Source organism: Equus przewalskii, chromosome 27 (assembly GCF_037783145.1).
Source record: "Equus przewalskii isolate Varuska chromosome 27, EquPr2, whole genome shotgun sequence".
In the NCBI taxonomy this organism is placed as follows: Eukaryota; Metazoa; Chordata; class Mammalia; order Perissodactyla; family Equidae; genus Equus; species Equus przewalskii.
The window spans coordinates 37905656-38036609 of record NC_091857.1 but is presented as its reverse complement, the minus strand read 5'-3'; the positions used below and the strand labels follow the sequence as shown (position 1 = coordinate 38036609).

At 50.7% G+C, this 130954-nt stretch overlaps 2 protein-coding genes across 23 annotated transcripts; one reads left to right on the top strand and one right to left on the bottom strand.

The window, feature by feature from the left end:
* Positions 1-25516: 25516 nt before the first annotated feature.
* SLC37A1 (solute carrier family 37 member 1) lies at positions 25517-105318 on the bottom strand. Of its 21 annotated transcripts, none has more exons than XM_070597301.1 (22): positions 105184-105318; positions 100750-100844; positions 99029-99090; positions 86892-87131; positions 78371-78452; positions 69652-69784; positions 68874-68952; positions 65390-65525; positions 63544-63620; positions 62459-62625; positions 56699-56736; positions 52199-52276; positions 49981-50112; positions 47532-47622; positions 45488-45550; positions 44883-44968; positions 43429-43477; positions 42172-42245; positions 39347-39425; positions 28809-28906; positions 26131-26195; positions 25517-25623 (listed from the first exon to the last, which is right to left on the bottom strand). In XM_070597301.1, exons 4-22 carry the CDS (start codon positions 86945-86947, stop codon positions 25608-25610), a joined length of 1599 nt encoding a protein of 532 aa, XP_070453402.1. In that variant the 5' UTR covers positions 86948-87131; positions 99029-99090; positions 100750-100844; positions 105184-105318; the 3' UTR covers positions 25517-25607. The 21 variants fall into 21 exon arrangements, with proteins under 21 accessions (XP_070453402.1, XP_008533505.2, XP_070453405.1 ...); XM_008535283.2 differs by lacking the exon at positions 105184-105318 and adding an exon at positions 101732-101951; XM_070597304.1 differs by lacking the exon at positions 105184-105318 and adding an exon at positions 101732-101951 and having other exon boundaries at positions 86892-87054.
* On the top strand, positions 105045-124029 carry RSPH1 (radial spoke head component 1). 2 transcript variants are annotated; one of them, XM_008535291.2, is made up of 9 exons: positions 105045-105286; positions 107525-107638; positions 107741-107846; positions 113539-113629; positions 114135-114270; positions 117661-117732; positions 120133-120292; positions 122493-122648; positions 123822-124029. In XM_008535291.2, exons 1-9 carry the CDS (start codon positions 105233-105235, stop codon positions 123872-123874), a joined length of 942 nt encoding a protein of 313 aa, XP_008533513.1. In that variant the 5' UTR covers positions 105045-105232; the 3' UTR covers positions 123875-124029. The 2 variants fall into 2 exon arrangements, with proteins under 2 accessions (XP_008533513.1, XP_070453416.1); XM_070597315.1 differs by lacking the exons at positions 113539-113629; positions 114135-114270 and having other exon boundaries at positions 105144-106780.
* The last annotated feature ends 6925 nt before the right edge of the window (positions 124030-130954 follow it).

The following is a 130954-nucleotide window of genomic DNA, read 5'->3' as shown; positions in this document are numbered from 1 at the left end:
ACCAACACTACCCGGGCCCATCCCATCCTGACAGCATCTCAAAGCGGTCAAGCCCTCATTAGTTCCTCTTCAATATGAGTCATTATCCAGCTGCCCCTAAATTAGTCTGTGCAGATCTGCATGCGTTTCAGAAAAGCGGTGACTGACAGCTTGTCCCCAAATGGAAATGCAGATGACAGAAACTCAATCAAAATAGAATAGGCAGTATTTTTGAGACCCCACACGTTGAGGCACAGCTTGCACTGGCAATGAAGCCGACGCGGCCTTGAATCAGAGCGAGCTGAGCTACGAAACCGTGACTCAGCAGTACGAGGGCACGTCTCTCTGGGGGTGTCCCCCACTCTGATCATGTTTTACCCCCCTATGGACTGAAACTCCTCCAGGGCTGAGACTGTGTCTTACTCATCTCAGTGATCTCCACAGCATCCGGAGTGATGTCAGACACTCAACAGGAATTCAACCTTTTTTTGAGGAATGAGTGAATAGAGTCAGCGATGTCTGGAAGGTAGAAGATGAAACCATCCTCCACGAGGCTAACGGGAAGCCCATCTCACTGGAAACTGAAAGATTCCTGCTTCCCCAGGACCACCAGGGAAAGAGGCACCCACCAGCTGGTGTTTTCAACATGGCGGTGAGCCATCCTGTACTAAGTTTGTAACAGCGAGATGGTAAGTTAACACGAGGGAAGCCATCTTGGGGAAAAGAAGCAACATTGTAACTCTGACCCTGACTCCCTAGTCTCTGTGAGTACATTCGAGCCTGCTCACAGCCTAGATGATTAAGCACCTCTCGCTTTTACCAAATACCTGATCTGCTAGTTCTATGACTCTTGCTTACGCAAGTCTCCCAGCTGTGATAAGACAACTTTGTTCTCTGAGGTCCCCAGGAACATGACGATCTCCAGAAAGAAAAACTCTGCATTGGTGCCCATCACGAATGACAGAAGACAGAGATAATGTGGAGCCTTGAAGTTTGTCACACTGGAGGGTCAACATCCCTAACCCGCTCCTTCCCCGCCCGTTTCCCCGTCTAACTGCCTCAGGATCCTGTATGATTGGAAGACGGTTCTTCAGGACACTAGTCTGCCATCTTCCGACAATGCTGGCTAATCGTGTAAGTTTTCCTTTCTCAACCACCGGCTTGTTTGCCATGGATTGGCACCAGATCGCAGCGAGCAGAACGAGTCTGTTTTTGCTCGGTTATAAGTTCAGTCATTGGAAGGTGGGAACAAGGGAGCAGAGGGCACTTGAGCAAGTCTTCAAGTTCAACAGGAGTGGGTGTGTTTCAATGGCTAGATCTTGAATGTCAACGAGCGCCGGGCACTGAGCTGGGCCCAAGGATCCAGGTTGAGTGACCGTGGCTTGCCCTCATCAAGGTCACGGTCTAGTGTGGAGACAGACTCGGACACAAACAGTTCCCACTCCATTTGAGGGATTGAGATGGTGCACGAGGGGCACAGGGACCCCAAGGGGAAGCACAGACCCTGCGTGGAGAGGGGAGCGGCCACATCCGAGGGCTTTACCGACCTAGAGGAATGAGGGCAAGGATGCGTGAGGTCCTTCTGCTCTCTGGCATTCTGACCAATTAACATTCTGGCTAAACGGTGCTGACTTTAGAAGGACAGTGGGAAGAAGGCCTGGGGTGGGGGGAAGGGTGTCCATCTTCAGAGCAACTATGCAGAATCGAATATGTTAGAACTGCCAAACGGGAGTATTGGACTCCTAGTTTACGATGAAGTAGAATGAAACGCCTACCTCCTAAAAAACTGCAGTCACTAAACCGCCAGCCTTGGGTGACAAGAACCAGAGGGCTTTTCCTGGTTCACGATGGTCAAGGACAGTGCGAGCTGTTTGAGGATGGAGAGTGGGTCTTCCATGTACAATTTCATCATCTTTACTCTCTCACCCACGTCTCCCGCCATTTCCCAAGAAAGTGCTGCTGATCAGCAGGATGAGCTTAACACTCGAGCGAGCACATGCCCCTCCCTGGGACAGCTTCTGTTGCCCCTGTCGAATGTCTTTGTGTTTTAGTGGTAGACATTTTCTTATTTTCAGCTTTTGACTGCATTTCGTTGGAATACTAGGACAAATGAAGACGGTTTCGATTTTGGGACGGGCTCTCGCGAGTCCACACGGAAGACGGTAGGCCTTGGAGCAGACGTTTACGTTTCCGCTTGAGATGCGTTATTTCACCAGTTTCTCCTGCCAGAACCTGTGCCTTGTCATCTTCTTGAAGCAGGGAAACAGATCAGGTTTTTCATCAACTTTACACAGAACATACAAGTACTGGAGAGAGGAAAGATGACTTCGCTCCAAGGGCACAGCTCTGTACCACGGCGTCACTTTGCAGGGGACATCAGGTAGCGCCTGCCAACGCCAGCTGACAATCATTCCTGTGAGCCGTGGCCTCATCACTTCACCTTCACACTCCTTTGCACAACGAGGGGGGCTTTCAAGGGTCTTCGCTTTGAACAAATCACATTCACGTGGGCATTTCCAACGCAGGCCACCCCACTGTGACAACAGGTCAGGCCTCAGTGCTGTGCCTAAGAGAACAATGGATGGTGTGAGCTGCTGGCAAGGGGCACAAGGTGAGGGGTCAATCCTCAAAGGGCTAACGAGCAGATTTTTCCAATTTCAGAAGTCTGAGTGAGTAAATGGGCCCGTTGGAGATTTTTGCTTATGTACACACCTGAATTCTCCAGGAGGACCTGTCTGCATGTGAGACTCGGCTATTTTGAAGCCACTTAAAATAACTTCAAATCCTTGTTTTGCCTGGAAACACCACGACGAGAAGCGAATTAAGCAAAAGAGAGGGCTGCGGTCTGTGAGCATGGAGGGCAACTTGCTCCCGGCGCGAGGATTTGGCAGCCCCTGGGGGCCTTCGTAAGCAGACTCACGGTGGTGAAACCCACTTTAATTTGCCAAGTGAGTCCTTAAGTCTCCTTTGTAAAAGTTCTTCAAGAGGCAATGCCTTCCGGGAAAGAGGCGAGCTTTTGTACCAAGACACAATCGGGCAGTAACGAGCCGCCAGGGGGTCGTGAGAGCGAGTATCGTTGAGTAAAACAGGCAGTGATGGGTGTGCGCCAGCGGTTCAGGACACGGTCCGTTTCTCCTCTTCTTAACAGACAATGACGGCTTCGCTCTTTCTGATGAGAAAAATCATCAATCGCAGGGAGTTTCCTCTGCGACAAAAATGTTTTTAATACATCATTAAAGAGTAAACGATATTGACCATGGTCTAATGGTTGGCCTGCAACCTAGAAATAAAGTCAGAGCTAATTACACCAGCGTAACAACAAGCCTGCTTGTGGCCGTGAAGACTGTGTACACTCGGGGTACCTGCCCAGTGGTCTAGTCAGGGGTACCTGCCTGGTGCATACTCAGGGGTACCTGCCTGGTGTATACTCAGGGGTACCTGCCCGGTGGTATACTCAGGGGCACCTGCCTGGTGCACACTCAGGGGTACCTGCCAGGTGCACACTCAGGGGTACCTGCCTGGTGTATACTCAGGTGTGCCTACCTGGTGCACACTCAGGGGTACCTGCCTGGTGCACACTCGGGGTACCTGCCTGGTGCACACTCGGGGTACCTGCCTGGTGCACACTCAGGGGTACCTGCCTGGTGTATACTCAGGTGTGCCTACCTGGTGCACACTCAGGGGTACCTGCCTGGTGCACACTCAGGGGTACCTGCCTGGTGCACACTCAGGGGTACCTGCCTGGTGCACACTCAGGGTACCTGCCTGGTGCACACTCAGGGGTACCTACCTGGTGTATACTCAGGGGTGCCTACCTGGTGCACACTCAGGGGTGCCTGCCTGGTGCATACTCAGGGTATGTCTCCTGGTGCACACTCAGGGGTACCTGCCTGGTGCACACTCGGGGTACCTGCCTGGTGTATACTCAGGCGTGCCTACCTGGTGTTCCAAACAAAAGCACCAGCCTGGATTTTTGTTTTGAAACAACAGAAACCCACTCTCACTGAGTCACCCATAAGCCCAGAATTGAGGAGAAGCCGGAAAACCAGGCTCAGGAGAGGCCGGGGGTCTAGGCAGGCCCGGCAGCTGGGAACACAGTCGGATCATCCCCAGGAGGGTCCTGCCACAGCTCTGCTGCCCTGAGACATTGGCCATTCCGGCACAGCCGCCTCTGGACACACTTTTCTCCCCCTCAGCTGCAATCACGGACAGCCCCCATCCACACATTGCCCCTACAGCCGTCTGGCCAAGAGCCGCAGACCCACATCCGAGCTTCCGGGGAGCGGGGAAAACACTTCTCTTCTCCTCCTAGGCTTTTGTGGGAAATGGTGGGTCCCTGCTTTCAACTTAGAGAGATTCCCGTGACAGGAAGGGCGTTCGAATGTGGAATCGCCAAAAAACAACTGGAAACTGCCTGGTCAACTCTGTTTTTCAGAAAGACCACAGAATCATCGGATGGGGCACTACCAGATTAGTGAGGCGTTATTAAAGTAGACATTGGCATTGATTTGGTCCAAGCCTTGCTTCTTCCTCTCTGGCTTTGCGTCTATCACCGGTAACGTTGCCTAAAGAAGGAGGTAGGATAAACACGGCTATTTGTACGATACTGTCCGAAAACAGCCATGACAGGTCCTCAGTAGATGTTCATTGAATGAATCAATTATAATGTTGGGCAGTGAACAATCAATTAACTCTTTTAGACACTAAAAATGTCACCCTTAAATCTAGACCATGAGATTGGCACCGTCAAACTCCTTCCACCACCTGGTGACACTCTATTCTCGTATTAGTTTAATTCTTTCATATGGTAGCAGACGTTGTTGGCTCCTATCCTTTTTTCTGGCTGACAAACCTCAATTTTATTTGACTGCAATTTTCCCTGGCCCTAGGATTAAGCATACTCTGGTCCAAGCCAAGCGTGGCTGTCTTGTCCGTCTGTCCCAGTGAGTGTCTAGAAGTCTGCATGTGACCCAGCTCCGGCCAATGGGATGTCACTGGGTGCTGTGGAAGCCACTTGATAACTGTGGGAAGGACATGTTCTGACCCTCTGGGGGTGGCAGAGTGGAAATGCAGAGGGAGCTCGAGCTCTGTCGTTCTGGGGTCCTGACATCTTGGGGGGTGGGGTTAGCGGTTGGGTAAGTTTTTAGCGTCAGCGTTAGTTGCTTTGTTGCAAGCTTATCAGTCGTCGATTCACAAGGCCTCCCCACGTTAGGGCTCAACGTTGAGGGTTTCTCTTTCCTTACAATGAATCCGGACCACGAGAGACCCCATCAGCCACACTGAACAAACGTCTGTATGTTAGCGGAATGTCTCAGTTAGTTTGGGCTTCCATAACAAAGTACCACAGACTGGGTGGTTTAACCAGCAGACACTTATCTTTCACAGTTCTGGAGGCTGGAAGTCCAAGGTCAAGGTGCCCACAGTTTCGGTTCTTGGTGAGGTCCTCATCTTAGCTTGCCGACAGCCAGCTTCTCACTGTGTGCTCACGTGACCTCTTCCTCATGTGCGAGGAGATTGACAGCTCTCCTCTCTCTTCCTCTTCTTACAAGGGCACTAATCCCATCGCGGGGCCCCATGCTCATGACCTCATCTGACCCTAATCACTTCCCAAAGGCCCCACCTTCTACTATCATCACACTGGGGCTTAGGGTTTCAATATATAAATTTGGGGGCACGCGAACATTCAGTCTGTGACAAGGAAACAGCAGAAAAAAAGTGTTGCGCCACCTGTCCTGTTTTCCTGGGATCCTGTTGTCCGATGTCTCCTATGATTGCTGGGCAGCCTGGGGCTGGAAGAGCACCGCCCGCCATCAGCCCCGTCCAGCACAGGACGGCCACTGACCCGCGCTATCCCCCTCAGGGGTGCATTTCTAGGATGCCTAGAAAAATATATCTCCAGCAACTATGACAAAAACTTGTAAATGTTTGTAGTGTGTGCAACGTAAAGAGCTTATTCAAATCAGTAGACAAACTATGCAGAGACGGAATCAGGAATCCACGGGGGCTGTAAATACATCCACAAACACATAAAACATCTTCCGCCTCACCAGTGATGCCACACATGCAGAATGAAGGAGCTGTGGGACATCATTCTTTATCTATCACATTGGCAAGGATTAAAGAGAAGTTTGGAACTTTTACGTTCGCAGGTTGCCTAAAAGGCTTCCAGTAGGTTTTGTGGCGTCACCTTCCTGTGCTGCGCTTCTGTCCTGCAGAGGGCTGTCTCTGTGCCTCGGCTCCATCCTTCTGTTTCTGAAACTGCCACCCTTTAGAGACCTTTGCTGCTTCTCATTCACAAAACAGTTTCATTTTCTCTCTGCGCTCGTGATGAATGGGGGCCAATGTTACACCTTTTATTATATCACAGGACAACTTGGGAATAGACGGAGAGAGAATGTTCCCTGATCAAAATGATAAATATTGGTGGAGCTAGAACAATTAGTGACCAATGCAAGGGTGACCTTGGTCACGGACCAAGTGTACGTGTGCTTGCACGTGCACACGTTTCCATGTACACACGTGTACATGCACATGTGCATGCGTGTGTGAGAGAGGGGTCACATCCAGCCCTGGGTCGGGACAGTGAGGCAGCGAGGTGGGCTGGAGGGCGGGCGGGAACGGGCTGCAGGAAGTCGTGTCCTGGCTCTGCTCCCCTCTTCTTTGGAATTTTGAGCAAATCATTGAATCAGCTTCTGTGTCAGAAGTCCCTAAATCCCTTTCAGCTTGGGTCTTAGGCTCTGCGTGCGATCCACAGGGATGGGTCGGCATTAGCAGAAGTTTTTGCCGTGGAGGGGCTGGTCTGGAGGTACATATGGAGCCCGCCCCATGTGGACACAATGCACTAATGACCCCATAGGCCATGCTGGCTGCGCCAGACCCGCAGGTGAGGTCCAGGGCAAGGCCAGTCGTGACCATCTGAGGAAGCACGGAGAGTCACTGCCAGAACGTAGTCTCTGTCCACAAAACACCTTCCTGTCTCCTGGACTCCTGTGGAGTTTGCCAAGTTGTGCTTAGAAACCAAGCCATCAGGGAATAAACAGCTCATACTTGCAGGGGTCATAAATGTCAAACGTCCCCTCTTGCCTGTAAAACCCAGAGAAGTCCCTTTTGGAAAAAAATTCAAGTTTGGTTTGTCCAAAAATAGCCCCTCGGTGAATGTGGTTTTTCTATACAGAACTCTGATCAGACAAACCCCATAAACCACAAGAACAGGGTTTCATGGAGAAATGCGAACAGCGCCCGAGGCCTGTGAGCGGAGCGCCGAATGTGGGGCAGGGGCCCTGGGCTGGCCAGCTGTGACCTCGCAAGGATTCTGGCCTCCGTGGGCCTCACTGTCTTCATCTGTGAGATGGCGACAGCCACGCTGACCACACGGCGTGGCGTGGGGAGGTGGCGAGGGGCAGGCTCGGCTGACAGTCAGGAGCTGCACAGCTCTACGGTGCTTTGAGGACCCCCGAGCTTCTCCGCGTGCCCCTCTTGTGGCTACGTCAAAACTTGGAAGGTTTGCTGTTTATAGAAAAATTGAGTGTAACAGACAGAATTGTCCGTTAAAGTGAACTGTAGGCAGCCGAAAGCTGCCAGGAATGAAAACTTGACTTGGACTTGTTTTTAAATGGATAATAAGCATAATAAAAATAAAGAAGAGCAGCAGCCCCATAGCCTGTGAACGTGTTTGATTCATCTGAGACAAAAATCTAAAAACTGTGACTCCAGAGAACCCTGGTCTTACAGATGCCCAGTTTATAAACACTCACCAATACCAGAGGTTACATACCCCAGGGAGCCCCTCCCACTCCCATCCCCCATCTCCCCCATCACTGAGCGCCTTTGGTACAACAGGGACACCCTCCAACCCAGAGCCACTGGAAACGATCCAGACTCCGAACTTGGAGAGATGCCTAGATTCAGTGTCGGAGGGAGAGAAAGCGCTGGAAAAATCCCTGCTCAAGGGAACCGAAGAGATGAAGTTTAGCTTCTCTCCCCCAGATAATTCCACCAAGGTTCCCTGCAAGCTTTCTCTTCAGTGTGACCTCTGCCACCTGAAATGGTCGAGTCACCTGTGGTAACAGGTGCCTCTTCCAAAACTTCAAATACAGACGGGCAGAATATCGGTGTGAATCAGTCACAGCAGCTTCCTCCCTCCGTCCGCTCTGAACCGAGCTCGCCTGCAGAGAGGGAATTTGAGATTTTATTATTGGAGAGCAGTGAGATGAGTTGGGAGCCATGGAGCACCTGGGGTGGGGGTAGGTGGGAGAGACTCTCCCGTGGGTCCTGGGACCCCAGGAAGGCACAGGTGTCTGGAGGCTGGTGCTCAGAATACACAGAGAGGCGGGCAGATGTCAGGGCAGGGCGAGCCTATTTATGTGTTTTCCTGAGCCCTCCTCTCCTTGGCAAAGAGGAGGCACCTCACGTCTCTTCTTTTTGTGGTTCCCCCCCATCTGCACCCCTGACTCCACGGCACAGAATTCATGTGGCCTCAGTGGCTCAGCCCCACAATGGGCTTTTTGCGGGCTGGTCTGTCCTATGTTGTGGGGACATACATTCTGAACTCTAGACAACCCACTTACAAATGAACTTTGGGATGGAGACTATTCAGAGTTGTTAGTCAGTCTGCACTCAAGCTTCTGAAGTCTGTAGGATGTTTGGCTGTTTTTTTTTTCCCATTTGTATTCAGAGTATAGAACCATGTAGTCAGGCTGCCAAAGTGAGTATATTTGAAGCTCTGATCTCTTGATGTCAGAGGAACGAGAGTCACTATTGAATTCACGGCAAGAAAAACAGTGTGAACACTTCTGTTTCCAGTGACAGGGAGCTGAGCAATTTGGACCAGCCCTCCCTCTGAGGACAGCTAGATGTATTTGAACAAAATACCTGAAAAATATTCTTGAATACTGATGCACTTATAAGATAGTGAAAAGTACAAGGCCAGCATCAGAGAGAAGGTAGAAATTTGGAGAGACGAGCCCAGCATCTGGGGCAATTTTTCCACTGGGAGTGTTTGCCGATCGCGGAAGAGTCAGCTGGGGGGCTGAGCTGCACCTTCTGCCATCCCACAGGGATGGAGGACAAGATGCTCCAAGTTTGGGGGTCATTGAAGCCCTTCCTTGGGTTGGGACCCTGAAGAGTTGCATCTAAGGAAAAAGGTGAACTGGAACTAAACAAGCCCTCACAAAAACTTCTGTTTTCAGACATCTGGATGTCTCAGACTGTTGCATAAAATTAGACTAAGATGATTGCACATTGTGAATACATCCAGGTGCCTGGCAGTCACAAAACATCCTCAGAGAAAGATTTCACCATCAAATTATTTCTTCAAAATGCTTTTTTCCCCAAATGCAATGTCCAGTATGCAATCTAGAATAAACAGACACACAAAGAGAAGTGATGACAAGGACCAAATGAAACAAAGGACAATAAAATTAGATCTCAGAGGCTCTAGACATTGGAATTAACAGGGAAAATGCTAAAATAAGTGCAAATTGAAAACTATATAAAAAATAACATAACACATTTGAAAATATACAAATACAGATTTGATAACTGCAATATACAATTATTGAAATTAAAAATCCAATGTGTGGGCTTAACAGAATGTTAGATCAACTAATGAGGAAATTAGTGAATTTGGGTTAAAAGAAAATATCCAGAATGAAGCAAGGAGAGACACAAAGATTGAACATAAAAAATAGAGGGCAAAAGACATAGGGGAGACCATGAGAAGTTTCGTAAATATTTACTGGTGCTCGAAAAGGCGAGAAAAAAAATGGCAGAAGCAGTATTTGAAGAGATACTGGCTAAGAATTTTTTTTAAGTTGAAGAAAGGTATTTAAGACGAAAAATTTCTCTTGAGACATCCCGTCTCTTTTTGCTGCATCCCATGATGTCTAAAATGTAAGGATAAAAATGGTTTAAAACAAAATAAAAACATGCTATGTGAACATCCACGAAAAGAAAACTAGCGTACATATATTAGCAGACAAAATTGACTTCAGGCGTAAAATCACTAGAGACACAAATTTACTGGAGACAAAGAGGGACACTTTGATTCACCAGGAAGATACAGCAATTTTAAATTTGTATGTAGTTAATAACATGATTCCAAAATATATTTAAAAACTGATGGAATGAAAATAAGTAGAAAAATCCACAATTGCAATGATAGCAGGAGATGTTAACACACGTGTTTCATTAACTTGTAGATAATATAGACAAAAAATCAGTAATGATATAGAATATTTTACTAAAATCAATAAACTTGACATATACCTGGAACATTGCACCAACCTTACTAAGAAGTCAGTGGTGGCCTCCTCTGTAGACCAGGCTCCCTGTAGGACAGGCCGTCAGAACCTGGCTCACCGGAGGGACCCAGGGAACCAGGCTCACGGTAGGAGGTGCCGTGGGAACTCTGAGAGCAACGGAGATAAAAACAGAACTGCAGGAGCAGGTGTCAGTGTGCAACTGTCAGAAGACGGGTGGATGTAATCACTGCCGTCAGAGAACAGACTGGTCGGTGTGGCAGCCAAGGGGCCTGACCTGCAGGGCTGTAAAGATGGTTAATGGAACACAGCATCCTTAGGGAAAAAATATGCATGCTAACAAGGGTACCCTTCAAATCAGACCATAGGAGAAAGCAAGGATGGATGATCCGGAGGGTGAAGACAGGTGCCCCACTAAAGAGCCATGAGCTTTGGCCCCATTTCTGGACCTGCGCCATTTTCAGACCTGGGGCCTGTTGACTGAAGAGAAGGCTGAGTCTCCAGGAGAGAGGACCACGCAACCCCACAGCAAGTGAGCTTAGCACTAGCTCTCCCGTTCCTTCCCCAGAGAGACCTCCGGCTGTTTACTGGGGTAATTGTGTACTGGGAGAAGGGGAGGATTTCCAAACAGTGTAAGGACCGCTAACTACAGGGTTCGAGTCTGTGTTGGCATTGAAGGACCCAAAGCTTCATCATGGGCTGCTATTGAAGTGGGGGTATATGAAGGCCAGGTAATGATTGTGGTCTTAGCCAAGGACTGCCTTACAATGGGTCCACTGGGTCCCTGGCCCACCCCCCAGGGGACATGTCCTCCATGCCCAAATTATAATTAGCATAGACAAAGTTGGCCACGGGTGCAAGCTCACTATGAGTCCTTGGTCAATGGGGTAAAAACAATCGTAGTGGGGATGACAAAGGAAAGCCTCTGAAAGTGCCCCTGACCCTGGTCAGGACAGTAAATAAAAAGCAGTATCGCACCCCAGGTGGGGATGAGGGAAGCGAGTCCTACACTTAAGGATCTGAAAGATGCAGGGCGGCGGGCTCCGCCATGTCTCTGTTTCGTTGATCAGTCTGGTCCTTGCAGAAAGCAGGAGAATTCTCAAGAATGACAGTGGACTTCAGCACGCTGAACCAGGAAGAGCCTGAAGCGCAGCTGCCCTGCCTGGTGCAGCGTCTTTGCTGGAGCAGATCGACACCTGCTCAGGCACACGGTTTGGCCTCTTGAGTGGGCCAGGGCATTCTTTTCCATTCTCATGAGAGAACAGTCTGCATTCATATGGAATGCACCTCAGCATACATTTTTGCTCTGCCGCAGAGCTGTGTTAACTCACATACTCCACGCCCTAATGTAGCCCAAAGAGATCTGGGTGACCCGGGCAGCTCCAGGAACATCACGGCAGTCTACCGCATTGACGACATCATGCTAATTGGTGGTGAGCAAGAAGTGGCTAACACGTGGGAAGCCTTGGTAAGATACCTGAGCTCCAGCAGGTGGGAGATAAACCCTAAGAAGATTCAGGGAGCTACCGCACTAGTAAAATTCTTAGGAGGTCCCATAACCACGAGTGTACCGGGCAGGGCCCATCCAGAGTAAAGGACCAATGATTGCATCTTGCATCTCCACCATGAAGAGAGACAGACAATGCCGGGTATGCCTCTATGGATGCTGGAGGCAGACATGTTCCATACCCGGGAAGACTGCTCCAGCCCATATACTGTTGACATGAAAAGCTTCCAGCTGTGAAAAGCCCAGAGCAGGCAAGGGCTCAGCAGCAGGTCTAGGCTGCGTGCCAGCAGCCCTGAGCCTCGGGCCATACAACCAGCCAGACCTGTGCTGTCAGAGCTATCAGTGATAGGAAAAAAATGCTGTGTGGCATTTATGGCAAGCCCTTATGTCAGAATCACAGTGCAAGACCTGGGGATTTTGGAACAAAGCCACCCCATCTGCAGCAGAAAATTCTGCACTTTTCAAAAAACAACTGCTGATGTGCTACTGGGCCCCATAGAATCAAAACACCTGATCATGCATTTGGACCCACCCGGGGTGAGCCGGATTCTATCACACCCGCATGTTGTAAGGTCATGGGGCTCAGACATAATCCATCACGGATGGGAAGTACATCTGGGACTAGCCAGAGCAGAGGGCCAGCAAGCAGCATGTTGCCCAGCAACCCCCTGGCTCACATCCAGGGCCCGATGGAGGAACCCTCCAGGTGAACTAGTGGAGGAGGAAAAAGCCCCACCTTGGTTTATGGATGGGTCCGTCCAATCTGTGGGGCCAGCCGAAGCTGCACGGCTGCCACAGGACAGCCTCACTCAGGTCGTCCTTTAAATAGAGCGAGGAGGGAAAATTCTCCCAATGGGCAGAGCTTTGGGTCCATCTGGTCCTCCACTCTGCGTGGAAAAAGAAGTAGCCCCAAGGTTAGGAGATATTTGAACTCATAAGCAATGGCAAGTGACTTGGCCTGCTGAACAGAGGTGGGGACGTGGAGAGATGTGAAGAGCAGGGACAAGGGGGTCTGGGGCTGAGGCATGGGGTGGGCAATATGGGAGTGGACAGGAGGTGTGGAGATCCTTCTGTAGTGGGTTAACACTCCCAGAGAGCATCCACCACGGACGAGGCGCTCAGCAACCCAGTAGGGAGGATGAGGCTTTGCTGTTTCGGCCAACGTCGGCCAACCCCAGGGGCCACTTTTGTTTCAGATTTCTGCATGGGGGAACCAGGGGTGTCTGGTCTGCACTGCAGTTCCACTTCTCCTTTGCCGTGTCCTTCTCTGTCCCCTCCTTCTCACAGCTGCTGGTCCCAAGGGCACTTTCTAATAAACGCCCTGCACGCTAAGTTCTGTCTCACAGCCTGCACCCCGGGAACCCATCTGAGTCACCTACCACACCCCCAGAGTGGAGAGAAGCTGAAGGAGCTGAGCGGCACCAGTGCCCATGCGTCCAGCCATGGGGCAGGGTTCACTCGCCTCCAGAGGAAGGATACGCCCTCCCTCGCCACCCCAGAGCTCCCCCTCAGCCCTGCACCAAGCTCTAAGGCTCTCTGGGTGGTATGGGGGAGTCTGCATTGACTGGGGGTGATGCCCAGGGTCCCCATTGGGTCCAGATGGGCCGCTTCTTGATTGTGAAATGAAAAGACAAGTTGTCCTCCCCCTTTCAATATAAAATGGAAGGACAGGCATGGGATGACAGCCTTCAGTGCCTTATGTGGGGAAAGGCAGAACAGCACACACCAAACAAGGGTGAGGATTGATTGACGAAAATGGTGTGACCAGAGGCTTGCAAAAACAAAAGGCTGTATTTCCCTCGGGAGTGACGGCTCAATATCGCTAATTCCGTGTCCATGCAGAGTCTATAGAATATAACTACTGCAAATAATGAGAATTGACTATTTCCTTCCAGGTTTGCAGTTTCTTTGGTGGGACCACCCTCTTAAGAATGCAGTCGGCTTCTTTCCTGCAATTATGGAGAGAGAATGGCTAGTCTCTCGAAGCCATGAAGCTTAGATGGGAGAGCCACCGCCTTCTTCTCTTTGCTTGTGCCCACCTGGAATGATTCACTGGGCATCACCTTGATCCACTCAGAGGTTTTAGAAATGGATGCAAGCCCACGCCTTGATGTCGTTCTTGAAAATGGCTGCGTTTACTCAGTGTTCCTTCCTCCGGGTGTTTCTCAGTCTTCTCGCTTTGCTGTTGGTGTTGGAGAAGCTGCTGCTTCTTTCGAACCTTGCAAGTTCCTGGATTTGTTCTCTCTCTCTCCTCTTTCATCCCTGCTCGCCAACCAGAGAATAACTTTCTGAGCTCATCTTTTTCCCATAATATCTTTCCAACAGAATCCCACAGCAACCAACACTCGCTACTAAAATCCAGCTCCCAACCGCATCCCCACTCACCACCCCGAGCTGCGATTTCCTTACGTGGAAGGTCTGCCGCCCACGGATACGCAGGTGACAGGTTCGCTGGGCGAGTCGCCACTGCCTGAGAATTACCGTCTTCCTGCCTCTGGTAGTAGTTCCCTCACTGCCGCCCACCAGCCCTTCCGTCCTCTAGGTCACGTGGCTGGGACCGTTGGGGACCGTCAGGGACCGTCGGGGGGCTCTGCCTCACAGCTCAGGTAGGCTTATCGAGCAGCCAGAAGTGACACGCGTCACCCCCACTCACAATATGTTGGCCGAGGAAGGCAGAGGGCTGGCAGTGCCATCGCTGTGTGTGCTTAGAAGAGGTGAGAACTGGAAATATTTGGCAGAATACGCTATGACCGCTACAGAGGACCAGAGAGATGGGAGGACTTTTCAGGGACTCACGAGGAGCAGACACGTTATAAGCCTAAGTGACGTACAGCCGGGGCTGGCGGAACGGCCCTCTGCAGAGGGGGCTTGCCAAGGAGGTCAGGAGAGAGCGCATGCTTGGTTCACAGTCCGTCCCCTGCTGGGGCTCGCGCCGGCTGCCCCAGGATGGTGTCTGTGAGAGGGCTGACGCTCAGCTCTCCCGGCTCGAGTAACACACCTGGTCGCACCCCCGAAGGCCCTCCATGGTCCCTCTGCTGCCCCTGAGGGTCCTCATTCCGGGAGCAGGAGCTGGAGCCCTGTTCTAGCTGAGTTTGGGGGCCCTTGAAGCGCTGACCCCTCGCTGCTCCCCGTGCTGCCTTTCAAACGATTCTGGAGGCTGTGGAGGAGAGCTGGACCCGTCCCGGAGGCTGTCATTACACGACCCATTTGTGGCTGAATTGAAAGCCCTGCGGCTGTTCCGCGTCCTGATCAAGTCCCTCCCCCGGGCTCCTCTGAGTCACTTGGATGGTTTTCTTGCATTTCATACAATTCGGAGGCATCGATTTATCATTTCCCCTACTTGGTATTCTAGAGACATTCATATTGCATCTCATACTGCAGTTTCTAAAAATAAAGTTGGTGGTAACTGGTAGCTTGAGTTTCTTATTCATTTCTCTTCCCTTTCCACACCAGGTGGTTGGATTCACAAAATACTGCGGCTGAGGAGACGAGTGGAGGACAGTACCCTGGGCTGGTCTTGTCACCCATGCCCACCTCCTCGTTTGGTCCAGGTGGCACAGGGGCGACGACCTGCTGAGTGCGGTTCGCTCCTTCCCACCCACGAGGGACGTGCTGTGTGATGTCCCTCGCCTCTCTGGGCTTCCATGACTTCATCAGAATGGCGGAGAGCAGGGTCTGAGTTTGCTCCTACAGAACGAGAGCCTGAGAGAATGCCTGGTGAAGACAGTGAGGTCATTTGGGGCGTGGTGAGAGGACTCTAGAGTTTGCTTAAGATGCATAGCATTATAAGAGGAAAATGAAGATGAAGTGGCAGGGCGGAGATGAAACAGGAAACGCTAAGCCTTGAGGCTGGGTGACGGCGGGCACGTGGAGCTAATTATGTCATCCTGTCTATTTTTGGATATGCATGAAAATTCCCTTAATGAGAAGTGTAGAAAAACTAAAACAAAACCACAGGAAGCCTGGTTTGCTCCGGCCTCTTGGGTCAGAGCAGAGTGAGTTGGGCCTCCTGGCCTGGCTGGGGAAGGAAGGATGGACGGACGGATGGTGAGCTGTAGACCCGGCCTGGATGCTCGCCCTGGCTCAGCCACAAACGGCCGAAGGAGCTTCAGCAGGGTAACCTCTCTGGGCCTGAGTTCCTTCACTTTTTACTAAAAGGAGGATGACAAGGCCCATGAGGAATGTTGAGGGGAGTGCATGGGGACCGAATGTGGAAGAGGTTCCCCGTGGGGGAGCTGACAAATGTCGGTGGGTTTTCCTCCCCCGGCCCAGCCCTCCCCCTTCCCCGGCTGCGCCCAGCCCCCGAACTCCTTGCCTCTGCCTGCAGGCCCCTCCGCCCCCTTGTCCAGGCTCCTCACACCTGCCCTTCGGTTTCTCCAATCACATTAAATGAGACAAACGAAGCAACAGACCCTCTGACAGCCCCACCCTCGAGGGAGGCACCAGGAGGGGTTTGCTGGGGAGCGGGTGCCGGGTGGGGCTGCTGTGCCCAGGCCCGGGGAGGGGACCCAGGAGCAAGCGCCCAGGGTCCCAGATCTTCCCTGCCAAGGAGCGCCCCTGGACTCGGAGGCTGTCCTTCCTGCAGCTCCTTCAGCGAATTGGCCCTGGGAGGCCCTCTGGTGGCAGCAAAAGAATCTGGGTTAAATTAGAACAAAACAAAAGAAAACAAAACCTGGGGGCTCAGCCTTTCAGACTCCCAGGCCGGAGCAGCTCACAGGTCTCTGAGGTCACCAACCCCTCGGGCTGTGGGGGAGTCCTGGGTCTTCCGTCAGTGGCCAAGACCGTGGTGCAGTCCCTGGCTGGACATTGTGGCACCAACCAGCGTCCACCCCCAGCCTGTGGCCATGGCCGTGGTCGTGGAGCGTGGACAGCCGGCTCGTTGTGGAGGGCAGAGGCGGCACAGGGGCTGGGAGGGGGGAGCACCGTCAGGGCGTCTCCAGGTCGCCCGGAGTGGAGGTCAGCTGGAGGCTGTATCTACATAGGGCGGAGCAAAGAGCAGAGAGCAGCGCTCTGCACACCTGGCTCTGGTCTCCACTCGGCCTCTCTCTTTGGGCCTCAGTTTCCTCAGCCGTCGAGTGGCCCCTGCAGTCGCCGTCAGCTCTGAATTGTGATTCTCTTGCTAAAACTGAACCTGTTACTTTTCGCCCAGAAATGGCTTTCCTTCTGGCCACTCTGTTTCTGACTCTTCTCAGCGTCTCCTGTTCAACAATTTCCCCAACTTCCCCTCCCCTCTGCCCCCCTCAGCCCCTGCTCCTGCCCTCAATCCTGCACCCTTGTCATTGCTGATGTCTACACCATCTCCAGAGGCTCTGTGCCGAGGGCCTGCCGACCACCACCTTCTGCCTGCCCAGATCCGGTCCTCAGTCCACGGAGCCCACCCATTTCACCCTCCGTCACGCACCTCTTCACCCCCCTGGACCCAGCCTGGCCCCCAGGGCCTCACTTTCCCCTGCACTTCCTGGTCCTCCTTCCCTCCGCCCTGCTTGTCTGGAAAACCCTAATGCGGGCTGAAGCAGTGTCCCCAGGGACCCGTGCTCGCTGACCCTCCTGCCGGCTTCCCCGGGTCTGCACGGGCTTCCCCTAGATGGCGTGCTCCACCGTGTCACTGAGTTCTCTGCTCAACCCCCCTCCCCAAAGACGACCATCCCACGTGGAACAGTCTCCCTGTCCTGACCCCTCATCCGGGCTCAGTTTCTCCCTGGAACTTGCCCTCCATGAAATGGCTCTATCCATCTGTTTGCTTGTTGTGGCCTGTTGTCCCCACTAGGAGGCGACTCCACAGGGACAGGTCCTCACCCTGTGTCATGGTCTCCCCACACTCACTCTCAGCGCTTGGCAACATGTCATGAATGAATGAATGAATGAATGAATGATACCAGTCATGTACATAGACACACACACACACGAAGAGATTACATGTATAACGAGATTTATTCCAAGGAATTGGTTACACAATCGCAGAGGCCGGCAAGTCTGAAATTGGCAGTGCTGACTTTCAGGCTGGATGCTTCGGGCCAGGAGCTGACGCCGCAGCCCACAGGCAGCATCTCTTCCTCCTCGGGGCAGCCTCAGGTTTGCTTTTAAGGCCTCTGGACTGACCGGGTCAGGCCCCTCAGGTTATTGAAGAGAATCCCCTTTCCTTAAAGCCGGCTGCCCGAAGATGGTCACCATGTCTCCCAGCGCCTCCCGCAACAGCGGGGTTGGTTTTGATGGAGTAACTGGGCACCACGGCGCAGCCAAGCTGACGCAGAAAACGAGCCGGCACGACGTGAACAAAGTCTGGAAGGGGCTCTGCGGATCAGAAAGAAAATGACAAGCAGCCCAACAGGAAAAGGGGCAAGCCATAAGGAGGATGGCCCAGAACAGGGGGCCATGTGGCCGACAGACGGGGAAAGATGAGCGCCCCCACTCACTGCGTTAAACGAAAACGTTACGGTCAGAATGATGTTTACCTTTAAGGTCGGGAGGGCCCAGGGGCATTTCTGGTGCTGTTAATCCTCCAGTTCCTGCCCTGGGAGCCAGTTATGGGGCGTGAATGTACGGTGTTGAATCGTGCACGAAGGCCACAGGGGCTCCGGGGCCGGGTCTGGTCATCAGGACCGGGGTGGAGAGAAGGCAGCAGTGGGTCAAAAGCAGTGGGTCCCAGACAAAGTGGGTGAGCTTGCTCCTGAGCTGAAATCACGAGCCTTCACCAGAATTGGTTGTCACACAAAGTAAAGTTTATTTGTCACCAATGAAGGAGACTACGTAGAATTCTTTCCAGAGCTGTGGGTCCCCGAGCAAAGGGCAGCAGGTCCTTTTACTTCAGGTGGGAGTGACTATTGAAAAGGGAGGCTTTGTCACCACACCAGCGGTGGGTCTTAGCTGGTGCAGGCAGTCTGAAGACGTGCTCTCACGTACGTCGCACGTTATGCTGACAAGGGTAGGCTCCTCCTGGGGCGCAGATCTCAATATTAAAATGAAGACAAGGGCGCCTCAAGGTCACCTCCCGCATCTGAGCAGGTGCTGCTCTTGCGCTGGGGGCTCCGTGTGGTTGGGCTGGTGGATGCTGGTATCTCTTCCTAACACAGAGCTGAAAGGCAGCCTTGAGGGAGTGTAAGCACGTTTAAAACTCCCTTTGAGCTGCTTAGGGCACACGCGAGTGACAGGAGCACTCAGCCTTTGAGGCTGGACTGATACCAGCTCAACAAAAGGTTGACATAATGGAAGCCATATTGTAGAAAAGAAACCATATTGTAATTTTGAATGACCTCTGATTAACTAGACCAGACATGCTCTGTAGATTTTAGGGCCCCTCCCAGCTGCTATAAGTTGATAACTTTGCTTCTGAGTTCCTTAGGAATGTGATGACCCCCGGGCAGAGAGTCTGTGCTGACAGACATCATCAATGACAACTGAAAGATCAGGGTATGGGGCATTGCTCCATTCTCTGAATCATGTCCAGTAAACAAAGGACAATCAGGAACTGGGAGCAGACGCCTCCCCCACCGGAGACCCGCCCCGTGTATAACCGGCCTGTAGTCTTTGTTCTGACAGGTGGTTCTTTTGGACCTGAGTCGGCCGTCTTCCCTCTTGCTGCAAGCTGTAATAAAGGCCTTTCTCTCCTACCTCCCTGACTCCTGACGAAGGGCATGTCTTGCGGCGGGCAGACGACCCCCTTGAGTGGTACCAGGTCCACGCACACGTTTACACACACAGGATGTGTCCGGCCGTCCTGCGAGCCACTTGGTGCTGCGAGGACCTCACCGGTAGATCAAAGCCAGTGGGAAGAGGAGAGGCGGAGAGGCGAGGACAGGCCTACTGAGGCCTCTGGACTGGAAAGGAGGGGAAGTGAACGCGTCAACAGGTGCAGAATGGAGAGGCTGCACGTGCGTGTTTCCCGGCCTGGCTCCTGTGCGTTGTCTCCCATGTGGCTTGCTATTGCCCCACACGGTCAGCAGACTGGGCTCAGCGTGGCTCCCCGCACGGTGCGGGTCCGTGGGGCCCTTCAGACGGTGGGGAGCCTTCCTAGCCTGTGTCCGGGCCGCTCACTCCCGTCGGCCGGCTCCTGAAAAGACCCAAAGATCTGCCGGATGTGTTTACTGTGCGGGAGGCTGAAGACCTCAGGCTTACGGTAGCCTGTGTAGACTCCTCGGCCATGATGTCTGGCCCCGCAACGTCCCAGGAGCTCTACGTGCAGGCAAGGTAAATGCCAAGGTTTTAGCTCTCACCAGAAGGAACTGCAAACAGCTTCTGGAATGTGCTGACAAACCAAGTGAGAAAGATTCAGAAATGGAGTGTCCTCCCTAGGAGTCCAGGGTGACTCTGTCCGTCTGTGAAGTGGGGGGGACACTCCGTGGGGAGCCCTGTCCTTCCCACCTGTGCCCGAGGCAGCCCTAACACCAATAGCAGGTGGATGCTGGCGTGAGGATGTGGGGACGAGGAGGAAGAAAGCCATAGCGAAAACTGGTGGACACGGGAAAGAGAAACCAAGCTGACGTCACAGGTAGCTCCTGGGAAAATGACCGCTCAGTGAGGTCGGCAGACCCAAGACCACTGTCTCCTGGGAGCCTTCTGGAGGAGTCAGGAAATAAAAGAACATGGCGGCCATACTTCCACTGAAGACACGCTATTCACGTGAATGGGTTCCTTCATAATATTTGTTTAACAAATGAATTAATTAGCATGTAAATATAAGAAGTGCTATTTTTCAGACATTTAGCTCTAGAACTTTAGTGCTAAAAGGTGCCCGGGAGTCAATCTGTTTGAAAACCCTCATTTTAAACAGGCAGGGCTTGGGGGTGGGCGTGGGGGTGGGAGTGGGTGTCGTTATTTAATGGGCATGGCAGCCGGTGGCCTCCCAGATCCACACAGCTCCTTCTGATGGACTCGAGGACGTTCTGGGGTGTATGGGGCACATCTGAAGACCCTGAAGCTCTTTGGGCCATGGGCACAGTGATTCCGTAAGAGCACATTCGAATTCTCTGCGCCTCCACTCACAGCCTATCTACCCAACACGCACATAAGGCACGAATTCTAACAAATAGCGGAATATCCCATTTGGGCCTCATGTTAGAACTCCGAAAAGGGGCAGGGCTGTCTTGCTTACTAACAAGTCAAAGAAGAAGGTGACAGAAACTCAGGTTGCGATTCTGAGTCAGTTTTCATTAGTAGCCCCAAACAGTCATGACGTCCCAGTCAGCGATCCTGTCCTGGCTGACAGATCCCCTTGTGCCTAGGCCAAGGCATGACCATTTCAAAGGTGTCCTAGAGGAGGTTGGGGACCAAGTCCCAAGATCAGGGACTTCTCCATCGGCCCATGCTCCATTCCCTTCTTCCCCTGGAATTTCTGCCCAGGGCGTGTCGCCCAGCCCAGCCCCGATGCAGGGGATGACCGTGCCCCACTGCCTGCCCTCACCCTCTGCCCACCTTCTCAGTGGCGGGACGTGGCCCCGTTCTGCCCACGGTGGCCTGTCTGCAAGTGGCTCAGTGGGGACGGGACCCTGACAAAAATTCACGCAGCACGGAGCAGGCACGCGAGTTTTGAAGGTGATGCTCTTGGGCTGTTGTGGAGTCGTTTCAGTGGGAAGTGACTCAGCAGTTTGAGAGCTGGGCTTCATGCCTGTCACGCGTGCCAGCTCCTTTGTTTTGTTTGGGGCGTGACGGAGTCCAGCTCCCTGGTCTGGAATGCGCTGCATGGCTCTCAGAACCTCTGCCCGTGAGCACTTGGTAGGGTGGCTCTGCATCAGCTGGCACCCCTCTGCAGTGACGGGGAAGGGACAGGTCTGGGGATGGGGACAGGGCCAGCAGCCCTTGACCCACAGAAGCATATGAGAATGTATGAGCCTTCAGGCGACAACGACACCAAGCTGACTGGTTAAGGATACTTAAAAGGAAGCAATGGGCTCCAGTCAGAAGCCACGCTGGCCCCGCTGGAGAAGGCTTTGAAAGACGAGCTCGGAAACCTGCTTTCCTTCTTTAGCAGGCGGGACATTTTGGTACACACTGGAAAAGGGAGCCCATGTGGTGGCACTTAACCTGAACTGGCTGCGTAGTATCGAGGGGCAGCACCAGGGGAAGCAGACCAAGTGAACCCCGCCTTCCCGACTGGGGCCCGGTGCCAAATGAAGACACGGGCCCCTTACTCAAAAAGCAGAACAGAGTGCTGTTCAAGGTACTAAAATACAAAACGTTTTCCTTTCTCGCACTGTAGGAGGCCATAGGAGGCAGGATCACGGGGGACCCAAGGCTCCAGTCCCCCAGCACCTGCTCCTCTGTCCCACCCAACTTCACCTGCAAACCACAAAGGCAGAGATGACACCATTCAGAATTCCAGCACAGCAACCACAGGGCATCAGACCCCAAGCACGGGGCCCTTCTGAGCGCAGGGCCCCGTGTGACTGCAGTGGTCATGTGCCCATGAAGCCAGTCCCGCTGTCACAGCAAAATGACACTCCCTCCGACATAGAACAGGAACTGAAGGCCAGATTGAGAGATGGGCTGGTCCTAACAAGCCCCCAGTTGGAGGAATAGAAGGCTGCCTGCCTTTCCTGGCTTGGCAGGCCCGGGGGTGCCCTGGCAGTCAGGCTTCGAGGCTCGTTGGGGACACTCCATGCAACACATGGTGGGAGCCCCTGTGTACCGAAGGCCAGCCTCCAAGCCCTCTCCCTTGCAGCAACCCTCCGGCCCCACCATCACCTGGCAGGGGTGGGGGGGTCCCCAGGCCACAAGCCCTCTCCCACGCGCCTCTCTCTCCCACTCAGAGTGTGGTCCAAGGGTGTCTGTGAACCGGCGCAGTAAGATAAGCAGAGACTGGAGTGAGCACGTACAGACCTCCAAAACAATGCGGCAGAGTGGTTTTATGTATGTTGACCCTATTGATAAAAAGCCAGCACTTGTGTTTCTTTTCAGTTCATTGTTTCTAGTAATTTATTTTTATTGGATTTTACAAGCTGGCGATTGGAGGCGTGGTTCTGCTTTCTGGCTTCAGGGTGCTCTTTATCACGGAGAGCTTCCAGGAACGGCTTGTCCTCCCTTCGTGACTGGGGCGCTGTAGTCCCCCATGGCTCTTTCACTGCCCCTGTCACGAGCGTGCACTTCAGTCGTCCTGGGAATTTTTGGCAGATCTGAATAGGAAACCCTTAGGGACATACAGATTCACGAAAGGCAGAGCCACATTTCCATACCAATGCGGGCACGTGTGCATCGTAACCGGCTATTTGCAGAAGGAAATCGTCTCAGCTGCTGCTCGGGATGAAACGAGGGCGTATTTTTATATTGAAATCACGTACTTTTTTCCCTAAAAGTCATGATGAAATCTTCCATTCATGGATCCAGAATGTGTTTCAGCTGAACTGATTTAAAAAAATAGCCGTGTGTGGGGCCGGCCCGGTGGCACAGCAGTTAAGTTCACACGTTCTGCTTCGGCAACCCCTGGTCCGCTGGTTCGGATCCTGGGTGCGGACATGGCACCGCTCGTCAAGCCATGCTGTGGCAGCGTCCCACATACAAAGTGGAGGAAGATGGGCACGGGGGTCTTTGGGGAGAAGAATAAAAAAAAAAAGATTGGCAATAGTTGTTAGCTCAGGTGCCAATTAAAAAAAAAAACAGCTGTGTGTACTCCTCACTTTCGAAAGCGGCCGACTGTGTTTCAAAGGGCGTCATTCGGGCTCCCTCCGCGGGCCCGGGACTGCATTGCTCATCCTCTGGGGGCTGGGGGACTGTCTTTACTTTTTAATCCCTGAATTGGGGAAAACCAGCCAGAACCTAAAAGCTGCCTGTTGCTGAACCACTGTAGATGGTGGCACTTCGGGGAAGGTGTGACCCTGAGGTGGGCTGCTCACCTGGCCGTGTCACTGGGCAGGAGAGCACGGCTCTGCGGAGGCGGGCGGCGAAGATCTTAAGAAAGTTCTCTGTGTATTCCCGAATGGCACGTTTATGTCAGTCTCACGCCTCCCTTTGTTTATTCAATTTAATGTCGAAACGGACCAGCTAGAAGGCCAGAGGCTGCGTGGTGAGCAAATGAGCTGCAGCCTGCAGGGGCGTGGACAAGCCCAGGCTGCCGTTATCCCAGGGGGCCAGGTGAGTCAGGGTGCGCAGAGCCAGGGGCGGGGAGGGGACAGGGAAAGGGGCCACCCCTAGCACACGGCTAGAGGTGCAGGAGGGCACACAGACGGGAGAGGAGCGGAGGGAGAGAAAGACGCGAGCTGAGAGCCTAAGAAACGGTACGTAACCCACTTAGCATTTACGGAAATTCTATTTTCAGTAGTAGGGAATGTTTAAACTGTGTAAGTAACTTCGGTTATTGAAAAATGCCAGCCTGGTTGTGGGGACGACTGCCTTTCAGGAGACCCTCATCTCCTCTGCCCTCTCTGGAGAGCGTGCAGAGCCAGTGCCCTTGTGACAAGGGTGAACTGCGGCGTGGCCTGACCTCCGCCCTTGGGCTGACAACAGGAAGCCTCGGCATGCTCTTTCCGTGCACAGGCAAGTGCCGACACTCGGCACTGTCCGGGGGCAAAGGTCCGTCATGCAGACGGAGAAGATGCCTGTTTCTGAGAGGAAGCAGGATAGCCTGCACCCCACTGTGCAACTTGACCAGCAGCCCTGCGCCTCTTGGTGGGCTGCTTCATGCTCCAGGACAAACCTCCTGATAGCCCTTGAGTTGCAGGATTTGCAAACTATCCAGCTGCGCTTGCTGGGGCCCGGGCTCGGTCTTCTGTGCGCACCAGGGGCCCCTCCCCAGCGGGGTGGCCCCTGCTCTGCGGACGAGGTCTCAGCCTCCAGCTGCACAACTGCTGTGTCCAACCCCGAGAAAACCGAGAACACGAGCTCTATTTGGAAGTTTTCTATTTAACACGATGGAAACATAAGCAGAAATGATCAACATTCTGTTGACTTTTTTTTTAAAAACATTTTATTTCAAAGGGCACATAAGTATTTTGCTGGGTAACAATCGAGAAAACAAGTGGTCAGAGGACAATTGGAGCTGGTCTGAATAAATAATAAACTGCCGTTTGTGTTTCTGAAACTTCTACAGCATAGAACACGTTTCAAATAAATAAGCTCGCCCCGGCACTGTGTGGCTAGAGACAGGTCCGGTGTCTGGAGTCTGCAGTGAAACGAGGTGCTGGACTGGAGACCTGTCCCCTCCCAGGCTTGGCCTCGTCTTTCCAGCGACCCCCAGGGGACCAGCAGCGTTGTGGCCCTTGGGGCCCCGATGGCGGGACTCCTGCGGATGTCCTGGGCTGGCACTCCGACCTGGCAGGCTCAGACAGCCTGAGCGCTGGTCCCTCCTGGACCGTCCGTTCTCGGGTTGGTCCAGAGGAGGAGGTGCTGGGCAGGTCTTTTGGGGGACGTGACGGTCTAGGTTCCGCCGTGGGTGGGATCCAGCTGCCGGGTCTCCTGTCCTCACAGAGGCCGGGCGCTTTGCTGGCTGCCTTCCAGGCACGCAGCATCCTGACTGTTGTCTACACGGCACCTCCAGGTGGCACCTGGTTCCCGCCGGCGCAGTGCTCCCCGCCTCACAGTCCATCTGAAACACCCGAGAGACCGAGGCGCCCGGTGCTGTCACACCAGGCCCGCGCTGTCACACGTGCCAGTGGCGCAGCTGCCAAGCCCCAAGAGTGCCCGCTCGCCCAGCCGTCTGTCCCGGGCTCAGCCTCGGCAGACAGCCCTGCTCACGGCCTCCTCGCTGCTGTCCTGAGCTCGCGGCTCGTCTGAAACAGCACCAGGGCTTCTCACGGCGACGTTTGTGTCTTTTCCAAGTGCATGTGCAAAAGGCAAGGTACATGAATCTTTTCAACACAGGGTCCTTTATTTGAACTTTTCCTTGAAGAACAGTATGTGGAGGACGGGCCCAGCCTCCCTCCACGGGACTCGAGAGCTCACTGTTCCTTAAACCTGAAAGAAGAGCGTTAAAGAGCAGCTGGTTACACAGCCAGCAACGGCCACAGGACAGACGTGGAATCCACGCCAAGTGCACAAACCCCCCGAGCGCCAGCCTCGCCCCGCTTCTGCTGGGGTCCTCCCAAAGCGAACTGGGTGACGAGTCTTACCGTCTTACTGCATCCCCACAGCCTCGCGGGGACACAGAGAGAGAAGAGGAAGAAGGGGGCGGGGGTGGGTGGGAAGGAGGCCAGGCGGAGCTCAGAGAGAACAAAGGAGGCCATCTGCCTTCCACTTTTCACTGAGATTTTGAGGAGAGATTGGCATCATCATATCCACCCTGAGGCATTTGTCAGGACAGGACAATGATTGTGGATGAGCCGTGCAATGACAGAGACAACCGGGGAGTTTCCTTTTCTTCCTTCTTTTAGGAAAGCCAGGTGTGGAAGGCAGATCAGCCAGAGTGACACTCCAGAGCTGCGCTTTCCTCACACGGGGAGAAGGGCCCGATCGAGGACTTACGGAACTTGGTTCCCCATTGCAGACCGCGGGCAGCTCAGCTCCTTGTGTATGAGGCGGATCAGGAACTGCACCCAAAACAAGGAGGAGACCCCCGTTATTGCCTGAGTAGATGAAGGGCGGCCTGCTGGCACCGCAAAGATGCCAGAGTCAGCCCCATGCCCATGGGAGCCCACTGCGCATCCAGGGGTCTACCCCAGGGAGACACCATTTCTTCAGGACACAGGGACAGCCGGCCTAAAGCAGAGCAGCAGGGAGCCTCCAGCCACCAGCCTGAAGGCCCAGCCTGATGGCTGCTGCTTATCAGTCCTGTGGATCACCACCGAGGCTGTGCTCCTGGAAATACGGCTTCAGCACAGATTCAGGCAGAACGACCTCCGGGTTCAAGTAAGATTTAAAATGAAATGACTCCAGTCATAATTTGTCAAAATTGGAAAAAGAAGATAAAGACAAGGGGACGCGCAGGGATGGTGACAGCGGGCGAGGCCTCTGAAAGCCAGCTGAGCGTTCACCAGCCGTCGCGCTGGGGGCTGAAGGAGCTGCCACTGGGACAGCCAGCTTTGTGGGGAAGCTTCTTGGCGAGCACCTGGCCCGTGGGACCCAGAGTGCTGCTCGGCGGCAGCCCCCGCAGTCCCGGTAAGGCAGGGCTGGCTCTGCCTGTGTCTGGGGCAGGCTCTTTTCCTTCAGATTCCTTTCCATGCCAACGGGCTCAGAGTCAGCTTACAAATCCAGACCAGTGACTCAGCGTCGCCCCAAACTTAACTGGTTTTCTTTGTGTCTGAGGCTGTGGATCAGCCTTCCCCGAGCGTGACAGCAGCCCCGGAAGAGCCCGACAGTGCACAGAGCCTGGGGCCTGGAAACGCGTTCTCAGGGAGTCCTGCTTCTAGCGGCCCCCACTTCTCAGAGGGCAGCGGGCGCTCTCAGGCCCAGGGGGACCACTGGGCCAAGAGGCTCAAGGCAGTGGGGGTACTGGAGGGGAGTTTTGAGGGGCTACTTAAAAACCCATGCAGCGACACAGGACAGCCTCAGTTGGAACTCTGGAGGGCAGAAACATTCATTCTGGATGTGCCGGGTGTGAGCTGGGAACCCTGCAGCTGGGCTGAGCTTTGTCCCTCTCAAATGGTTTCGGATTTGCTTCTGCCTAAGAACCAGATATATCACCTTTCAGGACCAATTTTACTCAATTTTTGTATATATTATGGAATATTTATATAACACAAGCTCAAAAATGAAAGCTCACTAGAGGCAGGTCCACAGCTAAAAATTCTCAGGAAAGATTGCCCCCAGCCTGGGGAACAGGCAAAGATGACATGGACGCTCGTTGTCTTCTGCAGCCATGTGCAAATGCACACCCCCCCACTGCGAGCACAGCCCTCTGCGGGGCCTGCTGCATGAGGAAGTCCCCGGTTCCCTCGCCCCATCTGTGCCAGCCCAGCACCTCGGCTCCCGTTCCTGGTGGCCACAACCACCCAGCCCTCGAGGCCTGAGACGGACAGCTGCCCGGGCTGCTCCAGCAGCAGCTGGCGGACTCGTCTGTGTTGCTCCACATTCTTGGGTCCCTCCTTTCTGAGGAGTTTAGCTAAGCATTTAAGAGGAAGTTTAATATATGTTACCCGGTATTTCTGAAATAGAAGAGTTGTCAGTCTTTGAATAGCCGTAATGATGGGAGTTTCATTACTGCTTAGTGCAAATGATCCGGGAACTTAACTAAAACCCTCAGGCCTCTCAAACAAATGATCTGAGGAACAGCCTTTTAAAACCTAACAGGTCCTTCAATTGGGAGTTGGTATTTGATTCTGTACGAAATGGGAGGAGCTGTGTTTTAGGGCTCCCTAGGATTAAAATATAAAACTTTCATTTAATTGATGGAGTTGATATTTCCAAAATCCTCAACTCATTTTTATTGGGATCCGGTTTTTTCTGGTGGAGCGAGAGGAGACGCGGGCCCCAGGTCTGGGGACTCTGCGTACAGGAGGACTCGCTCGTAAAGTACTGCCACGGCCACCCTCGCGGGTGTGCGCCCCACGACTGCAGCTTCACGACTGCTCTCCTCCATCCTAAAGAAAACCTCACACCTTCTCGGCACAGAGGGGCCTGGACACAGGGGCCCGGGGAACAGCGGGCAGAGACCAGAAGCACTCAGCGCCTGCCTCCGCGGCCTCGGCTCCTTTCCGCTCCTCCGTCCCTGTGGGTGCAGGGAGTCAGCCTGCTTCTTGACAGCAGGAGGAAAGCGACAATGGTAACGGCCGCCATTTAGGAGGCCAGCCATTGCGCATCATCTCTAACTCCCGCACTCGCCCTGTCGCTGGTGCCATGATCATGCCTGAGTATAACTATGGCAGCTTCGGGACAGAGAGGCCAAGGGGCCTGCCCCAGTGGCACACACAGCCGACAGGCGACGGGCCCGGGATTGACAGCCAGGGAGCCAGGCTCTTGGCCTCTAGACCATGCTGCCTGAAACTACAGAGCAACAGACCAACCTGCCTCTGCTTCCGGCATTTGTTTAAACCAGAAGGAGAAGGGGCCTTGGACCACGAACCTTTGGGGAGGCTGGGCTGTGTCACAGGCCCTGGCTTCCCTGAGCACGGCAGGGTCCACAGGAGAAAGTGTCACCAGTGTTTGGCTGGCATCCACAGAGAGGCTCATGAAAGGCTGCTTGCATCAAAAGGGAGCCGACTCACCAGTAAGGCACAGGCGTCCGCAAACATCAACATGTAGAACACGTTGTTCCATCCTGACGGGGAGAGGAGCCCGGCCAGCAGGGGGCCCAGGGCTGCTCCTGAAACGAGGCAAAGGGCGTGCGTGGATCTGTGAGGGACTCTGGTGCGCGACTGTCCCCAGCCCCACAAACACACAGGACGGTGCCCGACAGCCCCCTCATGGCTAAAGAAAACCACACTAAAACAACAAAACCGCATTCTTAGCTGTCACACGGGGGAGGGGTAAAAGCTTAATAACACTCAGCACTGGGGAGGGCAGGACCAACACCAGCTTCTTTGGAAGCAAATCTAAACATAGGTATTGACATGAAAACGTTCATTCTTTTGATCCAAAAAATCCCACATACACATTTATTATAAAGAAATCTGAATCTAATGTGCAACCTTAGATATTCTTCTGCTAAAAATATTATTTGGTAAAATATGAATAGGGTTTTTAGACACTAATAGCGTACCAATGTTAATTTCCTGATTCTGATAATTGTGCTGTGGTTATATCAGGGAATTTCTTGTTTTTAGGGAACACATACTGAATACATAGTTATCGGTAAAGGGGCAGGATGTCTGCAATTTACTCTTAATTGGTTCTGGAAGAAATACGCATGTGTATATTTATAACTGTGTATGTGTACATATACGTGTGTTATAAATCTGTGAGAGGAACGATAAAGTAGATGTAGTAAAGGTGAATTCTTTGTACTATTTTTGCAACCTTTCTGTAAGTCTGAATTTGTCAAAATAATTTTTGAAAAAACCTATAAAGACAAAAGGAAGCAAACAGTGCTGAACGCGCCGCAAGGGCCTGTCCGTCCGTCTAGGAGCACTGCTGCAGGAGCCCGGCTCTTCCTTTCCCAGAAGGGGGCTGGACCGGGTTCCCACGTCCCCGCAGGACGGTTTGCCGTTTGGGCGTGGGAAGAAGCATGGAGCCTCCAGCCCAGGTTACGACTGAGATCTGACCTCTGAGAGGTGGGCTTACCTGGGTCTTCCCTACCTCATACATCCCGAGAGTGTTTCAAGTGCTTACAAAGAGCACTTACTACTTTTGTGATCTGAGAGCCACTGCATCGGTTTTTTGTCACAGGAGAACTTCCAGGTAAATATGGCAGACTGCTCATGGGTGCGTATCTCTCCACCTCCCAACACCACAAAATGGACCACAACTGAGTTTAAAAATTATAAACCCCGAGAGACGGGCAGATGAGAGAAGGCAGCGTTCCTGGAGGATGGCATTTAAAGAGCCTGACAACCGACAGAGCTCCGGTTCCCCTAGCTGGGGGGAGACTCCAGCGCCTCGGCGCTCAGGCCTGCCCGTCTGGGCGCAGGAGGGCGGGAGGGAGGCAGCAGAAGAAAACAAGGCCGCTGGCGGAGAACTGGGACAGCGCCAGGAGATGTGTCCCTCTGCCTCCTCTGGCCCTGGTTCCTCATCCTTGATGTCACTACTGCGGCAACTTGCCCTCTGCAGAGCTTGAAGCAGAGGCTCTGGGCTCAGGGATACCAAGCCCAGTGCAGGGCAGGAATGAGGCATCAGCCGAGCACAGGGGAATGCCGGGAAGGCCACCAGTGTCCACCCAGCAGCACCCGCCCTCCCACACAATGACGAGAATGCTGGCAGCTAGGTCCACCCCGGGTACTGAGGGGTCTCTCCTCCTTGAGGTTCCAGTGGGATCCCACTACCTGAAGACCAGCAGTTGGCATGCCCACCCACACAGAAAGGGCTTCTAATGAGTACTTAGTGGCTCATTCTTAAATATGAATCTACAAGGGGATGGCCAAGAGGCACCTGGGTGTGAGGAAAGCCTCACTGTGAAAGCAACACACTAGCGGAGGGAAACCGACAGGAAATAAATCGAGGAGAAGGAAATTCCCTGGACATTATAACACTCTCAGAGAACTAACAGCAAATTAGAGTGGAACCATATGAAACTCCGACTTTCATATCTGAGAACAAATTCAACATCGGCAATTTCACATGATTCAATCTAACACACACTGCATCCAAGAAAAAAAAACTGGATGCACTAAAAGGGTGGAGAAACACCAATGAAGATGAATATTATGAGCGCCAAAATAAAAAGTTCAACAGGAAAGTTGGAAAGCAAAGTCAAGGACATATCTCAGAAAGTAGAAGAAAAGAACAAAAAGGCAGGCAGGAAGGGAAAGAAGAAAGAAAAGAAAATGGAAGGTTAATCCAGAAAGTTCAACATCTGACTAAGAAGTTTTCCAGGCAGAAAAAACAGATAGAGTAGGGAGAACTCATCAAAGGAAAAACAGAGCCCAGTTTCCCAGAGATGAAGGGTGTATGTTTCCAGACTGAGCAGCTGCCAGGGCTCAGGGCCCAGGGGATGAAGAAGTGAGCCCCCAGGAAAAGAAGTGGTCAGAAAGGAAGGCCTAGCCAAGGACGTCACAGATTTCTCCACGGTGACAGGGAAGCTGGAAGCCATTGGAACTCTGAAGAAGAAGGACTTTGGACCCAGAGTTGCATATCCAGACAGACTGTCCATCAAGCAAGAGGGCAGAATCCAGACACCACAGACCGCCCAGTTCTCCAATCTGCCTCCTGTGAACTGCTACTCAGGAAGCTTCTAGAAGACATTTTCCACCAAAGAGGAGTAAACACGGGATCTAGACAACAGGGCCCAATGTGGGCAAGAGATGAGGAATCCGTAGGATGCTGGGGAAAGCAGCTCTGGGATAAGAGCTGAGCAGCAGGTGGAGAGCAAAGCAGGGGAGGAAGGTGGCGGAGGACGCCCACACAGGCTGAGGCGTGGGAGGCTGCGGAGGGGCAACAACTGCCACAGAAACTCAAACAAAAGGAAAACATGAAGCATTCGTTAGTTTGGGGAAGAATGAAAATGTCCATATTAAAGATGTATAATTAAAGTTGAATTCTTGGCTCAAGAGCGAATGATATTAACACAGCCAGAGTACTGGATGGGGAGGAGGGAAAAGGAGTATGGGGGTGAAAGAGCCAGGTCCCCATCTTCCTTACTGGAAGGACAGCAGATACTGTCAAAAACTGATAATTCAAGAAACAGGTGGGAAAGACCAGAAGGAACAGGTGACAGTGACGGCTTCCAGAAAGAGGGGCTGAAGGGCATGGGGCAGGGGCCTGTCATTTTGCGTTATAATAAGCTTGTGAGACTATCTGGCTTCTAAAGTTACAGTATGTTTTACTTTGATAAAATAAAGATTAACCTGAAAAAATTCATGGCTCTATTTAATGGCTCTGCATAAAATATATCAGAACAACAAGGCTCGCAGCCTCCTGGGACGCCCTTCTAAGTGCTGTGGACGCACCAACTATGTCACACCTGTGCCACTAGAACCACACGGCTCTGTGAACTGCGAGAAGGCACTGGCGTATTTACAATTAGCCATGCTTGTCTCCATTGAAACCAACGTTTACACGTAGTAAACATTTGAACCACCTTGTCTCTGCCTTCTGTCCCACCGAGGCCTTTGTCTACAAGGGGTAAACGCCCTCGTGAGGGGTTTTTGCTGAACGGTGCGCCTCTCCACTCGAGCCTGGCTTTGCCTCTGTCTGGTTGGGAGCACTTATGGAGAGACACAATGATGGAGATGCAGTGGTGGACAAGCATGCGTGCCGTTTCCACGGCAACTGTCTCCTCAGGTCCTCGGGCTCTGGAGCTGGCAGGGCCCGGGAATCCAAGTGCCCACCAGCCCTCCGAGGGTAGGCGCTGTGGAAACCAAGGGGGGTTTGACGGCTCCACCATGGTCAGTACGTCGAGCAGGTTAGTGAGGAGGGCAGAGATGGTCCGAGTCGCCTCCTGCCATCCCTCCATGGGGTCAAAGGCACCCAGTGCTGTGCTTTGGTTCCTCCTATGGGGCTCAGAGCATGCCCTTCTTTACAGATGCAGATGACCCCTAGCCATGGATTTCTGCTTCCCCCTTGTTTATTTTTTAAATTATTTTTTATTTTTATTGAGGTTATAATAGTTTACAACATTGTGAAATCACTGTTGTAGATTATTATTTGTCAGTCATCTTATAGGTGCACCCCTTCACCCTTTGTGTCCACCCCCAACCCCCTTCCCCTGGTAATCACTAATCTGTTCTCTTCGTCCATGTGTTTGTTTATCTTCCACATATGAGTGGAATCATACGGTGTTTGTCTTTCTCTATCTGGCTTATTTTGCTTAACATAATACCCTTATGGTCAATCCATGCTGTTGTGAATGGGACCACTTTATCCTTTTTTCTGGCTGAGTAGTATTCCATTGTATATATATACACCACATCTTCTTTATCCAGTCATCAGTCGATGGGCACTTGGGCTGCTTCCATGTCTTGGCTGTTGTGAATAATGCTGCAGTGAACATAGGGGTGCATGGGTCTCTTTGAATTGCTGATTTCAAGTTCTTTAGATAGATACCCAGTAGTGGGATGGCTGGGCCATAAGGTATTTCTATTTTTAATTTTTTGAGAAATCGCCATACTGTTTTCCCATAGTGGCTGCACCAGTTTGCATTCCCGCCAGCAGTGTATGAGGGTTCCCTTTTCTCCACATCCTCTCCAACATTTGTTATTTTTTGTCTTGGTTATTTTAGCCATTCTAATGGGTAAGGTGATATCTTAGTGTAGCTTTGATTTGCATGTCCCTGATGAACAGTGATGACGAGCATCTTTTCATGTGCCTATTGGCCATCCGTATATCTTCTTTGGAGAAATGTCTGTTCATGTCCCCTGCCCATTTTTTAATCCGGTTGTTTGATTTTTTGTTGTTGAGTTGTGAGTTCTTTATATGTTATGGAGATTAACCCTTTGTCAAATATATGATTTGCAAAGATTTGTTCCCAGTTGGTGGGTTGTTTTTTTGTTTCAATTCTGTTTTCCCTTGCCTTGAAGAAGCTCTTTAGTCTGATGAAGGCCCACTTGTTTATTCTTTCTATTGTTCCCCTTGTCTGAGAAGACATGGTGTCCAAAAAGATCCTTTTAATACTGATGTCAAGGAGTGTACTGCCTATATTTTCTTCTAGAAGTCTTATGGTTTCAGGTCTTACCTTTAAATCTTTGATCCATTTTGAGTTTATTTTCATGAATGGTGTAAAAGAATGGTCTATTTTCATTCTTTTACACGTGGTTGTCCAGTTTTCCCAAAACCATTTGTTGAAGAGACATTCCTTTCTCCATTGTATGTTCTCAACTCCTTTGTCAAAAATTAGCTGTCCATAGATGTGTGGTTTTATTTCTGGGCTTTCAATTCTGTTCCATTGGTCTGTGTGTCTGTTTTTGTACCAGTGCTATGCTATTTTGATCACCACGGCTTTGTAGTACATTTTGTAGTCAGGGGTTGTGATGCCTCCAGCTTTGCTCTTTTTTCTCAGGATTGCCTTAGCACTTCGGGGTCTTTTGTTGCCCCATATGAATTTTAGGATTCTTTGTTCAATTTCTGTAAAGAATGTCATTGGGATTCTGATTCGGATTGCACTGAATCTGTAGATTGCTTTAGGTAGAATGGAGATTTAAACTATGTTTATTCTTCCAATCCATGTGCATGGAATGTCTTTCCATCTCTTTATGCTGTCATCAATTTCTTTCAGGAAAGTCTTGTAGTTTTCATTGTATAGGTCTTTCACTTTCTTGGTTAAATTTATTCCAAGATATTTTATTCTTCTTGTGATTGTGAAGGGGATTGTGTTCTTGAGTTCTCTTTCTATTAGTTCATTATTAGAGTATAGAAATGCTACTGATTTATGTAAGTTGATTTTGTACCCTGCAACTTTGCTGTAATTGTTGATTACTTCTAATAGCTTTCTGATGGATTTTTTAAGAGTTTTCTATACAAAAGATCATGTCATCTGCAAACAGCAAGAGTTTCACTTCTTCGTTGCCCAACTGGATTCCTTTATTTCTTTTTTTTGCCTAATAGCTCTGGCCAAGACCTCTAGTACTATGTTGAATAAGAGTGGTGATAGTGGGCACGCCTGTCTTGTTCCTGTTCTGAGAGGGATGGGTTTCAGTTTTTATCCGCTGAGTATGATGTTGGCTGTGGGTTTGTCATATATGGCCTTTATTATGTTGAGGTACTTTCCTTCTATACCCATTTTATTGCGAGTTTTTATCAAAAATGGATGTTGGATCTTGTCAAATGCTTTCCTGTGTCTATTGAGATGATCATGTGGTTTTTGTTCCTCATTTTGTTAATGTGGTGTATCACATTGATTGACTTGTGGATGTTGACCAAGCCCTGTGTCCCTGGTACAAAGCCCACTTGATCATGGTGTGTGATCCTTTTAATGTATTGCTGTATTCGGTTTGCCAATATTTCGTTGAGGATTTTTGCATCTATGTTCACCAGTGGTATTAGCCTGTAGTTTTCCTTCTTTGTATTGTCCTTATCTGGTGTTGGGATCAGGGTGACGTTGGCCTCATAGAATGTGTTAGGAAGTACTCCATCTTCCTCAATTTTCTGGAATAGCTTGAGAAGGATAGGTATTAAATCTTCTTTGAATGTTTGGTAGAATTCTCCAGAGAAGCAGTCTGGTCCTGGACTTTTATTTTTGGGGAGGTTTTTGATTACTATTTCAATCTCTTTACTTGTGATTGGTTAATCTATTAAGATTCTCTTTCTTCCTGATTCAGTTTTGGGAGGTTGTAAGAGTCTAAGAATTTATCCATTTCTTCTAGGTTGTCCAATTTGTTGGCATATAGTTTTTCATAACCTTCTCTTATAATCTTTTATATTTCTGTGGTGCCCATTGTAATTTCTCCACTTTCATTTCTGATTCTATTTATTTGAGTCTTCTCTCTTTTTTTCTTAGTGAGCCTTGCTAAGGGTTTGTCAATTTTGTTTATTTTCTGAAAGAACCAGCTCTTTGTTTCATTGATCCTTTCTACTGTCTTTTTTGTTTCAATTTTATTTATTTCTGCTCTAATTTTTATAATTCCACTCCTTCTACTGACTTTGGACTTTGTTCTTCTTTTTCTAATTCTGTTAGGTGTAGTTTGAGATTGCTTGTCTGAGATTTTTCTTGTTTGTTGAGGTGAGCCTGTATTGCAATGCATTTCCCTCTTAGGACCTCTTTGCTGCATTCCAAATGAGTTGCTACGGTGTGTTTTCATTTTCATTTGTCTCCAGATAACATTTGGTTTCTCCTTTGATTTCTTCAACGATCCATTGGTCATTCAGTAGCATGTTGTCTAATCTCCACATCTTTTCCCCTTTCCCAGCTTTTTTCTTGTAATTGATTTCTAGCTTCATAGCATTATGGTTGGAAAAGATGCCTGATATTATTTCAATCCTTGTAAATTTATTGAGGCTTGCTTTGTTTCCCAACATATGGTCTATCTTTGAGAACATTCCATGCACACTTGAGAAGAATGTGTAACCTGCTGTTTTTGGATGGAGTGTTCTATATATATCTATAAAGTCCATCTGTCTAGCTTTTCATTTAATTCTACAATTTACTTGTTGACTTTCTGTCTGCATGATCTGTCCGTTGGTGTTAGTGGTGTGTGGAGGTCCCCTACTGTTAGTGCATTGTTGCTGATATCTTCTTTTAGTTTTGTTAATAGTTGCTTTATGTACTTTGGTGCTCCTGTGTTGCATGCATATATATTTATAAGTGTTATGTCTCCTTGGTGGACGGTCTCTTTTACCAATATACACTGCCCCTCTTTGTCTCTCTTTACTTGCTTTGTCTTGAAGTCTGCTTTGTCTGATATGAGTATGGTGACACCTGCTTTCTTAAGTTCGCTATTAGCTTGGAGTATCGTCTTCCATCCCTTCACTCTGAGTCTGTGTTTGTCTTTGGGGCTGAGGTGTGTTTCCTGGAGGCAGCATATTGTTGGGTCTTGTTTTTTAATCCATCCTGCCACTCTGTGTCTTTTGATTGCAGAATTCAATCCACTTACATTTAGAGTGATTATAGAAATGTAGGGGCTTAATGCTGCCATTTTATCGCTTGGTTTCTGGTTCTCCTGCCTTTCCTTTGTTTCTCGTCCCATGTATTTTGGACTACCAATTCAAGTAGGTAGTTTTCTATGCTGGTTTTCCTTAGTTTTCTCCTTATTTGCAATTTGTGTCTCTGCTCTGTTTGTTTAGAGGTTATCCCCCTTGTTTTGAAAAGAATATCAAGAAAAAGGTGTTTTTTTCACATAATTCATAATTTTCCTCTTTTTAAACTCCCATCTTCTGCTTTAAAATAGCAACCAGGGCCACCAGCAGAGCTCCAAATTTGCTTTAAGAAAAGGGTTTGACAGTGGAGTTGGACTGACTCAGACAAAGGCCTCTGCGGGACAGAAGGCAGAGAGAAGGGTGTTTGGTTACACAGTGCATGAGAACCGAACTCAGCCCAGGAGTCTCCTGACTTCTGACTGAGTGTGTCTTCCAGGCTGTGGAAGGTTCTCGTGTGCTACGTGAGCTGGGAGAGCAGCGACCTGCCCCACACGGGGAGAGCTGTGTTGCCTGCAGATGCCCGTCCCGGCACAGCACTGTCTTCCTTCCCTGACACGTGTGCAGGCCCCGAGAGAGCCCTGGCAGGGAAAGTCTCACTTTAAACATCAGAAGGGTGACACGAACACTGTGCAGCAAACTCACAGTGACTCCTGGGACCAGCGAAATGAAGGAACCAATGCCGAGGACAGAAACAGGGCTGGTGAGACTGGGGAACAGCAGAAGCTTGAGCTCGCCTTCTGAAGCACAGCGGCCTTGTCTGGTGTTGCCCAGAACAAGCAGGGCCTGCCTGTGAAGCAGGCAGCAGAGCCCCCGCGAGTGGCAGCAAGAGCATGGACCTGGGGTTCCTGTGACCCAGAGGTGCACTCACTCACTCACTGGGCGCCTCCTGCGCTCCCAGCCCGGCCCGTGTGCAGTCCAGGTGTCTGGGGCAGCTGCACTCGTTCACTGGGCACCTCCTGCGCTCCCAGCCCGGCCCCTGTGCAGTCCAGGTGTCTGGGGCAGCTGCGCTCACTCACTGGGCACCTCCTGCGCTCCCAGCCCAGCCCCTGTGCAGTCCAGGTGTCTGGGGAAGCTGCGCTCACTCACTGGGCACCTCCTGAGCTCCCGGCACTGTCTAGGAGCTGAGAATCCAGTAGAGAACAAACTGGGCTCCTGTCCTCGGGAAGCTCCCACGTGGCAGGGAGAGAAGATGACACAAAGCACACGGTGGAGGTGCTGTGGAGGAGAGCAGCCCAGGGCAGAGTAGCCCTGAGGTGGGGTTAGGGGGAGGGGTCCACGCCTCCCAGACAGGGTGGGTCGAGCAGGGCTCGCTAAGAGAGTGACATCTGAGCAAAGACTCCGAGGGCACAAGGGCACATGGCATCAGGTTCCCTGTGAGGGGAGCCTCTCAGGCACAGGGCACACCCGTGCAAATGTCCCACACGGGGACCAGGCCGGGTGCTTCTGAGGAACAGCGGGGGGGCCGTCAGGCTGTGACAGTGAATGGCTGTGACGGTGAGGAGGGCAGAGTGGTGGGAAGGACTTTGGATTCTGCACTAAGACAGCAGTCGGTGTCCGCAAACGGACGTGGATCTCTCTCTGCGGCTGGCCCAGAGGCCACGGGAAGAGCCAAGAGGAAAGCCCAGCTTCCCACAGTGGCGCAGAAGCCAGCCCCACGTGCCGGGCTCCGCGCAACTTGTTCTCACTGAGCCGCCTTTGTCCGGCAAGCATTTGGTTTCTCTGCTATGAGAGTGTCCCAGACCCCTGGGTGCCTGTCTCTACCTGTCTGCCCTCTCTCACTGTCCCCCTGGGTAGGGAGCCTGGGGCAGCAGGTGACCAGGCTGCAACTCAGCATCCTCCTGATGAGCCATGGGAGCCACATGAGCCATCCCCCGAGCTTTGGTCTCCCGTATCCAGAGAGGGACAACCGATGACGGCAGAAGCTGGTGCAGGACAGGGGCCTGTACGGCGGCTTCAGGATCTCTGGCAGGGACATCCTTGCACGAAGGCTTGAAAGGCCAAGGACGGCGCCATCAGCCTTCTGACTCACTGATAAGAACAGGCTTGGCGGTTTACCTGTTCCCACCTGCCCGTTTCTGAGGGGAGGAGAGGCTTATTTGCCACCTATCTTTAATTCAGAATATACTACTGAATTCTCTCCAAGAACCTGAATGAAGCTAGTAACACTCAAAATCCTGTGTGCTTTGGGACCCGTTAGTTTCCCTCTCATTTATATTTAAATAAGATTCTGTCCTCCTGAGATGACAGTGATAAACAGTGAACGGTGGGCCATAGGCTGTAGTTGGCCAGTCGTGGCTTACATGAAAACCTGGGCACACATTCTTTCACACTGAGGCAAGCTTGTTCCAACCAGCCATATGCCCACATCTCTGGAATCATCCGATCACACAGGACAGATGGTGCTCACATGCCCATTTCCCCAGGTTTGCATACACTTTTCAGCTGCTCATAGTGTGAAAAGGCCAGCCCATCCTAATATTACCAAAGCAACTGGAATCCTTGGCATCTATTAATTAGGATGTGACAACGTGGTTTCCCCATGACCACAATTAACCTCTCAGAACTACACATACCCACGTACCTACAGAGCCGGTGCCGTCGATGATGGCCGTCACAGTGGCGAGGGCGTGGGAGTTTCCTTTCAGGCTTTTGTGGGTGCCCTGGAAGAGAGGGGGAACGAACATGAGACAGGCCCCGGCCGCATTACAGAGAGGAACAAACCTACACCTCCCACAGGACGGTTTACTCAAATAACCGTGCAGAGCAATTCGAAACAGGGGATGCCTTCCAGTAGGAAATTTAAGCTCTACTCCATTCCACACTCACCACGGAAAGATATGCAAAGTTTCAAGGGTATTTAATCAAAAAGTCAAAAACCATCAGAAATACTTGTCCAAGCATACTTTAAAGGACTCTTATAATTCTCTTCAAATAAACAAATATTTATTCAGCACAGTCGTCCTCTTCACCGAGGCACCACACCAGCCAACGTGGAGGGTAAGAAGACAATGAAAACTCGTGTCCGTCCCTCTGCCGTGCCAGCATCAACGCCCACGTTCACGTTTCTGCGAGGGGCCCTCTGTGACACATTAGACAGCTCTGCAGTGTCTAACAGTCAACCCGATTAATGGCAAATGCTGGGGAGGATGGGAAGAGGGCAGGACCCAAGAAACCAACGGAGGCAGTGCAAATCTTAAAGGTGCTCTGGTTTCCAAAAAGCCACACATGTGAGGCTGGGGAAAAAATGCGCCAACTGAGGACAACCAAAGGAAAAAAACAAATCAGGAAAAATAGCGTCTGGAAACCGAAACCATAAAAATAAACCAAAGCTTGTAAAAATAAACGTGTGCACATTTGTGTATACACAGCTATATAATGTAAAATAAGGCACACATGCAAACTAATAATCACCCCTAATCCATGTTTTCTGGGGTCTAAAGAAGAAGAGAAAGTCCCTCCTCTACCCTCTAAGCCCATGGGGGCAGACCACTGCTGCTGGTCTGGTGTGGACTTTTCCAGAATTTTCTCTGCCCCGACAGGAGCATGGACACGCTTCATAAAGGGGGTCTGAGCACTCTCTTGACATAAAGGTGGGCTGTGCTATAAGTCAGCCACCTGGCGGAAAAAAGTCAAGAAAAGCCCAGCTCGCCAGCCTCTCTGCCCCATCCGGACGAGGCCCCCAGTGCTCTGCAGGGGAGAGAGTCGAGATGCTGAGGACAGCGGACGAGGGCCGCTGGATGCTCCAACAGGGCCGGGTGTCAGGCATCACGCTGCCCGCAGCCCTGAGAGAAGGGGTACAGGGCAGGCACGGGCACAGCGGAGCTGGCCTGCTGTTTGTAAACAGGAGAGCAAGCTGAGGGCTGGGAGTCAGGGTCTGATTCTGGAAGGACTTCAGAGAGATGCAGAAGAGGGGGAGACCACTGGAGCCGCAGGAAAGTTCCAGGGGACCCGGGAGTCGGGGGAGTGCTGGACCGGATGGCCGAGAGGCCCGCCATGCTGCCAGGAGTCTAGAAACCACTTTTGGTGAAGTGCTTTGGTTTTAAATAAGCTTTGCAAGTTAGAATAGTCTTAGATTCATGGAAAACTTGCAAAGATGGCTTACAGAGCTGCAGTTGGCCCGCACCCACTTTCCCTGCGGTACGCTCTTCTGACGTAATTAATGACCCAGCATTGATGCATCAACATTAACTAAAGTCTATGCTGTATCCAGATTTCCTGGGTTTTTATCCAGTGTTAATTCAGTCTTTCTGCTCCAAGACCCCCTCCAGAAAGCCACACGACCCTTAGTAGTCGTGCCTCCTGAGGCTTCTCCCGGCTTTAACAGTTCCTTAGACTTCCTGGTTTCTGCTGACCTTGACAGTTTTGAGGAGTCGAATGTCCCCCACTTGGGATTTGTCAGGTGTTTTCCTCATGATTAGACGGGTGTGTGGGCTGTTGTCCACAGAGGTGAGGTGCCCTTCTCACCACATCAGGCCCAGGCTGTCCACGTGGCCTGTCACCATGGCTGAGGACGTGACCCCTGGCGGAGCGTTGTGTAAGGTCTCTCCACTCGACAAGGCTCCGTCCTCCCTACGCTGTCCACTGCGGGAGGCGCCACGCACAGCCCACCCCTTGGGACAGGGCAGGCGTGCTGCCTCTCTGTGGACGGGGTAGCCGCACAAACCCTGCTGTGTGGAGACCTGTCTCCTCTCCCCTGTAATTAGGGAAGCCGCCTTTTCAAAGGGCCCTCCGTACCCAGCGCAGTCTTCCTCCAGACGCCCGCACCTGACCATGTGTGAAGTGTCTGTCTCTCACGTCAGGCAGACGAGATGGCCCCGACCACGAGTTGAGCATCACTTTGCCCACAGCCCCTCCTCCAGGAAGGGCTGGTCCGTAGTTCCTGTGGATCCAAGGCCCCGGGTGGTTCCTGCCATGTGGCATGGGCGCCTACCATCCTGTGCATTAACTACGTCTTTAACATGCCAGCTCCTTCTCTGGACTATGTCCTCCCAGGGCCAGTTCCCCATCTGGCTTGTCTCTGCAGTCCCCAAGGCACCCAGAGAGGGCGGGACGAAGGGGAGGAGCCAAGCTCACGCTGCGGAGGCACCGTGGGCAGGCTGTCCCTGGGGTGCACAGTCACCCATCTCTGGGGCTGAGCATGGGCAGCTCGGAGGAGTGAGCCAGGCTGCTGGCCTCTGATGAGCCCCTTCCTCTCCTCTCGGCCCCTCGTTGACAGAGCAGGGGCTGCCATCTCTCCTGCTCACTTCAGAGGACTCTCACCACACACACCAGCCACCACCAAAAAAGGTGCTTATGTAAATGCACAGTTCTACCAATAGAGACCATCGTTTGTCACGAACGGAATTGGTGACCACTGCGGCCAGCATTCGGCCCCCCGGCTCTGTGCTGAGACGTGCGGCTACTCACCAGGTCGGCAGAGACGGCGGTCGTGATCAGTGCGTATGGCCCGCTGACCAGGGCCCCGCTGAGCAGCAGCATGGCTGTGGAAACCAGAAACCAGAAGGGAGTTAGTGCACAGACGGCACCCCCGGAGAGCCCCCACGGTCTCAGAGACCCTCTAGGTGGGGGCACCTGGTCTCATGCATGGGTCCTGGCCTGAGTGGATGCAGGCGGGTGCTGGACAGCAGCCCCACATCCTGGGGGTGGCAACTGCCAGGGCAAGTGTCAGGAGTGTCCTCCTCTAAACTGGCCCCAGGATGTGCTTTGTGAGTCCACTCACACTTTCTCAAAGACTCAGGCTGTGCTCAGAGGACCTGGGCCTCTGGTTCCTCGACCCTCAACGGGCAGCAGCTGCCGACAGAGCGAGAGGCAGCAAAAAGCCCGGCGCACCGAGAACAGCCGTGACTGGGTGAGCGAGCGCTCCCTGTTGTGGTGTCGCGTCTCTGCACCCACAGGTGCAGACGGCAGCCCTCATGGGAAACCTGGAGACCCAGCGCAGCTGAGTTCCCGCAGGCAGGACAACTGTGCCTGATTTGGAAACACAGTCACTTTCCTAAACCGTCCTCTAGGCTCGTTCCCAAACTCTCCTCGGGTTCACATTCCTCTGTGCAGAAGCGCCTGGACCGAGGGGTCGCAGGAAACTCCACAGTCCTCGCACAGCAGCAACCTGCCTTCTGGGTAGCTTCTAATGGCTCACACCAGCCCCGACTCCTTCTAATCCACACTTCTGGCTTGTCAGGTCAGTACAAGCATTTACTAAGTATCAAAGCCATGATTTGACAGCATTGCTTGCAGGAGGTTAAAAATAGTCCTGCGGGGTTACGCGGCTGCTCCCAGAATGGTGGCTGACAGGAGCCAGCTGGGAGGTGGCTGGAGCCTGCCCCGTCCCTGTCCCTGTCCCGTCCCTGCCCCGTCCCTGCCCCGGCCCGCACCTGCCAGCGCTGCAGGTCTCAGGCTGCTCCAGGCCCTCCCGTTGCCTGCCAGCTGACATCTGGCTTCTGTGAGTGGCTCCTGGCTCATCACGGCCCGGGACCAGGTGGTCTGCCCGCTCCCACGCTCACTCTCAAATCTGCCCCACCCACGGAGGGACGCCGGGGCTGTTTTAGCCACATCATATGCTCAGTTATATCAGCTGAATGCTTCTTTCTTGATTTTTTATTTCATTTCACCACACTGTGCAGACAAAAATTGTGTGTGAAAGAAAAGAAGGCCCCATGGACTCACCGATGGTGGCTTCTAGACCCATTTTGCTGATGGTGGAGAATATGTACAGCTGTGAACAGGGTAGAAACAGGGTAACAACAGTGGTTTACTACAAGCAGCTGACAGACTGCCCGGTAATCTCTATGTCTGACAAGCCAGGCAGCCCCCCAGAGTGGAAACTCGGAAACATGAAGGCAGGTCATGCTGCCTGGGCTCAGCTGGCTGAGGACAGGCGTCTGGGGAGGGCTTGGCAAGTTGCTGCCCAGACGCGCGGGTTCAGATCCAGCACTCGGTGGGCTGGATCACTTGGGGCGCCCCCGACTTGCAGCGCCTGCGGCAGGTGGCCACAGTTGGGGCAGCCCTCCCTGGGCCCCGGGCCTCAGTCTAACGATTTCCTCCCCAGGCTGCCGCCCCGAACAGCTGCACCTGATGCAGCGGGAGCCCTCGCAGCAGGGGGCCACCACAGCCATCTCTCCAGCAAAGGTCCTTTGAGTGTCTGTGTTGGGCAGTGTCCAAGGCCCCAAGAAGACCGAAAACTAGGCCTTGTTCTAGGGACAGTCGTAGCCTAGTGGAGTGGCAGATGGGCAGATACCCCCAACGCAAGCTGAGGAGTAATAATATTACTTATATTATCGCTATAAAAACAGCAACACTAGGGGCTGGCCCCATAGGTGAGTGGTTAAGTTTGTGCACTCCGCTTTGGTGGCCCAGGATTTTGCTGCTTCGGATCCTGGGTGCGGACATGGCACCGCTCACCAGGCCATGCTGAGGTGGCGTCCCACGTGCCACAACTAGAAGGACCCACAACTAAAATACACAACTATGTACTGGGGGGCTTTGGGGAGAAGAATAAAAAAAGATTGGCAACAGGTGCTAGCTTAGATGCCAATCTTTAAAAACAAAAAACCCCAGCAATGCTATAATAATGTCTCATTTAATCCTCACATTCCTCCTGTGGGGTGGTGCTATTGTCATCCTGGTTTTTCAGATGAGGAAACTGAGGCACAGAGAGGCAAAGTAGCTGCCTGAGGTCAGGTGCTACTAAATGTGTACAAAACAGCATGAACCTGGTTATGCTGGGTAGGGTCAAGGCTGCCTGCGGAGCTAGGGAGGGAGCTGGGGATTCTAACCGACAAGTAGGAGCCTGGGGGTGGGAGGGGGAGGGCGTCCCAAAGGGAGCAGAGGCACGTGGGAGCCAAGGATGATGATAAGCAGCGGTGCATGCAGAGGGTGGCTTACAAGTGTGTGGCAGGATGGGGAGGCTGAGTGGAGGTGGCCTGGAGGCAGCTGGGGATATGCAGGCCCGAAGGGAACATGAGCAGGGTGCTGAGGCGATGGCTGGTACCCAGAAACCGCGAGCCACGAAGGGAGCTGAGCCCGGGCCTGATGGGAGAGTGTCTGCTGGTGGGGAGGACAGAGGCGGCTGCTTCCAGAAGCACTGGGGCACAGACGGGGCAGGGGTGGGGCGGGCTCACCGTTGGGGCTGCGAGCAGCAGCATCAGGCCGCAGGTGGAGGCCCTCTTCTCCAGTCGATCCGAGATCACACCTGCCAGGATCCCACCTGCAAGGCAGAGCGGTGGATCCTGAAGGGGCTCGGGTCCCCAGGGCAAGATCCCATGGAGAGGAAGCGGGACATATGCGACAGCAGCAGGGGGAGCCTCTCCTCTCTCAAGTCCCTCCCCACCTCCCCACTAGCGGGACGCCCAGCTGCACCGGTGCCTGACCTCCCCACGGGCTTATGCGGCTGCGGTCAGACCTGAGTGACTGGGGCGTCTCCCGGTGAAACTAGGGGGGTAATCTTGGCGTCTGGTTCTAGGCTGGCCCCAAAGCTCCTTTCTTGTCAGGGTACTAATCCACCAGTCTGCTGCCTATGGGAGGCACACTCCTATTTCTGAGGGAGTGCTAGCTCCAGCTCAGTCAGGGCTCAGGATGTAGAAAGAGGATGTTCCCTAGGGTGGCGGCCGTGCACCCACTCAGGTGACATGGCGCCGTGGGGAGCACATTCCACTCAGCAGTTCATCAACTCCAGGGGACCCCAGGCCACAGGCTCCCGGAGCAGAGCAAGTGGCCACGAACTCACCGAAGATCCCACCCACGTCAAACAAGGTGGACAGCTCGCCGGCTTTTTGGGCATCAAGGTGATCTATTAACATGACAACAGAGCGTCAGTGAGGACGTCACAGATGTGTAAAATCTACACTAACATCTTCTTTTTTTAAAGATTGGCACCTGAGCTAACATCTGTTGCCAATCTTCTTTTATTATTTTTTTTTCTTTCTCCCCAAAGCCCCCCGGCACATAGTTGTATATTCTAGTTGTGAGTGCCTCTGGTTGTGGCATGTGGGACGCCACCTCAGTGTGGCTTGGTGAGTGGTGCTAGGTCCGCGCCCAGGATCAGAACCAGCGAAACCCTGGGCCTCTGAAGCAGAGCGCTCAAACTTAACCACTTGGCCACGGGGCCGGCCCCATGCCTAACATTCTTTTGTTTCATAAGTATGATTTAAACCAAGTAGCAATTATTAGCTAACTCAGATTAAAAGAAAAAAAAGCAGTCCACTGCGAGGGTAGACACATAGCAAGGATGAAAACCAGACACTCTTAACCAGAAAATGAGGACTCACCTGGCTCAGTCTACTAATTATCCCACCTGGGGCTTAGTGTCCCCTCGGGGTGGCTGAAAGTTAGATGCTGCACAGAGGCTGCCGCAGAGGCTCTGGCACTAGAAGAGTGCCCCGTCACACAGCCATCTGACCGCAGGTTTTGTGTCTGGGAGGGTCTGCAAGCTTCTCACACTGCAGATGAGGAGCCGAAGCTGCATGACGCCCAGCTCAGGAGCCTCCGTGGGACTGCACGAGCCCTGGGCTCTAAGGAGGATTGAGGAGGGCCAGTGCAGGGGAAAGGAGACTTGGAGGCATCGGGGACGCTGATCAAGCCCAGCCTGTCCTAGTGTCCTGAACCGCACGCACAGGGGACTTTGTTTTTTTCCAACAATCCCTCAGACTGGAAATGCCAGCAATTCAGGACCCGAGTCCTAAAAATGTCACCCCTTTTGCAATCACAGGGGAACAAAGGAAGAAGGTACAGTGCCTGTCTACCCAGGGCTCCTCTGTCTAGACTGCGTGTGGCTTGCCTGCCCTAACAGACTGGAGTGCTGGACAGGGAAGGAGGCTCGGAAGCCCTGGGGAGCTCCTTACCGTCTTCCCATCCCCCACAGGTGCTGTCCCTGCTAACGTGGACCGGTCCCCTCGCTGCTTCCTCAACTTCCACCCCTGTGAGATTCAGCCCTCCTCACCTGGTTCATGTCCAGCTCTGCTTGGCCTTATGACACGGCTGGGGATATGAGGTCTGCACTCCGCAAACCCCCGCGCTCCAAGTTTCTCCTCTTCGTCACATTCACCAGAGTCCACATCTCCTGGGGACCCTGGTTTCTTTTCTCTCTCCTCGAAACCCCTGACTCCGGGGCCCAGAAGCTGTGGGGCCCTCCTTGGCCATCCCGTGTCCTTTTGGCCATGGTGGCAACGCCTACACTCAAGGATCTCTTCTCTAAGAACTGTTGGTCCCTTGTCTCATCCTTCCTGCTGTGGCCACACACAGTACGGGAGCGCACATTACAATTGAGCCGGGACGTTCTGTCATAATCTACAGCTTCAGCGCCTGCTGGACTTCGGAAATCTAAGACAAACTGTCAGCTCTCCTTAAAATTAGAGCTCATACCCAAGAAGCACTTTCCAGGTCAGATTATTAAGCATGCAGTATCTCAGATCCCCAGGGCCTCCAGTGCTGCTTGCTGGCTGATACGACCTGAAGTTCCATGTAGCCTAAATTTAAATGCAGGCTGCCCCCAGATAGGAGAGCCCGACCGAACTGGTAGCCACAGCTGGGACCTAACACGTCCACCCTTTAAACTTTGTTGAGCTTATTATTACGGTAATAACACTTTCATATCCGAATCCTTTTTCTGTACATTTCTACTGATTATGTTTGATTCGAAGCGTGCCTCTCAGAGCACCATGCCTCAGCACGCCTTTCCCTTCCGCGGCTACAGAAACCAGCAGAGGAAAGCAAGTTCGGATCGGAGCACTGCCCAGAACGCAACGTTTGTGCTTCTAGCAGCAGACACTCACCCACATTGGTGATGTACAGCGGCAGCCAAAAGAGGAAAGTGTAGCTGACCAACTTCGCAAAGAGCAGACACAGCGAGAACTCGATCACACCCTGAAAGAGACAGCGAGCCGGTGTCTGCCCCACACGTGTACTCAGCAGGTTTGTTTAATCCATAACAGCATTACAAATTACCTCGTTCCCACAAAAACAGCCCGCATCTCTGGTCTGGTTTTAGCACCTCTAGCTGCATGCAGGGAGGGAGCACGTGGTAGTGCTGTTTGTACACTGCAACCTAAGGGTGTGAGATCACTGGAAAACTGAATACAGACCCCCACAGCGCATGACTACCTCTGAAGGTCGAAACCCAATGTCTTTACACCAGATCAGTCAACGAAAACACATACTGATCAGATTCTCTCAGCACATCGCTCTGAACACTCAGCTATTACGTTCTCAAGGAGCGTGGGCATGGTGCAGAGCCACACAGCGGCTGAGCATTCAATGCTGATTTCTTTTTCCCTTTAAATGGAAATCCCTGCAAATTATACAGCGACCCAGAAACACATGGAACAAACGACTCTGACCACCCTGTGAGACACACAGACGACCGCACCCCACCTGGGGCTAAACAGCCCGTGGGTGCTGCAGACAACACCGGGAAGAGAAAGGCACACCTTCATGAGGAAATCGTGGTGTGGATTGATGGCTGCTGCGAGGTTTGTTTGCGTTTTATTTCATGTCTGCTTGGGAAACTGGAGTGAGAACTTGAATGACACCAGGTACCGCATCCCTGCCCCCTCCCATGCTGCAGCTGCACAGGAGCGTCCAGCAAACTCAGCGAGGAACACAGGCTCAACCCACGGGAAGGATTTTGGAATTAAAGAGCTCGTGTTTCACAGCAGACACCCCAGCATGAGGCTGTGTGACATCTGCACGCCTGTCCTGGGCCTGCCACTGTACTCAGTGCTGTCCTTAAGGGTCTCGTCGAGTCCTCAGGACGTGTGGCATTACGCCAGGCACTGAGCTCATATTACAGATGAGGAAATGGAAGCTCAGAGTGGTTGGGACACCCTGCTCACTTGTCTCGGCAGGGCCATGGTCAGGCCAAATAACTTTTTATTTAAAACCAGCATCTCCTACGGGCCAGCCCACAGAGACCTTTTTCAGTGACTCCAGGAGGCTTCTCCACTGGCCGGAGACCGGCTTTGGGTTCTCTGCGGGCCCAGGTTTACCCTGGCGCTGGCAGGACGTCGTCCTAAAGCAGAAGTTCTCCTAAGTTCTTTCATTTCTGTGATGTTATTTTAAGGTTCTAGGTCGTACCATTTACGTTTCTAGCCCCACACAATTGTGGGGGCCTCTGAGTCTGTGCTCCCTCTGCCCTTTCTCACCGAGGGCGAGCATCAGTGAAGCCAGTCTTGTCTGGTGTGGGAGCCACACTTGTTCCTATGGATACTGGTAGGCGAGGGCAGTGGCCCAACGTTTCTACGTGTGGTCCTCGAGGCCTGGCCACCCCAGCCCACGGGGCCACGTGTGCTCTCTCCTCTCCACCTGCTTCTGCTCCTGTGCTCTGCCTCTGCTGCCCTCCAAGGCTCATGGGTTAGGACAACACAGCTTCTAAACATCCTTTTACAGAGCTCCCAAGATTCTCTGCTGAGGGAGCCCTGAATCTAATAAAAGAAAATCTAAAGCTACAGGAAGTCTCATCATTGCACACCTCCCCAACCCCTGTTGGGAATAACCTGCCCCCTGAGTCTCCTTCCTGCCCTGATCACACACAATCCCCCACCCCAGCAGGTACCATGCCTACTGTCCAGAGTCTGGGCCAGCCGCCCCCCCCCATGGACCAGCACACCTGGTTTTTAAACAAAGAACAAGCCCAGAGTCCACGGACCATCAGCCCTGTGTGTGCAGGAGTGGCTTCTTTCTTCTCTTTGGTCTCTGCACAGCCCCATTCCTTCCCTGCCAGCACTCACGGGTCAGTCAGACCAGGTCTGTGTTCCTAAAAGTGCTTTAAAGGGTAAAGGAAACCGAGCTGGCTCCTCCAAGCCTCAGAGCAGAAGGCGGTGCTTCCCGGGCTCACACTCAGGGTCTCTGGGCGGCAGGCAGGCAGGCCCGGCAGGGGGCGCACCTCAAGGGCCCTGGCCAGCGGGGTGCAGGCCTAGGGCTGCCAGATTTTCTGGTTTTTCAGGTGAAGATGGGAAGCCCTATTTGTTTATGAAATTTCTGAACTTCTAAATGGAGACAATGAACTTCAAACATTTTTAAACACAGTACGAGGTAAACACAACGCGGCAGCCCCGTCATCCCGAGCCTCCAGGCTGAGATTTGCGGTCATGCTGTGAATTTCCAACCCCTGGACTACAGAGTCATGGATTCCTTTTTGCGAGCTTGACTATTGACAAGCCCGTTTCTTTTCACAGCAAGCACAGGTGCCCCGTTTTGAGACTCTCCCCAGGCACGAGTACTCACGGGGATTTTCAGGGCCCCTGTGAAGCTGATGGCCGCCACACCGCTCCCGGCGTCAGCCGGGAGAACGATGGTGTGGTTCTGGTGGGCAGAATGCTTCCCATCTGACAGCAGCAAGCACTGCATCTCTGGGTCCTGGAGACGAGTCCCAGTGACAGGAAAAAGAGAAGAAGAGGTGTTACCCAGTAGTCCATCTGCTGCAGCGAGGCCACAGTTCCTAACGACCGAGCTGCTCCACGGAAAGTCCTGGGGACATCTTGGACAACAATCTCACCTTAGTCATTGCTTTAAATCATTAGCATTCACGTGTTTTAAGGAAATACTAACTAAAACTCTGCAAAATCCTGTGACTCCTCCCATGAGGACAGATGAGGGTCCAGCACGTGGCTAAGTGATGCCAGAGCCGCTTTCTCTCCATTCATATTTCCGCCTCGCCCACCTCCTTTCTTTGTGCATTTCCTCATTAAGTCATTAAGAATCACGCCTGGCACACAGGAGAATTAAGCAGTACTATCTGAAAAGCGGTAGCGATCAGGGGACTGGGTACCGCTCAGCTCTGAGCCCAGTGGCTCTGAGCTGGGTAAGTCTGGGAAAGGGGACACCGGCGTGTCCTGCAAAACTTGTGGGACATCCTGCCTGCTGACCCAAGAGCCACTTCCAGTGTATGAGCTGCTCCTGCTACAAAAGAGCAAGGCACCAAAGCCTCGTTAGTGCTCAGAGGGCTTTGCAGGGGCTGGCTGAAAGGGGACACTGATCGACAAGGGCCAACACCTGCCTGGTCATGTCCACATCAAGGTCAGCCTGTGGTATGGCCAGGCCTGAAATAAGACCTGCCAGGGCTTCTAACTATAACCGTCTCTCTGGTGACATGCTGGTAAATAGACCTTCATAGAAGGAATAGAAAAGGGAAGAGAAGTTATACTCAGGAGACAGGGCTAGCTTTACTAGGCAGTAACTACACCAGAACACAGGGCTGGGGTTCTGCCTCAAATGGAAAACTAGGTCTTCGATAACAACTGGAGAGGAATTCCAGCCACGCGGACATCAATTAAGACCTGATGCTACAGACCAAATATTTGTGGCCCTCCAAAATTTATATGTTGAACCCCAATCTCTATTGTGATGCTACCTGGAGGTGGGGCCTCTGGTCACGAGGGTGGAGCCCTCATGATGGGATTAGTGCCCTTATAAGAAGAGACCCCAGAGAGCCTGCTTTTCTCTCTGCTCTCTGCCAAGTGGGGATCCAATTTTAAAGCATTTCAGTTGAATTTCCCTAAAATCCAAGGACTGAGATGTATGAGACATCATTTTCCCCTCTTCCATTATTTCAACCACCACAAATAAATTTCCTTAGGCAATGAAGAAAAAAAAGCAAGAAGACTGTTTAGTGCATTTATCCTTTAAGCTGATTTAAAAAGAAAATAAGTTGTAATTTCAATGATTAAAACCAAATCTATAATGCCCCTGTGGGTCAGTGCAGTGAGCCACGCAGAAGCCACACGAGAAACTTCTTGGAAGTTTCCTGAAAGGGAAGGGGTGGGGGAAGGCCCAGGTGTGGTGGGAGACCGCTGGGCTACACTGCGGCCTCCCCACTTCCGAGGAGGACAGGCAGGTAACTGAGTACCTCCGTGCTTCAGTTTCCTCCTCTACACAATGTGGAGTGGACGGACAGAGGGCTGGAAGATGACTTTTTATGTTATCTCTTGGTCCCATCTCATACTCCCAGCCCACCCTGCGCTCCTTCTACCTGAAACCCCTTTGGCCCAGGTACATGCAGACTCGTCCCCCCACTCCCTCACAGCTGGATACGATGCCACCTGCCTAGGGAAGGCTCCCGAGACCAGGCCTGGGGCAGCTCACCCTCTCTCGGCAGGCTCTGTCTTCCTGGCATTTACAGCAGGTGTTCTGTCTGTACCCTGACCCCATCCCCTGGAACGTGAGTTCCACAGGAGCAGGGGAGACATTGTGAATGATGCTCGTGGTGTGGCCGAACCTGGGGCAGTGCCTGCAACACTGAATGCTGGCAAAGAGTTGGTGAATGAGTCCCTTTCAAATTTGATTGAAAAGCTTAAAATAAGTTTAGCTTGCTAGCCAAAGAAGTCTAACAAGGGCAAACTCAAATTTTACTGTAGAACCACGAGGCCCAATTTTGTTGAGACCCTGGATGTCACCGAGGCAGCAGCTGTGACTTTCGACTCCGCGGCATCCGTGCCTGACTCACCAGAGGCTTGTTCTTCTCCATTAAGACGTGCTTCTGCAGCCTGAGTCTGTGCATGCCATTCTCATAGCCCTTCGAATGCTGGAGAAATATTTTAATTAGAGCCATTACTCAATCAACAGCCAGAAATTACACCTAATTCACCGTAGCAAGGGTACTGACTATTCTCACCAAAGGGAAATGAAACAAAGCGCTCATCAGCTTAATGTCAAGGCTCAGACCCTCAGACAACACAAGGTGAAAATACAACCCTTTTCGGGAGAATCATCCAAGACTGAGGTACAAAGAAACATGAGAACGCCAATTGAGGCAACTTAACTTTCCTTAAGGGCTTTGACATTTTTAACTGACTTTGAAAGGAAAGAGCCTTTAGAAATAACACAGGCCAATGTTTTTCGCCAAGTGAGGGACAGAGGCCCTTCCTGCGGGCAGATCGATTCAGGAGGAGGAACACGTCCTTCAGCGGGAGAGCGCGGCTTGTGTGACAGCACGCAGCTCGCGCGCTGGGGCTCCGGGGAGTGTGTGTAGCGGTCATGTGTTCACTTCTCTTGGGCGTGCACCCAGGAGTGGCATTGCTGGGTCATACGGTAACTCCATGCTCGACCTTCTGAGGAACTGTGTTTCCCACAGTGGCTGCACCATCTCACATCCCCAGCGGCGTAGGAGGGGTCCGATTTGCGATTGTCTGTCTTTTTGGCAGAGTCATCTTAGTGGGTATGAAGCGGTATCTCACTGTGGTTTTGATTCCATTTCCCTGATGGCTAATGATACTCAACGGCTTTTCCTGGGCTTATTGGGCATTTGTATGTCTTCTTTGGAGAAATGTCTCTTCAGAACCTTTGCCCATTTTAAAACTGGGTTGTGTTTTTATTACTCAGTTCTAAGTGTTCTTTATACCGGTGTCCCTCAGCATCCACAGGGGATTGGTTCCAGGACCCCCACGGACACCCAAATCCGTGGATGTTCAAGTTCCTCATATAAAATGACGTAGTATTTGCATATAACCTACGCATATCCTCCCACATCACCGAATACAATGTTAATGCGGTGTTAATAGTGTTATACTGTATTGTTTAGGGAATAATGAAAGGGAAAGAAGTCTGTGCATGTTCAGTACAGATGCAGCCATCACAGGCCTTTGATCTGCAGTTGGCTGAATCTGTGGATGTGGAACGTGACTATGGAGGGCCGACTGTATATTCTAGTTACAAGTCTCTTATCAGATGTATGATTTGCAAATATTCTCTCCCATTCTGTGGTCTTTTCACTTTCTTGATGGTGTCCTTTGAAGCATAAATGTTTTCAGTTCAGATGAAGTCCAATTCATCTATTTTTTCTTCCATCCCTTGTGCTTTAGGCATCATATCTGAGAAGGCTCTGCCTAATCTAGGGTCTTGAAGATTTGCTCCTATATATTCTTCTAAGAGTTTTACAGTTTTAGCTCTTACACTTAGGTCTTCGATTCATTTTAATTTTGTGTATGGTATGAGGAAGGGTTCCAAATTCATTCTTTGCATGTAAGTATCCAGTTGTCCCAGCACCACATGTTGAAAAGATTATCATTTCCCCAGTGAACGGTCTTGGCACCCTTGTTGGAAATCAACTGAGCATTAAGGGTGAGGGTTTGTTTCTGGCCTGCCAGTTCTAGCCCACTGCCCTGTGCGTCTGCCCTTGGTACCACACAGTCTCAACTACTGTAGTTTTACATTAAGTTCTGAAACTGGGAAGTGTGAGTCCTCCAACTTTATTTTTTTTCATGGTTGTTTTGGCAATTCTGGATCCCTTGAATTTCCATATTAATTAAAGAATCAGCCTGTCAATTTGTGCCGAGAAGCCAGCTGGGGTTTTAATACCAATTACGCCGACTCTGCAGACAATTTAGGGGGAATATTGCTATCGTAATGATACTAAGTCTTCCCATCAGTGAACATGAGATGTCTTTCCATTTATTTAGGTCTTCTTTAATTTCTTTTGACAATGTTTTATAGTTTTCAATATATGTCTTGCACTTCTTTGGTTAAATTTGTTCCTAAATATTTTATTATTTTGATGCTATTGTAAATGAATTAGTCTTAATTTCATTTTCAGATTGTTCATGGCTAATGTATAGAGAGACTATTGATTTCTGTATACTGACCTTGTATCCTGCAACCTTGCTAACTTGTTACTTAGCTCTAGCAGTTTTTGGTGGGTTCCTTGAGATTTTCTATATGCAAGCTCATGTCATCTGCAAATGGAGGTGCTTTTACTTCTTGTCCAGTCTGCCTGCCTTTCATTTCATTGACTTCTTGCCCAATCTGCATGCCGGAACGCTCTGGCTGGGGCCTCCCACGCAACGCTGAATAGAAATGGCAACAGCATGCATCCTTGTCTTCTTCCCGATCTTGAGGGAAAGCATCCAGTCTTTCACCACTGAGTGTGAGGTCAGTGGTGGGTGTGAACAGACGCCCTTGATCTGACGGAGGAAGTCCCCTTTACTCCCAGTTTGTTGAATGTTTTATCACGAAGGGCTGCTAGATTTTGTCAACCGCTTTTTCTGCTTCTATTGAGATGATCACATGCTTCTGGTCCCGTATTCTATTTATATGGAGCATTGCATTAATTGATTTTCAGATATTAAACCAACCGCATATCACTGGGATAAATCTCATTTGACCATGGTGTATGATCCTTTTTATATGTTGCGGGATTAGGTTTACTAGCATCTTGTTGAGCTTTGCATCTACATTCATACGAGATATTGATCTATAGTTTTCTTTGCTTGCGATGTCTTTGCCTTGTTATCAGGATAATACCTCACAGAAGGGGTGGGAAGTGTTTTCTTTTATTTCTTGAAAGAGTTTGTGAATAATTAGTATTACTTCTTTAAATGTCTGGTAGAATTCACCAATGAAGCCATCTGATCCTGGGCTTTTCTTTGTAATAAATTTTTTAAACTAATAATTCAGTTTCTTTCCTAGTTAGAGGTCTATTCAGATTTTTTATCTCTTGGGTCAGTTTTGCTCGTTTATGTCTTTCTAGAAATTTTCCCATTTATTCTAAGTTATCTAATTTGTTAGCACACAGCTATTCATAGTCGCCCTTTATAACTCTTATTCCTGTAGAGTTGGTACTACTGTCCCTTCTCTCATTCCGGATTTTGGTAATTTGAATCTTCTGTCTTTTTTCTTGGTCAGTCTAAAGGCCTGTCAATCTAGTTGATTTTTTCAAAGAACCAACTTTTGGTTTAATTGCTTTCTCTATTGTTTTTCTATTCTTTACCATTGTTTTTAGGTGTCATAATGGTATAGTAGTTATATATATATATTTTTTTTTAATAAAAGGGTCCTTATCTTTTAGAAACATATACTGAAGTAGTCAGAGACAAAATAATATGGCGGTATTTGCTTACAAAATTCATCCTGAGGAGGTGGGGGAAGAAGCATCGGAAGTATTGCTGAAACAGACGGGCAGAGTGATGGGTGCATGGGGTCCATTATACTATTCTTTTTACATGTTTTTAAATTTCCGTAACAAAAACTTTAAAATATCGGAAAAAATAAGAACTTGGCCCAGAGGACAGCACCTTCAAATGGGAACATCCTGGAACGTGGCTCTATGTAGCGCAAGTCACACTGAAGCGTCTCGCACATGCATTCTGCTCCGCCCAGAAGCTCCGTTTACAACAAAGCAAAGGTAGCAAGGGACAGTGGCAGGTGGGGAACTGGCCAAACTTGCCCTCAGCACCCCAGGGCTCTGGGGCCTCTTGAGAAGGCCCCGTGACAAGGGTTTTGCAGCATCCTACAGAAGGTAGATACAGTTCCTGTGGGAAAAAGAAGTTTGGGGGCTGTCTGCAGAAGCTGATGAAGTGTCTCCAGAAATCCGGCTGATCTCTCCAGCCGTGACCAACCCCTGAGAGGAGGAAAGAGGAAGAGGAGCCATCCCCCTGAGCTACCCGGCCCCACAGCATCCTGGGGCAGCCGGGCACCCCAGGAGCTCAGCGGGCTCAGGGAGGATTTGAACGACACAGCCGCCCATCCTGAATCATACACATGGTGCAGAAACAACCGCTTATGCTCAGGCGCACTCTCCCGGACTCCTGAAAGCAGTACATGAGGAAGAGTCGCCCCCTCCTTAAAGTCCCTGTACACTCGGTGCCTAGTTCCCATCCCCAGAAGATGTTCCAGGGTGGAAGGTGAGGGCCCAAACTCTCCCCAGTTCCCGAGGTAGCTGGTGAAAGTCAGGGTGTCCCCACTCCACGTGAGGCTCGGCCAGTCCCTGACCTCTGGGTCCCCTCTGCTGGGAAGCCCTTAATCCAACCGCATTGAGCTTCCCATCCGAGTTTCTGTTGTGACTGTCATCATCAGCCCTTCCCTGAAACTGCCAGTATTTGGAGGGTGACTCATGTTCACACTTTGTTACCCACTGACACTGCACAGACGAGCCCAGGCTGGTGACAGTCATGAGACATCTGGCAGATGGCACACTGTCCTAGAGGACAAGAAGCAGAGAGCGAGTCCTTACCGCTGTCAAGGTGGAAGAGCAGGCGATGTCCCTCGGATCTGAAACACCAAACATGTGACAACGTGAACCCTGGGCCGGAGTTTTCACTAACACAAGAAATTAACCCAAACAAGACACCATCTGATACTGTTACTGAATTAGCAACAATTCAAGAAAAAAGACAACGTCCGAGGAGCATGGGGTGGGGTGAAGGCACAGCCCAACCATGCGGCCGAGGACCCACGCCCCCGCCCTCCTCAGGGCCCTGTGACTGTTAAGGCCTGTACTGAGGCGGGTGCAGCGAAGCCACCCCAACACTGCAATGCGGGAACACGAACACGGCTGTGCTCCGTGGAAAGCATTCCACACGCGACGAATAACAATGAGCAGAGCCCATGTACACCACGGTGACTGGCCACGACAGATACGTTTAAAGGATAAGCATCAGAAGGAAATACAAAAACACGAAAGTTTATCAGAGTAGTGGGGTCACGAATAACACCAGGGCTGAGTTTTAAAATGTATGGAATTAATTAGAAATAAAAACTAGTGGGAACAAAGCATCTATCTTGATATAAAGCAAAATGCCTTTTATCTAAACCCAAGGAGGGAAGGAGGACACGAGAAAAGCAACAAAAGCAGAAGCTTTTTTCACTTTCCTACTTGAAAACTACACCAGTGACCTGTGACTGGGAGATGTGGGACCACAGCCAGACTTACAGGCACGGGGAGCGGGGGGAGGCAAATGCCACTTCTTCAGAAGCCAGAGGCCGCCTTTTAAATGGCTTCATTTCTCTCTCCCCACCACCCAGAATCCTGGCCTTTTTATAACTTTGGGTTAAACAGTTTAACTGCCTGGAAACAAACTGAGCTAAGGGCTTTAAACTGCCCACAGCCGAGGTCCCTCCCTGGTGACGCAGAGGGTGACGCCTGTGGAGGGCCACACCGAGTTGAGCACACTTCTGCCGGCCTGGAGGCCCTCCGTGCCTGCCCTCTGCGGTGGGCAGGGGGAGCGCTGGGGGTCTGGACGGCCCACCTGAGATGTGTGGTCTCCACTCACTTGCGTGATTTTCTGCAGCCACACTGGGATGCCCCAAGTCAGTCAGGAGGCCTCCTCTCCTCCTGGGATCTGGCCAGCCCCCCACGCTATGGCTTCTTCTCGGCTTTCACCTTGCAGGACATTAGCACACAAGACCTTGGTGGGGACATGCTGAGAGTGGCTTCATGAGAAGACCTGGAGGGACCCACAAGCAGGTGCCCTGACCTTTGGGCCTCGCCCTAGGCAGAAAGGAGGAGCAGGAGAGAGCTGGGCCCTCAGCCGGTCACGAGAAGGGGCTCACCGGAAGCCTTCACTGCCACCCCCAGGGTCAGTGACTAGGGATGAGCAGGGCGCAGAAATAAACCACCACGATGCACATGGAATTTGTCTTTCCTATCTGCAAAGGGGCTTCTTCTCTGGGCACAGTATTTGCTCACCATTACTTACAGCTGGCTGTCAGCATTCACGCACACGTGCCCGCCCCGTCACGAGGGCAAAGAACACGTTATCGACTCTTCTTGGCAGGATGGGTCCAATGGCCTTATTTTTGTTCTGCTAAGGACAGAGAGCAGCCCCCTTTGGATCGACAAGCCTTGTGTCTAGGGTGGACTGGGGCTGACAGGTGGCCTCTGGCCCATGGAGCTTGCTCCTGTCAGGTCAGAGAGGCCTCCTTTACAAGGGCCCGCGCCGGCCCTGAGTGAGAAGGAGGAGAAAGGGGTTCAGAGCCTGCATACCAGGTTCCCCTTGCCCACAGAGACACTCATGGACACAGGGCCCTGGTGCCTGGGGTCCCCTCACTGGAGGGCTACAGAAATGCCTCCTCCAATGACGCCAGCCGGGGGAGCTGCTGCAAAACGGACGTCTCAGAGGCACAGCACAGCAGCGAGTGCAGGGCAGTCCTTCTCAAAGCTGTGGGCACAGAGGGGCCCCTCCAGACCTTGGCCCCAGAGAGACGGGGGTGAATGGAGCCGGGCTCCCCAGACAGTGGAGCGGGTCTGAGTAGACAGGCCCACCTGGGGATCAGGGGCTGTACTGTGGTGATGGGGTCCCCCTGCCAAGAGGTACAGAGCAGATGGGGGACGTCTGGCCTGCGTGCCAGAGTGAGGGGGCCCTGGTGACCTGCTCTTGATTCCTTGGTGGGTGGGGGTGCTCATCAGGGCCTCTAAGTTCCCAGGGGGGGTGGAGAAGGACCTGGATGCAGGCTCCCACAGGTGCTTGGACGGCACAGGGGAAGGAGGGCCGGGAGGGAACGCGGGAGTGGTGGAGGACTGGAGCATCGGCAGCGAAGACGCGAGTGTGGGCTGCGGGCAGGGACAGAGCGGGTCCCATTAGCCTTGATAATCACCCATTTAATCAGGAGGAAACAGGGAGGGAAAGCCTCAGATGACAGAATGATGTGGCTGAGAAGACACGATACATGGTATTTCTCAGATGCTTTTGAAAGAAAAGAGTTCCCCCAGTCCCCACGAATAATCTTTATCTCCCAGAGTTCCAGGGACCCAGGTTTGAGAAACACTGACTTAAGAACCCAAACTCCTATTGTACAAAAATATCTTTCAAATGCATATTATCTCTATAAGAGAAGACAACATTTATAATTAACAAGTTTTGTTTTTTAAGATTATCATCTGAATGAAACAAAAATTTTTAATTGAACCCACAAGAACACATCCCAAGGACCTAAGGGGTCCATGGCCAAAGTCTGAGAAAGCCTGAATAGGTGAGCTGGCATTTAGCACACCTCAAGGTCACCACTCTCCGTGTGACCTTGGGCAGGTGAGTGAGCACCCCGAGACTCAGGCCTTCCTTGGAAATCCGTGAAACAGCATGTGTCCCGAGCCTGGCATGGCGCCTGGGACACAGGAGGCATTCAGTATTTGGCAGCCACCCCCCACCCCTGATGAAATGTCCTGATAATGACACGGGAAGAAGGAGAGCCACAGAGTGTGAGCTCCGTAATTGCTAGGAGAGTCTGAAAGAAGCCTTAGTCCCAATGTAAACACCGTCGCTCACTGATGGGGCTCAGGTATGAGGAATGCCCTGTTAGGTGATTTCTTGTGCTGCGAACGTCACAGAGCTTGCTTACACAAACCTGGATTATGGTGCAGCCTGCTACATGCCTGGGCTCTGGGGTGCTAACCTCACGGGACCACCATAGTATACGTGGTTCCTCGTCGATAAATGTCATCATGCGGCACGTGACTGTAACAAAGTCAACCTCAGATTTTAATACGAGAGGGTAGATGCAACCTCAGAGGCATAGCCGACACCCAGTGGGAGAACACAGCGAAGGACAGGCTCAAAAGGAAGACATTCAGTGGGAAAGTGGAGAAACACCAGGCCCAGAAGGTTTCTGCGGGCTGTGAGCCAGGCCCTGGGGACCAGCCTGAGCGGGAGCTGGGAGGGGAGAGAGGGAGCAGCCAGGGGGCATTTGACGAGGACGGCCAACCTGAGCGGAGCAGAGGGAGAACCGGCGTCAGGTGACTGGGCGAGATACACTGGGATGCCCCAGGGCTCTGCTGGGAGACCAGAGTGCACTGAGGATCCACGAAGAATGCTGGTGTGGGGTGGGCAGGGCAGGAGGAGCAGTGAGAAGAAGTTTTTGGTGGTACTGGTAAGAATAGGACAGGGAGCTACCTTGAGGGTCTTGTATAACCAACCATACACTTACCAGTAATGGCTACAGGCTAAGACCATAGGTAAGAAACCCCCCACCAACCAGAGGAATGTGATGAGTGGAGACAGAACAGGATGGCCTTTGTGGCCGGGCCTTCAGTCCCACAGCACCCGCTGCCCGCTTGCGGTGCCTTGAGACTCCCTGTCAGCGCCAGCTTGCCACTCTTCCCTCCCAGAGCCAAGGGGCAGCTGAGAGCAGGGGGCAGACACAGGCCGGAATGCACTCATCTGTCCTCCACTTCAGGGTCAGTCAGATCTCCCAGGAAAACCTTACAGGCGGGGTCCCCCGGCCTCAGAGCCTGGCGGGCTTCGAGGAAGCTGCAGTTCTGTCTCAGAGTGGACCCGGGAGGGGAGCAACAGCACTCCAAGGTCACCACACCTCAGGAGGGGGAAGCCGCAGGTCAGCCCACGGAATAGGAGGGAGGCACTGACAATAGGTGATGGGCAGTGATGGGAAGGCAGGTCCAGCCTGCCCCTGTGCAGACCCTCTCAGCTCGGCCCCCACTCCACGAAGCCACTGAACGCTGGATCGGTGGGAAGGAGGCTCTCATCTTATTAGGGAAGACCAAGCCACAGCTTCCTCATTCTGGGAAATCCTGCCCTGGAGGAGACAAGGCCCCGCAGGATGACAGCTGAGCAGGGGTGGTGCTAGGACCCCTGCCAGGCCAGCAGAGGGGCTCACGCCTCCTGCCGCAAAGAAAATAAGAGCCACTGTGGACTCCAGACCTCCCAGGGCCCCGGCACTAGTGAGGAGGAAGAGCCTGTTCCCCAGGTGACTGACGTGGAAGGAACACCTGGAGGGCAGGTGCTGGGGAGCCAGCCTGGAGGAAAACAGGTGATGCGAAGGGCCTTTCCCAGAACTCTGGTGACACTCAAGCTACAGTTGGATGCCACAGGTTGGCATGTTGGTGAGGGAGTCAAAATACCACTCTTAACAACTCACTCACACTGGCCATTTTGAGACGCTGCTAAAAGCTGAGAAAATGGTGAAACTGGGAGGTGAGCCTCAGCCCGTTCTGCTCCCCCGGTGGGCCTGCCTCAAGTCCTTGTCTGAACGCTGGCAGACAAGGCTGGCCTGGAGCCTCAGAGCTGCTTGGCTAGGGGGTGGTTATCTTAGAATTTAAAAGGCTAGCTTTAGCAACAAGAAGAAGAAGTGAGAAACTCAACAGAACATGCCTCACCTTCCTGGACGATGAAGCCGGCAGCTTGGAACGCCCAGGGGAAGCTACAGTCACTGCCCAGCACGGGTGGAGTCATTTGACCTGGAGCACCCCCACCTGGGGCTCAACAGTGGGGAGCTGCCTAGTACCACACGATCCTATTTTGCTTTCAGTCTAATTAAAGAAGTAAATGCCAACTGTCCCTCATCAGAATAGCTCGTGGGATTAGAACACCCCGACATTCAACAGCGAAAGCAGCACAGCCTCTGCACCATTGGTGTCATAGTTAAGAAGCCTTGTCCCGCAGGATCTCTATTTTAAAAATCAATTTCAAACTCAATTAAATAAAAAGTTTGATATTGAGTCTGGAATGGAACAAAGAATCTGATTTTCTGGGGGAACACTTCTCACCTAATTAGGATCTACGGTCTAAAGTCACACTATGCTTTATGACATGACCAGAAAGCAAACCATGGCTAACCAGAAAGCAAACAAGCAGGCGGGGCCTCCCGGGTGTGGCCACAGGACTGGGCGAGCAGGGGTGGCCACGCGGGCAGGCGCTCCAGCCCTGGAGGTGAGCAACGTGCAGGCCTGAGGAAGCTGAGAGACCCCCAAGCACGGGGAAAACCACACACACCTGCCGGGAGGGAAGGCTGCGGCGCAGGGGGACAGGGTAGAAAGCAGCTCAACAAAGGTTGCCCCAGACATCAGGAAACAGCCGAAAACCCAGCAAGACCAGGAGAGGGATGGCTAATTGGGGAAGTCTCTACCTGAGACAGGCAGTCCACTGGCAAGGGGAGGGCCAGCATGACCACATGCCTGCATAGGACTAAGCAACAGCCGCTCTCCTAAGAATGCGCCCCAAAGCCCCCGGGGTGGGTCAGCTCCAAGGCCGCCGGTACTTACGTTCGATGAGAAAGAGAAAGCACACTATCCCCATGGCTGCCACGATGGCCCCAGGCACGACGAAGGACAGGCCCCAGCACGTGGACACCCAGTAGCCAGCAATCAAGGACCCCAAAATGTTGCCCACGGAGGTGTGGGAATTCCAGACCCCCATGATCAAACCTCGCCTGTAACACAACAAAACACAAGACGGCAAATGATGTCGAGAAGCTCAAACAGGTCACTTGCATAGGACATGCTGCCTGCAACGCGAGAGCTCGTGTAGAAATAAACAAACAGGCAGTGCAGACACTCCTGCCAGCCACAGGACTAGAGGTGTTCACAGGAGAGTCCTGCTTGTACTTAGCCTCAGGCTGTGTAAGTACACATCTCTCTCAGTGCTCATTTATTCTACGATTAAACAGAGGAAAGAGGCTTTTCCTGAAATTCTTGGAAGGCCCCAAACTTAAACTTGTGCCTCGGCAATCTCAGCACAGTCGTGGGCTGAAATACCCATAACAGAAGCTCCTGCTGACCAGCCCGGATGGAGGGAGCAGGGCATCGGCGGAAGGCCCCAGGCGGCAGCTTCCCCATCTTGGTTAGTGTCTGCCACACTTCTCAGCCCTGGGCCTGGCCGCACTGTGCTGCGTGTCACACAGACGTTACAGCCAGATCACCAGAGGCGGGGGCAGCTCTGCTATTGGCAGTGGGTGACCCCGTTAGGACTTGTCACACTTCCATGCACCTTAGAGTCTTGTGAAAGTGTAGCCTTTGCTTCCAAAGACCTGGGGGGCCTTGAACTCTGCATTGCTCCCAGGTGCCCAGGAGGCCAGGCAAAGCCAACGCTGCTGGTCAGCTGTGCAGACTGACACAGCCTCAACCCGGCCCACCACAGCGAAGGCATCTCCTGGCACACGGCCCCACCTGAATTTCAGAGCCTCAAGTCCCAGAGGTTTCAACAGTCTTGTTTCATAGAGTAGACTAGTTAAAGTGTTTTCTTTTTTCCTGCAATAAATCTAAAGAAAAACTAAAAATAAAGTGGTCCGACTTTCGGCAGAATCTTTTAAAAAGTAAAAGCTGCTGGAAACACAGCTGCCTGTTCTCACCTTCCTTTTCCAAACCAGTTGCTGAGGCAAGTGACGACGCTGGGCCAGCCGGTGGTCTGCACCAGTCCGTTGACGATCTGAGACAGAGGGCGAGAGAGAAGACTCGCTGCAGGGGGAGCACGGTTCAGGGCCGCCTGGCGCCAGGCTCGCGGGAGCGGCCTCTTCTCTGTTCTTCAGAAGTTTGGGAGCCCCGCTGGGACTCTCGGAAGGGGAAGAGGGCAGAACCCTATTCAATGTGAGCCTCAACAGCCGAAGGTGTGTTTTAAACAATTTACATACATATATTTATCACAAAAGTAATACACGTCTATTGAATAAATTTTAGAATAAGCAGAGAAAAGAAGGAAAAGAAAATCTCTTGCTAGGAGATTAACTACTGTTAACAGCTTGGGGCCAAGCTTTCTAATCTCTCTCTCTCTCTCTTTTTTTTTTTGCTGAGGAAGATTCCCCCTGAGCTACCATCTGTGCCAGTCTTCCTCTATCTCGTGTGTGGGTCACCGCCTCAGCATGGCCACCAACAAGTCGTGTCGTTCCACATCCAGGCACTGAAGCTGGGCTGCCAAAGCAGAGTGTGCCAAACTTAACCGCTAGGTCATGGGGCCAGCCCCTGCAGTCTCCCTCTATTCTAAAACGTTTTAGGAAAAAATTTTCTTCTTTTTACAGAACAGTGACTGTACCATAAATATAGCTTATGATTGGCCTGTTTTCACTTCTTGTATCATGGAGAAAGTACTGTTGTTAACGATCCTCTGCAATGAGCATGCCCTCGACCTAGCGCCTGGAGAAAGTATCTGTCCGCTTTTCAAGAGCGCCCTGAGCCGACGTGTTAAAAAGGGATTTAGGAAGGGGAAGTGGGTCTGCTTTAGTCTCGGGAGTACCAGGGGCAACTTTATGAGACGACATGAAACAAGGTCCAGCCTAGCGCCTCCTACGACCCCCGCTGGGGCTGAGCAGCTCTCCAGGGGAGTGTCTGGGAGCCGCTGGTCTAGCCCTGGGCCAGCCAGGCTTGGCCTTCTCTCCAGGAACACGCAGGGACTCTGGGAAATTGATTTTTCCTTCCTTCTAATAGTCTATGTTACTACAAAGTGAATCACTTTTGTAATTAAAACAGCCAAACTTTTTCAAGTCCTATGGCAAAATTTTTAAAAGCGAATCACACACAAGTTGCTTTAATGATTTTATAACACCCCCCTCGGCTATTTGGAGAGCCTCAGAAGCTGAGCACCATTATTTTAAGTCATTTTCCTTTTCCAGTCAACATCTGTACACAAGGCTGTTGAGGGGCAGAGCCAAGAGTTCAGGACAGTGGGCCCAGCTGGAGGGCAAACCCGCCCAGCCTCTCGGCCTTCACTCCCTTCGAGCACCAGCACGCCCTCTCCTCTCCTCCCTGCCGACTGGCCCCATCCCCACCCTGCAGCTGACGACTCCAAAGTCCTCCCTTCCTCCTGCCCTCACTACACCCCAACCCTCCTGCTCCAGAGTGGTCAAATCTGTCACAGGACAGAACATCTCAAGCTCATCAAAATAAGTGGGCGGGGGCGGGGGGGGGGTGGGGACAAAAAATGAGGGCTTTGAGCTTCAGCCCCCCTGCTGGATAGGGACAGGATTTTTTAAGAGGCAGCTCTGGAATCTAAGGACACTTCACGGTTGCCGGACGTTCAGAGCCAAAGAGAGAAGAGGGCCTTTATATGCCAGTGCTGACCCTGACGTCAGACAAGACACAGTTCCGCCCCACTTCCATCATCTGCTGTCTTCTCTCTCTCGGCAGAGCTGGGGACTGTGACAAACACCATGTCCAGCTCATTGTGGACACCCCATCCATGGTGAGCAAGGACCCAGACCTTACCTGAGTTACGACGTAGAATCCAAAGCTGTGGATGTTGTAGAAATACCCCAATCCAAACAGGGCAGTAAAGGCGCCGCTGGCCAGCATCCCGAAGGTTAGGTAATACCTGATAGGCAGGCGCTCCCCTATTATGCCACTGGGAAAACAGAAAGACAAATGTGAGAAAACAAACACACCCATCATGTAATGACCAGCAATTTCTTTCCGGATGTTTCCACGCTGTTCTCTGAGCTTTTAGAACTCTAAAGCACTATAATTTCCAGGAAGATTTTATCACAACTGTTTCCCAGTAGAGTATTGATTAACTAGAAATTGGCAACTGACGACAGCTTTTAAGACTTTTCATTTCTAGTAAAAGCACTAACTGTCAAATAATAAATTTCGAATTATGACTTACATATGATGGCTGTCCACTAAAAAACCAAAAACTTGTCCTGCTAGTTAATCTTGCTTTTATATAAGCAATATTCAGTAAATGTATACAGTATTTTAAAATTTCAACCATTAAACTATAGACAAACGTCACGAAAAGGGACCACTTGCGCCCTTGAGTAAGTCTGTTGGCCTTCGAGCTGTCCTTAAGTCACCCGCGTTAAGGCTCTGGGCTGGACGGGCTCTGCCGACCACCCCCGCTGCCACAGGCACTGCCATCTGGTTTAAAGAGAGCTTTTCTTTAGGGGAAGGTCGGAAAGCTGGAGGAAGAGCCCCTACGCCCCTCCTGAACGCAACGTGACTCAATAAAGAGCTGACCTCTTTGGAGAGCTTCCTCCCAGAGCTGGCTGGGGCTCAAGGAGACAAACGCGGGTTAGTGCCTGGTAGGCGGTGGGGCCTCAACGAAGCAGCGCTGGGGCGCCGGTGAGGATGAAACGTCCCCAGTTTCACGCTGGGGCACGTATCTGACAGGCTTCCAACACCGTCCAAGCACACGACCTACAGCCACAGGAAACAGACTCTCTACTGCCTGACAGGAAATGTCACTACGGAGCAACTTAACACTGTGACTTACTAGGCGAACAAACAACTGCAGAACAATCACAAATGATTGCAAGCCTTGTGGGTCAAAACTCTGTGGGTCTCATTTTCTCCCGCATGATCTTTCTAGGAGTCAGGTAAATATGAAAGGGGATGAAGAACGACACCTGCCTGCCGGGGAGCAGTCCTCTGGGAACCATCGCCAAAATGCCGGTCTTTCAATACACCAGAGAGCTCTTCCTTCTGGATTTACCAGACAAGAAAGATCTATCTAGTATCACACAAATGACCTTTTAAAATACGAAAGCAGAGGAAGTAATTTAAAATTATAAACAACATTCCGGTGAAGTTTTAAGCTGAGTAGAAACTGATCACATACAAATTCAAGAGCATTCCAGAGCAAAACGAGTTAACCACTTCAACCCGCTGACTTCAAAGACGAGGAAACACATCCCAGAGGGATGGCTGATCTGCCCAAGGTCACAGAACACACGGCAGAGTCAGACGGGCCTCCTGAGAGCTGGGGCCACCAGCCAGGGCTTTGAAATGTTCTCCTGTGCATGTCTTGCTTGTTATACGACGTTGGGTCCAAGTTTCATCTCTACTGAAAAGTTTTTAAAGAAAAGGCCTAACGGAATGGACGCCATCCCACATTATGTCAGACTCACACAGGTACTAAAGGCCACCCCACGCCTGCTTGAACCTGCCAGGAATGACCTGGGCTAATGAAGGTGCCCACCATACTGACTTATCTCATTTACTACACAAGCCATTTCACTAGCCATATGCCATGATGTCACCAGAAGGCCAGGCAAGGCAGCAGTGTACGCTCTTGCTAAGTCATGAGTATACTGTGGGTTTCACACTAGAATTGTGTAATAACCCTCATTGGCAAGTTGCATGAAAAGTTATCTCTGCCAACAAATAAGCAACAATAAAATCACTTTATTTAAACCAGGTTTCTTAACATCTTGAGCCGGGTAATGCTTTGTGGTGAGGGGCTGTCCTGTGTGCTGTAGCATGCTTAGCAGCATCCCTGGCCTCTGCCCACCAGATGCCAGGAGCACCTCCTTCTCCAACTGTGACAACCAAAGATGTCTCCAGACATTGCTGAATGTTTCCTAGGTAACAGAAAGCACTCCCAGCTGAGAACCACGTTTAAATACTGTTTCCTAGTAACTGAGAAAAACACATTCCAACCTTTGGGTCTTCTTACACTATAGATCATTGGTGTGCAGTAAGACTGCAGTCTTTAGAACTCGGGTGCCCCAGGCCCTGAGAAACCCAGGCTCACACCGCACTTCCCTTCAGTGGGGCTCGTGTTCTGCGGTGCACCACACGCTTCAGGCTTCGTATCGGCTATTATTCTCTCATTCATTCGGACAAGTTCCGCAGCACAACACAAGTAGGCAAATAGAGTAAAGCGGGAGCCATCCATTTCATCAGCAGAAGCTGCCTGACTGGGCACCAGCCACCCAGAAGGGCCCTGAGCCAGGGGGGCCCAGGTCCTGACGATGCCACACTCTGCGTGGTCTCAGGGAAGAAGCTAACATTTTCAGGGATCCCGGAGAGTCTCAAAGCTCTAAGGATCTCTGTCTCTGAAGAAAAGCCTCTTGGGCTAAAGGACTTAGTCCCTATAATGTTTTTAAACCTGGCTGGACTGCCACAATGCCAGTTTTAATCAGGCAGCCGCATGTCCCGTTACCCACAGAACACCCTCCACCTCCCGAGGTCAGCTCAGGAGGGGTCACAACCTCCTGTAGCAATGCTGGGAACCCACCGTGTCAGGCTCTGTTCCGAGCGTTCCACGTGAGTCTCTCCTTTACTCCTCCTTGCAATCCTACAAGGTAAGAACTATTTCCTCCATTTTGCAAAGGGGACACTGAGACCCAAAGAGGGATAGTATCTTGCCCAAAGCCACACAAGCAAGTGGTAGAGCCAGGATTCAAATCCCAGGAGGGTGTTTCTGGAGTCCACATCCCCAGTGGCCACACCACACAGCCTCTGTGCACCCAGGAGAGGTGCGTTTTTTGGGCTGAGCCGGGCATCCAGGTGGGCTTGCCCACATATACTGTGTAAACTGCTCTGACACTAGGCAGAATTAGTGATCTGGGATGTGAACACAGATGGCGGCCCCTGAAACCAGAGGAGAGGATGCGCTCTGCTGAGCATCACAGGGAGCTGCCAGTACCCTGTTCCTAAGTGACCACATCCCAGCAGGGTCATGGTGTGTCCTCAACATCAGGGCCACGAGGCCATCCACAACAGTCTGCCCTGATCAGCAAAGCTCCCAGGATGTCTAAATGTGCTGCATCACGGTCACACGCTGACCGACACAGCACCACACACACGCTGGCTTTCTCTTTATCCTCATCTCTGAGAAGAGACTGGAAGGTAGGCGACCTGCAGGTGGGCTGGTCTCACGCACTCCTGTGTCCTGCAGCACACTGGACACGCTCTGCACTGAGCGGGCCATAGCTGGCCAGGGTCTTGAGAAGGCACCCAGACCTACCTCAGGTACATGCCGATGGCGTAGGCGCAGAGGAAGGAGTAATCCAGGGCCCCGAGCAGCTGCTGGTAGTTGTCCCGATCTACACGGGGAAAATCACAGGAAAGGCGGAGACTGTCAGCTTTCACTAAATATCGGTTCGTGTTCTGGAACGGGGCAATAAAATACAAAACGCCTGCTCTCCAAGTGTGGGTGGTGGACTCAGAGGAGAAAGGGTGGTTCTGAATACAGAAAATACGGCAGCACATCTTCTGTTTGGCTTCTCGACAAAGGGAAATAAAGTCGCCACATTTTCAAATAATCACTAAATAAACAGGAGTAGCTAAAATCCCCATTGCTCACGGTGAGCATGTGGTTTACTCATTTTGCTTCATACGTCACACTAGCTTTCCTTCAGCCTCCCCCACCCCGCCCGCCGCCTAGGCCAGCCCCACACCACACCTCTGGGATTTCTCTCCTTTCCACCCACAGTGCATGCTCTGCCAGTCCCAACTTCCAGGCTTGACAACTACAGCCCACGAAGAGACTCTCTTCTCCGGTGGCAACACCTCGGCACACAGGCCCCGTGGAGGCAGAGGCAACTGAAGGGCGAAGAACTGATGGGACAGAGCTGTCCCTGGAGACGCAGTCACGTTCAAGAACATTGTCAGTGCTGCGCAAACTGGCAAGGCTGGAAGTCAGGCAACGCCAGCCCTGTCCCGGCACTCGCCAAATGTGCAGGAGCCCTGTGGGACGGCCCACTTCAGTAACTGGACAGCACGGTGGCTGATGGAGAACTCACCAAACGGGGCCCAGCCGCAGTCAGTCTCGTTGTCTGGGCGCTGGTGAGGGGGGACATCACTGGCTTTCTGGTTCTGGCTGTTGAATTCGACTTCGCCCTCATTCACAGCAGCACAGTACCTGTGGAGCTCACCCTGGACAGGCATGGGGAGGACAGAACCAGAGGGAGAGGATACCCTCAGGTGAGGCTCAGCGGGCGCCACGCAAGAGCAGCTGGCCCTCTCAATGGCCTTCCAAGGTGACGGCGTTCTCAGGGGAAGCAGGCACCATCCGGGGCAGTCTACATGACCCATGGAATGTCTGCCGTGAGTGCGGTTTCTCGGGCTCTCCTGAGCACACACACAGCACGTACAGGGCCATCTAAAGATGACTGACCACTCAGAGCAGCTGCACAGCTGAAAGCTGACTGCCTGTCATCCTCAGACCCCCCGCCCAGAATGGAAGAATGGATTTATTTTGCTAGATTTATACAACTGAATACTGCCCAGCAATACAAGATAGCAAGTTACAGGTCCACGCAACAATGAGGATGAATCTCACAAAATAAGCCAGACACAAAGCAGCACAAATGGTGGGACTCCATTTACGAAGTTCAAGAACAGGAAATGAGCCCACGGGAACAGTGACGAGAACTGCGGTTACCCGGAGGAGGGTTAGCGACCGGGCGCGGGGAGCCTCGGGGAGCCGGAAAGGGGCCAGACCTCAACCTAGGCAATCACTGCCTGGGTGAGCACGTAAATATTTGCCAGGGTAGACACTTAAGATCTGTGTACTATGTGCAAATCATACCTCAGTAAAATAGAAAGCTGAGGCAGAAGGCCACCAGCCCACCAAGCTCTCCAAGGAACCAGCAAGCAGGGCAGGAGACAGGCGCTCATCTGGGGGCGGGGCAGTGTGTGGCAGGGGAAGATAAGGTTCGGGAGCCCCATGACTGACTGATGGTGAGAGCCTGGGCGAGGTGCGCCCATCCCTGTCTCAGTGCCCTCACCTGTGGAACAGCTGTTGGGATCTGTGAGGCTGGACACCACGTCTTCAGCCTGCTGCTTGGGACAGGGTGGCCCACGAGAAATGGCAGGCAGTGCAGTGGGGCCTGGAGGCAAGCTTGTGGATGGGGAGGTCTGCCAGGGATGGGGAGGAGTGGGCAGAGGGGCTGTGCGCAGGCCTCCTCCTTAGGGCGCTCCTTAGGAAGAGGAGCTGACACTCCAGAAAAGCGCCACACGACAGCCGGGCCCCATCTTGTAATGCGGCAACCTGTATAACAGGTCACTTGTTCCATAACACACAGGAGGCCACAGACGGGACTCCACGCATCTGCCATAAAGCCTGGTGGCCACATGCATCCCCTCCCCAGATGGCCTCCCACTTCTCTCCTGCTGTGCGTTTTCTGGGTTTTTCGCTACAAGTGGTGCAGATGAACCAATCCATCAGGTGTGAGCGAGGGCAGAAAGGAGGTGTCCTCAAGACCAGGGAGGCAGCCCTCAGGGGCAGCAGGGTCCTGAAAGAGGTGTCCTTTAGTGAGCTGGACCCTAGAGAGGCCGAGGCCTGGAGGGCTGGCTGCGAGGAAAGCTGGCCGCGGAAGGAGCATCTACCCCAAGGTCAGGACACAGAGCAGGGGCAAGGAGTGTCCCCCGTCCAGCAGGTGGGGGGCAACCACAAGTGCTGTCCACCACCTTCGCTTTGTGCATCTCCGGTCTCTTCAGGCGGGAGCCGTCAAAGAGGCTGGTCACCTCTGAAAGGCTGCCCTTGTCAGGTCTCTGGTCAGCCTAGGATGGACACCTCTGGATTTTACATGGACACAGGCCACTGAGACCCGGGATGGCACGCAGGACTCAGCTGCTCTGTGGTTATGTGGCTCTGTCATCATCACTGGGCTGTTCGGCTATAATTTAAACATTGATCTAAGAAACTAGGCAAGGGCTCCGCTTTACAAATTCCAAGTAGCTATTTGCCAAATTGCTTTCCTCAGCAGGTCTCATCCTCCCCAGGCCGGGCTGGGTCATCTCGGATTGCTCAGGGGCCCTCCCCTGCTCCTGCCTGAGCCCAGCGCTCACCCACGTGGCTGTGACTACGACCTCAGGATGGAGCCCCGGGGAGGCCCACCGCCCTTCCTCTCCGTACGAAGCAGGCATTCTCAGCATCTCCTGCTCTCAGTTTCATGCCTGCCCCATCATCACCCTCGGAGGTCAGGCGTTTCTGCCCACCTTTCCTGCTGCTCCTCATGGAAGCCACGTGGGCCAGACCCTGAGGCTTCACCGATGCCATCCACCTTTAACCCAGAAAGCCTCAAGTGGGCGGGGAGGGAGCCAGTGAGCAGGGCTAGAGTGGGGTTTCTCCCGCACGCCTTACATGGAAGCAAGAGAAAAGGAATGCTGTAGACACTGTTTCAGATGGGATTTTCATGTCATCTTTCATCATCTAACATTCCCAGGGAGGAACCGTCCATGAGAAACAGAAAAGATTAGAAATGACCCCTTTTTGTTTCATAAATGAGCAGAAATGATTTTCTGTTTTGGTTGGTCCTGTGAGGAGAGGCGGCCTAGCATCCTGGCCAGGCACTTGGGCTCTGAGCTGGGATCCTGGTGGCACTGCTGGCTTCCAACCGTGGCCAAGTCACGTGAACTCCCTACCATCAGTTATGGAGCTGGTACAATCCGGCCTGTCCCAGAGCTGCTGTAAAGATCAACTACATGTGGAGAGAGCTCCTCTCCGGGTCCCCAGCCCTCGAAAGGGCTCAGTGACTGGCAGCTGTGAGTGTGGGAGTCCACCCGCACAGCGACTCCACTCAGCCCCTGCCCTCATTCGGCTCCTTTCTCTCCCCAGCCCTCCTCTTCCACGTTAGAAATGCAGTCTCCACCCCTCAACCTGTCGAAAGGCTGCACCAAAAGCAATACAAGATTATTACTCCGGCGTAAAGGGTTCTGAGGATAGCCAAATAGTCACGTGTTCGTTTTCCACAATGCTGCTATATTGTAATATTTCAATGAACTTTATTCCCAAAACCTGGTGTTTAATGGAAAATCAAGGATTAATGAAGCTAAGATGAACTGATCAGAAAACCCCCACAAGATTAACTAATTCTTATCACGAAAATCATTCAGGGGGAGCTAGACGTTTGCATTCATGAAAGCAGGCTCCTTTGCAAACGTTTTACACAAGTGCCTTTCAACAGGTAACATATAAAGTTAATCCACGTGTTACTCCAGGCAGTTATTAAAAGTCGATTAATCAAAAGAGTACCTGGCAACTGAGGAAAACGTTTGTGAAATGCCAAAGGAGGAAGAGCAGAATACAACATTCTAGGTACACGATCCTCACAATTATTTCAAAATGTCTAACACACAATGGAACAGCAACAACAAAATAAACAGCAAAACACCAGATGGATTGCAAGGTGGGGAGTGGGAGAAGACAGGTGTCGGCAGGCTGGAAGAAGAAAACAGCCATGAAGTCACAGGGCAATGTGTGCAGGGGAGGGGCGGAGCCAACAGTGGGACATGGGGCATTTGCACTCCTCTCCTATCCACAGGCTCCCTCTCCCATCTGAGCCCCTCTGCCAGCACTGGGCAGCAGAAGGGCATCCTTTGCACGATGGGCAGGCAGCTGGAGCAGGAACGTCCTTTCCAAAGCCCACACTGGAGCAGACTGAAGCTCCGTGAGTTCTACACTCGACAGATCCAGGCCGTCACTTAGGCACAAGTATCTTTTATACGAATGGACATTTAATGAAGACTCCGTTCCTTCAACTCGGAGCCTTGGCAACTTCACATTGAGAAACTCTCCTTTCATTCACTCATTCATTCCAAAAATAGGGGTTGGGGACCTCCTGGGCTCTCAGCTCTGCCTGGCCCTCAGGCTTCAGAGCCGCTGCTGCTTCTCTGTAACTGAGGCAGCCCAGGCGGGAATCTGCAAGGGGTGCAGAAGATGCCGAGAGGCGACCACAGGAAGGGCAGGATGGTCAGAGCCGGGGTGCAGGCCTCATCAGCAAACCCAGGAGAGGGTCGTGTCAGTTTCACGCCACCTCTCACGACACCTAGTGAGAGCTGAGTGTGTGCGCACATGTGCACGTGTGTGTACACACGTGTATACATAATCCATATGAACTGGATGTGTTTGGTAAACTTTCTATGGCTCATCAGGTTGTGTGGGTCCATTTATTTTAGCTCATCCTTTACACTCCTTTTATAAGGCTCTGGATTAAAACAACCCTCCAAAGCACTATCCAAAAGAAGTCCTAGAAGAGAAATGACAGTTTGGTGCCTGCTGTGGTCTAAATGTTTGTTTTCCCCAAATTCATATGTTGAAACCTACCCCCAAGGTGATGGCATTAGGAGGTGGGGCCTTTGGGAGGTGAGTGAAACCCTCATGAATGGGATTAGTGCCCTAATAAAAGGGACCCCGGAGAGCTCCCTCGACCCCTCCACCATGTGAGGACATAAGGCAGCGGCCATCTGCAAGCTGGAAGAGGGCCTTCACCAGAGCCCCACCATGCTGGCACCCAAGCTGGGCCTCCCAGCCTTCAAACTGGGAGTAACACGTTGCTGCTGTTTACAAGGCACGCAGCCTCTGGTATTTTGCTATAGCAGTGTGAGTGGATTGAGGCAGCACCCAGCAGGAAGATGAAAGAAGCTGTGCCCATTTACAAGAGCACGTGGATGTGGTCAGTTCGTCTGAGTCAATCACAAGTGCCACAGAAACGGAGCGAACGCCACAGGCACATGCGAACATTACCCACTCACAGGTACACCCAAATACCCAGGGATGCGTTCCCGTCACTGTTTGTTTCTGGAATCAATCTACAGTGACTTATGTACACCTTACGCTTACTCAAAATACCTCCTGCAAATCTTTCCGAATTGACTGGATTGGCTCTAATTAATTCTTTTTAAGTAGTTGCACATACCACAATGTGGATTTGCCATAATTTATTCAAACTTTCACCTGCTGATTACGTTCACATCATATCCAGCATTTTTTTTCCTTTCAAACAATGCTATGATAAAGATGCTTATGCAGACACTCCTAAGTACAGGCACTTTTATTTTTTTATTTAATTAATTAATTTATTTAAAGATTTTTTTTTCCTTTTTCTCCCCAATGCCCCCCCGGTACATAGTTGTATATTCTTCATTGCGGGTCCTTCTAGTTGTGGCATGTGGGACGCTGCCTCAGCATGGTTTGATGAGCAGTGCCATGTCCGAGCCCAGGATTTGAACCAACAAAACACTGGGCCGCCTGCAGCAGAGCGTGCGAACTTAACCACTCGGCCACAGAGCCAGCCCCCAGGCACTTTTATTTTTATGGGCGAAATCCCAGTCAAAGGACTGAAGGATGTGTATTTTTTTATTTCAACAGGTGTTACCACAATGCTTTCCAAAAGGCTGTAATACTCACGCTTCATGGAAAGTCTTTTCTCCCCAGCACTGCCAGCAACCGGGGCTCTTACTCTGTTAAGCGTTTGCCAGTTGGTGGGTATAAAGTGGTCTGCGGTCATTTTAGCTGCATTTGTGAATACTAGCAGGCTTGCACACAGTTCATCCAGTTCTTGGAAACTCAGAGCCCTTGTCTGGGAACCGCCTCTTTGTCCCCTGTCTCCCGTTCCTTTGGGTTTCCCAACTTCACACCCCTAAGATGGACATAATGTTCTTGGATTTTTAGTTTTTTACATTTAAATCTTTAATCCATGCATTTTTCATAAGCTAGGGATTCAACTTTACTCCTTTTGGGTGAGTAACTACCTGTGCTGGCAGCATTCATTAAGCAAGCTATACTTTGCCCAGCGCCTTTGCCAAACAGCCCCTTTTTCCTATTCTAGTCTACTAACCTCTTTGTCTATTCTTGTGCAATACCACAGGCTTCAAAAATGTTATCTTTTTCACACTTTTCTTGGTAATTAATTCTTGGACATTCTTTCATGTAAACTCTAAGATTATGTTATTTGATTGAAAAAGACACTGCTGAGATTTTCATTGGAGTTGCATTCTATATAACACAATACTGGGAACACTGGAACTTTCCAGATAGTAAGTTTCTCACCCAAAGCCACAGTATGCGCTTCCAGCTTTCCAGGCTGTGTTTTCCATCTGCCACTGAGGATTGTACAGCTTTCTTCTCAAAGGTCCTGTGTGTGGGGGGGGCTGGGCACCCCCACTCAGACCTGTCAATGTCACCATGCCCCCGGGCACAGGGCTCCTGCAGCTCAGACTCTGCCTGAGGACCTCCCTGCCTTCAGGTTTTTGCCCTGGCCCAGCCCCCAGCCTGGGGGAAGCGCCCCCAGAGGTGTCCCGCTGGCACGGCCCAGGCCCACCTGTCAGCCAGGCTCAGCTAGGAGGCTGCAGCTGGAGTAGGAGCAGCACTTGGACCCCACCTCCTCCCGGCCCTGTTTGCATCATCACCTCCCTCTTTTTCCTTTTTGCTATACTAAAATCAGAAAAGTATAATGTGTCAGCAGTGATTACAGGTAAGTCTGAACAGTTATGGTGGCCTAAATCTGACACGACACGTCACGCCACTCTACAAACGACATTAAAGAATGTGAATCACTTTATAATTCACAACCCCTCGTGATCAATTCCAGATAAGCAAATAATTCTCATTTTCTTTTGCTTATAATGTGCTAGGACATATGGGCTATAGATAATTCAAACTGTTCCTGGAATCAACAGCATCATCACTAACTACTTCTGGTTTTGTAAATAAGAGGCACTAAAGAGTGTGAAAACTTTGTAAGGCATTATAAAGTTTCAGTTACCCTTATTTACTTTATGTAGGGTGATACCCTTATCTGTCTTAAAAGACGAAGAACCCAGGATTTGACATAAGGCCAATGCGTATGCAGGCAGAGCTAAGGCACTCAGTCAGAAAAGCTGGGTGTGGCGCTGTGAATGTTCTCAGTACTCGACACACCAGAGATCTCACGGGAGAGAGGTTAAGAGCCGAGACCCCGGAGCCAGCCTGACCCACGCAGAATTCACCTGAGATGACACTGGCCCTGCAGGAAGGAATTAAGCTCCTGAGTCTCAGTTTCCTCATAAGGATACTCACAGGGCTGCTGTGAAGTTTACATTAAATAATGAGTGTGTGCACCCAAGGTGCCCTGGGGCTCGACCAGCGGCAGTTACTGCGACTTGTGAAATACTCAGACAAGAGCTGCCCATGAGATCTCCCCTTCAGTAAGCCCGAAGCCCCCTGCAGGGCAGCCAGGAGAGTGACCTGGAACAATGCTGCATCCCTTCCTGGCTAAGTGGGGACCCACGTGACCACCAGATGGAATCCAAGTGCCCCGCCACAGAGATCCTCCATGGCCAGCTCACCACGATGCTTGTGTCCCAGTACAGACCCTCCGCCCATCAGGCTGGCAACTTCATGGTGATGCCCCACCCTCCATCTAGGACTCTAGGCATTGGCCCCATCATCCAAACGCAGCCTTTCAGGATCAATCCTGAAACGCCAGGAAGGCTCCCTGACCACTACTGCTCCTTCAGTTCCATGGTGCTACTAAGGCCTCTGCAACAGCCTCTTCCATTTTATGACACGCCTTGTTCTTGAGCCATACGTGTATTTCCGTAACCAGGAAGACAAGAAGCAGTAGTGTTGAAATTTACCGTGGCTGGCCCTTGGTTCTGATTTTAGAGTCACGGGTAGAGTGGATTAAGGCCCACCACCTCTTCTCCTACTCTTACCTCTCTTTTGAAAACCACATTTTTAAAGGTCTCCAAACATTTCCATAGTCATTACAACTTGGTGAATCAAAAAAGTGAGAATTTTGCAAGCAACTTGAGGGGCATGGAAAATTCCTGCTTCCTAGGGGTCAAGGAGGACTTTCAGAAGCTTTTGAGTAAACGGATGACGATGTTTGACATCCCCTGGGAGTCACATCCACTGTCCACAGAAGCACGGCCTCAGGGCTGCCTCTCCCACCGGCCTGAGCGCTGGAGGGCAGCTGGGCAGCTGTCTGGCACGCAGCAACTGAGGGAGTGGAGGAAGCACCAGCACAAAGGCCAACAGCATTACAGACCTGGCTCTTCGTCCCTGCCAACGACTATAAAGTGAGGGAGGGGGCAATGGAGCTGTCAGTGAGCGATCTTTGGCACTGGACAATTTCCTTATTCTTTTGACAAGAAAGAGTCAAAAGCCATTCAAGCCTGTTGACAGTCTATAGGCAACGTGATGTAACTCCAAGGAGGGTTACAAGGCCATCTTGCTTTTTCCCAGCTTATAACTACTATACCTGACTGTCCGCTTTAACCTTCTTTACTCAAAGTCTACTTAAATGCCTGCTTAACAACTTCCTGCCACCCAAACTCAAACAGAAACCCAGTGTTCTAAGAACAACGGAGACCCACGACCACAGCCAGACGCAGCACCAAAACGCAATGATCGTAGAAGCAATTTGGGGAACAACTTAAGACTGAATATATTTGGAGAGAAAATCACACAGGATAGAACAAATATTTAACTAAGCTTTAGAAGTCTGGGACTATCAACTAATATGACTGAAAGTGTACCACCTCTGAAATGATAAATCCTGAAACATTTTAATCTCAGAAAAGAGAATCGAAAAACCAAAGGAGCAAAACAACTAGCTTCTAAACAATCCATTTTCTCCATTTATCTTACCACCCTCCCCCTCTCGCTCCCCTCAGATTGGCTTTTAAAGTAACTAGTTTCTTAGAGACATTACAGGCAGGGTATGAAATTGAGTGCTTTTTATACTTTCTTACCTTAACTATGCTGATAGGCTTTCGAGATAAGTGGAAACTTGCATACAGCAAAAATGTCAAAATAAAAATGAAGGCTCGGTACCTGAAACACAAAACAGTGGTAGGAGATGACATAAAATAACATAAGATGCATTAAGAATACGTTATAACCGTATTCTTAAATTTTCTTATGCTGTATGTTATTCATTCAGTCCTATATCAATTATCAATCCTATTTATAATGTCACTACAGTATTACGTTTAAAAAATTTGCCACTTTTGCTTTGTCCAAGTTGAAACTATTTAAAAAAAACTATAATCAAAGAGAAATTTGGGACTCAGAAGACGAACACGTGTTTACAAAGCAGTCAAAAAGGAATGATTATTTAGTTTGTAACAAAATAAACTCCAAGTGTCTTGTAAGCCTGGTATCCTGGGCATTTAAGATCATACTTTCTAATTTTTAGCTTCTATGCAACTTTTTAGGACACAAGGCAGAAATAGAAAGATTTCACAGACCTCAGTGAGAACAACTCAGTGACGCTGACAAACTATGCATAAGGCTGATGACATTAAACATACTGGCCCCAGCCCTGCTGCTCTCTTTGGTTTATGAGAAAAGCAGTTCAGGAGGAAGTACCGAAATGTACGGAAGACTGCAGAAAAGAAGTCTTTCCTGAAAAGATAAACGTTCATTCCAGGCTAAACGTTTGAACCACTCTATGGAACAACATTTCTTAGGGGAAGAAAACAGGTCAGGAGGAAAAACTACTTGGCAGGAGATGAAGAGCAGGGGCTCCCACCAGAAGGCAGCCCTCTGTGTCCTGAGGCCCGGCCCCCGACCCTGAAGGGCCAGCCTGTTCTGGCCTGGAAAGGCCAATGTCTTTCAGATGGTGTGCTGGCTCGGACCCATAATTACCTAAGACAGAGGCCCAGAGACAGAACAAAGAGGGGCACGCTCCACCTCCACAGAGGGGCCACAGCCCCTGGGGATGGCCAGTCATTCCAAGGCCCGATGGTGCCGGCAGCCCTCCTCCTGTCTCACGCCCACATTTTCAACGTTGCGATTGACTCCTGAAGGGTGGCTTTATGTGAATAACAGACTCCTTGGGGTGCCTGCCCCTCTGGCCACCAGGAAAGGTAGGGGTCAAATAAATATTTCCAGATTTTTGTTTTCAATAAAGCTATTTCAAGTGAGACAAAAGCATCGGTGGAACTGTGGGGCTCAGACCTATAGCTCTGGAGTGCCTGCCCCTCAGCGAAAGGGGCCACCACACGGCCTTGAGAGGCATTCACAGAGACTTGCTAAGGGAGCAGGCGGGGGGGCCCCCATGCTGTCCGCTTCATCACGGAAACACACACTGACCTATTTCTAGGACTCTTTGCTCTCAAGGCCATGCCAACAACCAGATAGGAGAGGAATGAAACTATAAAAAATGAGTGTAGGGGGCTGGCCCCGTGGCCGAGTGGTTAAGTTCGCGCGCTCCGCTGCAGGCGGCCCAGTGTTTCGTTGGTTCGAATCCTGGGCGCGGACATGGCACTGCTCATCAAACCACGCTGAGGCAGCATCCCACATGCCACAACTAGAAGGACCCACAACGAAGAACATACAACTATGTACTGGGGGGCTTTGGGGAGAAAAAGGAAAAAAATAAAATCTTTAAAAAAAAAAAAAATGAGTGTATAATTTACCCCAAAGAACAAAGAGCATGCAGGTACAGTGAATTAGTTACGGAAGTCCAGGCCCTTGCCCCCATGTTTCTGAAAGTCACCCGTTTTGGTAGGGGAGGGAGGTCTCTCCAGTCCTCGCTCGAAGCCCTCTGTTGTCCCACGCGCTGCTCCTGTGCACTAGCAAGGAGGCTTCTAGGCCACTGGAACTTTATGAGCCCTCAATACCCAAACCTCCAGCCCAGGGCTAGACTTGCTGTCACTTACATCCCCACTGGTGGTAATTTACTAGGACAGGTGCAGCCTAGAGGGGACCTGCTCTGCCCCCATTTGGGGACAGGGCTCCTTTTCCAGTCTCCACAAGGAACATGAAAAAGTTCTCAGACTCTACCTCTGGCATGGCCCAAATGGAGTCAGAGAAGAATCGGAAACCCTTAAGGATACTACATGCCACTAGCTTACAGGTGTGTTATCAAGCAGGAGAATCTGAATTTCACACTCAGCCAGCGAAGAAGAACTTTGAGAGAGCGGCTCTACTTAAATAGACTTTGGGTTCACGCTCTACTCTCTACCCAGACATAAACAGACAGAATGTTCTATTTATAAATGTCCTATTTTTATTAAGTATATTAATATATTTATTAAATAGAATAACTAAACCCAGAAATAAAGAGCTCCTCTGTATGTCCAGTTAAGGTCTGAAGAGCCCTGGGGCCCTGAGACACCTGCATTCCAAGGCTGTCATGTGTCCAGCTTATTGGAACCTAGCGGCCATCCCTGGGCCAACGGTCTCCATTTGTGGGCCTCTGTCCTCCATCCCTGGGCTGCTGCCTCCTTCCCTGGGAGGCTGCCTCCTTCCCTGGGCTGCTGCCTCCTTCCCTGGGCTGCTGCCTCCATCCCTGGGTGGCTGCCTCCACCCCTAGGCTTCTGCCTCCTTCCCTGGGCGGCTGCCTCCATCCCTGGGCTGCTGCCTCCTTCCCTGGGCTGCTGCCTCCTTCCCTGGGCTGCTGCCTCCTTCCCTGGGCTGCTGCCTCCATCCCTGGGCTGCTGCCTCCTTCCCTGGGCTGCTGCCTCCTTCCCTGGGCTGCTGCCTCCATCCCTGGGCTGCTGCCTCCTTCCCTGGGCTGCTGCCTCCTTCCCTGGGCTGCTGCCTCCATCCCTAGGCCTCTGCCTCCTTCCTTGGGCTGCCGCCTCCTTCCTTGGGCTGCTGCCTCCATCCCTGGGCAGCTGCCTCCGTCCCTGGGCCTCTGCCTCCATCCCTGGGCCCTGGCCTCCTCCCCTAACTGGCAGTTCTGCATGTAGTGCTCACCACCCTGACCTGGTGGGGCGAAGGTAGTTCCCAGGACTGCCTCTGGTTGGGGGATGCTGAGCTGGAGCACATGCTCAGGGATGCCCCATGAACACCGAGCCACAGAGCTGAGCAGCACTTCCCTCTGGACATTTTCAGTTCAGTTTTGTGTGGAAACAAAACACCTTGATGAGTCAGCCCCTTTGGGAGGGGTAACTGCCTGCAGGTTAGCAGGGTTATCTGAGAGAAGCTGTCCTGCCGAATCAGGGCAAAGGGTCAACCTACAGTGCAGACTGGAATTTTCCTAGCCAGAATATATGTCTCCCTAAGAGGAGCCCCTATCTTTTATTTAGCCAGTGTCAGGCCAGCTCTGCTTCCTCTATTTCCAAATCCGTCCTTCCTCCCTCACTTTGCTCATCTTATCCCCATAGCACTCGGGGGAGGGGAAGAGCCAACAGCTGGAGACCGGGCTTCCCTCTCCAGAAGGTCTGGCCACAGCCCCCGCTGGTCACTTTGGAACCACAGCAGCTGCCTCTAGGACTGGTGCCTTCCTAGTGGCCGTCTCGAAATGCCTGTCCCGGAGAGTGAGCAGACATTTTACTGCTGCAGGACTGTCCTGGGTTACGGGACTAGAGTCCTAAACAACCCCCCGGAAGTCCCTTCTCATTCTGGAACTCTACCCTCATTTTCTTTCTTCCCCTATCATTCATGAAGCAAGGATCCTGGATGATATTTGTTTCCTTTTATCCATCTTGTACTGGGTTGAATATTGTCTGCCCAAAATTCATGTCCCCCCAAACCTGAGAACGTTATCTTATTTGGAAGTAGAGTCTCGCAGATGAATTAGTTGAGCTCACACTGAACTCATATATGACCTCAAGTCCAATGAGATCCTACATCCAATGACATGTCCTTATAAAAAGCCATGTGAAGACTCAGAGACAGACAGGGAGGAAGACCATGTGATGATGGAGGCAGAGCAAGACAAAGAATGCCAAGGAATGCCAGCAGCCACCAGAAGCTAGAAGAGGCGAGAAAGGCCCCTTGCCTGGAGCCTTCAGAGAGCATGGCCCTGCCCACACCTTGAGCTCAGACTCTGGGCCTCCAGCACCACCAGAGAGAAACGTCTGTAGCCACCCAGTTTGTGGTACTTTGTTACAGCAGCCCCAGGAAACTAATACAATCCAATACTTTTTGTCTTGTGTTACATGTAGGCTTGTGAGTATTAAATAAACACAATTAAAAATGAACTATCTGATCTTTCATTCATCAGTGTTCCACTAACTTTTTTTTTTAAAGATTGGCCCTGAGCCAGCATCTGTTGCCAAACATCCTTTTTTTTTTTTTCCTTTCTCCCTAAAGCCCCCCATTGCCTGGTTGTATATTCTACTTGTAGGTCCTTCCAGCTTTGCTATGTGGGATGCCACCTCAGCATGGCCTGATGAGCAGTGTTAGGTCCACAGCCAGGATCTGAACCAGTGAAACCCTGGGCCGCCGAAGCAGCGTGCATGAACACTTGGCCATGTGGCCGGCCCGCCACTTACTTTTCATAGGTACGTCTAACTGCAGCATTCTTGGCATCTACCAATATCGTAAGGATAGGGTTTGGGTTAACCCCAAGTTACCAGCAAAAGAAGCCTGTCTGGGCAATGACAGCACAGGACAGCTGTGCACCTGCAAAGCTCCCTTAGAAACACTCTTGAATATCACACATGTTCCCAGATGAACAGCAGTCAGCTCCCAGCTAGAGACTCAAGACAGAGTATCTGTTGCCTTGTTTGACTGTTATTTATCTCAGTCATATGCAAATAAGGAATAAACAAATGTTTTAGATGAGAGTTACTGAGTAGTATGATTTGGCATAGAAATTAGTCCAAAGACATCCTTAAATTTAGCAACAATGAAACCACACACAGCTGTGACGTGGGCCCTTTTCAGAGCATCCTAGGGGAGGCAGACGGTGTCAGTGACATTAGCGCTGATAAGTTGGTTAAGGTGCCATCTGCCAGATTGTCCCCTCAGTGAAGCTACAATTTTTCCCTCTCAGTAACTAACCAGGAACTTGTGGGGACATGGAGACTATGTGGAAACCCTCCAGGTTTCCCCCAATAGTGGGTGTCCTTTGACGATCCTCTCCTGAAATCAGCACTCCTCTGACGGCCTCAGAAGGCCGTGTTTCCACTGAGCACTCCTGCCCTGCTTGGCAGCTGGCACCGACTGTGGGGAAGAGCTCTCCTTTCTCCCATTTACGCATTTAGTTAATTAGAGCAGCGTGGACTCACTGCATTCTTATTTATTCAATAGGCTATAACTCATTTCCAGTATTGTTTATTTTAAGTCTCACATCCTCCCAGATTTGGCCAGTGACAACGCCTTCATCTTTAAGCACTTCCTTATTTTCTGGCACAGGATATTCCAGGCTCATCTCACCTTCCCTGCCCCAGTCCTGAGATCAGCCCAGTCTCCAAGGACGCAGGGCCCCTGCAGTGGGAAACGGCACCTGGAAACCAAGATCTGGCCCCAGGTGTGCTTGCTGCTGCTGGGCTGCTGCTGCTCTCAGGGCCTCTCAGTGGGGGGGGATGGGCATCTGACACACATATCACACCCACACACCCCCCACATATATCTCTTCTGCGTTTCTCTCTAGTTTTTGAAGACATCTTTAATTCCAATCTAACACCATATGATTCATTCAGTGTCATGTTGCCCCCCCCCCCCCCCCCAATATCTGTAATCCCTTCACCATCAGTGAGAAGCTGCCTCCCTTCTCGGGTATTCCTGACAAAAATGCATAATCTGAATCTAACATGAGGAAATACGAGACACACCCAAAACAAGGGACAGTCTATAAAAGAAACGGCTTGTATCCTTCAAAAATGTCAAGGTCATGAAAGGCAGAGAGGGGCCAAGAAAGAGCTCCAGATTAAAGGACACTAAACCCACAGGACGCCTAAATGTAACGTGTGCCACTGGGCTGGATCCTGGGCCAGGACAGAGCTATGAAGGACATTATGGGACATTTGATACAATTTTGAATACAGCCTGTGGATAATAGTATTGTATCAGTGCTAAATTTCCTGATTTTGATCTTTGTGCATAGTTATATGAGAATGTCTTGTTCACAGGAAATACATGCTGAAGTATTTAGAAATAAAAGGGCATCATGTAAATGTGTAAATAAAAGAATATGTATATTGGGGCTGGCCCCGTGGCCGAGTGGTTAAGTTCGCGCGCTCCGCTGCAGGCGGCCCAGTGTTTCGTTGGTTCGAATCCTGGGCGCGGACATGGCACTGCTCATCAGACCACGCTGAGGCAGCGTCCCACATGCCACAACTGGAAGGACCCACAACGAAGAATATACAACTATGTACCGGGGGGCTTTGGGGAGAAAAAGGAAAAAAAAAAAATAAAAGAAAAATAAAATCTTTAAAAAAAAAAAAGAATATGTATATTAATAATAAAAGAATAATGCAACTTATTCTCAAATGGCTCAGAAAAAATGTGTGTGTGTACATATAAATACTCACATCTACACACACATACACACAGATGAGAGAGGGTGGAAGGAGAAGCAAATGAGGCAAAATGTTAAGAATCTGCCAGCGGAGCCGGGCCCCACAGCTGCACTCGATGCATTTCAACAGCCCTCTGGCCAGGTCCACCCTCCTCAAGACTCGACGTCGCGGGAGAGAGACCAGCGGCTGGCCTGCCTTAGGTCCTGGCCTGCCTCCTGTGGGACCTGCGCTGTACAGGGCAGGCCACGGGGATGCAGCCTCAAGGGCCCCCGGCGGCTGCCACAGTGGGACGGAGAGTCCTGAGGCTCACCTGCCTGTCACTCTGCACACAGGGAGGAAGTCGATTCCCCAAAGAAACCAAAGTGCTGCTAGAAGGGGCAGTGCATGCTGAGTAGAAAAGCCTAAAAACATCCTTCACAGGAATGCTAGAGCCATTCTCTTCTTTTATAGCTAAGGAAGCTGAGATCTAGAAAGGTTAAATAACTTTTAAAGGTCAAAGAGCAAGTTTGAGGCAGAGATGGAACAGAAATTAAGACAAATGCTCTATATCTTTGCTACCCAAAGTGTGGTCTATGGGCCTGCGGCAACAGATCTCTTGGGAAATGCAGGTTCTCAGGCGCCACCCCAGACCTACTGAGTCAGAATCTGCTTTTTAACAAGTTCTCAGGGTGAGTCACATGCACGCGAAAGTTTGAGAAGTGCTGCTCTATCTTTGTAGGTCTCAGACTCAAAAAAAAACAGAACCAGCGATATACAGGAGTTCTTTGTAACATTCTTACAATTTTCTTCTGTGAGTATGAAAACTGTATCAAAATAAAGTTACGAAACAGACAAAGAAGCTAAAGGGAACTCCCTCTAAATAAAAGGGACGCTCCGGAGCACTTGCGGCTGGTTTAGCAGTACATGAGCTGTCAGCAGGGGACACCTCTGGAGAGAAGATGTCTGAAGTCACACTTGAGACCCTGTCGGGGCTCCACCAAACTGCAAGGGCCTGAGGAGCTGCACAGGGCACACAGGCCACCAGTGGGTTGTCATGATGAAGGGGTCCAGAATACGCCACTGTGGCATAAAAGTTACTTTGAGCAGAAAGCATCAGTTCCTGCAATCTCTTCCCTGCCTAGAGCAGAGCCTCCTGAAAGAGCTCAGCTGTCACCAATCCCTCCTTGGGAGCAACTGGGGGAGACGGCTCCTCTCCCCAGAAGTGAGAAGCATGCACACCACACCAAAGAGACACTGTCACACCCCAGCACATCTCCCATCTGTTCTCCTAAGTGTCCATTTAACTTTCCAAAAAGTCATTGTTTTCCCATAAACACTCTTCTCTTCCTCCTCTTCCCTTGTAAAATGGCATATAAGCCCCAAATTATTTGAGTCACAGTTTTCTGTGAACTCCCATACATACATGATTAAATCTGTCTTTTCTCTTGTGAATCTGTTTTTTGTCAGTTTAAATTGCATGCTCCCAATGACTGAACCTAATAGTGTAGGGGAAACTTGATCCTTCCAACAGAGATCAGCTGGGGAGAGAAAGCAGTCAGAGAGTGGGTTAGAGGCCAGAGATCCCAGCTCGAGACTCCGCTCTTGCCATCTGCTTCCTCCAAGAAGTGTGGGATTCATGAATCCACCCTGAGAAGGATGCTCAGAGCACGCAAGGAATGGTGCTCTCGGAAAGTGGCGTTCTGGTCTGCATCTAACTTGTTTAGATTTCATTTTCCCTCTGAAAGTTCTGCCCCAGCAAGGCCACTCACTGAGCTCAGAATTAATACACTTATTTCACCCACAGCCATTTTACAGTCCTGCCAGTAATCAGCAGTCATTTTTCTGTGGGGAACCATGATTATTACAGAAACCACTGAAGAGCACAAAAGAGTCCAAATGCTATCCGTCACCACCAGAAGCAAAGATGGACAACTCAGCAATGTTCCTGGACACAGCTTCCACCACCGACAGGCAATCGACAGTCACGGGGAGGCCAGTCATCCACGTGTGTCTTATAATGAAACTGGGGGCGGGGAGCCGGCTGCACGGTGGCCCTCACCCACCACCAAGGGACAGACCTGCCAGGACTTACCACTGGTCTCGGGAGAATGAGACAATGAAGCGAATGCCGACGGGGAGTCGAGCCATTTACGTCACACTGACCACGGAGCTTCCGTCACGAAATAGGATGCTTCATAAAGAGGTTACGAATCTGGCTCCAAGTCTCTCCCTCTTGCCCCTGCAGCTCACACAGGCTGGAAAGTGCATAGAGAAGTCCAGTTTGGTCTCGGTTCCCCTCTTCCCCTCTTCCATCCGGCAGAGACTCAGTTCTCTACAAGGAGAAGAGGGAGTTAAAAAGTGAGGTGTTCTGATAGTGGCACTGTCGAAGTCCCTGGCAGAAGTAACTCCCTGTATGGCTGTTACTCAGCCCAGATCAAAGCTGGATATCCAGTGCAACAGGGAGCTCCTGCCCTTAGAGCCACCAGGCGGAAGTAGAGGGTCTGCCTCGGGCAGCTGAAAGGTCACTGGGATGAATTTCACATGACGTTCTGATGACCATCACTGATGATGAAGCACTGATTTCATCCGCACCTGGACGGAATCTAGAGATCAACCATTCACTCTTAACCACAATACTCTGCAGAACTAATATCAATATGCACATGAAACCAAGTATGTGCCCAGTGGTTACACCATGTGCTCATTGACCAGAACACGCCAGGGACTGGACGGGGTCAGTTCCACCCTCTGTGGACCAGGCCATGTCTGAGCCACAGTAACAGGGAGGAGTGCAGGGCTGCACAAGACGGCAGGTCATCAAACCAAGCATTTAATTGTGGCTTTGCAATTGAATCGAAGAGCATCTAATGCTGTGGGAGTGAACTTCACCTTGTATCTGCCTCTTCATTTCTCATCTCCTGTGGTCACCTCACAGGTCATGGAAAATGACTCCCATCTGAAGGCAGGGCTGAAGGCAGAGCAAGACAGGAAGGAATGGGCAGAGAGGGCTTGGAGCCAATAAGGGGCCTCTGCATACCAGTCTCCTGTCCCAAAGCCAACCTCACACTTATGCTATTTTTCAGTTACCTTTTAATCTTGGCGACAAGAAATGTTTTGGATCAATACATTAAATACCACAGTACCCAGTGTGCAGGAGCATGGATTGTTCTACCTGAATACTTACGGAAATTCCCAGGTTATGTAATTTTTTGAAGAAAGCTACTTTTGAGTAGACAATCTCAATTTAAAGAAGCTAAAATTTATTGAACGTTTTCCAACAACTTCCTTGGGATAAGTAATAGACACGTATAGAAAATCATTCAGATGTGGAGACTTAAACTATATTCCTACGTGCCCGTGTCTTCTCAGTTAGAAGGGGTGCCCCACCTTCACTCCTGCCCTCCCTCCAGAGCGAGCGCTCAAAAGAGGCTCCTTTTTCAATACTAACTTTTAGGAAAACATTCCAAGTTCTTGCTGAGCTTTCCTCCCAGAACTCCCCACCCTGCATCTCCTCTCAGGGAGGCAGTGGGGCCCCTCTTCTCCAGCCAGAACCACACCTCTGCTCCTGACACAGATGTGAGTTCCACCTGCCCCCACAGCTGACCTCGGGCTGGGTAATCCTGGGCATGTCGCTTAAACTTTCCACTCCCTCACCTTCCCTGGCTAAAAAATAGGGGTGGTGACCCCTATCTTTTAGTGTTGTCATAAAGAGGAACTGAGAGAACCCATGGAGGGCCCTTAGCCCCGAGCCTGGTATGAGAGACGCGCAGTGAACAGCAGCTGGTACCATTCTTGTGGCCTCGGGAGAGGAAGGCCAAGGGCTGCAGGTGACCGCCCCACTCCCGTTTCCTAGTTCAGAACCCAGCACAGAGCAAGCACTCAAGGGTGTTGAATGAATTTCCACAAATGCTTCAAAACTGATTTTGCTCAAATCCCTAGATTTAAAAAAATATTTTACTAAATCTCTGCTCAGAATGAGTGGGCTCCTGTTTGGGCCTAAATGTACCTCAAGGAATAATTTTGCGATGATGACTTCAGAGAGAAGACTTGGTTTAGATTTTACAATGCGTGGAAACGGACGGGCAGGATCCAATTTCCTCCTCTGTCCAAACACTGCTGCTCTAGGCACAGCTTGTCTGGAAATATTCTATTGCCACCTACTGAATCAATTAACCGACAAATCTCAATTCAATTCTGGCAAAACCTGTAACCACAGGAAAAAAAATCCAGAAGGCACTGGAAAATCAGCTGGAGAAATCTCTATTTCCTTTTACAACAAGGCGGGTTCTTCCCCCTCTAAAATGGGTGAAGGTAAGCACCATAAATTCCCATCGTGGGTGCAATCAAGATGGATAAAGAGCGATTTTACATGAAAGGTGTTAAGAGCTCTATTTAATGAGGCCCCTTCCTCCAATGCCTGGGCAGTGCCCACTGACAACGCTTTCACGAGAGCTGGTCGAGACCTCCCTGTCACCAGTGACGACTCACGTGCTCTCCTGTGAACCCCACGACCACCCTGGAGAAGAGGCAGGGTGCACTTCAGAGAACAATGGGGTAGGTGGCTCGCCGGTCAGCTCAACTCTGGGGCAAATTCAGGTCGGTCCAGTTTCCCTAAGTCCCCTCCTCCTTCCCATCTCTCTCCTTCCAGCCTATCCCCTCCAAAGAGAGGGCAGCAGAAGGGCAGCAAATCACTTGGTCTAAACCCTGTTTTTGGCACACAGCCCAAGTACATAAAAAGAAAACACACTTTAAAAAAAAAAACGATCTTTATAGGCACCTCTGGAACTCACCACCCCAGCAGGGAAAAGTGTCCGAGTATCTGGTATCATACTACCGTCAAAGACAGTAATTTAAGAAACACCCCTTACAGCATCTCCATTAAATCTGTAAAACGCATGCCTTTATACCCATCTTCCCCAAAAGCACAACCTAGTCATCTACAAAACAGAACGACTGGAGGGCCCCGTGCATCATGCAGCCCCACCCTCAGACCCACCACTTGGTGGTCTGTCAGCCTCCAACAGATCTGTGTACTCTTTGGAGACGAAAATAATGAGACTTGAAAGTGATGGCAAAAATAACATGGAAAGGGTGTTTCCAGAACTGAAGCGCCACTGTAAATATCAAAGCAGCATCATGCATATTTTAAATAACCGACAAAGTTTTTAAAGTGGATCTTATTTTAAGGCTAAGATGGGTGGGAAACCCATGTCTCCCAAAAAGTTTTCATACTTTTTTTTTTGCCGAGAGAAATAGAGAGAGAGAGGGAGAGAGAGAGAGAGAGTACAACTTCATTTCCAGAGAAAACACTTCCTATGGTTTAGATTAATGGCAATGGCCACTATCCCCTTCCTGTGGCTTAAATAGGAAAGGGAATCCTCTGTCTGTACCACTGTCCTTTTTCCGCCGACAAACAGAACGGCAAAAATGGTCTGCACAAGATAGACCCTGCAAATGCAGCTCCAAAACTGCATGGTGAAACAGCCAGGGTCTAGAGCCCTGGGCTTCCAGCTCCATCTAAATTAATGAAGGAGCAATGGGGGAAATCTAATACAGTTACCGACTCAAGCGACTTCGCTGGCTTAAGTTCAAGGGCAGGCGGACGCTCCACAGGCAGTGGGCTCTGGGAGGCTACAGGAAAGGCAGTCTGGCATTCCAGCTTTAGAAATTCAAACCTGGGGGTGGGGTGAGGGACTTGCCCGAATCCTCGGCTCAGATGCAAATCCTGACCAAACCGCCTCGGTCACCGGGTCACCAGGATCGGCAGCGTGGCCGCAGGGGTTGGGAGGGCAGGAGGGTGGGAGAAGGAGGAAAAAGATCCCGATGGTTGGTGGCGACCGGCTGGGGCACTTTCCGGCGCTTTAAGCCCTATAAATCCAGAAAGTCGCTGTCACTCGTGTTGCCCAGGAGGCTCACTGTCTCCGGGAACCAGCTGCTCAACAAACAACCCAGAGGCCCAGGGTGCTGGCGCCGCGAGCCTCGGGCGGCTGGTGCCCGGAGGAGACGGGCTGGGCGGGCACGCCCACGGCCCCGGCGCGGCCGAGAGCGCGGGGCTGTTCCTGCGGGGTCTCTGGACCCGGGCTGTCACCGCGGCGCGGGCGGCTCCAGCGGCCGGCTGCCGGCCCAGCGCGGCTCCCCCGCCTCCACTTGCCCGGAATCCCGCGCCGCCCGGTCCGGGGACGCCGGCGGGGGCGCCCGGCCGCTCCTGGAGCCCCCTCATTCCAAAGGCTTCCCTAGGGCACGAGGGGCTCGAGACCGCCCGGCCCGGCCGCAGGCCCGCACAAAGCCGCGCGGAGGAGCAGCAGCCCGCGGAGCGCGACCCCCGGCCCGGCAGGCGCGGCGCCCCTCCAGCGCGGGGCAGCGGTCGCCCCCCGGCGGCCCCTTCGTCGCCCGCGGCGGCAGGTGCTGCGCGGTCCCGCCGCCCGAGTCTCGCGGCCCCGCAGGTGCCGGCGGTGGGGAGGGTCCCTGCGCCGCTTCCCCCGCCCGGTCCCCGTCCCGGTCCCAGTCCCCGTGCCCGCGCCTCACCTGCGCCGCCCAGGCCCGCGCACCACCGCCGGGCCGGCCGCCGCGGGCGCTTCCTGCTCGCGACTTCCTGGGGCGGCGCGTGAGGCCCGCGAGGCCCGCCAGCCCCGCCAGCCCCGCCGCCCCTTTCACTTTCCTGCGGCCCGCGGGGCGGCGGCGGGCGGCTCGGCCCCTCCCCCTCCCGCTCATCCCCTGCGCCGGCCTCCCGCGTCTTCCTGGGGTCCTCCCGGCCCGGCGCGCTCGCAGGTCCCTAAGAGCCCTGGGGATGCCGGGCGGGGGCGCCCCCACGCGGAGTGGTGCTGCCCGCCTACCGGCTGTTGGGGCCCCCAGGCCATCGCCCGCTCAGAATTCTGGGCGGTCCTGTGTCCTTGCACCTGCCGGCGGGCGCACCGGCATTTACTGGCATGTTCTCTATTGGCCAACGGGGAGCTCCCCAAGGGCCCTTTGTCCTCAAGGTAGGTCTTACCCAACAGCAGCAAAGTGATGCGGCCCCCAGGAAGGACCAGCGCTAAAGAGGGCCTTTATTCCTAGCGCTCCTTCTCGAGGGTCAGGATCACGAAACCAGCATTCTCTTAAGTGAAAATGGGGCCCACAGCTAAGTGGAACCATCTATTATCACACCTGTAGGCGTGTGACAATACAGCTCACGTGGTTAAGCTGGAGCAGCCCAGCCTGGCCAGGTCACCTGCATCGAGGCACTCTTGCTGGTGCCACCAGAGAGTTCCCATCTCACCCCAGGAATAATCCACCTGCGAATCGCACTCTCACTTCTTGCCAAAAATTGACCTCGGGTAGCCCCAGAGACGGGCCTGGTTATTTTCCTAGGGGTCCCCGCAGAGCACCCACAGTAGACACGCAGCATCCAACGCCAGCCCAGGGGCCCCACTCCCAGAAGAGCACCTCCCAGAAAAGCAGCGTGAGGCAGCAAACACATTTTGTAAAAGAAATTCCAGGAAGGCTGCCCCTGGTAGAAACAACGCCTGAGGCTAAAACCAATCCAAGGCCAGCTGTAAATGACCAAAGAGGTCTGGATGGGCACCCAGGCAGGCGTAGAGACCGGCCCCACCCGGCACCCCTCAGGCCAGCCTGGAGAAGGCTTCATCCTCCCGTGCCAGGCCTCACAGTTCCCCCCTGGGGCCCTGTTCCATTTCCGGAACACCTGATAGCCTTTTCTGTTTGCTGAGTTGGGTAGTGTCAAATGCACCACGTTTTTAGGCTTCCGAGAAGCGTTCTCCATGCGGAAAGGACACCTGCCAGCCTCACTGTGGCCCCAGGGTTCAGCCACAGGACATCTGCTGGGTGCCCCATCCTGCAAGTGAGGTGGCCTTGGGCCTCCTGACTTTCCCGGTCTCTTTCCGAGGACCTCCTGTCTTGACCAGTTCCTTCTCCCTTTCCTAACTTTCCATTCCTGGTGATCCCTAAACCAGCCCTGTCTGGCCCCCACCTCTCCACGTCACCTCCTCCGGTGCTCACTCTGCCCACTTCCAGGCTCTCCTCACACACCCCCCCTCCCAGCTGCCTCCAGTCGCCTTCCTAGGGCAGATCGGGTCCGTCATTCCGGATGAAAACCCTTCAAGAGCCGATTCTTCTCCTTCTCTCAGGGAGTCTTTGCTGCATTTCTGGGGCACTGTAGAAACCTCTTTATCTTGACTCACTGCCGTGAGTTGGTCCTAGTGATTTCTAACTCCACGTCCTGGCCCCTCACCTGGGGTCGAGCCTGGAGGCACTCATCCATGTTTCTGAACTGCAGGAACGAATGCAGAAGGACACAGTAGAGGGGATCGTGACATTTTTCACATTTTCTCACACAGAAAAATAATATTTGCTGAAAATATTAATCTTTTAATTTTACAAAAAGATTAAAATATTAATCTTTTTATAAAATAATAGTTTTATGTTTATCTTTTATATGATTATAAGAAACATTTTTAAAATGAATTATGGGAGATAGTAAACTTGTGCAAAACTTCCAAATAAAACAGTTCCCATTCTGGAATGAAGACGTGATTGCTTCGATGAACATTCCAGGTTTTAGGCTTGAAACCACTGCACACAAGCTCAGGACAGAGGGGACAAGCGGGGTGCCACCATCGAGACACTTTCTTTGTGCAAGTAGATAACTTTAAAGCCGTTTTGTACAATCACACAAAGTTTACAACAGTTGAAATTATATTTAAATAATCTAACAAGTCTTCCTTTTCTTTCCCTGACCTGTAATGCTAAAATTTCTTGTGAGAACTGAATGAGTTTCCAGTCCAGTTGAACTTTTCATATCCAGTGTTTCAAAATCATGACAAAGTGCGCCAGGATGGTGGAGGTGTGCCCTTGGGCTGTTGCTGACACAGCTGATGGCCAGGCTCCAGAGAGATGAGCCCAGGGTCCCAGACTTGGGGCTGCCAGCTGAGCGCATCTGCCTGGGTGGGCCTCTGCTTCACCTGGAAACTTCCAGGCTTGCTTTGAATTTGTTTTGATTTTATTTCCGTAAAAGAGGAACAGACAGAACAGAATAGGCACCTTCCCTCTTAGCCACCAGACGTTTACCGGGTGCTTGTGGGGGCCGGCCTTGTGCCGGGCACTGAGGCCTCAGCGTCAACAAGGTGCCTTCGCCTTTGAAGAGTTCACAGAGCGGAAGGCCTGTGGCTAGAACAGGCCGGTCCACTCAAAGGCACACTGGTGTGAGGGTGAGGAAGGGGCTATATTCGCTTCCTGGGGCTGCCATGACAAAGTACCTCAAACTGGGCGGCTTAAAACAACGGGAATTTATGGTTGCACACTTCTGGAGGCCAGAAGTCTGAGATCAAGGTGCTGGCAGGGCCACTACCTCTGGAGGCTCCAGGTAAGAATCTGTTCATGCCTTTATCTTAGCTTCTGGTGTTGCTGGCAGTCCTTGGTGTTTTGTTTTGTTTTGCTGAGGAAGATTTGCCCTGAGCTAACATCTGCTGCCAATTTTCCTCTTTTTGTATGTGAGCCGCTACCACAGCATGGCCACTGACAGAAGAGTGGTATAAGCTGTGTCTGGGAACCCAGCCTGGGCCGCCGAAGTGGAGCGTGCTGCACTTAACCACTAGGCCACTGGGGTTGGCCCTTTAGATGCATCACTCTTATCTGCCTCTGTCATCACATGGCACATTCCTGCATGCCTGCATTCACATCATCTTCTCTGTGTGTCTGTGTCTCCCCTCCTACGAGGACACTGGTCATGTTGGATTTAGGGCGCACCCTACTCCAGTAGGACTTCAACTTAACTCATGACATCTGCAATGACCCTAATTTCCAAATAAGGTACCTTCCATTCTGAGGTTCCGGGAAGGACATGAATTTTGGAAGGGGAACACTATTTAATCTAGTTCAGGGCTATGACATAAGTTCTGGCAGGTCACAGGGAACTTAATGAGGAAATGCCCCTCCCCCGCAAGGCTAGCAACATCAGGGAGTTGTTAGCACCCGAGGCCTGAAGAGGCCAGGGGAGTGAGCAGGTAGCAGGATGCGGGGAGCTGAGCTGCAGGAGGGAGGTGCTGGACAGGAGGAGGAGGAGGAGGGCTTTGGTAGATGAGCAGCTGCTGTCAAATTACGGCCCAGGAGGGAAGCAGGGGAGTCAACAGCCCGACCTCTCCTCCTGCCCTCCTACTGACCCAGTCCAAGAGGGAGCCCCATGGACCCTAGTGGATTCACTGTGAAAGCTCGTCTCCCTCAAAGGCTTTCCTCCTGGCTGGGAACGGCCCAGGCAAGAGCCTTGAACAACATTTACAGAGTCTTCCTCAGGGGGTGTCTCTGTCAGTCCCACTGGGTCAGGGGACATGGGAGGGGAAGTCAGAGAGCGAGACCTCATCTCCAAAGAAGAGGGCCAAACTGAACAGAAAGATCGCACCGTACACACAGTCTTTAGAACCACGGCGGGGCCTCCAGGAGAGGAGGCTGAATGACAGCAGCTGCCTCTGAGCTGTGAGGTGTGGAGCAGAAGGGACAAAGCCTGGCCTTTCAGTACTAGTGGACTTTAAAACCACAGACATGTATTTTCAAGTAAAATAAAAATAAAGATTAACGTAACAAAGAAAGATAGGAGGCTGTGCTTCGCCTAGGTAGTGACTCATCAGCGATGGGATTTGTGACCCCTGAGTTTGGGACACATTCTGGGGAGAGGAGCTTTGCAAGTGTCCTGCAATACTACGGAGTCACCTGTCCATTAAGGGTGGCCCTCGGCAAACTACCTGTGCGAGCCAGGTGGGCGATCTCCCTGCCTCCAGCCCCCGCGGCGCGTTTCCTCGCAGAGATCTTTCTTCTGTGCGTGGTAAGGGGGTGGTTGCTGAGGAGATGCCCAGCGCGGACAGGAGTGACTGGATCCTAACCCAGCAGGGCTGGGGGAGGCCGCACTGAATGCAGGGCTTACACTGCTGGCTGCCAGGAGGCGGATCCTGGCAGCCCAGCTCCCCTCTGGGGCTCCCTTGTTGGCTGAGGTTTTCTGCGGCAAAGTTACCTTATTTTAAGACTACAGGTAGTATCAGGTCAGGGACCTGGACACAGGAAGCTGACCCATCAACTAGGCAGTCACCCCTCAGCTGAGCTGGTGCGTCTAAGATAAGCATGTGATAAGCAAGTTGGGACATTTTTATAAGGTCTTCAAAAGCCTCAATACTCTTTGGCCCAGGTGTGGTTTGGTAAAACGTGTGGCTTCAATCGAGGGGCTGTGCTTTAAAGCTCCCCTGGGCCTGTATTTGATGATTTATGAGCGAGGGTACTTTTAGTTTAAACAGTATGCTAAGAGCCTGGTGGGCAAAGGCAACTACTCCCGCTCTCCTCCCCGAGCCTCAGCAGGCTTGCTTACCGGGGTGCCTATCTTTTCCCAGCCAGCACGGGCTCTGAGAAAAGTCTGGCCTTGCACCAGGAGGCACTGTGCACCGTCAGCTGGATCCGCCCTACTCCCCAGGGGGTGACAATGCACGATGCCGGTGCCCCTCACCACCTGCTCCAAGGACCTCACATGAACTGTGGCCGGAGGAAGGCTGGCCCTCGGCTCCCCCTGCAGCTGTGTTTTCTAGTTCACTTATGGTTTAACTCCTATGGTTGACACCACTCGTTTTTAATCCTCATAATTGAAATCCTTTCTAAAAATAGACTTGTGCAACTTAAGAATAAAGACAGTTTCTTGGCTACGACATTTTTTCTTTACTGTTACTCACGATCACCTTTTTGAACACCAGTCGTGATCCCGCAGTGTTTAGTGGCCTAGCAGGAGAGGCTGGGGACCTGGAACGCGAAGATGCAGGTGCACATCTTGCTTCCACCTTGATGCTGGGGACCCTGGGGGCATCACTGTACTCTCCCGCATGCCAGTTTTCCTCCTGCGCCTTCCTGGGGCTGATGTGAGGGGGAGGAGGCTGTGTGCAGGACAGGGGCCCCACGAGGGCAGAGACGTTAGCTGTTTTGTCCATCAGTGAATCCTTATCACCTGGAATCATGCCCGGCTCATCGGAGACATTCCGTGAAACTTTGGTGCTCAGTGACTTGGCACAAGTGTCCTTTAGGACAGTGAGTCAGCGCACAGGTGCTTGTGGCCAAGCAGATCACTGACACACGCGGCAAATCTGTATGAATATGTGACGACTCCAGGACACACACCGGGAGCTGGGGTCACAGAGAACTACGAAGTCCCTTTCATCAGCTTATTTTGTTGATTTGGATTTTCTTCTAAAAATGGCGTTTGATCCCCGCCCCTCATCTTTAATATAAATCCTGGTAACTTTGGGTCGTGGGGCATAAAGTTAACAGAAGTTTTAAACCAAATATGCCTACAAAGTTCCCACAGACTATTTCATGGCTATCCTGCTGCGGGCAAAGGCAGGAGCATCCGTGAGAGTACACGGCAGTGCCGCTTGAACTGAAGAGCGTCAAATCGGAGCTCACCACCAGCGGCTGTGTCCTCCCACTTCCGCCGCCACTGCTGTGCCGACGCTGGCCCGCCTATGTGTCACGTTGGGAACGTTCCTTAACCTCTTTGTGCCTAGGTTTCTTCTCCTCTAATGGAGGGTCACTGAGCATTTTGATCTGTCAGACTGTCCCTGTTGCAAAGATGAACAGGACAGGTGCCATTTGCAGGGAGCTCCCCATCTAGCTGGTACAAAATACAGAAAGCCTCAAGCCACATAACCTAAAAAGCCCTCCAAATGCTTAACATGCTACAAATTTCCCAGTTTTAACTTAAACAATTTTAAAACTCTTTTAGAAAAAAAATCATGCATTTTTTGGATATTGGAATTTAATGAATCAAACAACATTCTGAACATACTAAGGGAACTAATCAAAGGAACGCACGGGAGACATGAAATTCTCTTTGCCTAACCGAGCTTGCTTAGTAGATGCATATTTGTACCTTTCCACCCTTGTTCAATGGGGACACACTTAGAGTCCCCGCGCTGTGTCCCTGGTCCCAGCACCGCAGATAAACAGAACTAAGCTGATGCATTCCAGCACCGCCCGGAGGTGGCTGCCAGGGGCCTGGCGGGGCCCAAAGTGGATCCCAGCCCGGTTCTCTTCAGAGTCGGATCTCAAGGCTCAGACGGCACGATGCCAGTCCTAGGAAACCTAAAACTACCAGCCCGGTTTAACACCTTCCTGGCTCTCCTTTGGGAGGTGGCGGGGGGTTGATTCATTCAGCTCTCTTGACCACTGTATTTAGTCCGCAACTGCTTACGGCTTGTCCTAACAGCTAGAGCATTAAAAACCAGGCCTGGGGAGGGGAGAAAGACATATAAATAGGCACGTACGCTGGCAGAGCCATAAGAGGGGAGGCCAGCAACCAGAGCCGAGGAAGGCTTTCGCTGGCCCAGTGGAGGGATGAATGAGGTACCCAGAAAGACACCTGAATCAGCATTTTCTTAGTAACACAATGGAGTACAACTTCCCTAAGTAACCCCTACCTCCTTCAAACTCGCACTCAACATTTCCAGTCTCTCTTTTATCAAACCTTGAATGAGTCACGACAGTTTTGGTATATCCTTAAGGTGAAACACTAGCCAGTCTTTCCAAACACTTTTGAAGAAGTTTTGATATGTTCACCATATAACGGTACGTGATAACAGCAAGTGATAAGTGAAATGACTCCAATTAAGTACAAACATATGCGCATTTAAAAAGCTGGATGGGTTCATACCAAAACGCCAGTAGTGGCTGCCCTGGGAGGTGAGGTCACTGGTCATCTTTACTTTCTCCTTCATACTACACTGTATTTTCCCAATCTGCCAGGCATTTAGTAATTTTTAATAATCTGAGCCTCCACCACATCTCAGGCTCTGTGCTAGACTGTGGAGTCAAGGCCCTGCGGGCCCTCAGGGAGGCTGACCTTAGGGAAACACCAGGCACAGCTGTGCAGGGACTGCAACAGAGGTGCAGCCAGAGGGAGGGCCAGGAGGGGCTTGACGCAGTGAGGAAGGGAGCCCTGAGGAGCGCACCCCAAGGAAAGTAGGAAAGAATTGTTCAGCACGTAGAGAACATGGGAATCGCATTTCAGAAAGAGAGAACAGCATCTGCAGATAGGAGGGTGTCCTATAGAAAAATGATCTAAACAATTAACAATAGTCAGTATAGATGACAAATAAGCCTCTGGGGAAAAGTGCTTATTCTCAGAAATAATCAAGGAAACACAAAGTCAAGTCAAGTCACTGTGAGATGCTGTTTTGCCCATCAAATTAGCAAAGAAGAAAACTGACTTACAGCAGGCGAGGGAGCAGCAGAAATCACTCACTCTGGTGGGGAGGGCGGGGCCAGGCCGCATTCTAGAAGGCAATGTGGTAAGTAGTAAGCAGTCAGTTGTAACGCTCCTCCCCACCGGCCTGGGGACTCCTAATTCTACAGAAGTGAACTCCATAGAGCTGGATTTGAGATGTGGACAGAGATCCACGCACTCAGGTGGTCACAGCGATTCTATCCATTTTCTCACTCATGTCTTTATTTTTGGGATGGGTTCACAGGTGTTCAATGCATCACTTTGCTACATCACTGACATATGTGGACACACAGACTTCTGTATGCATCACATATTACGTCATCAGTGATTTAAAGCCTGGGTTAAATGTACATGTTACATTTCTGCAGCTCTGGCATTTCCAGAGCATTTCATCTTCATGGTCTCATTGGATCCTCATGACCTTCCTGCAAGTTGGGCAGGGTAAGCGTTATTCTGGGAAAAGAGGGGCATGTCACTCAGCTTGCAGCCTCCTCCCCTGCCCCTTCCTCAGAGAACCTGATCCATCCTTAGGCCCTGTAAGGTCATCTGTGATATGAAAATTAGAACCAACGTCATACATCCACCAGCAGGGAAGAGTGACATCCACTTTAGAATGAGGGACTAACACGTAGCCCTAAGGTATCAGAGTTTTGGGTTTTTTTTTTTTTTTTTTTTTTGCTGAGGAAGATTAGCCTTGAGCTAATAGCTGTTGCCAATCTTCTTTTTTTGCTTGAGAAAGATTCACCCTGAGCCAAGATTGTTGCCAATCTTCCTCTATTTTGTATGTGGGTTGCTCCCACAGCATGGCTGCCAACGAGTGGTATAGGTCTGTGCCTGGGAACCAAACCCAGGCCTCCAAAGCAGAGTGCACTGAACTTAACCACCAGGCCACAGGCCCAGCCCCTTGGTAATTTTTTTAACAGCATGGATTAATGTTGAATTTGCCCCAAATGGGTAATTTTTTTCTCACTTCTGCATAGCCCCCTAGTATATGACCCAGGGAGCCAGCACACACCCAGCTGTAGCTATATAACTGATGTACTGAGAGGGCCTCTGGAAAGTGGAATCTGATTTAAGAAGAACTAAAAATCAAGATCGTAAACCAGAAGAAAAAAATTGATAAACTTGACTTTTTCTTCTTTTCCGAGTGTTGAATAAAGCACAGCTCTGTTGCAAAACGATATCTAACATTCAGTTTGATAAGCATGCACCGATTGAACACTTACTGTGTGCCAGGCTCTGCGCTGTGTAGGCGGGGAGGGGAGCACAGATGAGCCACAGTCTCTATCCTTGAGCTGCTACCCAACGTGCCGAGCGAGTCTGCCCAATTTCCTGACCTCTCGTCTCCACCCTGGCTGACTCGAGTCCTGAGGCATTACTGAATAACCCCACTTCCTGGGTGGAAAAGAATTCGCATTCTTCTTTGACGACAGCATTCTCAGTATCCTTCCATTCAACCGCATACATACCTCAGGTAGGTGTGTGTGTGTATCTGGTTATTTCCTCCTTGTTGGTTGCCATTTTCATAAGAGTCATGACCTCAAACAGTTAAAATACTACTTACACTTAAGAATCTACATGTCTATATATTTCTAGAAACCTCCCCATCTTCTAGTCTCTTCCCACCCTCATGTACTTTAGTGCTAAGGAATATAAGCATTAAACATGATCTGCTCATCACAGACTAACTTCTGATTGCCACAATTACCTGGACAAACCCTGATGGGCAGTTGGATCCTCTTCAGGAAGAAACAACGATGGAAAAGGATTAAGGTAAACTGGAATCGAATCTTCCCCAAAGACCTATTGATAGAAAAAAAGTGCTCAGCTTACTGTATGAGTAACAACAGCGTGACTATTCACAATTCTGGCCACCATTTACCCAGGGCTTTATTGTGTGCTGGGCGCTGTGCTAAGCTCCTGAAAAACATCTGCTTTAGACCTCACAACCGCTCTGAGAGGGCAGTTAACTGTGACCTCCATTTTACAGATGGCTAAATCGACTTCAGAAAGAAGTAAATAGGGCTAGGAGTGCAGCTCTGGGTCTGACTCCTACCCACTAAACGTCATAAAAACTCTACTTCTAAAAAAGAAGTTGCAATTCCTGTATTTCTTATATCTATCTACACATACACCTACATCTACACGTGCATGTTTATATGTGTGCAGATACACGATGGTTCAATTTGCAAGAACACAAGTGTTGTAATAAACAGCCTCACATTTCCAAAGTTAGGAGGGGCAGGAATTCATTTTGTTGGAAGTCCCTGCTTTTATCTGAGCAGCTGCTACAAACTTAAAAAACAGGAACCCTGTTTGCGTTTTCCCGATGCCCATCAGGTCTTAAGGCCTTTTCCCTGCCTTGTCCTGGATAGTTCAGAAGGGACAGGCGGGCACTCAGACGGTCGCCATGGCAACTGCCAGGCTGACCCGGCCCTCAGCCCAGCGGTGGGTAGACAAGGGGCGCAGGCGGACCTGCAGGAGGGATTCGGAGACACCTCCATGCCCCTGGGCACCGTATCTCGGAGAAGAAGGCGCCCTCACCGCCCCTCTGCGCACGCGAACCGCGCCCAGCCAGGGACCCGGAGTTGTGCAGTCATTCCTTTTTTTGGGGGCTGGGGGAAGAGGTAGTGGAGAGAGGTGAGTTTTTCTCATTTATATTTAAGAAAGGCAAGAAGAGAATTTCTCACTGGGGAGATGGAGCTCGGAGGAACGGTGGGCCCTCACTCTCTCCAACCACCGAGGCCCTGCAGCCTCGGCCCTCCCTGCTCTGCGAAGCACTGCGTCTGCGCGAGGTCCCTGCTGGGGGATGATGGGAAATCGCTCCCGGGGGGTGATGGGAAGCTCCTCCTGGTGGGTGACGGGAAGACCTCTGTGGTGGATGATGGATAGTGCGTCCTGGAGGATGATGGGAAACCCCTCCCGGTGGATGATGGGAAGGGCTGGCTGGGGGGTCATAGGGCGACCCCGGCCCGTGGATTATGGGAAGTCCCTGCTGGTGGATTCTGGGAAGTGTCTTCCTGACAGGACTAAGAGGTAGAAGAGGATTTCCTCCCTTTTTCTGGTGAAGAGGAGCTAAGCCAGCGTTTTGAGGGCCTTTGGAGTTTGAAAATGCTGCTTCTGTAATCACCAAGCACTTCCGGGTCACCTAGTGGGTAGGGGCCAGGGAGTCTGGGGCTGCCAGTATCAGCTTGGCCCGATGAAGTCTTCCTGGGACTCCCCAGGTCTCTCACAGGGCGAGAGTGGATGAGGCACTCTGTCTTGTAAATTTTAGGGTACAATAGTGCAACAGCTGGGCACCCAGCTGCTAATGATGTGATCTGGGACAGGGTTTGCTGAAGCCGCTTTTTTGGTTTGTTCAGTCTAAGGCTCTTTGGGCCAGTGGTTCTCTGCTTGGTAGATGGTTTCAGGTCAGTCTCAGAAGACCACGGTTATTCCTTTAAATTAGAGATATGGGAGGTAGTGGAGTATATTCATCAACAACAATAGCTCTTGAGTCGGATGGCTTGGTTTGAATTCCGCTGGCTGTAGGATCTGGACCAATGGCTTCACCTCTCTGTGGCTGCCTTTCCTGAGCTGTACCATGGGAAAATGATGGCTGGGATTTAATAAGATCATTCATGTAAAACCCTTAAAATACTGCCAACGCAGAGTCAGGATTTAGCAAACCTTCGTTACCGTCATTGTTAGAGCAGATGTGGAGGTTGAGTTTCCGTCGTTTATGTTTATATGCAAAGAGCTAATGTTCGCTTGCATATGCTTGTTTGCCATCCCAGACTTCTAACATTTAAACTGTTTTTGACATTTTATTATAGAAAGACACGCTCAGTTGTAGTAAATCTGGCAACTGCTAAGTATAAAAAATAATGATCATCTATTATTCCAATTCCCTTACTTTCCCCACAACAAAAACTGTTAAATTTTGGTGTTTATAATCTTTTCATCTTTGCATCTAGAAACAATACAATTGTAGTGTCTTGTGTGTTAATTTGCTTGCAAATTGTTCCTTTTTCCAGTAAGTGATGTGTTTGGGCCTGTGATGAGATTTGGTTAAGGCTGGTTAGGATTGCAACCTGCTATTATGTCATTATTTCTGAGAGAAAGGTCTACAGGGTATGTATGCTCCTGAACATCTGTGGATTATTCACCTCAAGGCTGCCAGCAAGATCAAACTCTGTGTTTACCAGTCCTCCCACCTCCCTGCCCCTCCAGCAACAACAAACAACACCCCTTGCTGTGGGTGTGAGGGGCACTTTCTATTAATGATATGTGATATTTCTGTAATATCTTCATTGTTAACATTATGAAGCTATCATAATAGATAACAATACACTAATAAAGTAGCATCCTTGATCCCCATGGCAGCCCTTCGAGACTGAAAGGGTTTCTTCTCCCTAGTTAACAGAATAGGAACCTGAGGCTCAGAGGGCAGGGGAGTTGCCTGAGGTCACCAAGCTAATAAGCCATGGGAACCCCGAATTAGAACTTGGGCATTCTGACTTTGGATGAGTAACGTTTCCACTGAACAATGATGACTTTAAGACCTGTTTTGCCTCCATTTAGATCAAGTTTTTTGGATACTTAGATATTAGATTTGAAGAAATAAAATGATTGATATTATTTCTGTTGAAGGTATTAAATCTCAAAAGAAACTAAGAGCACCATACCATATTTAGATTTAAGATGAAACACAGTTATTTCTATAATTTGCAAAAACACACTAGAAATTGGTTATACAAATGTACAATGGCCAAACCATATATGAAAATAGAACTTTGACCCACAGCCTGCAGCAACCAGCCCAGGAAGCCAACCCATTATGCAGAGTAGCCATCCCAGGAAGCCAGCTGGCTGTAAGTCAGACTTGTAGGAAGTTGGTGTGCTATCTCTACCAACTGATTCAGGAACAAACAATAACCCCTGTAACAGTTGACCCCAAATGGCCAGGACTTGATTAAAAACAGAGTTTTACTAATTTTTGTCCCTACTTCCAACTTAGGGCCAACCAGAGAAAGCTGAATTTGCTCTTGCCCAATCACATAGGATGCCCGGCTTCTCATTAGCCCACCTACAGCACTCCCAGGCCAATAGCCTCCAATCAGGAGTGAGAAAGCTTTATTGTGGGGGAAAGGTATGCCCTGATTGGAGGCTGTTGGCCAGAGCTTACTGGGGCAGTAGGAAGGCCTGAATCTGGGGTGATGACAGAGGAAATGGGAAGGAGATCAGGAGGGGCCCAGGGCAGGCGAAGTGTCAGGTGACTGGAGGGAAGCCAGGAGGAGGGGCCCATTAGCGAGCGGGAATGAGTGCGGATGTTCATGTGTGTGTGCGCGCACATGTGACTGGGTGGGAGTGTGTGAGGGAGCAGATCTCCGTATGGGACCCCAGAGGGGGCTGGACTCACGTTTGGGGTTGAGGAGGGATGTCAAACCCTGACGGGCATCGGTGTGGACACGCATCTGCTAAGAGGTCAGAGCTGACTGTTTGAGTCAGGAGGAGATGTTTACAAACGCGAGAAAAGATCTCAGCGGACACGTCTCGGTGTCTGCCAAAACCGAAGGGTCGGAAGAGCCCCAGAAAGGTGAGGAGGAGCAGACAGGGCTTCCGGAAAAACCCGAAAAGCTGAGGGGCGGGGTCGGAAGGGGTAGTGCCCAGCACCGGGCAGGGTTGAAACTCTAAGAGCTGGCCCGACACGCCTCCTGTGCCCCTCCTCTTTAGGGCCCTGTTCCAAAGGTGGCTTCTCGTTGCAGCATCACCCGGCAGCCAACTAAAGGGATTCCAGGGACCAGCCACGTGGCGTCCAGGTTAGAGAGCTGGTGGGTACTTCTCCGCCCCAGGCCCCGCCCCCTCCCTCTTCTCAGGCGGCGATTGGTCGAGACGCCCCTTCCCGTTGCTATGACAATATCTTCTGGCTGCCATTGGCTCCACTCCGCGCCCTCTGCCCCGCCCCTTCCCGCTCCAGGCCACACCCACTCTTTTTTCCCCAGCGGCGATTGGCCGATCCGTCCCGTTGCCATAACAGCATCCCGGCTGCCAGACTCCTCTCCGCCCCTTCCCTCCCCTCAGCCGGCGCCGGGAGGGAGGCGGGCCTGGCCTCGTCTCCATGGTGACGGCGGACGCGGCTGTGCGGGTGGCTGGTACCTACCGACTAGAGAGGGGCCTGCGGCGGCGGGGACCGAGACTGGGGCAAGGCCATGTCAGACCTGGGCTCGGAGGAGTTGGAGGAGGAGGGAGAGAATGATATTGGGGTGAGAGCTTCGGGTGAGGGAGGGGCTTCTGCGGTGCGCGGTGGCGAGCGGACCCCCGCAGCCGGGTTCCGAGAGTGGGGAGGCCTGGAGGCCAGCCACAGTCCCCTCCGGCAGACCGGCCAGGGATTAGGATCAAGCCGGCCACAGCGGGCGCTGCCTCCTGGAAGTTGGTGCTGAAAAGTGAAACCTTGTGACGTCAGCTTGCCACATCCCTTCTCTCTCTCCTCCCACTCCATCCCGCCTCCCATTAAAGGCAAAGATTTCTAAGTCAAGGCTTTGGAAGCGCCCTCTTCCCTGCTGTTACCCTCCATCCAGTCAGTTTTCTTGGATGGCCGGGTAGGAAAGCTCCTTCCTGGCAGCCTTCAAGAAATGCTGAGGAGGTCTCAGGCTCAGCGAAGTCTTCCTGAAGATATTACCATATAGACCCACAACCCATATGTGCTTTCTTCACCCTTGTCGGAACTGACGTAGGTCGTAAGAGATGCACATCCAGTGATGTGAACTGGGCTCTGTGTGGGCATATTTGTACTGCCCAGAGATTAGCCTCTCTAAGCCAGAGGGTAACCGTTTTCTGGCTGACAGGTTGGGAGCCTCAACTACTGTGTGTGTGCAGGGTACAGAGTTGAGATGGTTTCAGAATTAACTGAAAAATTAGTACCTGTGCTGTGATAGATGCTGTCAGTGCCTGCTCAGAACTTTTTGCTAACTCTGCACATCCAGCTCCCAGCTTCTGCCTGATTTGCTGTTCAAGACTAGCACCTCCACACACTGGAGCCACCTGGCTGGTAGGGAGAGCCAGAAGTGCGTGGGATCCATGTGCCCCTCGACAGCCAGAAGCTAGTGCTAAAAAGCAGGACAAATTGGAGCGGTTTATGCTCCAGGGTCCCCTGTGGATGAGGCTGAGTCTGGGATATCACCTGACATCAGCCATACTTGGCAGCCTCTTCTTTCATATCTGTTTCTCCACACCCTTTACTGGTTTCTCTGGGGAGCACTTTTTGTTTTTTTAAAAAATCACTTGCTCAGAATCTGCTTCTGAGGGAACCCAAACTGCCAAACCCACTCAGTAAGCTTTCTAGTTTATCTCCTCCAATGGCCCTACTGATTTGCAACTTTTCAGTGCCCATAATTTTCAGCTTCAAATCACAGTTGAGATCACTTTAAAGGACTGCCCTCCTGCTCAGCCACCCCAGCGGCTCAGGGTTGGGCGTACTGGAAGGCTCTTTGGGGCAGGAGGAGGGGCCTCTGGTACATTTTGATTTAGACTAACCCTGAAACAAATCTGTAAGGTCACAGACTTTTACCTTATATCCTGGTCAAGAATTTCTGAACCAAGCAGTGCTAGGAAATGACAAGAACTGCACAAATGTTTGTTTCTGAAGTCCTCAACTTTCCGTGTCTGAACCTGTCTTGTAATAATTCTCTACGGATCCAACTCCATCCATCGTTGCTCTGTGCCTTGGCTGTTATTTATGATGTGCACTCTACACTCAGGTACGAGGCGCTTGAGGAATGTTTATTTTATGAAGGATAGGGAAAAATAGGTAAATTTCAAGCTTGTGTTACATCTTTTATTGATTTACTTTGAAGATAGATACAAAATTATTTCCACATGGGCTATGAGGTTTGAACCTTCAGTCTTTTAATAGGGAGTGTAAAACTAAGATAAACTAAGTTGAGTTAGGAGATTCTTGTGACAGTGGAGCCCCATTTACTCCCCAGCTTCCTCCTGCCCCTTTCCCTCCCATCCTTTCCCTTCCCGGAAGGCCAAAGCTGTCTTCAGGCCACAGGCTCCCCAGGCCTTGTTTGAAGGAAGAGCTACTTTTCTTAGGGCATTTGCATTTAAGTCCTGGATTACTGGAGGGAGCAAATGGGGAGATATTTTTGTGCCTCAGGACCTGTTCCGCCTGCATATGCTGTTTCAAACATGTTCTGCTAAAGAACACAATTTGGAGTACTTTATGTTTTTCACAAATTGGCTGATTTTGTTTATAGCGTAAAGGGTTATTGTAATAAATTGCAAGCTCAGATGTTGGAGGGGAAGAGGGTGGCTCCCACTGTGGACAGGTACCAGTCTCAAGGCCTTGGATCAACGCTCCTGTCTTCCAGGCTGGTTACCTATCTGTAGACAGGGCCAAGAATTGGGAGAATTCAATGGAATACTGTTTGCACAGTGCTTAACACGTGGTTAGCGCTTACTAAGTTGGAGCTCTAATAATTCTGATTTCTTTCGCCCAGGAATATGAAGGGAGTCGGAATGAGGCAGGTGAGCGGCACGGCCATGGGAAAGCGAGACTGCCCAACGGGGACACGTATGAAGGGAACTATGAGCACGGTAAAAGACACGGCCAGGTCAGAGCCGCTGACTTGAAGGAGTGGTTTTCCCTATTTAATACTCTATTAGCAAGTACAAGATTCAGGAATGATACGGATTATATAATCGATGTGTTTCAGGGGATCTACAAATTTAAAAATGGTGCTCGCTACATCGGAGAATATGCCAAAAATAAAAAGCATGGTCATGGCACATTTATATATCCAGATGGATCAAGATATGAAGGTAAAATGTTCTCATGAAGCAGACTTGTGTGGCAGAGGGCTTTTGGGATTGAACTTGTCTGTGTATACTGAGATATACGAGAAAGCGTAAAGTTCTCCAGGTTAGTCAGTCATTCAACAAACAAAAATTGTGTTCCTATGTTCACAGGGTTGGCCCAGAAACCAGAAAGCCTTGTAATCAGTGAATTGATCCAGGGTGGGAAACATGACTGTTCCCGTGACCAGCACTTTCTCTCCTGTGAGCCCGTGTACTGCGGAGCTAACACTAGGGAGGCAGCTGGCGAGCACAGACCTCGCGCAGTTGGTTGGCCCCATGACTTTCGACGCTTGTTAGCTTCATCTCCTTGGACTTATTTCTGTTTCTGACAACCCCTCTTCCGATGAGCACACTGTTTCTTTAGACCTGATGGTTCCTTCTCTGAGGGCTTCTGGTCTGGGAGGCATTCTGTCTCATTAGGCTGGTGTTCCTATCTCTGCCATGTTCCTTACAGGCCAATCTTATGTCTCAGGAAGATCCTTGTTCCCTTATTTCCAAGAACCACACTGCTGCCCCACACACCATTGTCACCTGGTGTGACTACAGTGTTAGTCTAATCTTGATGAGGCGTGAAGGTGTGTCTGAACCTGGGAAGAGAGGCAAGGAGGGAGTGGGTTGTGAGCCTTCAGACCCTGTGCAAAATTCTATGTTCTAGGAAGTCACCTATTTTGATTAGATTGCCAAAAAGATCTGTGATCCCAACCCTGGGACTGTGGTGACAATAGGTGTGACCTTGTTCGGGCACCTCCCTGCTCCTTGCCTCAGCTTTCCCATCTGCAGTGTGAGGATTAAATGAATGAATACACATGAAACACTCAGAACCACGCCTGACCAATGGTAAGCACTCAGTAAGTGTCAGCTGGGCGACAATGCACTTTGTGATCACATTGCTTCTTAGTAAGGAGGACGCATCCTCAGAGTGCAAGCTGGAACTGCCTGTCTTGTTGCCACATAAAACCAGAACCAAGGGCTATTCTAGAAGGCTTCTGTGGGATCTGAGACCAAGGTGGAGGGTGTTAATGCTTTCCTGTTAGAGATGGAATTTCTTTTTTGTAAGATTGGTCCTGAGCTAACACCTGTTGCCAATCTTCTTTTCTTCTTCTTCTTCTTCTTTTCCCCCAAGTCCCCCTAGTATATAGCTACATATGCTAGTTGTAGGCCCTTCTGGCTGTGCTATGTGGGATGCTGCCTCAGCATGGCTTGATGATCCGTCCTAGGTCCGAGCCCAGGAGCTGAACCGGCGAAACCCTGGGCGGTGGAAGTGGAGTGCGTGAACTTAACCACTCGGCCACGGGGCCGGCCCTGAGAGAGATGGAATTTCTGTTGTTTATTTCATCGATCTTAGAAGGCTTGCTCCAGAAAAAGCACCATCTGCTTTTTAAATCAACCTTAAATAATTTAATTTAGGGCTTGATTTAATTCCTCCCAAATCCTTATGAAAGTAATCTCATTGTTGTGATTTTTTATTTCAGTGAAGATGTTAATACAAATTGAACAACACACATATATATTTATATAAAAAGATACTCAAAATAAGGAATTGAAGTAATGTTTAATACAAAGGTTAGCTAACGTCTAAAACTTCTCTGGAAATGTTGGAAATTTTTGTTCCTCCGTGTGGTTTCGCATCTTAAAGGGCGCAGGTGCGGTCACTCCTCAGAGGTCTCTCCTTTGAGGTCAGAAGCGGCAATATCAATTTTAGCTCAGTAAGTGTACAATCTTCCAGCCATCAAGTCCGAGTTCACACGTGGCTGAGTTCCTCGTTGCTGTGCATTGGCCGACTGCCATCGTGAGGGGCACTGAGTGGTTTCAGGCAGGGCGGTGTGCTCAGCCTCGGCCTGAAGTCTCCCAGACGCTGAGCCAGGCCAGGCCGAGGCCGCAGTGCTCGGACAGGCGAGGAGCTGGGAGGCGTTCCTGGCTCGGTGGCTACTTGGCCAACGGCAGGGAAACAAGGGTGCTTAGGGGAGTGAAGGAGGAGGTCGGAGGGGTGAGTGGGTGCCAGATTTTGGAGAGGAACCACCTCTGTAGAGCTCAAAGTCTGGGGATGGAGGGCCAAGGAGTACTCTGAGGCTGGAAAGGAAGGAAGCGTCCCCATCCAATGCTGCTCCTGTTGCCCGCCAAATAGAACTAGGAAAAACAAAGATGTTTAATAACGAAATTGTGGAGAAATAAAATGATTTGACGACTTGAAGCTAACTTTCCTAGAAGCTCTCAGGGGGCAGGAGCTGGAAGAAGAATGAGCTCTTGGCTATTGGGGTGCTTGTGGAGAAGAGAGCATGTTGTTGGAATAGACAAACCTGGATCTTTGTATCAGTCCTGCTGTGTGACCTTGGGCAAAGTGCATGATCTCTCTGGTTTTCGGGTCCTGCATCTGTAAAAATGTGTTTCAATTATTACACATCCCAAACGAAGTGCAAAGAGTCTAGCTGATATCTGGCACAGAGCGGCTCCTCGCAAATGCTAGCTCCCCTCTCTTCGGTGTCTTGCTGACTCAGCAGGTTGGGGGCCCGCATAGGGAGCCAGTGACTAAAGTGGATTTTAGATGTGGGGAGAGAAGCTTTTTGTGAAGGCTTTTTATTTCAAATGGTCTTTAATCCCCAGATCGCCAGACCTGGAAGCCATGGGGATGAGGCAGTGCTCTCCCCGAGGGAAACCCAACCCCAAACCACCAACCAACCAGCCAACTCGAAGGGTTTCTCCTGAAAAGAAATGTGGTTGAAAAAAACTTGAGTTGACAAGATCAAGAATGATGAGAAAGTATAGGATTAGGGGTAGAAAGACTTAAAAAGTTAAGTGGAAATTTAAAGCAACAGCAATCAAGTTTCTCAATGGCATTCATGTCAAAAAAGAAAACCTGACTCATGGCTGTGGAAGACCTGCTCCAGGAGGCGTCTGTTTGCTTAGCTGCCCTCCTCGGTTCTGCACCGTCTACTGTGGTCGGACGATAATCTGGTGGGCAGGGTCTCTTAACAAGTTGTTTGTTAAGTAAACTTGGACTTTTAAAAAAGTTTGCTCACCCATCTTCACTGGCTTGAAATTTAGAGTCTTTTGCAATTTAATTTTTCTCTTACATTTTTTAAAGTTTTCTGCAAAATACCCAATATATTTTTCTTGTCACACCACCCTGGAGACAAGAGAAGAGGATGCAATATTTCCGTCATGGTCTTCTGCTGGGAAGAAACCAAAGGGTGCAAGGGTGTCAGCAGAGGTCTCTTTGGCCCCCAGCTGGGCAGGAGTCAGCTCACGATAGCTCACAAAAGCCAGCTGGGCACTTCTTTTTCCCAACTCCACGCATAGCTTGAAATTGGCCACGGTGGAAATGTTGATACCACAGAAACTGGCAAATGCTACAGGTCAGGGCTGCTGCTTCTTTGCTGTTGTTTTAACTGATACGTTACCAGGACACCACTGCCCCTTGAGATTCAGGCAAGTTGGGCTGGCCCGGTGGCGCAGCGGTTAAGTTTGCACATTCTGCTTCTCTGCGGCCCGGGGTTCGCCAGTTCGGATCCCAGCTGCGGACATGGCACCGCTTGGCAAAAGCCATGCTGTGGTAGGCATCCCACGTATAAAGTGGAGGAAGATGGGCATGGATGTTAGCTCAGGGCCAGGCTTCCTCAGCAAAAAGAGGAGGATTGGCAGTAGTTAGCTCAGGACCAATCTTCCTCAAGGAAAAAAAAAAAGATTCAGGCAAGTCCTCCAAGACTTCTGCATACTCTGCATGTCCTCATGGCTACTTTAGGTTCAAGCCCCTGCTTTGAAGGAATTATCTCAGTTTGGGGATTCTCTGTCTCTCTTGCTCATGTCATCCCTGTCACACATCACACCATGGAAGCCAGTCCTCTTTCTTTCTTTCTTTCTTTTGAGGAAGAATAGCCCTGAGCTAACATCCACTGCCAATCCTCCTCTTTTTGCTGAGGAAGCCTGGCCCTGAGCTAACATCCGTGCCCATCTTCCTTCACTTTACACGTGGGGCGCCTGCCACAGCATGGCTTCACAAGTGGTGCATAGGTCTGCACCCGGGATCCAGGCCGGTGAACCCTGGCCCGCCGAAACAGAACGTGTGAACTTAACCGCTGCGCCACCAGGCCAACCCCACAGTCCTCTTTCTTAGTTGCTACCAACTGCTACCTCTTTCTTTTTGTGCATCTTCAGTACACCTGCCCTTTTCTAAACGGCTATCCACTCTCTGAAAGCATGCAGTGCGGCTCTTTCTGTTGCCTTACGCTGAGCTCTGCTGATGTGCGTGCGTCTGCCTCCCGCCCCGAGATGAGGGCAAGCTCCTCCAGGACGGCTCCGTTATCTGTACAGCTGCTTGTCTGTCTCCGCAAGTGCTCAGGACCTTGTAGGATTGAGGGAGGAAATATGTAGAAGTTCCCTTTTGTAGGTAGACTTCGGGGTTTGTTCATGTAAACACATATTTCTGGGATAATGAGCCTATTCTTAGCATGCTGTGTATTCTTCATCTTCATGCTGCACTGGATCTGTTTTTTGTATAAACCAGAAGCTTATACAAGTTTGGGATCCCTCTTTAAAAAAAGAACATAATGTTGGTATAAAAGTGAATTTTTATTTGTAATGAGAAATCAAAATAAATGAAAAATTTAAAAATACCACAAGCATCACAAAATCTGAGGAAATAACGTGAATTTTACAACTTTGTCTCTTACGCACCTCCCACATGCCTTTTCCCTATCTTCGTTAGCTAATAATGGAACATCTCTCTATTTGACAACAATTTTGTAACATCGTTTTCTATAGAGAAAACGGAGAATTCCATCTTTTCTCTTTGATCAACAAAGTGATCAAAATTCATTTTTTAAATTATTCATAGTCTAGGAAAGTGTCATTCAGCATAACTTGTTATTGGCAATGCCATGTTCATTTTTAGGGTAGTTGTCCACTTCAGAAACCTCTGCTAAGTGTCTTTCAAATGTGAGGTGTAAGATCTGAAGACATTCTGAGTTTCCTGGAGCAGGAGTTAATCTTCAAGAATTGACGACATTCACCAGCTTGTTAGCTGTCATCCTTATGGCAGAGGTGTGTTGTGAACATGGTGGAATCTTTGCTGGTTTCAGTATTTCCTATCAAGTCCACAGGAAATCAGCAGGAAAATGCCTGGAGGTGAGAGGGCAGGGACATTGACGTGAGGAGGCCGGGGGTTGGCAAAGGCGCAGAGTCCACTCACATGGACGTAGTGCACAGGTGTGTCGTATGTAGTCGCCCTGGAGACTAGGCTGGAAAGGTTGGAGCCAGGTGGCAAGGTGGGAAATGGAGGGAAATGCTGGCAAGTGGCTGGGATAGGCCATCCAGTCTTGACATTGTTGCTGGATCACTAAACACTTGCAAGGCAAACGGAGGGTGGTGGAGGGACCACCGGCAATGGGGCAGATACCCTGGTTTGAATGCTCTCCTGCGCCGCCCACCAACTGTGAAACCTGCTGTCGGCACATGCAGGCGACTGTGGCCCATGTACATACACCTGCCAAGATCTGTCCCCAGCGAACCCTCGACGCAGCCAGCTCCCCAAATGCTCCGCTACTCCACGCCCTCTGCCTGAGAGGCGCGGGAGGGAGGGAAGTCAGAGTGGAAAGAGGCAGTGGTGAAGGGCATCACCGCCTGCCTCTCACCCGGGTCTGCTTTCGTGTCGTCCTTCCAGGGGAGTGGGCAGATGACCAGAGGCATGGCCACGGCGTGTACTACTACGTCAATAACGACACCTACACTGGAGAGTGGTTCGCTCATCAAAGGTGCGGGTTCTCTCTTCATTCCTACAGCTGGATTCCTGTAACAAGAACATGACAACATCTTATTGAGAAACAGCCTCAGAGCAAAGCCCATTAACCAACCCTGCCAGGCCGTTCAAACCCTCCACGGCTTTACGGCGAGCAGCCAGATGATGCGTTCCTGGGCAGGGGCAGTCTCGAGGCGGGAGAACACGTGGGTCCTTCACCCAGGAGCCCCAGGGTGTGGAGGGCACAGAAGAACCTCCTGGATGCCGGAGCCACAGCTCCCAGGAGTGCTGCCTCTTCCCCGCGTGAACCAACTGATAGACAGGAAGGTCATCCAGTAGGCAGTGCCCGTCCCAGGCTGCGCGCACAGAGCAGGAGCATCCTTTGATCGGGCACAGATATAGAAGCCAAACGGCTTGTGAGCCTGTGTCACCCTAGGCTGCTCTCAATTTAAATATCTGTCTTATAAGCCTGGAAGCTTTTCACCAGGTGGAAGATGCATTGTGTTCCTTGTCTTATCCAGGCATGGGCAAGGCACCTATTTCTACGCGGAGACGGGCAGTAAGTATGTCGGCACCTGGGTAAACGGACAGCAGGAGGGTGCGGCTGAGCTTGTTCACCTGAACCACAGGTACCAGGGCAAGTTCTTGAACAAAAATGTAAGTCAAAGGGAAGCAACATTTGCCAATGAAATACCCTCCTCCCCCAGCCTATGTAACCGTGTGAGCCAAAAAACTAAGTAAAAACTTAGGGAAACTCTCCCACCGCCTCCTCACTGTCCCCGGACCCCTGAATATGGGAAATGAGGCAGCTGTGCCTCTCTGAGCCTCTCTGATAGCCACAGAGGGCATAGTGAGGAGGGGGGCTTGGCCTGTTTCTCTGCATCTCAGTAAAATCTCCCCTCTTCCAGCACTGATGTGCCACATATTATAACACGCGGGGGAGGGGGTGCATCTTGACCTCTTGTATGTGCTCCCTCTCACGGTAAATCTGATATGAAATGGTTGTTTGCCTGGAATGACTGAATATTTCCTGCAGTTGAGCATGTGGGCGTTTGGGGTTTCTTTCTGCTGGAGCTGCAAGGCTGGAGCCCCTGGGGCGGGGAACGGCGGGTGGTGGTGGGTGCATGGAGACCCACGAGCTGCTTCCTGGTGCTGCAGCCAGCCCACCAGCTCCAGGTTGTGGTGGGGTTGGAGGGCTGCGCAGAGCCCCAGGTCTTGGGTCTGCAGGTTTCCAGTTCTCGGTGCCGGCGATAAGTCATTTCTGTTTGGAGGACTCTGTGGCTTGGCTTGCCCTTTTTGTCCGAGCCCTAGAGGGATGCAGACAAACCCTGGACAATTCTGACCGGACCACCCTGACGTTTGTTATAGCTTTGATCAGGGGTCGAGCAGAAACTTCCCCCGAAGAAGGAGTTTGCTGAGCAAATTAAAGGCGTTAGAAGTTGCCACAGGGAACATTGAACTGATTTAATGAAGTCGTCTCAGACTCTCTTAAAGCTCGGTTTTCATTTACATATAATTCACGCCCTAATTACAGAGTCTACTTTTAGTCTTCATTAAAACAGCACATTCTCCTCAAATCTATACATCATGTATTCAATTCCCATGGGGTATTTTTTGATCTCAGGAGGTGGGCGGAGGGAAAGAGAATTTGACGAAAGTTAACGGGGAAGAATCAGTGAATGCAGAGAGCTAGACTAGTCTGAAAGAGAAGAGCGAAAGTGGATGCTTCACTCTGCTGGCTAGTGAGAACCTTAAACTTATACAAGTAATCGTGAGTACATTCTACCTGCGAACACTCAGACACGAGTCCTCTTGCCTACCTCATGCTCCAGCCCTCCCCTCCCCTTGCTTCTTCTCCCTGCAGGAGTGTCCTTCCATGCCACTTTCTGTGCATCACATGCACTTATACATACAACAACACACACTTGTACAACTTATATAGAATTATAGGGTGAGGGTTTTAGTGTCATAAATGGGATCACATGACATCAGAATACACAAATATACACAAAGGAACATTATCTTTTTTCACACTTGAGAGTATTTATATAGGTTAGATACTGGAATTGCTGAATCCACAAGTATTGAGATATATATATATATAAATTTTTTTTGTAAGGAAGATTTGCCCTGAACTAACATCTGTTGCCAATCCTCCCCCACCTTTTTTTTGTGTGTGTGAGGAAGATTAGCCCCGAACTAACGTCTGTGCCAATCTTCCTCTACTTTGTATGTGGGTTGCTGCCACAACATGGCTGATGAGTGGTGTAGGTCTGCAACCGGGATCCGAACCTGTGAACTCGGGCCGCCAAAGTGAAGCGTGAGGAACTTTAACCACTCAGCCACAGGGCTGGCCCCAGTATTGCTATTTTAAATCATGATGGATACTGCCAATTGTCCTACAAAACTGTGCCTGTTCATACTGTCACCCACAGAATATGAGAGTCTCTATCCCATTTTCTCATCCAACACTGGATATTATCAGTTTTCAATATTTTTTGCAAATCTGATGGGCAAAAAATGTTCTCTCATTGTTTTCATGAGCATCTCCCTGATTCCTAGTGAGGTTCAGCATCTTTGCACACTCTTGTTATTGGTTTGACTTTCTTCCTCAGAGAATTACTGGTCCCATCCTTGCTGACAAGTTATTGGAACATGCTGTAAAGCTTCGATTGTTACGGCAGTGTGATAGCGGGATGGAGATATACGGGTCAGCGAAGCAGGTTAGAAAGTCAGAGGCAGATCCCAGGTGCAAAATAATTTAGCACTTGAAGGGGGGGGCCTCTCAAATCAGCGGAGAATGATGGGGAGAGGCCAAGAAACGGGGCTGGGCCAGCATGGTAACCATTTGGGAGGAAAATAAAATCAGAATTTGTCCTCCAACGTGTAGAGGAAGAGACTTTCTAGAAGAAATGGAGATTTAAAGGTAAACTAGAAAATCACAGATAGAAAGGTGAATGTTTACCAACTTTGCAACAAGGAAAGAGAACCTTTTAAACCGACACATAAAGTGGAAAAACAATAGATTTAGTGTGATAAAAATAGTCCCTTAAAGTTTAGAAAATGCTATAAAGAAAATTTAAGTGATAAATGACCAACCAATGGGGTTAGGATATTTGCAGCATTTAATATATAAAACACCTGTGTCAATCAGCATGATTTAAATGGTCAAAATCTTGACAAAAATTCAACCTTACTATCAACTTTAGCGAGGCGACTTAAAATGATGAGGTGGTTTTTTACGTATTTATAAAAGTATAAAAATAGAACAAAATGTTTTAATGCCCAGAAAACACAAGGTTTTAAGGATAAGGGGGCTTTTCAGTGCTGTTGTGGTAGTGAAAATTATTAGAGCTTTCTTCTGGTCAAAAAAAAAAATATATGTAAATACTTTTATCCAGAAATTCTACTTCCGAAAACTTACCCTAAGGAAAATATCAAGAGTGTACATAAAGATGTAACTCAGAATATGTTTCCTATAGTAGTCTTTGTCAAAGAAAAATGTCTGAACACCAAATGTCAACAACATTTGACAAATGGGTAGAACAGATTATAATTCATAGATGAAATGAAACACCAGGTTGACAGCTGGTGCTGTGGCAGAATATTTGTGAACGTGGGAAGTTGTTCACAGCATACTTCTAAATAAAAGCAGAGTACGAGTCAGTATGTACAATTATAATCAGATTTTTATAAAGAAAAATCTGTGTGCTAGAAACAAGGTTACAGAGTCAAAATATTATTAGTTCCACCTCTGGCTAGTTTGACTGTGGCTATCAACTGAATGAAAGTTTTGTAATAAATACATTGCTTTTATAAGGAGATAAAGCGTAGTTGAAGTTTCTAAAAACAAACGGAACAGGACCTCTACTTTGCAATTCCATCAGCCATTAGTTCATAAAAGCATTCTTTAATCTACGTGGGACTTTGCCCAATTACACGGTTTGGGCAGGTTCTATGGAGGTGACGTTACAAAGCATTTTGCACTTTCTGTGGGGTGTTGACACTTAAGAGTGTAGCACCTCTTGCTTTCTATTCCCTTTGCAGCCCGCTGGCCCTGGAAAGTACGTGTTTGATGTTGGCTGTGAGCAGCATGGGGAATATCGCTTAACAGATATGGTAAGTGGCAGAGTCTGTATCGTTTCCCACACTCGTAGGTGATGTCGTTCCTATAGATCCGACAAGGCTAGAAGTCACACCGATGCATGGGGACTTTCACTTTTTCATTTTCCTTCATTTGCATGTGTTGGTCTAGAAATAAAAGCCAGAACTAAACGATCCCATTTCACAGTTATTGCTGAAATCCAGACCTAGTTTTTGTCCAGAGGAACCAGCTAACTCTGAGTTGGAGAGCTCCGGACAGTGTTAGGTCCCAGAACCGACCCCTGCAATCTGTAACCACCGTGTCACCAAATTCATCCAATAACTCAGTGTTTCAGGTGTGTGACTCGCACCGCTTATAATTTTCTCTTTTTGTTCCTTGCCAATACTTAACGTTAATATGATGCTAAATTAATATTCCCTGGTTGATATGGAAATTAGCCAGCTAGGTTTGTCATTATTAGGCATCCAAATATACATGTGTGTGTGTGTGTCTGTGTGTGTGTGTGTGTGTATGTGTGTGTGTATGTGTGTGTGTGTGTGTGTGTGATGTGTGTGTGTTTGTGTGTGTGTGTGTATGTGTTGGGGTGAGGGAGGCCGCACTCGTATTCCTTTCATTATTGCCTGACCAAGGCCTGTGGATAATATAGTACAATACCCCCGGAACACCTCCCCCAGGCGCCCCACCCCACCCCCAACCAGGACACCCCCAGGGTCCCTCCCTCCAGGGTACTTCCCCAGGGGAGCTCCCCCCAGGTTCCCCCAAGTGCAACCCCACAGTCTTCTCCCTGTGTCTTTTCACATTGTCTCCCTCTGTGCATGTCTGTGTGTCCAAATTCCCCCTTTTTATAAGGACACCAGTTATATTGGATTTGAGTCCACCCCAATGACCTCATTTTAACTTGATGACCTCAGTAAAGAGTCTATCTCCAAGTAAAGTCACACTCTGAGGTGTATTGGAGGTTAGGATTCCAACATATCATTTTGGGGGACACAATTCAACCTATAACACTGGGGAAACAGACTCCCAGACTCTAAGATGTGCAGGCAAGATTTCCTGGGGAGTGTGTTGGCATCAGTTGCTGTAAGGGAGTAAAGGAAACCAGATTTGGCAGAAGAGAAAGTTGAGCTGTTCACTGGACCCCGTGGGAGCTCTGCAGCAGGATGGCCTTTCAATGTTTCCTAAATGGAGGCAAGGACCTTTGACCCTCTCTCGACCCATCATGGGGTGCAGGCTGCCCGTGGACACGGCATGATGCCTGGACTATGTGGCTTCCTTTGTTGGAGGGCAGTTCCTTGCGAGGGACTCTGTTATGAGCAATCAGCTGCCAACACTCCCGGCAGCTGGAGGATTGAGGCCCTGATCCTGGGGGAGGATCCCCCTACAGGAGACGACAGGTCCTCCCAGGGGTGGTTCTCAAAGGGTAGTCCCTGGGCCTGCATCATCAGCATCCCCCGGGAATCTGTTGGAGATGCAGATAAGTGGGCCCCACCCCCGATGTGCTGAATCAGAACTCTAGGGGTGGGGCTGGGGACCTGTATGTTAACAAGCCCTGCAGGGGCTTCTGGTGCTGTTCAAATTTGGGCACCACTTCCTGGAGCAAAAGTGTTGCCCTTCATGGGAGGCAAAACTCAGAAATTTTGAAGCCAAGTGGACTATTTATTTCTGAGTGACTCAATGGAAGTAATAGGCAGGTGTCTGTCACTCGTTGTCGTAGGTATGATCGCCTACATGACAGTGAAGTTTTCCATATTTATAGGGTTGATGTTCAGATCCTTGGAATTTCGTGATGGTTACAAAACTGAGATAGTTAGAATACGCTTGGCAAGATTGACATATGTTGGCTGTGCACCATTGTTGGAATTATCCATTATTATAAAACATTCCGCATTTAGAAACGATAAACTCTCACTCTACCGTGACTGAACTTTACTTTTCCTTCCACGATCCTTGAGATTAGAGCTTTAGTGTTTATGCTCTTCAGTATCATTCTATGGTTGTCTGAGGATGTTTCTAGGCCTTTTCTTACCGTGATCTTGGTTTTATTATATATAAAGACGCTTAGAGCTGGAAAATGTGGCTGAGCAATTGAAAAGGGCATTTAGGCCTTAACTGCTCCAGACAGCTGGGAAGTGACAGCTGAAAGCCTTTCATGTTGAAAGCCTTTTGTGGCGTCAGTCGACAGAGTGCAGGTGGAGTGTTGCATTGTACTTTGATTGCTCATCCGAGTTCTTTCAAGATCCACTTTCAACCCTTAGATTATACTACGAATGGTTGGCAAGTGGTCTGATCACTGAATCGTATTATAAAAATGCTCAGACGCAGCTCAAAACCTATCCCTTCTCCCCTCACTTTAAATATCCCACACCAAGTTTACACACATGTTGCTAAATTTATATTTTTTAAACTTAAAATAGGAAAGAGGAGAAGAGGAAGAGGAGGAAGAGACATTGGCAGCTGCTGTTCCAAAATGGAAGGCTACCAAAATCACAGAGCTGGCCCTGTGGACACCCACCCTCCCTGAGGAGCAGCCACCTGAGGGTGGACCTGGCCAAGAAGAGGCCCCACGAGCTGAGGGTATGGCGCCTCCAGTGTCAGAGCTGCGCATGTCCTCTTCACAGGCCAGTTGTAGGTTGGGCTCTCTGGGAAGTGGACTCTGAGTCCCTTTTTTGTGCAGGATGTCCTTAGGGAGAGCCTTTGGGGTCAGATCCTCCCAGGGGATGGAGAGGAGGGGAGAGCAGTAGGACTGATTGGATAGAGGGACGAGTCAAGCTATGACGCCGGCACTCGGCGGCCTCAGTTGATGCCATGGGAAGCCCATTGTGTCCTGTGGGTGTTCTGGCAACAGGTTCATTTTGCCCACCACCCGGAAAGCCAAACAGCGAGACGACGAGATTGCAGCAGAGAGAGGGTTTAATCACAAGGTAGCCACGTGAGGAAGTGAGAGCATGAGCCTCAAATTCAACTTCCCTGAAAATGGGGACTCAAGGACATTTATGGGATGAGGGGCAAGGTGGTCTGAACTGTGGAGAGAGGTGATTGGAAGTGAGGAGAGGTGAGGCAATTGATGATCTGTGCAAGCGTAGTCAGACTCCGTATCTATTCACAGGATGCATGTTCACAAAATGGCAGCATTAGCATAGGGTGGAGTTTTTAGCCTCTTGACATCAAAAGTCACCTATCGGACATCTGCGTGGGCCCAGTTGATTGGTTAGTGGTCTCAACTGGCTTGAAGTGAACAAGGGGTTCTAATTCCTGAAAAATAGCTCAAAACACCCATTGCCGTGGTGACCCAGGCTCCAGGGAGATGTCCTCTATAGGAGCCTAGTGGAAGTCAGACAGCATATTGCCCAAACAGCACAGTTAACAATGGGCGGGTTAAACAGCTAAAAGCTATAATCAGTAACTGCAAAAAGGAAAAAAACTTAAGTTCTTAGCTACTGAATCATCAATGGCTAACTCTCTGTCGATTTCAACCCCTCATAGTCTTTGGTCATTCCTCATTCTTGAGGAATTTGGGGCAAAGACCCATCTAGCTACTTCCTGCTGAATCGGGGCATAGATCTGGGTTAGAGGATGAAACTGTCTAGCACTCATTTGGAAATATTCTCTTGTTCCCGGCTTCAGGTTGACATTTTACATGATTAGAATTCTGTGTCTTGCTCAACAGCTTTGGAACAACATCGAAAGGCACATTTTATAATCAAGTATTAGAACAGAAGGATGAGAAGGACAGACAAGCCAAATTTTAAGAGTCCTCGAAAAATAGACCTAATCTCCAGTATGGCCTCCATCTGATCTCCAGGTGGGGCAGACCTCTGGTCCCAGTTCCTGATAGTCCTTTGTTTACTGGATGTGCATCAGAGACTGGAGCAATGCCCTATATCCTGATCTTTCAGTTGTCGTTGATGATGGCTGTCAACATAGACTCTCTGCCCGGGGGTCACCACATTCCTAAGGAACTCAGAAGCAAAGTTATCAACTTATAGCAGCTGGGAGGGGCCCTAAAATCTACAGAGCTTGTCTGGGCTAGTTAATCAGAGGTCATTCAAAGTTACAGTATGGTTTCTTTTCTACAATATGGCTTCTCTTCTGTCAACCTTGTGTTGAGCCGATATCAACGGGTCTTTACCCCCTCACCTTGGTCAGTGACGAGCTGCAGGTGACCTGGGCAAGGTGGCTGACAGCACCTGCAGTGACAAGTCCTTTCTGAAGAGGAGCCGGGCAGCACTTCTCCATGGCTCACAGCAGTCTTTCTGAGATGTAGGGAAGGTGCCCTGGAATGTGGGTTATTCTGGGTGGGAGTCCTTCCGTTGTGAGTAATTGAAAGACAGCTCAAACTGGCCTAAGTGAAATAATACTAATACTAATTGATTGGTTCATACAACTGGAGAGTCAGGCGTAGAGACAGCCTCAGGCATGGCTGGATCAGGCCTCTGCTCTTGTGGGCATTGGCTCTGCTGTCTTCCCTTTGGAGGCAAATGCTCATTGACTTTATCAAATTGTCACCGAATCAGCTCAAGAACCCTGGAGAACAGAGAGCTTCTCTTTCTCAATATGGTCATCGGAACTCTTGGGAATTAGAGTTATCAAACCAATGGTGCCCATCCCTGAACCAGTCACTGCAACTGGGATGGGATGCTCTGTGTGCCAGGCGGGTGGAACTTCAGGTGGGGAGGGGCTGTCCCCTGAGGGAGAAGCCGGGCCTGCTCTCAGCAGGAGGGAGGGTGCCTCGGGGGACGGAGCGCCGCCCCTATTCCTGTTTCTTTTGCTTCAGGCCCCGGAGAGCCTGCCGAGGAGGCCCAGGCTCTGACGGACATTTCAGAGGAAGAGACTGACTCATTGAGGCCCGGAGAGGAAGACGGAGACGCTGCCACAGAGGAGGGCCATGAGGACGGCGGGGAGGAGTTCCGATATGACAACCTAGACCAGGGTGAGCCGCTCTGGTGGAGCGAGGAGGGTGGGAGGGAAGCGAGGGCCGCGCACACACAGGGCCGAGCTGGAGGGTCGTCCACCTTGGGCCAAGGCTGTCCTTGGGCCGGGCCTGAGGGACTGGGAGACGGTCTCTGAGGACCTGCTAAGAACTCATGTGACACCCATAAGAAGGCTGCTTCTTCCTGGGTCCTCCTGCAAATGTGTGACTGTGCCCTGTCTGTCCTCCTCTCCATCAGTTGCCAATCTCCATTTTCGCCAAGAGAGCAGGCCGCAGGGTCCTGTCAGCAGTTTATAACATGGCTCTATTTAACTGCACGATTTTTACAGTGGCTGAGTCACAGCAGTGTGAGCAGAGGCCAGCGGTGCTGGGAACCAGCTCTGTTTAAGTGGGTTTGAATGTACCATTAATCTAGAAGCTTCCGCCTCTGCAGGTCCTGGAACAGGGATGTGAGCGAGTTTCTTCTTTAACATAGCTAGCAGTGAGAGTTACAGAGCCCACTCAGCAACAAAGAAGAATTCTAAATTTCATGAATTTAAAATAGCATCTTATGAGAATGTAGCAAAGTCCTGCTTTTCTTTTTATTAATACAAGGGCCAAAAAGTGACATATTTCATTCATAAAGCTGGTTGCATTTGGACGGTATATACAGGTAAGAGAGAATTATTGAACATGCTCTCACTTACATGAATAGTCTTAACATTTACGTTGAAAATATCTTTTGCCTAGTTTATTACTAGTACCAAAAGAAAAACTATAAAAGTATGCATAAAATTTAACCTTCCAGAGGCCAGCCTGGTGGCTCAGTGGTTAAGTTTACGTGCTCCACTTTGGCGGCCTGGGTTTTCTGGTTCAGATCCTGGGTGCGGACCTACACACCGCTTGTCAAGCCATGCTGCGGCGGCGTCCCACATATAAAGTAGAGGAAGATGGGCACCGATGTTAGCTCAGGGCCAGTCTTCCTCAGCAAAAAGAGGAGGACTGTTGGCAGATCTTAGCTCAGGGCTAATCCGCCTCAAAAAAAGAAAAAAAAAATTAACCTTCCATTTTTTGCCTGATAAATGCTTAATATTTATAATATTATTTATTACAAAAAGATCTGTTAGCAAATAAAGAATCTTAAAATAGAAAAATGTTAATATGGAGTATATTCTGTTTCTCTTTTCTTCCCAGGAAATGCTAGTTTTGAAGAAGAAGAAACTAGACAATTAGATCCATCAGAATGAGGGTGCAGCCCAACGCTTAGGAGAGTGTATTGTGCAAATGCTCCGTTATGCGGACGTTACTTAATTCATTCACAGTAATCAGTTATTCATCTTTTTTTGCTTAGTTGTTTGTTAAAATGGTTTACAATTGCAAATAAATTTCCTCCTTATCTTTAGTTTATGAGACAACTTCTGCTTCGAGTTCCTTCAACTGAAAGTTACCGGGTTATTTTGACATGGTTTTTAGTGGTGTGTGTGTGTGTGTGTGTGTGTGTGTGTTTTAGCAGTCTTCCCCTATTCGAGGAGAAAACTAGGATAAAGAAAAGTGTCACACAGCTGTAACCCTACAGAAGATGGTTAATGGAAGTGGATTTCAGGCTGAGCTAGTGGAGTAATTGTATCCTAAAGCTCCTCTCAGATTTCCCTCAAAGGAGTTAGAAAAACACCTAGAATATAAGAATTCCTGTGTGCAGTTCTCATTAAACACCACATAGTAGATACGCCCCGAGCTGGGGTGAGAAACCGTCAGCTGCCATTGGAGGGGCCGCTCCCGCCCCGTCCATGTCTTCAGCATTCACTGTGGATTTTGGCTCCCCGAAGGGTCCCTGCCGATGGCCGAGGGTCAGTGGCCCACAGGTGTGGTTTCAGCCTGTTGTGTACACTCTTCAGGTCTCCTAGAGGGGAGGCCAATGCCGAGGCCACATTCACGTTTCTTGAGTAGGGGCCCATCCTGGCTCCTCCCCCATCTCCCCGGCACCACTGCAGGCCCTGCTGTTGTAAAGTCACAAACTCCGGGAGGAGCCCCTGCCTCCTCTCCTGCCAGCTCTGCTCACCCATCCTCCTCTGTCCCCAGGGTCGCTCAGCAAGAGTCGTCGATTCGCCCAAAAATGTCCTTCACAGTTGGTCTGCCCAACCCTGATCCCTCTACCTCCCCCGCGCCCCCTTTTCACCTAGCCTCCCGAGTTAGGAAAAACTCGGTCTACCTCCTGTATTTCTCGTTCACCCTCACGCTACTGCCACACTCGCAACACTGCTGACACAGATATGTGGGCTTTTTTTCCCCCACACCAAGCAAGTCTGTGACACCAGCTGGGTGTCCTACGATTTGTCTCGATTCTGACACTATCTACCAAGCGCCAGATCCCACAGGTTAAGGGCTCAGTCCACTTCAGATGCCAATCAAGAATGGTCAGGGCCCAGGTTCCCTACGACGTCTGTCAACTTGGCTACAAATCGTAGGTTCCCTCCTCTCCCTTGGATGCAATTATTTGCTAGAAGAGTTCACAGAACTCGGGAAACACTAACTAGTTTATTAAGGGATATTGTCATATAAGAGTACAGGTGAGCAGCAAATGAAGAGACACAGCATGTGTCTGGGAGGGTCCCGAGTGCGGGAGCTTCTGTCCTCGTGGAGCTGGGGTGTGTCACCTCCCGGTACACGGATATGTTGCCAGCCTAGAATTCTGAACTCCATCCTACTGGGATTTTCATGGAGGCCTCATCACGAGGCGTGATCGATCATTAACTCCATTTCCAGGTCCTCTGCCCTGTCCGGAGAATGGGGCGTGGGACTGAAAGTTCCAAGCTTCTAATCGTGGCTTGTTCTTTCTGGTCACCAGCCCTCATCCAGGAGCCATTCAGGAGCCCACCCAAAGTCACCTCATTAGAACAAAAGACACTCCTGTCACCCAGGAAATTACAAGGGTTTTAGGAGCCCTGTGCCAGGGACGGGGTCAAAGACCAAATATTAAAACAAAAGATGCTCCTGTGCTCACAACACTTAGGAAATTACGAGGGTTTCAGGAGCTCTGTGCCAGGAACCGGGGGGCAGAGATCAACCTACATGTGTTTTCTATTATCTCACATCACCCACCGTTTCACCTCCTCAAGAGGGTCTTCCCTGACGTAGGCTGTTTTAGGCCCCTCCTTGGTCTTCTATCTCCTAGCATTCTTTTGCTTTTCTTTATGCCATTTGCCATAATTTGCATTTCATTCATTCATTCATTCAATGAATGTTCCCGAAAACCAACTATGTGCCAATGTGCTTGGCGCTGGGGTTAGAGCAAGGACGCTCTCCAGGTGTGGATTTCCCCCTGTGAAGAAGTTGGTAGTGAAGGAAAAGTGGTCAGACTTCCTCGAACATATCGCCAATGAGCCGACCATTTAAAGAAGGCATCCTCGCTCAACCGCCATTCCCGTTCAGCGCCAGCCTCTTTCTGCCCCTGACCACCACGCCCACACTTTTGGCAATCAGTTTTTCTGATCCCACAATACGATACAAGCAAAATACCAACAGATGGCAGAGTGAAACTCTGAATCTTCCAAAATGTGTAGCATTTCATGGAATTGATTAGAGTCATCTTGGAGGGTTGCTCAGATCATACACTAAGCTACTGACAAAGAGGTTCTGGAAAAGTTAGACAAAATAACAATAGGGTATGAGCAAGCCAACAGAGGAGACAAAACAAGGCCTTCAAAACATGGTAGTTTAATTCAAAAGATTGTGAAGAGCTCTCGGGAAACTTAAAGGCCATAAGCATTTTTGTAAAAATGACCCTCTTGATGCAGGCACCGTGTAAGTCAAATGTGAAGCCAAAGATGCTGTATTGTGCACTCATAAAAGGTTGTCAGACAAATTTATAAGCACTCCACTGCCACCATTAACACTGATTTGTTATTTATTTATTCTAAGAGTTTGAGCAAAGCTGCAATTTTGCATAAATTTACCTTTTGGTAAATCCAAGGTAAAACTAACCCATGTCCATAATTTTCAGTTTAATTTATCAAGACAGAGTCTAAATCAAACCCTATTTCTCACTATTTCCTTTGAACTTTGGTTTCTGTTGTAACTGGATTCTCTCTGGGTGACTTTTCCTTGTCCCACCCGTCTCTGGGGAGGAGAACCCCCTGATGTATTGATTTTGATAATTGCGTCCGTAATGACCATCACACCCAGCGACATGAAAGGCCCGTGAAGGCATTGCCCTCTCAGATGGGGATCCCAGCAGGAAACAGGCGGCATTCTTCAACTTGGGTCATTCAAGGGAGTACTTAATAAAGGAATTGTCCAGAAAGGTGTGCACTGGGGTGGGAAGTGGCTTAGGTCTGGGGACTGGGGAGCAGCCACGAGGTAGTTTCTCTTAGCAGACCTGGGATTTTCATACCTACAAATGTCGAGCAGCCCTTAGCAGGCATCTCTTTCAAGTCCAGGGACCCCATGAGCAAGGAGCCAGCAACACAGATGCCGGTGGGTCCAGATACTACTGCTGGGCATTCTGTGTGCCTTCCTGAGGCCTCAGGCTGCCCCTGGCCCTGGTGGCTGATGGCTGCTCCCACCCCACTCTGGGCTCCCATCATTCCTGCTGAGATGGGGAATTTGGTGTCTGTGCTGTGCTCCCCAGCGTGACCTCCAGCCTGCGGAGGACAGCCCCGAGAGCTGTTGACCAACTCACCCGTGCAATTGTCAGGGCCCTCCGGGCCCCCTCAGGAGAGAGGGATTGCCTATGATTAGGGAGTGCCTGAGTCAGCTGCAAACAATTGATCCATTTCTCCAGTTCTATTTCCCTGAGCCTTTGACCTCCATCCTGTACAGCAGGCCAGAGATTTCAAGCAGTTTTGACCTCATTAATTCCAAACCATCCTTGTTCAGGCTTCAATTAGTCAACCTGGAAGATTATTAACCACACTCTCAGGGCTTGAGCCAACAAGTAAATCCCGGGTGAGGGCATCTGTGTCAAAGATTTCAGCCTCATCAAGAGTTATTCCATCCTATTTGGTCCAGTACTCTTAGGTTCTACTCCCATGCTTGTCCCAGGCCCCTGCTGGTGCAGGCTGGAGCGGAGCTGGGGTTCCCTCCCTGTGTGTGCCATCTCCCCCAGAGAACTCTGATGCCTTGTCACCTGGGCTCTGTAGGTCTCAACTGGTTTCCGGGGCTGGAGCAATGAGAGGTGGTGGGTGGGTCCCGAGAAGAACTGGCATCAGATTGTGTGGCAACTTCCCCTGGAACAGGTGTTGAAAGGCTTTTCAACAGAGAAAGTTTGGTTTCCTCCGGGGAGGGCAGGGGGGAGGACAGGAGGAGAAAGAGGAGGAGGGCAAGAGGGAGGAGGGGAAGGAGGAAGGAGGGGGAAGAGGGGCTCTGCCTTGTGGAATGCGGGAGTTGCAGGGAATTTGCAACTCCGAAAGTTCAGCTTCTCCCCCATTTCTGCCCACGTCTCCACTGTGCATCTCCACTTCCACTCCTTCCCACTGGCACCCTCTCCTTGAAGAGATCTGATGGGGTTGAGCATTTAATTGGCACCTCAGCTTTGCCCCCCTTACGCTCAGACCCCACTCTTGGTCCTCAGCTCATCTGCCCGGGGAGCAGCCGAGATGAGCGACTCCTTCAAGCTGCCAAGGCTCCACGTTTGTTCTCATTCGTATGTTCACACTTTTTCATTCCTCTTTTCCCCTGTGTATGCTGTCTAGGGCCGCAAGAAGCAGCCAGGTGGCCATGCAGTTCATATAACCGCCGGTCATCACAGTAACTGAGAGTCACAGCTGAGGATCTCCTCATCCGTTGCATCACCAGTGACAATCTGAGTAACACTGCTGCGTGCTGTGGGGGACCCACGACCCATTTCCCACCAGCCAGGAGGTGACCTGCACACTCGGTGCATATGTGGGTAATCCAGAATCTGATCATGGGAGGAGCTGTTTCCGAGCCACTCTGTACCCATGACGTTATTAGTCAAGGTGGCAGCAGGAAAGGGGACACGTGGATAGGGATGGCCTGAAAGGAACTCTGCAAAAGTGAGGGGAGCTCGAAAGGGAAGGAGCTGTGGAAATGCGCCCCCGACCTCACTATCCTCCTTCAGGCCAGTCTCCCTGGGCTCCCCACTCACCAGAGGGGGGGGAGCCTGGGTGACGGGGTCCACATAGGTCACCCTGGGGACAGCCGGGCGGTCGGAAGACCTCCAGCTCCACCACTGCGTCCCAGCCCTCAGCACAGAGTCTGGCACAGCGTGGACACTTAACAACGGATGTTAAAAGAACTCTTCTAGAAGGTGAAGTTTGGGCAAGAGTCGCCAATTTTATGAGCCCCACCATGTGCATGCTGCACCTCTCAGGCCCAACCCAACACTGCCCTGTGCACGCACTCTTAGGGTACCTGTCTGCTACGGGAGCCCCCTCCACGAATGGACGTCCATCCTGAGGTCTTCTCCCCTGGCCATCTGGAGGAAGATAAGAATATGATCATTAGTTGAAATATCACCTATGCCTCTAGCTTCCTGAGAGTTTAGGGTCTGATTTTGCTGAGAGTTAAATAAAAAGGAATAAGGTGGTTTGCTCAGGATCCCACCCAGGCAGCCACACTTTCCTTTGCACCTCTGGGGGGGGGGGTCTCATCCGGGAGCAGAAGACTCCGTATCCTGCCCCTCCACGTATGAGCAGTTCCCATGGGGCCTGCCGCCAAGACCTTGACCACATTTCGGTCATGGTTGTGTGAAGTCAGAGTGGCCACCTGCTGGCAGAGAGGCACACCAAATACCGGTTTCACAACCTCCTGTAGCCTGTGGGGAAATTATGTGGTTTTCTTCCACAGCTGAATTTTGGCAGCAAGAACTGGCTGCTCAGAGCTCTTGGTGAGCTCCTGCGCAAAGCGTGAAACACTCAGGAAGTCCATCAAGGATGGGTCTCAGGAGTTGTTATGGGGACAGGGCCACTGCTCTGTAGAGCCTCAGACCACAAGTGGTATCTGAATTTTTGTGTGGTGAAGAACCTATTATTTCTTGATCAAAATTGTGAGAAGAAAAAAATACACACGTATGCACATACCTGAATGAATGCGCACATATATGTATGTATATATCTAGTTATGAAGTCATGGGACCATCTTCCTGTCATATAGGTGTCTTGCCTTTGAGCAAACCTGATATGAACACCTGATCATCCACTTCAAAGGGCCATTCTTTTTCTTTTTTCTTTTTTTTGGTGAGGAAGATTGGCCCTGAGCTAACATCAGTGCTCATCTTCTCCTATTTTGTATGTGGGACACCAGCACAGCATGGCTTGGTGAGCAGTGTGTAGGTCTGCGCCCAGGATCTAAACTTGCAAACCCCGGGCTGCCGAAGCTGAGTGTTCGAACTTAACCACTACCCCACAAGTCCGGCACCCAAAGAGCCATGCTTCATAATGCACTTGCAATGGGAGTCCTTTACAAAGTCAAGCCCCCTGACAGCAGGGGTTCTCAAACTTGAGCATGCACCAGAATCACCTGGTGAGCTTGTTAGAAACACAGATTAGTGGGCCCCACCCCAGAGTTTCTGATTCAGTGAGCCTGCGGGGACCTCAGAGTGCGCATTTGTAACGAGTTCCAGAGGATGCAGGTGCTGCTGGTCCAGGGACCACGTTCTGAGAACCACTGGCTGAGAACGCATAACATGACTCAGAGGCGCGGTGGTGAGGACCCACGAGCTGACTCGACCAGGCGCCAGGATTCAGGCAGCAGCTTCACAGCCAGCTAGCTTCGTGATCTCTGCAGGTAATGCAATTTCTTCACCGTAGATCTCAGAGTGCCTTGAGGATTGCAGTGAGATAACGCAGGAATGTTCTTATCGTAATAGCTCCAAGCAGTAAACGTTTACACAGCAGTTACAACTGCCGTATCACTGAGTGCACTCAAATTCATTTTATACACCAGTGACCCAGAACACAGCTGCTGAACCATAGCGATTTATTTAAAAACAGTTTTCTAGAATTTGGACTTTTGAGAGTATGCAAAAAAGATCACACCAAATTACCAGATTTTATTGTCTTTTGCAAATGTGATATAAATGTTTTTCATAAATGCCACGAAGTTATGAAGTCTGACGAATTACAGGATATGTTAATATCATAAAGTGTATTATGACTGGGCTATATTAGATTTATCCCCACAATAAAAACAACTACTGAAATAAATGGTAAGCCATTATACTCAGGGGACTGTCTCACTCGTTTGTCATAGGACCACAATGTATGGAACAGGGACTGTGATCAAAACACTGTTTGGAGCTGGGTTTGGGCAGGTGTGGGGGTGGGTAGCTGGAAGCAGCACGGAATGGCTAACTCACGTCCTGTCCC

What these genes read in the sequence shown, in the direction of transcription:
- SLC37A1 (XM_070597301.1), bottom strand. Translation starts at nt 86,947, where the DNA reads ATGGCTCGACTCCCCGTCGGCATTCGCTTCATTGTCTCATTCTCCCGA. An exon ending in AACTGGTTTGGAAAAGGAAG is followed by an intron (nt 62,626 to 63,543) that starts GTGAGAACAGGC and finishes GTTGTGTTACAG; the next exon opens with GCGAGGTTTGATCATGGGGG. An exon ending in TGCTGCTCGCAGCCCCAACG is followed by an intron (nt 43,478 to 44,882) that starts GTGAGCCCGCCC and finishes CCCTGTTCACAG; the next exon opens with CTGTACATATTCTCCACCAT.
- RSPH1 (XM_008535291.2), top strand. Translation starts at nt 105,233, where the DNA reads ATGTCAGACCTGGGCTCGGAGGAGTTGGAGGAGGAGGGAGAGAATGAT. An exon ending in ACGGTAAAAGACACGGCCAG is followed by an intron (nt 107,639 to 107,740) that starts GTCAGAGCCGCT and finishes GATGTGTTTCAG; the next exon opens with GGGATCTACAAATTTAAAAA. An exon ending in AATATCGCTTAACAGATATG is followed by an intron (nt 117,733 to 120,132) that starts GTAAGTGGCAGA and finishes AACTTAAAATAG; the next exon opens with GAAAGAGGAGAAGAGGAAGA.